This window comes from Anser anser (genome assembly GCF_964211835.1).
Source record: "Anser anser genome assembly, chromosome: 24".
NCBI lineage: Eukaryota > Metazoa > Chordata > Aves > Anseriformes > Anatidae > Anser > Anser anser.
The window spans coordinates 1,188,382-1,329,235 of NC_139745.1; the positions used below are offsets into that span (position 1 = coordinate 1,188,382).

At 52.9% G+C, this 140,854-nt stretch overlaps 2 protein-coding genes and 1 long non-coding RNA gene across 17 annotated transcripts; 2 read left to right on the forward strand and 1 right to left on the reverse strand.

Annotated features, from left to right (window-relative positions):
* The first annotated feature begins 12,271 nt into the window (after positions 1-12,271).
* CTPS1 (CTP synthase 1) lies at positions 12,272-34,196 on the forward strand. The gene is made up of 19 exons (XM_083810227.1): positions 12,272-12,457; positions 13,033-13,210; positions 13,610-13,780; positions 14,543-14,643; positions 15,867-15,983; positions 17,356-17,439; positions 17,691-17,771; positions 19,494-19,645; positions 20,924-21,056; positions 21,893-21,981; positions 23,417-23,511; positions 24,100-24,162; positions 25,021-25,064; positions 26,028-26,124; positions 26,397-26,452; positions 26,537-26,633; positions 26,940-27,084; positions 28,964-29,054; positions 30,454-34,196. Exons 2-18 carry the CDS (start codon positions 13,045-13,047, stop codon positions 29,046-29,048), a joined length of 1,776 nt encoding a protein of 591 aa, XP_083666353.1. The 5' UTR covers positions 12,272-12,457; positions 13,033-13,044; the 3' UTR covers positions 29,049-29,054; positions 30,454-34,196.
* Positions 33,150-102,992, reverse strand: SCMH1 (Scm polycomb group protein homolog 1). 15 transcript variants are annotated; one of them, XM_083810221.1, is made up of 17 exons: positions 102,872-102,916; positions 87,318-87,379; positions 85,620-85,712; positions 84,637-84,721; positions 81,648-81,716; positions 76,236-76,306; positions 75,401-75,635; positions 72,029-72,117; positions 70,815-71,058; positions 53,107-53,339; positions 52,418-52,544; positions 51,149-51,349; positions 50,271-50,456; positions 44,379-44,510; positions 38,718-38,921; positions 37,453-37,595; positions 33,150-35,190 (listed from the first exon to the last, which is right to left on the reverse strand). In XM_083810221.1, exons 4-17 carry the CDS (start codon positions 84,659-84,661, stop codon positions 35,065-35,067), a joined length of 2,085 nt encoding a protein of 694 aa, XP_083666347.1. In that variant the 5' UTR covers positions 84,662-84,721; positions 85,620-85,712; positions 87,318-87,379; positions 102,872-102,916; the 3' UTR covers positions 33,150-35,064. The 15 variants fall into 15 exon arrangements, 13 of the variants coding, with proteins under 13 accessions (XP_083666347.1, XP_083666345.1, XP_083666348.1 ...); XM_083810219.1 differs by lacking the exon at positions 87,318-87,379 and having other exon boundaries at positions 85,620-85,809; positions 102,872-102,970; XM_083810222.1 differs by lacking the exon at positions 85,620-85,712 and having other exon boundaries at positions 102,872-102,896.
* Positions 49,774-55,559, forward strand: LOC310886115. The gene is made up of 2 exons (XR_014575182.1): positions 49,774-49,859; positions 55,040-55,559. It is a non-coding gene; the product is annotated as an uncharacterized lncRNA (long non-coding RNA).
* Positions 102,993-140,854: the final 37,862 nt, after the last annotated feature.

The following is a 140,854-nucleotide window of genomic DNA, read 5'->3' on the forward strand; positions in this document are numbered from 1 at the left end:
AAAACAGAGTCCTGGAGCAGACAGATGTGCAGCCACGCTTTTCTGTTTTCATACCAACAAGTACATGTTACAACTGGTTCCAAATACATTCACGTTAGTCAGAAGTGAAGAAGTGAAATATTGACAGGGAGAGTTATCTGGAATGTCTTTCACTAAGTTCAGACATAGGGGGGTTGGGGCCCTGTCTTTCTGCAAATCCATCATCTCAGCCAGCATTTGCTGAGAATAAATTTCCTGATGTGTGATCAACTTCTGGAGAATCTCTTGGACTCCTTCAGGGACTCCATTCAGGTTCATTGTCTGTCCATCAAGAGTCCATCTCTCATTTGTGTAGATTTGTCTTTTTCCTCTAAATAATGGAGTTCCTCACCACACTGGAAATGCGCTGCACACCTCTTTGGTGATCCACCCTAGTATGTCACTGGCCTACTGCCCACTCCTTGAATGACTCCTTGAGAAGTGAAACGGTAGGCAGATGAGTGCCTGTACTTCAGCAGGGAAGGGACATCATTCATTACTCCTCATCTTTAGATCGATTTGTGAATTGGCAAACACATCTGATACAATGGTGTGACCGAGTTAACGACTGCGATCAGACACAATGGTATAGCTTTGTGTGATGACGTGTTTAAGATGACTGATCTCATGTTTGGGAAGTAATTCCTGCTGGAAGGCTGACGCAATGACTGTTGATGTTGATGGGCTTAGTAGCAGCCACGTACTTCCTTGGTACATGGTTTTGTCAGCCAAGAGCTGTGGAAAACTAGGTGTCCTGCCAGTGCTGAGAGAAGTACTATGGCAGCCCACGAAGCAGGATGGAAGGATACTCCTTCATGTTGATGTATGGGCGGTTAAAAGGACAGTATGTGGATTTGGCCTAGCCAGGGGTTCAGATCCTTCGGAACAACATTGCTGGCTGACCATCCAACACAAGCGAGCAGAGTTTATATAATGGCTGATCAAATCATCTTGTTGTCAAGTACAGGCAAGACTGGCACACATCTCTCTGAATATCACCTTTCCAGTCCTGAGGTTGCCTTTCATCCTCCAACGACTAAAGTGCAGTCCCCTCCCTGGACTCCGCAGCTGCACAGGACTGGCACCAGCTCCCCCCTGCCACCAGGGAGGACAGCAGTGTGTGCGGTACTGCACACCGGGACCAAACCTTACTGCAAGAGGTGCATGCTGTACAGGAGAACATGCTCCTTACTCAGGGAACACAGAGCTGTGTTCCCCTCTGTAGAAAGGTGGAAATAGAGAAAAAAATTTACAGTACCAAGATGTATGTGGAGTCATGGGAGTAGCCCACTAATGTCTATCCAAGGGGATGTCTGTCAGTCCAATTTACTCTGCCGAGAAATTTCTATAAATGTTGTCAGAGAGGTAAATGTCTCAAAGACCCTAACTTCATGTAAATACAAAAACCAACAGCTGTGCACACTGTAGTGGAGGACTTTGCATTCTGCTGGGCAACAGTCAGCAGGCCAACCAGGACGCTTACCCTCCTTGTCTGTGCAGCCCTATGTCAGGGTATGTGCACTCACCCTCGTTGCTCAGGTATTGCGCGTGTTGCCTCGGGACAGCCACAGCACGAGCTCACTGACCTACTCAGTGGGTGAATTATGGTGGGTGAGGGGTGGCCGTAGCACAGTGGATGGGCTCAGGGGCCCTGGGCAGGGCATGGTGGTCCTGCAGTGGTACAGGAGACAGGGCAGAGAGCTGAAGGAATTGTGTTTGGGCACCTGGAGGAACAGGGGTGCTGTGGCATGGTCTGGGGTCATGGGTAGAGCCACGTGGTCACGGAAGGAAGAGGGTCTTATTTCAATTAAATGTAGTCAGGGCCATAGCACAGAAACCTGGAAAAAAATAGGCTTTTCAGTTCCTATAATTGTGAAACAACCTGATTTGTCTTGAAATATGGAGACAGAAAAATCAGTATTGCCATTAAGCTCCAGTGATACTCAGGGGCCTCATGCAATCTCAGGTTCTCATTACTTAGAGGTTGTGCCAACATGGAATAGTGGAGATGAAGATGCACGGCTTCACCTTTGAGACTTGGTGAGAAGTTCAGTCTCACTCTCAGTAGCTAAGAGCAAAAGTCCTCTGTCGCTCCATTAGAAATTGTTGAGGCCAAAACCTGAGCTGAGACTCACAGAAACTCTTTTCAGGTATTCATTTATCACTTTGCTGGAGAAAAAATATTTTTGGATCATTCACATTCAGACAGCTGGGAATGGTATCTGAACCCATAGCAAGAGCAGCAAGACTGCTAGTAGGACAAGACTTGCTAGTAGTAAGACTTGCAAGTAGTAAGAGCAGCAAGTTCTGCTAGTAGGACAACACAACTGTGGGTACAAAAAGCCTATTAGCAACTTGAATAATGTAAAGTCTACATGGACAGGAACATACTTCATTCATACTAATAAAACACCCATGGTGTCAGCTCAAAGAAATCTTTATCTTAAACAGACAAGTTACCAAGGCAGAGACCTGGTAAGATCCAAGTGTTTGCTCCTCTATTCAGCTTCCTTGGAGTACATTATTTATAATTTAGGGATGACGAAAGACAAGGAAAGAAAGATTTTAAAATTGCTTGGAACAACATTCTGCAGTTGTATACTAGTCTACTAGACTAAAAGTGTATATATATAAGTGTATATATAAGTATACGTAAGTATATATGTTGTATATAGTCTACGAGACTATAAAAGTCTAGTAAAGGAAAGAAAGTGCAGACCTGCTTCTGCCCCCTCAACCCATGATTATCCCATTATCTTTTTCCCCTTCACACCGATTTGAATGAAACCAGAATAAGCCTCATGGTTTTGAGATAATCCCTTAAAGTTTTTGGTTTTACATGTTATAGCTCAGGAAGTCAAATTTAATCAAAGTGCAGTTATTACCTTGCAGCTGCATTACATATTACAGCTACAATTTGCACAAATGCACTAAACAAAGCTAGAAATCTCTCTGGGTATCGTATCCTTTTGAGAACAAAAGCTAAACATCTTCCTGGGATACTAAGACAAATGCCAGAATCAGATCTAATAAAAAGCACAATCAGCTGCAGCTGCAAAACTAGCACACGAAGAAAAAAAAGACTTTTCAGCAGTTCTGCTTCCCAAGTGAACTTTCTCCCTTGAGCTGCAGGCAACACAACACAGTTAAGCCATTAAGCAAGCACTGTGAGAATAAAAGGGAGACTGAAAGTCTTGCAAAAAGGACTATCTCTGAGGTTTCCAGCACCTACCACTTCAGGATTTCAGTGGAGGTCGATGGTATTTAGTTGTTTAAAGGACCGCATCCAAATGCACTGGAGGGCTCTGGCTCTGGGAAGCTGACTGATTATGTTGTGGTAAACAGCAGAATGCCTTAATTAATTCCTCAATTAAATCCTCAATTAACGTATCAGATGTAGGACAGGCTGAGCTGGACAAGGCAGTTGATGCCTCAGCAGAATCCTTTGCCATGCTGGAAGGAATGTGGAAATAATTCAGGATTAAAATTCCTCTGGCCCATCCAGATTGCCCCTCTGCAAACACAGCGGGATTGCAGCCCTGGGGTGACGGCAGGGACAAAAGCTTGCTCTCTGATCTGCTGTTGTGGCACATCTCCTTCTCACTACTGGACTCTTAAGACCACGCTCATCCTTATGCTAGAGAGATCAAGAGAGAGAGATCAAATAAAAATGCCAACTGTTTCACCATGGGGTGAATATTGCTGAGTTTACGCTCCCAATACTCTGGCCACCTGGCTTGGCCATTTGCAAGACCGCTTGCTGTTCCATTTCTCCTAAAACAAAGGCGACGAATAGCACTCATTTATATCTGAAAACAACCCAGGTGTGCTTGTGCAGAGCTTTCCTCTGTTCCTGACCCAGTTTCTTCTGCTCTTCCTGGCTGAAACAAATAAATCTTGTTACCCCTACATGCTCAGTCAGTATATCACAGGTTGTATAGCTTGCAGCTGTTCTCACCGTATCTGTGCCGAGGTGTGGGTAGCTCAGCATGCAGGTGTTGTCTGTCTTTTCACACCTTCATTTCCTTTGAGCTCTTTATTCTTTCGTGTCTTTCATAATGTTGGACTCTTCTCAGCAAGGATTCAAGTTTATAACCTGCTCACACATAACAGCCTGCCTTATCTGCAGGCATGGAGTTGAGTTTGCAGGAATGTTTAACAAAATGAGCTGGAAGTATTAGTGTGACTGCAGCTCAGCAGGAAAGCACACTAAAATCCTTAGACTGAACTTGAGGGTTTCTTCTATAATGACTCATTTTGTGCAGGGAAATGTTATAAATTTAGGCAGAAATTAGTAGCTCAAGTATGTGAATATTTCTTCATTGACAGTTAAGCAAAAACAGTATAAAAATTAGCTGTGAAGTGGCCTCTAAATGAAAAACCCACTTACAGCTACATCAGCCAGTAGGAATAGAGTGTAAATGGTTTTATTTCAAGGAAGCAGAGAGTTGTATTTCTGGAGTTTTGACTGAATTAGATAGAAGTTCAAACTATCTGAGAACGGAATTAACTGAAAGTCACTGTATTTCTCACACTTTTCATACAGATGAATAACCCAATCATGTAAAATCTCACAGAGTACTTACAGCAGGATTTTGCTCCCTTTAAGACTATATGAACAAGGAATGATGCGTCCTGTTCCATGCAGTCCACTTTGAGAGATTTCACACTCCTTACATGATACACTAATTACCAACCAACAAAGGTAGCATATATGCATTCAGAAAGGAATTGAAATCCCTCAACTTCTTGCCTCTTCTAAATTAGAAACTAAAGGGTAGAGAAAGAAGAGGAGGCCACTTGCAGAGTTAAGTTCAAAATGTTTGTGTCCCTAAAAATCAGTGTAAGAGAATGGAAGACATTTCAGACTGGCGTGTCTTTGAAATGACTACATTGTAGAGCAGCTATCATCCTTCACACTGGATAAAGAAATACCATCCTGATAGTGCCAAGCTCTTCATGGGGTCTTCTGCTCTGTTCTAATTTATATTCTAGTATACCTGCCACCCAACACCGCCAGATGTTTTGCAGATGCTCAGGATTTTAATAAGAAGGTGTTAGATCTGGTAGCCCAAACCCCATCCAGATCCTAAACAACCACAGCAGTTCTGCTGACATCCTATTCCTGTTACCAGCACGCAGCCAGAAATGCTGGTAGAGGCAAAGCCTTTTGTTAGAGTTCTTTGACTTTGGGCACTGACCACAAAAGCCCCAGCTGACACTGACCCCATGGATCTCCCACCTCAGTTGATTGCAGGATGCATCTCCAACCTGCAGTTGATCTGGGCAGAGCACAGAGGCTCAGCTGCTTCTGTGAGCTTTCCTTGCGAGCTCAGTTTCATTCCTGTAACAGTCCATTCAAGAATCTCCCAAGGGCAATCTTCCTGTCTTGGAGTTCAGTGCCAACATGAATTTCCTTCATTCTTTCTGGAGTCTTTCTTTCCTCTTTCCTTTCTCCTTACCTCTTTTCTCTTCCTGCCTGGCTTGCTTGGAAAAAATTTACAAAAGCATTACCGTGTGATCTAGTCTTTCTCAGCCAGTCATGCTGGCCTGAAAACTCTTCTGTCATTTGAATTCTCACACCCTCTGCTCATGCTGGTGTCCTCTCATGCCAGTTCCTCTGTTTCTTTTGCACTTTATCAGCAGAGCTCCTTCTGCATGCGCTGAGCTGTGCTCAGCTGTCCTCCAGCCAAGGTCAGGTCCCCACAGTTCGCACACATTGCTGTGTTAGTAGTATATTCTTTCCTGCTGACAATCACATATGCTCTGCTCCTAAAATGGAAGAAGGATGCTACTTTTCTTTCCACGTCAAAGGAACCTGAGGGAAAGTGACGCTTCGGTGAGAGTTTGTGTCATCTGTTCTCTGCACGAGAGAGAGATCCTGTCAGGTTTATGTTGTGGACTGAAACACGGACATCTGATCTCACCCCTAAACTCTGCCAGAAATCTTATACGAATTTCAGCAAAGTCTCTGCCAGAAATCTTACTTGACTTTCAGCAAAAGTTTGAGTGTCTTCATCCCTAGATCGCCATCTTCAAAGAGGCAGGCCACAAAATTTTGGGAGAATCCAACTTTCTCCCAGTGCTGCTTGACTGATACCCTGAAAAGTATTTCTTATACATTGACACCTGTTTGCAGCTCTAAACCTTTCCCTACACTGCTGGGAAAAAGCAGCTCCTTGGATAGAGCTGAATCCTGCACTGAGGTGAGACTACTCCCAGAGGAATGGGAACTCTCGGTGTTCTCCAGTTAGCCAAAAATCGCCTTTGCTACCAGGCAGATAGTGAGGCAGGGAATTTAATCGTTACAATGCAAACATTGTCAGTACCAGTTTAAAGATGGGTACAGAAATAATGAAATATGCCACCAGAGCTTTAAATTAACTCTACGTGTGTTGTTTCCTGTGGTCAGTTGGGACCCTTACACAGCCATGTGTCTATTCTAGACATAGAATCATAGAATAATAGAACATCCAAGTTGGAAGGGACCCACAAGGATCATCGAGTCCAACTCCTAGGTCCCCAAAAGACCACCGCAAAAAAAAAATATTCAGACCACATGTCTGAGAGTGTTGTCCAAACACTTCTTGAACTTCGGCAGGCTCGGTGCCATGACCACTTCCCTGGGGATCCTGTTCCAGTGCCTGACCACCCTCTCAGTGAAGAACTTTTTCCTGATATCCAGCCTGACCCTCCCCTGTCCCAGCTCCGTGCCGTCCCCTCGGGTCCTGTCGCTGTCCCCAGAGAGCAGAGCTCAGCGCCTGCCCCCCGCTCCCCTCGTGAGGGAGCTGCAGGCCGCCATGAGGCCTCCCCTCGGCCTGCTCTGCTCGGGGCTGAACAAACCAAGGGACTTCAGCTGCTCCTCATATATCTTCCCCTCTAGACCCTTCACTGTCTTCGTGGTCCTCCTTTGGATACTCTCTAACTCTTATATCTTTCTTATACTGCGGCGCCCAAAACTGCACACAGTACTCGAGGTGAGGCCGCACCAGTGCAGAGCAGAGCAGGACGATCCCTTCCCTTGGGCAGCTAGCAGTGCTGTGCCTGGTGCAGCCCAGGGTATGGTTGGCCCTCAGCTGCCAAGGCACACTGCTGGCTCATGTCCAGCTTGCTCTTGACCAAAACCCCCAGATCCCTTTCTGCAGGGCTGCTCTCCAGTATCTCATCCCCAGGTCTGTATGTATAACCAGGGCTGCCCCTTCCCAGGTGCAGAATCCAGCACCTGCTCTTGTTAAACTTCATACTGTTGGTGATTGCCCAACTCTCTAACTTGTCTAGATCTCTCTGCAAGGCATCACCACCCTCATGAGAGTCAACAGCTCCACTCAATTTGGTATTACCTGCAAACTTGCTCAGAAAACCTTCAAGTCCTTCATCCAAATCGTTTATGAAAATATTGAAGAGGACTGGTCATAAAATGGAGCCCTGGGGAACCCTGCTAGTGACAGGTCACCAGCCTGACATAACCCCATTTACAGGAACCCTCTGGGCCCAATCCATCAGCCAATTGTTCACCCATCTTATTGTGCTTTTATCTAATTGTATTCTGGTCATTTTGTCCAGAAGGATACTGTGAAAGACAGTATCAAAAGCTTTACTGAAATCCAGAAAAAGGTGCTTCAGGAATCTCCTGGACTGCTTGTCTCAGCTGTGTGATATTCCCAGTTGAAATCTTGCACGTTGAAGTCCCCCATAAGGACAAGGGCGTGATGGTAGCTAAAAAGTTCTTAGGGGAACAATGAGCTGGGATATATTTCAATTCAAGGAAAAATGTTACAGAGAATTACACTTACTCTTTTCTCTGACTTTTCTATTGAGGTTATGAACTGTTTGGGAAGGAGGTGAGCTTTCAGCGTGTGCCTGCACAGTACCTCAAATCTTCCTTTGGGCCTTGGCACATTTGGCTAGTACAAACAGCAGACACTAAAATAAACGCCAGTCACAGTGTTTATGTATTGTACATTGCAAACAATGAGACCAAAGCCCGTTTTGCCTCTTGGCATGTCACCGCTTTGCTGAATGTTCCTGCCCTGCCATGCAGATACCATGCTTCAGGATTTCTAAAGCTGACTCTTCACTAAGCAATGACGTTATCTCCTGCAGCACTGAGCCCCTGTGTTCTGTGGCCAGCAACGACCTTTTTGTCCCCAGAAGGGACCATCAAAGCAAATTCTGGTCATTATCAAATACCTGGACAGATGAGCTTTCCTGTACTCTATCGCAATGGCAAGACATTCAAGACTGACAAATGCACGAGTTGCAGGGATGGCTTGTGTTCACTTGTGGAACACCCTGCATCCCAGGGCGAAGACATCTCCATGAATCTCCTGGCAGATCTTTCACCCAGCCCTGTCACCTCTCATTACCAAGCCTCTTCTTCAAAATACCGTTCATTATCACAACAATGCCTGATGAGCAGCTCTGTGAGATAATTTTACAACAGCTACCTGTTGTTATTAGGAAGAAAGGGACTGATTAGCATCCTTAGACAATGAGAACAGAAGTAGTTACCTGATCTTCCCTGACAGCAGAGAAAATTTAACTAAAGTCTAGAAAAGACAAAACCAACAGTCAGTGCACCAAGATTTGGACATCATCCTGAGAGGCATCAGAGAAATCTCAGAGATGGAAAGGTGACAGTATTAAAATGGCAGGTATAAATGACTGTATGGAAATGGAACAGGCTAAAACCATTAAAGGCAGATGATTCGGGACAAAATGCAACCTGCATGTTGACTGGAGGTAGGAAGTCTCTTTTCTCTATACCGTTCTTTTTCTTGAATGACTCACTACAAAGCCCTTGTACCAGCTTTCCCTGGTCACTAATAGGCAACTTACTGAACTAGAGGACTGGCACATCTGTCACAGCATTTTGGATTATTAGGGAACTTAAATTGCATGGTTCACGTACAAGGACCAGCCAGCTCTCCTGGGAGCAGACGTCATTAAGTTTTGCTCAGTCATGCAGGTAGAGAAGAAACTCTCGATAATCCTGCCTCTTGTCCTTGCACGCCCCTGTAATAGATTGCCTGGCAGCTGGCCTTACCTCTCTACCTCTCTAAAGTGCGTGAGCTGGAAACCCAGAACACTGAGGAGCCGAGCACACCCCTTAGGCTTCACATGTTCTGCCTGGTTCCTCTCAGACCACAAGCGTCCAGCAAAGCACTCGCCAGCCCCCCTCACAGAAGGGAACTTCATTTTTTCAAAGGAAAGCACAGCATTCTGGGTCTGTGAGTGGAACTTCTCTGTGCATTAAATCTGCTGCGAACACAACAGCCTGCAGACTGCGTCCTTGCCAGGCTGGCCAAAGAGTGACCAACAGCTCAATGAGCATCCATTGCCCCTTGAACAGCAATCTGGCTTTGGCAGATCTCAGTTTGCATATATAGGATATGCAAAGCTAATTGGAACAAGACAGTGCAGGATCAGGCACCCAGCTGGCCCGTCTCATGGGTGGAGCTAAAGCCTCATCTCTTTGTTTCTCCATGTAGGAAGGATGCAGGCTCAGAGAGAGAGAGCAAGGCACCAGCTGTCAGTACTGAAAACATGCAGCTTTAATGCCCTTTTAATTGTAGATCTCAAAAAATCATCTCTAAAGGGTCAGAGTTCTCAACCCTGTCTTACATGGGAGAAACTGAGGCACAGAATGGCGACATGACCCCTCCCACCCCAGGAGGCTGCTGCCGGGGTGAGGACGAGGAGCTGGTCTCAGCCCTGCACTCTGTCCAACGGCAGAAGAGGTTTCATCGTGCAGAGCTGAGAGCTTTAATCCCTAACGCATGCTGCCTTCTGCAGTCACAGAACTGTTCCTTCCCACCCGCACCCCTCTCTGGTGATGTGCCGCCCTCTTCTCAGAGAGTCCTGCTCGCTGCCACCTTCTTGTAAGGTCACGGTCCTCTCACCAAAGCACTTCTTTCCTAGCATGGACTAGCGAGAACTCAGCACCCCAGCGGGCTCACTCCTTGCTTCCCCGGAGAGATATTTCTCTTCTTCACGGAGAAAAAGAATTGGATAGGCAGAGGCTCGAAAGTGAAGAAATCCCACCTGAAATAACCAAGGAGGGATCTTACCAGGAACTTACCAGGAGGGATTACAGTTCCCCGGTCCCTGCAGGATGGAGGAAGCATACAGACCCCTTTGAGACCCAGGGTGCTGGCAGACGCTGCCTGCCCTTCGAGGACACGCGTGGTGCCCCGGCGCCTGGTGCCGGGGTAGCTCGGCCCTGGCTCTTTGTTACTTCGGAAACTCTTCTTTTACTGTTCAATCCCACCATCTAGCGGACATTTCTCGCAGTACACTACGGGTCTTCTACACACAGCTCTCAATCATACATTATTTTACATCCCTTGTAAGATCTGCCCAAACTCCTTTGTTACCCAGGGTACCAGATGTGGTTACTTTGCATTTTGGGGAGCACCCGATCAAGTTTAGAGCAGAAGTTCATACAGCTTCACCTCGGTAAAGAAGATGAACACTTTACACAAGGCCCGTATCAATTCTGCACATGGAAAAACTAAGGGAGCGGTACACAAGGCCCAAGGGGCCCTCCTGACATGGAGAACTGGGGATGGACCTTTACTGGCCAAAGCGATGATTTGTAAATGGAGATTTTTTACCCAAATCAAATTCTGTACAGTCTGCTTGCCACTTTCCAGTGAGAGCATAACCCCTGCTAAGTTCACAAACAATGAAACATCAGATAAAACCCAGTGGTGAGCACAGAGTGGAAACCAACAGAGCTTCTCCAGTGTGTTTCACTGGCTGATCACTGCAATGGCTTTGGTCCACATCTTGATGGGAACTGGTCAAGAGAAACTAAACAAAATGGGATTTTTACAGTCTTCTCTGGAGAAGAAAGAGCAGTGTCATAACTCAGGTTGTATGCACCTCCTTTATTGAGAGAGCTGCCTCTGCCACCACTGAAGCCTTTTGGTAGATGTTTGGATCACAGTAGGAACTGTTTCATCACAGTTTCAGCAGCCACAGGGTAAGAAGTGAGGGCGCATCTGGAGAAGGGCAGATGGCAGTCACTCCCATGTCTTGATCTTTTGCTGCTTACAACATTCTTCATTAAAAAACAAACAAGAATGGTTTCCACAGGTACTCAGAGATGTGCAGAGCACTTCATCAGCATGTGAACTGCTCCATCTTGCCAACAGACTTCGTGCACCCCTCCAATGGAAGCACTTAGAAATGTTCTTGCATGGCATTTCAGATCGCTTCTTGTGGTGTGCAGCGTATAGCCGTGCTCGTGCCACATAAACCAGCTGGGTCTGTGTCCATTACTGCTTTCTGCAAATGTTGCTTCGGCGTGCCCCGCACAGCACAGAGGAGAGCAAAGGGGTGGAGTAGGTGCACCTCCTGTACGTGCGCTAATGCTGCGTAAATCTTCATTCTGGTGCACGGCTGGGTGCTGCCAATGCTTTCCTGCCTGGGAGGGTGCACCGGGGTAACCGCTTTACATTTTTTTTGTGAAGTTTTCAAACTGCATGGCACGGTCAAAAACATACATACAAGAACTTTATAAATGTGCAATGAGGACAAACAGCAAGGTTTTAAAATAAAAGTAAAGGGCATTTGATTTCACGTGACTCAGAGGGTTTGGCTCACCCCAGGTATTATCTCAGGCTCTTAGGGACAGATCAGGGCTGCCTCTGAGCTCAGGCAGAGCAGCTGGCAGAGTACTGGGGTGACAGAAAGGACAGGGAGCAAGTGTCCAGCCTGTCTCTGCTAGGTCCAGGCTTCTGCCGCAAAGTCCTCTGCTGCCGCCGAGGGAGAGGTCAGGGTGGATGGGGTTCCAGCTCTGGCTGCAGAAGGCAGCTGCACCAACTCTTTCGGCCTCGCGAGTTCTTTTCTGCTTCTCCAGTGAGTGCCGAGCAGTTCTTAGCACCCAGCCTGCGGGTGCCGGGCCCCCAGCCCCCTCAGCTCTCCAGCCGCCCCCAGCCCCCTCAGTTCCCCGGTCTCCCTCAGGAGAGGCGGGGCCGGGACCCGCAGCAGCGCTGGGCGACGCCGACCGGGGCGGGACGGGACGGGACGGGACAACGGTTCGGTGTCAGGGGACGTGCTTAGGGACACAGCTTCCTGGCGGTGCCGGTGGCAGGGGGCACTTAGACCAGGCGTTCCCGGCGCCCTCACCCACGTTAACGGCCCTGTGACTGAGGGCCCGGCCCCGCCCCGTCAGGGCTGAAGCGCGGCTCCCCTCACCCCCCCCCCCCCTCCCCCGCCACACTGCGCAGGCGCCCGAGGGAGGCCCGCGCTTGCGCCCCGCCGCGCGCCGGCCTCATGCGCCTCAGCACCTCGCCGGCTGGCAGCGGCTCGGCGCGCGCGCGCACCCCCGCCCGCTCCGCTCTGCTCCCCCCGCCCCGCCACGCGCCCTCCGCGCGCCGCCGCCGCCGCTGCTGCTGCTCCTGCTGCTGCCGCGAGGGCCCGGCGGGAACAGGTGAGGGGCGGCGGGGTGCGGAGGGGGCGCGCGGGCGGGACCACGCGGGCAGGCGCGGGGGGGGGGGGGGGAGCGGTGAAGGGCGGGCGGGACCACGCGGCGGGGGGGGGGGGGGGAGGCCGGATGGCGGGCGGGGGGGGCCGCGCCCTGCGGCGGGAACGGGGAGGGTGGGGGGGGCCTGAGGGACAGCGGGGGGGGAGGGTCGTGGGGGACGGGGGTTGACGGGGTGACGGGATGGGGGGGTGACGGGATGGGGGTGATAGCACGGGGGGAGACGGGGTGACAGGATGGGGGTGATAGGACTGGGGATGACGGGATGGGAGTGATGGGATGGGGGGCTGACAGGATGGGAGGTGACAGGATGCAGGTGATGGGATGGGGGGGGTGACAGGGTGGGAGGTGACAGGATAGGAGGTGACAGGATAGGAGGTGACGGGACCGGGGGTGACGGGATGGGGGTGATGGGGGGGCTGCAGGCGGTGCGGGCACAAGGCCGGGGTCTCTGAGCGGCGCTGGCGCTGCCTCGCCGGGTGCCACGGCCGTGCGGACCCCGCTGAGGCTGTGAGGCGTCGCAGGCCGGCGGGCAGATGAAGTACATCCTGGTGACGGGCGGCGTGATCTCGGGCATCGGCAAGGGGATCATCGCCAGCAGCATCGGCACCATTCTCAAGTCCAGCGGGCTGCACGTCACCTCCATCAAGATCGACCCCTACATCAACATCGACGCGGGCACCTTCTCCCCCTACGAGCACGGTGAGCGGCCCCCGAGCAGCGCCCGGGTCTTCGGGTGGCTCCCGGGGCTGGTGGGAAGGTGCCAGCTCCTGCGGCTGCTCCTGCGGCTGGGACCTGCCAGCGGAGCCTGTGCCACGAGGCAGCCTGCAGCAAGGATGGGCTCTCGGGGGCTTTGGACTCTGGTCTTTTATCGCTGCAAATGAAGCTGGTGCCTGGTGGAGGGGTTCAGCCGTCAGTGCGTTAGTCTTCTTTGTTGGGCAAGGCTTCTAGTTTTATGAGCTGCTCCTGAATTTGCTGTAGCAACCAAAGAAGGTGTTACCCTGTGTTGAATTCTTTAGCTGTCACATGCAAAACCAGCAAGTTGCTGATGCAGACCATATCTCTGTGATGTGTGTGCGTGTGCCTTTCTGTGTCCTGCAGGCGAGGTGTTTGTGCTAGATGACGGAGGGGAGGTGGACCTGGACCTTGGTAACTACGAGCGCTTCCTTGATATCCGACTCACCAAAGACAACAATCTGACTACTGGGAAGATTTACCAGTATGTCATCAACAAGGAGAGGAAGGGAGACTATCTCGGCAAAACAGTCCAAGGTGATATGAAGCTTTGTTTCTGGTGCTTAGATCTATATTCCATATTTCTGTACTGGTCGGATGCTTTTGAATTCCATCTTAATTTGAGGTCTTTTTTTCTGATCTATGCTGTCTTTGTGACGTTTTTGATTTGAGAAGGCACGCTGGTGTAAATTTTGGGGTGCGTGCCAAAGTTTACCTGTAATCCCCCTCGAAACCGTACAGTGCTCAGGAGCGTACTGCCTGTTGTATGACCGATATCCTGGGCTTGGATCCAACTTTCTAACAGCCAATCCTAAATGTGAACAGACTTCAGACCAATATATCTGTGGATTATTTGGTAGCTCGTTAAGACTGTTACTGTTGTTGATAACTCATTTAAATAATACTGTCATGTCTTTAGAAGACCCGAAGGGTATTTGAGGATTAGATCAGTCTTCTCTTTTTAAGCATCCTCGACAGCTGCTTTGGATAAAGATTTTTATAGGCGGTTTAAAACAGGCTAACTTTCTGCTTAGTGCATAGAACTGTATTTACTGGAAGCTTCCATCTTAAAAAGGAACATTGTTTACATATGTTTAAATTGAAGCAGGATTACATTTCCTGCCAAAGCACCTCTCTTGAAAATCGCAGCCAAGAATAGCCACTTCAAAAACGCATGCGTCTTTAAAGACATGTATCAGTGCTGATGTGATATGGGAAGCAGTGGCTAGTTATTTTCAATAATCTGGTCTGTAATGGGATAGGTTGTGATTTTAACCCTTTCCATGGTTTATTCTTCAGTTGTTCCCCACATCACAGATGCTATACAAGAATGGGTAATGAGGCAGGCACGAATTCCTGTAGATGAAGACGGTATTGAACCCCAAGTTTGTGTGATTGAGGTTTGTAGCTCTTAAAACATAGCTTTGTTTCTGTATGGAATAAACTGAACCATACGTATGTTTTGTTTAATAAAACTTTAATTTTCAGTAATGTTTGACTTTGCATGTTGAGGTGGTTAAAAATCTCCCCTGTTAGCCTCACTTTAATCTTCTGGTTGCTCTGTGTGTGAATCCATATACAGAAAGGCTTAGGTCCTGGACAGTTATATTTCTGAGGTCCTTTGCTCTCTAGAATAATACAGATTAGTTTACGGAATGAATTTTAGCTCTCGTAATTTTATACATCGAAGTCTGAGTTAATGGTGCTGTGCCCTCATCGTACTTGGTGGATAGAGGGAGGGTAGGTAAGTGACCCTCTGGAGACAAGTACTTGCCTCTCCTTAGCAGTAACAGGACCCTTGGAGTGACTACCTCCAGCATAGACCTAGAAAAATGAATTGCACGAGTCAGTAGTGACGAACCCTGTTCTGTTGCCTGCACGTTGTATGTGTCATCCTGCTGCCAGAGGAGACAGAATAGGGCTGAGCCTCTGAGGTGGTGCCGCTGAGTTGGCTGGCAGGATATGCTGATACAGGAGAGAAAGCGGTTGTCAGAGTGCCCAGGTCACGGTGACTTAGGACTCTTCCTGCAGCTTGAGTGCCAATTGCTGTCCCAGGATTTGCAGCTATGGATCCTGAAATACCTAGGAGGCACTGTCTGACAGCGCTCAGGAGTTCGTCACTGCTCCAAAGAATGCCTTGTGTTTCTTCATCTGCATGTGTGCAAAAACACTGTATAGTTACTTAAACTAACAGAAATTTTGCTTCTTGGTGCCACCTAATGTTCATAAACGATAATTCAGAAGATCTGTGATAGTAGCCCAACAGCATTTAAACACTTAAATCTTTTCCCTGAAGAGAGATTAAAGGCAAAGCTAATGTCCCTGGAGATGTGCTGTCCATGTGAGAAGCTGTTTTTCTTGTGGATTTTTGACTTTGGGGAAAATCATGAAGGTAGAATAATAGTTGGGGTACACTGGAGGCTGAGGAAGTGGCACATACAACTGGCAAATCTTGTTGCTTTTCATATTGATGTTTTGGTGTTGATGCTCCTTAGGGAATTAGAGGGAGGTGCTGGGGAGGTGTTTAGATGTCCTTTTATGTATGTGTTAGTACCCTTTAGCATTCCTATATAGTAGAGTTTTGATGCTAACTTTAGTTCTAAATGTCTTTGTCGTTTTTTAGCTTGGTGGAACAGTAGGTGATATTGAAAGCATGCCTTTCATTGAAGCTTTCCGTCAGTTCCAGTTCAAAGCCAGAAGAGAGAATTTTTGTAACATTCATGTCAGTCTAGTTCCACAGGTAAGGAACTAAAATGCCCTGGTGGTCAGCTGCTTCTTCTGATCCGAAGCTTGATTTCTAAATAGGTGTTTCTGATATGTTGTATCTAAAGACACTGTATTTCTGTTTCTGTATATAGAAAGTTCTGGAAGAAATGCAGAGAATATATGGTTACATATTTTTATAAGGTTCACAAGAAAAGAACAGAAAATTTTCAAAGTGTGTAAGCATATAATAAATAGTTGGGAGTTGCAGCAAACTCAGTTTTTACTCTTTAACTGCTGTCTTTCTCTTTGGAATCATTTAGCTTTTGCAGATAAATTTGCTTTCTAGGACTTCCAGATTTTCTTCATTTGTGTTGTCTTTCACTTCTGCAAAGCTCTCATAAAATTCAGTGTTAGAGCCAGACCTCACAGCCATTTCATTTTAGTATGATCATATTCCAAGTTATTCCTACACGTCTTCGTTATTTCTGTTACTGTGTGTCTTTTTCCCAAGATGTCCAGTATCTGTAATTCATGAAATAAGTTGGGTTTCTTTTGTAATTTCAAAACATAGTACTGCGTTTTGAAATACAATCTGTGTGTTTTCATCTTTAACAGCAGCCAGATGTGACAGTTTTTAATTACTGTATAATAGTCTTAGTGGCAGTTGCCCTTGGTTCAAAAATTCATTGAATAAGGTCTTCAGAAGCAGTGCTATTAAAAGAATCAGTTAATTAGAAATCACAAAGAAAAACAAAATGTCCTTATGTTCCAAGCAGATGCTGCAAACTCCACTTAATACTAAAAGCAAATGAAGGTACTTTATGCCATGTAACGCCTGATATAACCTCATCTGTGTTATCTGCCCTGGATTTGAACGCAATTTACAATCTTAACCACTCAAAAACCTCTATTTCAAGAATTGCTGCTGAAAACAAGTCTTCCATGGTAATGGAAGTATGCATGAGTAATTCTTGTTTAGGAACTGGATTTGACAGAGTAACTTAGTTGCGTTACAGGGGCGCAGATCAGTCTTCGTTCTCTCTTCTCAATCTTACCTTCCCTTTCTGGCTGGGCTAGGTGATTTAGGGAGAGAAAATCAGAAATTTAAATTATTAGGTATTTGGAGGGAACAGCGAATAAAAGACCTGAGACTCCCTGTGCTCTCCTTTTCCACAGTAGAACGCATGTCTTCTTACTGTACAGACTTGAACTCTGGTTTCTGCTGGTTGATTTCAGTTTTTGAGATTAAAATGATGATAGTACCCAGGGGTATTTAAAGCTCATGTAAATTGTCTAAAAACTGGGTCAAAGTTTTATGAGACAAATAGGGTGGAGAGTCCCCAGTAACGTGAGTCATTGCTATAAATCATCAGAAATTAATGTAACAAATTCTGCTCTTTGACCAGCCAAGCTCTACAGGAGAGCAGAAGACTAAACCCACCCAAAACAGTGTTCGTGAACTCAGAGGCCTCGGTCTCTCACCAGACCTGGTAAGGTTTGCTGCATGGCTTTGAATTTGAAAATGCACTACTGGCACGTTGCAACAGCAAGCTAGTCTAAATAAGTTGAGTCCTTGCATATTGGTTTAAACAAACAAACAGAAAAAAAGTAACTAGGCTGTTTTTTTTTTCCAAGTCGCAGAGACATTGCAGAAAGACATTTTTTTTTTTTGTTAGAGGTTTGTTGTGTGAATGTCTGAGTAGTCTGCTGCTTCAGAACCTTGATGTTGCTGTTCTGTTAGATTGTTTGCAGGTGCTCTACTCCATTGGATACCTCAGTAAAAGAAAAGATTTCCATGTTCTGTCATGTTGAACCAGAACAGGTAAAGGTTGCTGTCTACTTTGTTCATTGCAAGTAACAATAAATATTGTAGCTGTTTGTCAAATGCTGAGTGAAGTTTTACCTGAGCATAGAGCTGTTGTTCTAGCTCTCTCTGTAATAGCTGCATAATTCATTAGCTTCTTTGTCTTACCTGCATTCCTTGCATAAGCAACCGTTACAATTGTCCTTTTTGTGTCCACATCTATTTTTTATAAGGTAAATATGCTTAGGCGTAAACAATTCTGTGGGATCCAAGGTATTTTCTGAATACCTTGTTTATCCTTCAACATTTCTTCTGTGAATACAGAGGAATGAGATTTTTATCAGTATTTAGAGGCCAAAGGGTAGGTGCCCAAAATTGGGTTAAAAGGATATGTGAATGCATTTTTGTACACTACTTTCGTGATGGTGTTCTTCTGCCCATGCTCACATATGGAGAAATTACAAAGAAAAGTTTAAATGGTATTTGAGAGGAGCATTGTTTACTTGAATGTTATGTGGTATGCAAAAAATCCACGTTAGCCTGTTTTTTTGTTGTGCTGAGTGTAATCCGCATAGCATAGTCTGAGGTAGACCTTGGAAAATAATCAGATAGTCTGGAGGGCGCTTACTAGCGCTTTCAGTTCCAGCCAGAGCTTGAAAAAGTGTGTCTTTTTATGAAACAAGGGATATCACTGCACATTTTCAGGCTCTGTCAAGTCTTTTTAAGTTCCTATACAAGATCAAAGGGAGTCTTGCAGTTTCACGTGTTAGATTCAGAATTAGCTGGTGATAATACTGATGTGTCAGCAGTATGATACCCACCTCTTGTTTTCTAACCTGCTGTTGATCAGAATTGTAAGTAAATTCCCCACATCAGCCACTTTCTTGGAAGTTTAATGCAATTTTATGTAGTTGTTTCTCTAACTGCAGTTGCACTTGAATTGAGAAGTAAATGTTACCGTCTGCAAAGGAGGAAAATAGTAGTTTAGTTCCGCTGGTGAAGCGTTGAACTTTGCTTTCATGTGAATTGGGAGAAATGAGGATTTAAAAATAGTTGTGCCAGATTTTTGATCCTTCATAAAGTACAGTCTCCGTGATGGTCAGGTGGCCATTGTTTAGAGACATCTTTTCTTTTCTGCTGAAGCCTTCTTCAGTGAACTTGACTGTTGAAGTCTGTATTCCTCACCAGTCTAAGGATTCTTTGTTCTGTAGCTGTTTAATTCCAAGTTTGATGGAGGACTGAAAATGATTACTCTATTGAACCCACGGAGTTCCCTGGACTTTAATCAGACTTGGCGCCCTGGTTAAGAATGACAGTGGTGGGCAGATCCAGTCGTGCTGGGGGTTGTAGTTCTAGAAATATGAAGTCCTTCCTTCCCCAGAGCTGGAGACCTCTGCTTAGGAGGAGAAACTCACCTCTCTTGACTTCTTTTTTGAATTCTGTTACGCACTTGCATAACTTCCATAGCACCTGACTGTCATATTGCTGGGTCGTCGTGCCACAGCCCTTCCTCAGGCTGTAGTGAGTCGCAGTACCTGGGACGTGGTGAAGGACAACCTTTTTAAGTATAGGGAAACTAGTATTAAGCTGTTCATGTGGTATGTTATTCAGTGCATTCTTGCATGTTTAAGTAGTCAAAGGGTTGTTTGCTAGAGATGGAAGTTCTTTCAATAGCCATGTAAAAATAATTTGACAGGCACACTTAAATCTGTTCTAATGACGTTCGTATTTTATGAACAGGTTATCTGTGTTCATGATGTCTCTTCTATATACCGGGTTCCTCTGTTGTTAGAGGAGCAGGGAGTTGTTGACTACTTCAGACACAGGCTTGATCTTCCCATTGGGAGACAGCCCAGGAGGATGCTTATGAAGTGGAAGGAAATGGCTGACAGGTGAGCTGCACCGCTGGGTGAAGTGAGACTTAAGAATCTCAATAAGTTCCTCTACTTCATTGTTGGTTATTAGGTTATGAATGTTACTACATATTCATTCAGTGTTCTGAAGTGCGTAAGCTTTCTCCTCTTTTTTTCTTTACTATAAAAGTACATTTTCTTCCTAGATGTTTAACCATTCGGAAAAAAAAAAGTCTTCAGTTTGAGAGTCCTTTAAGATACATTGAGTTCCTTACATTGTGACGTTAGTGTACTGCCTGTGTCAGAACCATTTTGAAGTGCTTAATGGGAATGGCTCAGCCCTCCCCCCAAAAAACAGCAGCGTTGTTACATAGCATTGAAATCCCTTTGTAGGCGTAGATGGGAGTCATCACGAATGTCAGTTTAAAAGAAAAAAAGTACCTTTTGTGTGTGCTTTCAAGCAAGTGAAACAGCTGTTTTGTAACTGTTCCATCTGAGACTCCTAGAATGCTTTTTTTTTTTCTCATGGGGACTACAGTGCTTCCTCCTTGTGAAACAGCGAATTGAGTCTTTCCAGTCAGCATTCAGGCCCTTTCTGAAGCCTTATATATGGCTGTCTTTATAAGAAATTAATTTTCAAGATCTAGATTCTTCCCTTTAAAACACACGTGACCAGTGTAAAGAACGTTTCACTTTGACAGGGAAAGCCCTCAGTAGATGACTTGGTTAAAGGTACTTAGTAATTCTGAAATAAACTGTAGAAACAGAATCTCGTAGTTGTAACCAAGGATGCTGTGTAAATCACGTGCTGCCAGAGGCTGGGGACAGAAAGTGTAGGCAGCACAACTCAGGATTCTAGAAGCCATTTCTTTATTTCTGGCTGCTGAAGTGAACTCAGTCAGAAGCAGCGTGGGAAGATGCCGTGCAGTATAAACATACGCGGAATTGTGCTTTGATCCTCTCTTCTGATAGTTTACTGCTGACTTTTTGGATATAATAGAACTCCCCGAAAAGACAGTTTGGATCTGTTCAAAATGGCTTTTTATCACAAGGAGAGACAAGTTAATTTATACGTAACTTTATGCAAGCTTTTGCTCTCATGTTGCTGTTTTTTTTCTTCCATTCTTGCTTTGATGTTTTTTAGGTTGTCTTTGTTACAGAAGGTCATCTCTTTCACAGTTGGTTTATCTCCAGTCTGACAGACTCCCAAGAGCCTAACTCTTGAAATTACTTGAAAAGCTGAATAGAATATAAATGATTCTTGCCCCCATTTCCTCTTAGTGATGAAATAACACCAGTGTTTTGATTTTTCTTTAGGTATGACCGTCTCCTTGAAACATGTTCCATTGCACTTGTTGGCAAATACACCAAATTTTCAGATTCCTACGCGTCTGTCATTAAGGCACTGGAACATTCTGCACTGGCTATCAACCATAAACTTGACATCAAGGTGTGTGTGTGCATGCAAGTAAATTTCCCCTTTCACACTTACAGTGCTGCCCATCTTAGTTGTTAGACTTAAAGGGAGAGTTGATCCAGCCAGTGAACTTTAAAACTGTTCTTGGATTACAGCATCTGTTGTCAGGCATAAAACAGCTTTAAAGCAAACCAGCCTTTCATCCTGAGAGTTATGCAAGGCGTCGGTGTAATTGACGGGAACTCCTGAGTGCTCAGGGTTGCATGTTGAGCTATGACAGAGCTCTAGATGTATTTGAAGAGGGCAATATTTGGTTTAATTTCTAGCAGTTGTCGAAAGTGATCCTTTTTTAGGGTTGTCGCTGTTAACCTTGTACTGACAGCCTTATGATGCTTCTCCCTCTTTCTTGATTAAGGTTTTAATGCTGGGCTGGCTCCACAGATGCTTCTAATAGTCTTGATCACAGCTAAATGTTCTGAAAAGGTTAAAATGTGGATCTGTTGTCGGAAATTGAATTTCTATTTAATTAAAGGTTTTTAAAGGTGCAGTGGATTCATGATGCCACTGAGTCATGGAAATAGCTGCTTTTTTTTTTTTTTACAACAACGCTGTTCTACATTTGTCTTACATTTGGACTTAACTTTTTTTTTTTCACCTCCACTGATTTTTTTTAAGAGTGGTAAAAGGCAAATACTGTGTGTTCGTCAATGGGTAGTTCCTGGTAGCTGTGTGTTTGTATGGTTCAGAAGGGTAATGGATTCTGTGTGTGTCGTGCATCGAGACCTTGCCTTAATGAGAACTAAGGAGACTCTGTATTTATATTTTTTGTGGCACTACCTCATAATCCTTTTTGGGATTTTTTTCCCCAGTATATTGACTCTGCTGACTTGGAGCCAGCAACCCTGCAGGAAGAACCTGTCCGATACCATGAAGCATGGCAGAAACTATGTGGTGCTCAGTAAGATTCTTGTGCTCTGTCCGTTTCTTTGGAGCATGTCTGATAAACGTGCTACTTCTGACACTTAGGGAGTGCCTCGCCATAGTCCTTTTTCTTAGGCAGTGTACCAGCACGCTCCTGGAGCTGCCCCAAAGACCTCTCAAGGAAATTAAGGATAAGATAGAGTAGAATGACTTTGAAAAAATAAAAATGAAAAATGAGGGAGTTTGTGAAAGGCAGCATTAGGGAAAATTATTATGGACATAAGGATTTGCACAGGCTTAGCAGGGAAACGGGGTGAGAGGAAATGAGGAAAAAGGATAGATACTGGCAAAGGTTTGGAAAACCAAAGAGAGGAAATACGTAAATGTGGTATTCAGTTCTTTAAGAAGAAGGTGTAGGTACTTTGTTCAGCTCTGGAGCCACCAGAACAAGGACACGGATGTATTAGAATGAGTCCGGAGGAAGCCACCAAGATGATCAGAGGGCTGGAGCACCTCTCCTGTGAAGACAGACTGAGGGAGTTGGGGTTGTTCAGCCTGGAGAAGAGAAGGCTCTGGAGAGACCTCTCAGCGGCCTGACACTGCCTAAAGGGGGCTGCAGGAGAGCTGGGGAGGAACTCCGTGTCAGGGAGTGTGGTGATAGGACAAGGGATAATGGGTCTAATCTAAAACAGGAAAGGTTTGGATTAGATATCATGGAGAAATTCTTTACTGTGAGGGTGGTGATGCACTGGAACAGGTTGCTCAGAGAAGCTGTGGGTGCCCCATCCCTGGAGGTGTTCAAGGCCAGGCTGGATGGGGCTGGGGGCAACCTGGTGTGGTGGGAGGTGTCTCTGCCCATGGCAAGGGGGTTGGAATTAGATGATCTTTAAGGTCCCTTCCAACCCGAACCATTCTGATTCTATGAAAAAGTGTTACAATGCAGAGAAATGCCAGGAAGATGCAGAGTTAGCCAGGAAGCTCTTGTTAGAAAACAAGAACCAGTGGGGCTTGTTAGTCCTGAAGGAAGCAGTCTTTGGGTGATACTGATCGAACAAAGAAGCTCCTGCAGAATTCAGTTTCCTTGTGCCTGGGGTTAGGACGACGTGACTGCAGCCAGTGGCTTCCTTGGCATGGGCCGGGCTGGATGATGCATTTGCAAACAGGTGGTTGTTGCAGAGTGTGTGGATCATCCAGCGTGAACTACTTGAGTATTGCAACCTGCGTTGTATTTGGGATTCCTTGGAAGGTAAAATGGGCATTCATAAAAAGTTTCCCTCCAAATATTTTGTGACACCTCATATGAAGTCATATAGAAGCTGTGCTGCAGACAGGCTTTGCCACTTAGGGCACTTTAAAGCCCTTTTCAGTAGTGAATTCTTGCAAGATGTATAGGAGAGAGTGGCACGTGGTTGCTGGGAACCATGCTGGTGTGGTGAGTCACGTGTGAAAAGAATCTCTTCGCTCTCGTGCAGCGGAGTCCTGGTTCCTGGTGGATTTGGCGTTCGCGGGACAGAAGGCAAAATTCAAGCTATTTCTTGGGCAAGAAAACAGAAAAAACCCTTCTTAGGTGAGAAACATTTTTCATCCATTAGAAGAAATAAAGAAGTTGAATAAAAGCTTAACTGGACTGCAGCAGGAGCTTTGTGGATTTTCATGAGTGTTTAGAATATGTGGTTTTGAAGATAATTGGCTGAAGAAAAGCGGTGGTCTGTGCTCAGCTTAATGGGATAATAGAGTCATCATCTTTAGTTAGCTCTGAAGCAGTCAGAGTTGGTTGGGATGTGATGAGAAAATCTCCACGGTGAGGGGGTGTGAGTTTCAGAGCATGGCTGTGGTGATCTTGGCACCTGGAACCAAAGAAATGTGTGAATGCTTTTAAACTAACCGGGCGTAGTGCGAGACTGGAGATGTCGTGTGAGCAGTGGGTGGGGTGTGAGGTGTGGAGGCGAAATGTGTCAAAGCAGCCTGGTACAGGGCGAACAGCCCCTTAAATCCAAGTCCCGGTCAGGGGTCTGTCTCTTCCAAGCTTTCCTCTGACTCGGGACTGCTCTGTGAAGGCGCGTGCGCTTTGCCCAACAAAGCTTTTGCTTTTGTGAGCACAGGCTCAGTGGTCCCTTGTCCTGACTTGGTCTGTGTTCTGTCTTTCCTCCTGCAGGCGTTTGTTTGGGAATGCAGTTAGCAGTTGTGGAGTTTGCGCGCAGTGTTCTTGGTTGGCAAGGTAATTGCACAGAGCCTTTCCTGGGCTTTGGACGTTTTATTTTGGTTGGTGGGGTAATACCTGTAATACCTGTAACTCTATATTTTTCATTGGTAGGTAGATTAAATTTTTTTTCTAGGCTTATAAAAAAAATTCCCCTCCTCCTTTGCTAACCCAAATAAAAAAGAAATAATCTCCTTATCCTATTCAAGTAAAGCTCAATGCTGTAATGCTTTTAACAACAGAAAAATTTCTGTTGCTTAGAGTGAGGTTCAGCTCTTGATTAAGACACATAAGTGAAGTTGTGCTCACGTGTGCTGGACAGCCTAATTCCCATTATAGCCGTTGGCAATGAAGACCAGAACACAATTCAGATGACCAGGCAGTTGCACCTACTTCAGCAATTTGAATCGCTTTCTGGGCTCCACTCCTTGAATGGACTCGATTCCTGTTTTAAAGGAAGTTTTGACAGGAATTAGTGTCTCAGACTGATTCTGAATCTTGGTAGTAGTGAAGGGGTGGAGGGGGCAGGTACAGGGATGTGTTTTTCAGAGTACTTCTTCCTTCCCCCTCCCTAGCTTTATTTAAAATACTCAGAACCGATGTATTTTTCCTGAATGACCCTTGCTTTCAGCACCGAGTGCACTAGCATTAGTTGCCCTACCTCTGGGCAGAAATTAATATCTAACGTTGCTGACAGAGTACTGCGTTTTTGCTGTCTGGGGCTGAAGTGACAGCTCTGTGCGGGCAGAGGGTCTCAGCAAAGCTAAGGCTGCTGCTTGCCAGAAGGGTGGGGATGGGATGCAGTTGTACCTGGGTGAGGTGCATGCAGTGGTGAGAGGGGCTTTGTGTTTCTGATCAATTAATGTAACATTGCAGATGCCAACTCAACCGAATTTGACCCCAAAACCACACATCCAGTGGTGAGTATGTCGTGACTTGCTTGCAGTATCCTTACTGTGCTAGGCTTGTCTGCACGCACCCGTTGGTATAGATAAGAGCTTGGATTATTGTGTCTTGTGGCTTTTTAAGTCTGTTTTTCGTCACTTCCTAATCTGAACAGCAAATGTTTCCTAGTTAACTGTATGACAGTTGCCACTTCTTAGACTATTATAGTGCTTGTTATTGGTGCAACAGTGATATATATATATATATATATGTAATTGCACTTCTTCTTAAAATGAAATGTTTCCTAAGAGGTGAAAGAAAAAAATGCCCTTCTTAAAGGGCAGTTTAAAAGCTATCTGAAATCAAAGAGTAAACAGTAAAGATTTGGTGATATCCAGGTCCAGTCAAATTTGGATATCACCAAATTTGATTATGATCTCAGAAATTAGCATAGGCAAAGATGAACTCCTTGGAACATTTGTGGACAGATTTCTGGACCTGCGTTTCTCAGACTGCAGACCACACGTGTGTCATCCGGGGTCCCACCATAAAGGCTGGCTTCTGCTATGTTTTTAGAATGCTACTCAGAAGAAGAGATTTTTCTAAAAACAAGCTTATGAAGTTATACAAAGTATAAGTGATTTCAGGGGTATTTCAGGGTTTTGTTTCTGTGAAGTTGTTCTTGCTTAACATTTAGTTCGGTAAATAGCACAGTATTATTATTGTGTGATCTGTGTGGGCTTTGACTCAGACAATTTCCTATGCTAGAGCTTCCCAAATATCCACAAGCCTTCTGTATGTTCTCTGTACAGCCTTTACTAGAATAACTCAGCTAATTAGTCAAGTTCTGTTGGTCCACCTTCTCAAGACAATGTTCTGTGGGTTGTTTAGTTGTTTTCTGTATTGATGTTGATTGCTTTTTTCCTGTTAGTATTTCAGAGTGTGCCTGGGACTGAGCATCTCTCAGTCTCACTTCCTGCTCTGAATGCTTTTCCCAGGTCATAGACATGCCAGAACATAATCCTGGGCAAATGGGTGGAACCATGAGGCTCGGCAAGAGAAGAACACTCTTCCAAACGAAGAATTCAATCATGAGTAAGGCTTGTCTTACCTTCCATGTTTGGAAGCGTTTCCTGGGAATAAGATGCCTATATAGCGGGATGTAGTGGGTATAGGGAAGTGAGATCTGGGAATGTTAAAGCATTCCTTGAACTTATTTTCCAGTAGTGAAATGGAGATCAATCAATTTGGTCCCCTCTAGAAGTGGCTCATTACAGTGGATGCTAATTGTATGAACATGTTAAAACTTGACGTCAGGTGAACTGTTTGGCATTTATTTAAGACATTGACTTTTTTTTTTGGTGTAGGGAAGCTGTATGGGGATCATGATTTCTTGGAAGAGAGACACAGACACAGGTTTGAGGTAAAAATGCTACTGTGGGTGTTGCGCTTCTCTGTATAATCCAGGCAAAAGAGATCATGGGTTTTCTTGCTTCTGGTCTTCTAGGTCAATCCAGAACTGAAAAACTGTTTTGAAGAGCAGGGTTTGAAATTTGTAGGCCAAGATGAGGAGGGAGAGCGAATGGAAGTAGTTGAGTTGGAAGGTGAGTATTTAAGCAATGAGATTATGAGCCTCAGTATCTATGAGGGAAACTGTGAAGGTAATCGAGCAGACTTCTGTGTGGGACCAGTCCAGGCTCCCTCAGAACCATTCCATGCATAGAATGACATGCTGAGTTACATAAGAAAAAAAAAAAGTCCCATGGGCCTGTCCATTTAGGAACAACAGACAGGATAGGAAAGATACTGATCACATTTAAGCCATGATGATGGGGAAGAAGTGTTTTCAGGTGCAGTTCAGCCATAGGCTTAGAGACTTGTCATTAATGTTTCCTGTTTCTTTCTTGTAGAGCATCCATTCTTTGTGGGTGTTCAGTATCACCCTGAATTCCTCTCTAGACCAATTAAGCCATCTCCTCCATACTTTGGCCTCCTGTTGGCATCTGCAGGAAGACTTGCACATTATCTGCAAAAGGGCTGCAGGCTCTCACCCAGGTAGGTTAAAGGAAGACGCCAGACTTCTCATGCAGCAATGCTTCCTCCTACAGGGTAAACTGGAGGCTCTTGTTCACACAGAGTGGGGCTTCGCTGGACTGCGAGGTGCTGGGGGTACTTAGAATCACAGGATGATCTTGGAAATCTTTTCCAACCTAAATTATTAAGTCCAACTGTTAACCTAGCACTGCCAAGTCTACCACTAAACCATGTTCCTAAGCACTGCATCTACACATCTTTTGAATAACTTCAGGGATGGTTACTCAATTACTTTGTCTGGCAGCCTGTTCCAACCCTTTGATTGAAGAAATTTTTGCTAATATCCAACCGAAACCTTCCCTGGCACAGCTTGAGGCCATTTCCTCTTGTCCTATCCCTTGTTGTTTGGGAGAAGGTGCTTGCAGTACCTCTTCTTCACAGTCTTATTTGAAACCTGTTGTCTTGTATTTTAATATTGACTGTAGTGCCATAGAGCTGCACTTGCCCCACAGTGAGGTCCCAACTTCAGGAAGAGTAATTCTGGAGCGTCCTGTTGGGAATCAGATGTTTCAGGAAACTCAGCTGGGCCTGCTCTTTTAGATGACTGGAGACCTCACAGGGTTTTCTGCATGTTTCTTGTACAAGTCCTAGGTACAGGTTGGTCCTTGAGAAACTCGTTTCCATTGATGGTTTAAAGAACAGTCCCAGCTTGTTGCAGCTTTGTGTTTTTTTTTTTTCTGCTGCCTTAAGCTTTCTGTTAGTTTGCAAAACAATTAATGTTTTGGACAGATTATAACGGTGCATTTACTTTCTTCTGTTGCTCCTGACTGCCCTGCAGTTCTGCTCAGTAGACATGGCAATATGCAGCAAATAAATACCACTTCGGTAGTGACCCTTTTCTCCTTATAAAGAAAGACGTTCTGTTGTAGTAGGAATGCTAGCACACTAGACCACAGCAGCAACAACCAGAAATACCTAAACAATACCAGAGAGAGAACACTAAATTTGGGCTGTATGGATAAGAGAGAAAGCCAGTACATGGACAAAAGCGTTTGTCTCTTTACTCAGCATTTCTTAGACCATGTCTAGAATGCTTTACACAGTTTTGGGCCCTCCAGTACAAGTAAGATGTGGATAGACTGGAGGGAGTTCAGTGGAGGGCCACCAAAGAAGATCAGGAGGCTGGAGTACTGGCTAGTTGAGGAGAAGCTGAGGGAGTTGGGCTTGTTCAGCCTGGAAAAATTATTTTGTTTATGGGGACTTCATGGGGGTCTAATAGGAGCCCACCAGTACCTATGAGAAGGTTTTTAAGAAGATGAAAATGGGATTTTTACAGAAGTGCATGATGGGAAGATGCGAAACAGTGGACGCAAATTGAATCTGTTTTTCACCTTCAGACTGGTCAAGCGTTTGTGCAAGTTGCCCAGTAAGGGTTGTGCAGTCTCCACTCTTGGAGAACTTCAAAACGTGACTGGATGGATCCGGAGCAATTGTCTCTGGTGTGATAGCTGATCCTGCTGTCTGACTGTCCTGAGAGCCCTTCCAGTCTGAATTACTTTGTGATTCTGAAAAAGTTCTTTAATGGATTAGAGACAATCAGCGGTTACTGAGAAGATCATGGATGGTTAACCAGTCTCCTCTTGATTGAATTTAATTTAGATTAGCTTGCTCTTAAAATGTTTCTCTCTCTATCTGTATAGATAGATGTAGTTTGATTTATATATATACATTTATATTATAATATTTTATAATATATTTATGTATTTGTTATTCTAGGAAATTTTGCATGCTTTGCTTTTTGTCCTAAGCGAACAGTACAAAACTGCACTAATTCCTGATGCACATCTAGGTTTATAAAACACTTCTGCTCTGTAAAATAAAATCTTTCTGAATTCTACAGGGACACCTACAGTGACAGAAGTGGCAGCAGCTCGCCTGACTCAGAGATAACAGAGCTGAAGTTTCCGTCGTTCAATCATGACTGATTCCCGGTAACTTTTAATGATACTAACCTCTTCCCTTCTGGAAGAAAAGATCGTTGCCCAATCTGTCTTTCTAGTGTTTCACATCAGTTGGTTGAAAACTGGCATGCTGCAAAAAGTGCTGGTGCTTACACGTGTTCTAGCTGTGTGGAGGGATGCATAGTACCTCACGTCTGTGTAACAGATGTGGGTGTATATTTCCCTAGCAAACTGACACGTAATAAAGTATAAAAATAAATGTGGGAGCTTAGGATTGACTTCAAATAAAGAAACAAAGCGCAAATACAGCACACCTTGCTGAAAATGGAAGCGTGGCCAAGCAAGGGGTTGCTGGATTTAGAAGGCTTAGTATTTGGGGAGCACAATCTTACCTTTGCCAAAAAGCCATACTTGAAATATCCATTCTCCCCTACCTCCTGAGACAGCAAATTTCTCTGTTAAAATTGGATGTGTGTGTGTATAAAAATAAAAACTCATTTTTGGAGGAGGGGCAGTAAACCTTAGCTTTCAAACTTCAGCAGAAAAAAAAATAAAAAATAGAACACTTCAAACCTTAATTTCCAATGCTAACTGCAGAGTGGAAATGAGGGTTAGCCCATGAAATCTAGCACAGAAGTACTTCCCCCATCCCCAGTCATGGTACTGGGCATTTGTAGAACTAAAGTTAGCTAGAATCGCTTGGGCGTTGGGTTGTTCCAGATCTGGTGCCATGGCAAACCACGAGCTGAAGAACCCCTCTCTAAAGTTCAGAGGCTTTGGCTCACTGAGAGCATCTAGCAAGCTCCATGACATGCCTGGTACTGGGTAGAGAATTGATACCTGGTAGCTTGGAAGCCTTCCCCAAAATAAAGTTGTAGGGAAAGTCAAATTGGCACATGTGAGGCGTGCCCTGTCCTGCTGACTGACCTGCTGGTTCAGGTCTCAGCTCAACTCTGTTAATAGCTGCAACAAAATGAAGGTTTTCCTGTTGGTACAGGCAGTGAGCGGGCAATGCTGCCCATCCGGGGCTGGGAAGGGGGAGAGGTTAATGCTTAGCCTCATAGTGCTCATTCGCAAAGTTTTATTTAGATGCTGACTTCTAGAATGAAGTTCATAGAATGGCTAGAATCATAGCATGGCTCGGGTTGGAAGGGACCTTAAAGATCATTTAGTTCCAGCCCCCCTGCCATGGGCAGGGAATAACCCCAAGGTTGCTGTCTTGGAGATACAATCTAGTGGTTTTAAAACTGCCACAATGCCCCTATGAACTAAAAGACGTCTATTTTCAGACAAGGAATGTTGTCAAGTTGCAACTGTTAGGTTTGTCTGGAGCGATGCAGTTTTAAGACTCAGATTTCAGTGTGCTATGCAATTTCAGTCTATCAAGTGTTACTAATTAATTCTTTTATTTATTTCTTTCCTTCTCCAGATGCGTCTTCACTGAAGAGCCCTCATTAGATTTTTTCCAGGCATTCTTACAGCAATAGCTTGAACACTGTCAGCTTTGGGCTTTCTTAAGTTATGTTTGTTTGTTTTTTTAAAATTCCGTTATGAAATCCTGTCTATTTCCTCAAGTCTTCTGTCTTGGTTTTCTGTGTAGATTCTGATTATTTCTGGAAGAGAGCTCATCACAGCACATGCACCTCTAGACTTTCTTCAGTTAGCACCATCTTGGAGATAAAAAGCAAATTTGAGTATGAGATTAGATGTGTTGGGGAGAGTCTAGTTGCACACGTCCTTCCTAATGCATGGTAATGCTGGCATGAGTTTATATCTTGGACACTGGTGGTTGTGTTGCTTTCTCCAGCCTATCTGCTCCCAAAGCAGTCTTTATTACTTGTGAAATAACGTGTACGATTCTAGATTTGGAGACTCGGTTCTTGTGCTGTGCTGCAGAGGATGGGTCTGTTAAGCTTTATGCAGTCTTTTTTTGGGAGGGAGGCGGGGGGATGCTTTGTTTATTTTTCCAATAGTATTTAAAAATGTTTGGCACTGGTGGTCTTGGTGCATTCATTGCCGGCAATGAACTTTTAACCAGGAAAATCTTCCTGGAATAGAAGAGTTAATCTGGAAAACGATCTGCTCTAACTGTGATATGTCACTCTGCAGGGATGCAATTAACTTGGATCGTGAAAAAAAGCAAAACTGTCAGGAAAGCCCATCATTGCCCGAATCGAGGCGTAACTGTTAGCCCTTTCTATGCCAGTGTTTGCTGGTGCTGCTTCTTGGGCTGGGAAACTTCAACTCCTTGCATCAAGGGGGAGGTACAGAACAGAAAGTGAACTACTTTCAGATGCTGCCTTTAAAAGCTCCCGTTGTCGTTTACCTTGGACTGAACAGTTCATGGTGCTTTTTTCTTTGATTTGTAGAGGAGCCTTCCTTTGCCTTTTTTATACGGCGGAGCCACGTGTGCCGCGCTCGATGCAATACAGAAGTGCTATTTCCTGAGGGAGGGGCTTAGCAACTTGCCGACAGTGTTACTTGGTGTAGTTTGTAGAAGTGTGCTGTCCTATGATGATGAGCTCAGCTTTGCAGTCCTGGGGTGGGAAATGCACTCTTTTTTTTTTTTTTTTTTCCTGCCTCTTGCTGCAGTGTAAGCAACGCAGTTTTTGGTCTCTGGTAATTTAGAAGAAAGGAAAAAAGTTACTCAGTTGTCTGAAGTGTCATATATTCAGAAATCTTCAGTTCATTAAAGTTTGGGGAAAGCTGTAAATCTCGAGCCTGGCTGAGTACTAACTCTTGTGTTGTCTGGTGCCAAACTTTATTAAGCACTGTTCTGTCATCTTAAGTGACCTTTTCCAAAGTCCTTCTTGCTTTATTCCTTAATTATTAAATATACATTGTAAACCTGCTTTTAGCCAGAAAAGCTTTAAGCCTTCTCTGTGTGTGTCACTTACAACATCTCTGAAAAATTTACCAACCGAGATGCTCTCTGTTCTGAGCAAAATGCCAGCTATAAAATGGCTGACTCTAGCAGTGTAAGGTCACTTGTTATCTGTAGCACAACTTCCTTTTCTTTTTCCTGAAATATCTTTATTTTGGCCAAAATTGTGCGACTGACTTCATCATTAAATGATTATTTGTAATAAAATAACTAGTCAAATGCTTGCTATATTACTTCTGTAGCTCAGAGAAAAGGACGTATGTGTAACATTGTCTAACTTTCAACGTTTTTCTAGCTTGCATTGGCTAATTAGCCTCACAGTGGTTTTCAGACATCTATTTCTGAAGTCCATTCCTCATCGGTCTTTGCTCCAGCCCTGCTCAGGCCCTGGTGCAAGCTTCAGACCTGGGCTGCAGGCTTGGGGCCCGGGTGAGTTGCAGCAGCAATTTCATTTTTTTGAGTTGTTGGAGCCCTGTGTTCAGCCCTGGGGTCCCCAGCACAAGGACACGGACCTATTAGAGCAAGTCCAGAGGACGCCACAAAGATGATCAAGGGGCCGGAGCACCTCTCCCGTGAAGGCAGGCTGAGGGAGCTGGGAGAAGAGAAGGCTCGGGGGAGACCTTACAGCAGCCTTCCAGTACCTAAAAGGGGACTACAAGAAAACTCTTTGTGAGAGAGCGCAGTGATAGGAGAAGGGGGAATGAAGCTAGTAGGTTTATATAAGGAGGAAATTCTTTACTGTGAGGGTGCTGAGGCCCTGGCCCAGGCTGCCCAGAGGAGCTGTGGGTGCCCCATCCCTGGCAGTGCCCCAGGCCAGGCTGGATGGGGCTGGGGGCACCTGGGCTGGTGGGAGGGGTCCCTGCCCATGGCAGGGGGTTGGCATTAGGTGGGAGGTCTGAGGTCCCTTCCGATCCAAGCCACGGTGTGATTCTGTGCCAGAGAGGGCTCTGGGCTGACTCCAGAAGGGCAGCACCACTCATGGGGTCATGAAGCGCCTCCAACCTCTAACAAGCGGTGCAGGACCTGCTGCAGCCTGCCCAGTTCTCCCCCCCCCCCCCACCTCCCAGCAGTGCCCATGGAGGCAGGGATCCGTCCGTCTGTCCTGCCCCAACGCCTGACCCTATCCCCACAGTGCCCAGGCTTACCCCCACGGCAGGTGCCTGTGGAAACGCTGCCAGGGGCCCAGCTACGCGCTCTCCCCCCCCGCCCCCCAGCACGCACACAACCAGCAGCGCGGAAGCGTACTTAGTTATTCTTTTATTTATAAACAAATCAACATAAAATAAGTGCAGAGGAAAGCACTGGCTGACCCCGCATGGGGACCTGTCTACAGCGGGCCGGCGGGATCAGCGTCGGATACAAACGAGGGGCATCCCGGGGCCAGTGCTGCGAGCGACGGGGGCTCTGTGAGGTGAGCAGAGCCCCACCTCCCTCTGAAGACACTGGTGCAGGAGCAGGGAGTGCAGCAGAGACCTTGCTGTACAACAAAAAGCCTTTTTCTTACTTTGGGGTTTGTGGTTTTGTGTTTTTTTTTTTTTTTTTTTTTTGCAACTTTCCCCTTAGGGGTAAACCTGACCCAGTGCAAGAGACTGGAGAAGAGACTGGCTTGCCACGGGGACCCTTCCTGCTGCTGCCCACGGCCCTCGAGGGTTGCAGGGACGAGGGTGTGAGACGTTTCACTGGATGCAAAGAGGGTGACCTAACGGCAGGAGAAGTGCTTGCAATGGAGATCCCCGTTCCCTCCTTTGGTCATTGCAGGAAGGAAGCGCGTGTGCGCCAGCTCCACGGCCGCTCTCCCCGGTCAGCCCTGCCCCAGGGCAGGAGACGCTGCAGGGACCCAACAGCCCCCGGCCTGGCCCCCGCAGCCCCCAGCCGGGGTCAGGGCGCTCCCCAGGGATGCAGCTTTGGCACAATCGGGCGGCCTCTGCTCGGGGACTTCTCCTGCAGCTGCAGTAACACATCTGGGACAGCGGATTACCGCTCAAGTGCCATCAAAAATAAATACATTAGACTGTCTGAAACAAACAGGTGCCCCCGGGCAGGGCAAAACCCTCACGGGAAGAGTAACGCAAGGGCTGGTCACCAGACCGGGGTCCTCTGCCTTGCCAGACCCGACAGCCTCTTGCCATTGCCGAGCTGGGACGGAGCGAGACACCAGAGGACCTGGAGGGCCCCTTGGACGATGAACCTTTGCACCTCTGGCTAAAAATCTCCAAGAGCTGCAAGTTCAACAACAGGTACAAAAAACATTTTAAACAGAAAACTCCTTATAAAAAAAAAAAAAGAAACAGAAAAGCAGGAGAGAAGGATCAGTCAAGTCCTACAGCATCCAGCCAGCCTCCAATGCTGACCCAGATGCATCCTTGCCACGGCTACGCCAGACCCAGACATGCTCCTCGGCTCTCCCGTGGCTCGCTCCATCTCCTTGGCCGCACGGCGTCCCCAGCTTCCCCAGTCAGAAATAAATACAAAGGCCTTCCTACCAGCCCCGCGTCCCCAGCATGTGGAAGGCCAGGAGGGGAAGGGCAGGCAGTGCTCGGGCAGTGAGGGTGCCCCGGGGCGGGCGGATGGGCGCTTGTGGAAGACGGGGAGCGGGGTGGTTGCTGCTCTAAGCCAGCCGCCATGCTACGAGGGCCGAGTGCGGTCGCAGGCGCTGTCCCTCTCGCAGGCAGGCTGCCCACAGGGGCACAGCAAAGCGCAAAGCGTCCGAGGGGCCGGGGACCACGGGCCGCCTGGGGCAGGCGAGGCCGGGAGAGCAGGGCCGGCTGGGTGCTCCTGCAGCACAGCGAGAGGGAGAGGAGCCAGCACAAGCCCCGTCCTGAGGGCTCTGCCACTGCTCCTGCCCAGAGCAGCTCCTCAGTCCCAGGGCGGTGGGACCAGGAGCCTGCAGAGCGGCACCGGCTCGGTGCTCGGACGTCCACGAAGCGCTGGGTGTGGAGCCCAGGGCCAGCCGAGTGCCGGCCTCCTTGCCAAGGCCCGCGGGGCCTGGCTGCCGGGGGCAGGGGTGGGCGGCTGGTCCCTGCAGCAGGCCGGGGTCGGAGAGGCGTCCGTCGGCGGCGTGGATGGGTGTGTGTGCATGCGTACCTGTCTGCAGGTGAGTGCGGGTGTGGGTGGCCAGGAGCAGAGCTTCCAGGATCTGTCCTGCCGAGCGTCCTCTCAGAACTTGCCTTGCTTTAGCTTGTCAATGTGGTAGGTTAGCTTTAGGGCTGGCCCCAGCTTCAGCCCCATGTACTTCATCATCATGTCGCTCCGCAGCAAGAGCAGGGCTTTCCCGTCGATCTCCTGCAAGGAGGAGAAACAGCACCCGTCAGAGCCCTGTTCGGCCCTCCAGCCTCCCAGATCTCAGCTGCCCAGGGCAACTCACAACCCGATGGACAACCGAGGAGTGCCTTCTGGCTCTGGCTGCTGCTGGCACCTCAGGACAGGCAGGATTTTGTTCTCATGGCTCATTCGCGTTTGCGTTCGCCCAGCGTGAACTGTTCCTCAAGCAGCCCAGCAGGCTGTGCTGCCGGCAGGCCCCTGCCGCTTACACTGGCAGGCCCAAACCCTGCCTGTCAGCCAGGCTGCGCCCCCAACACCGACAGCTGAAACAGCACAGCTAGCACAGCGCATCGTTCAACAGCAAGGGAGGCAGCTTGTACGTAGCCTCCGCATCCTGGTGTGGGCGTCCTGCCCCCGGCCCTGCCTGCGGCACAGGGGACACGGCCTGGGCGCCACGTGGTGGTGGCACACCTGCTGGTGGCACGCCTGCTGGAACCATGCTGCGGGGCAGCGAACGCCCAGGAGCTGTGCTGAGCTGGTGTCAGCACCCCCTGAGCGGAGCGGCAGCGCTCGGGAGCAGCCTCTCACCCAAGGGCATTGCTGCCCTGGTGCACGGAAAACGTCCTGGGACAGGATGTGCCCTGAGAGCCATCCTACTGCCGCGCACGCAGCACTCTGCAAACTAGACTTCACCCCGTGAAAAACGGCCATGCTGAAGTCAAGGCTGGAGAAACGAGGCAAGAGACAGAAATCTGTACACCCAAAGAGAAGGCCACAATGTGCAAAGTTGTCTGGAGTCTCTAAACAAATGCCCTGCAGCTGGCAGGGAAGTGGAGCATCTCACCTCCAGCAGGCCTGGTCTCAGCAGCGTGGCTTACAGAAGTACCTCCTGCCTCGCAGCAGAGCCAGACATGCCCCTCGCAGAGGCTCAAGAGGGAAGGGATCATGAAGCCTGAAGAAACTGGGGAGCAGCTTCGCACTTAGCACCTGCTAGCAGATGTTTCTCAGGCTGTCATCCCTTGCAGCACTCTTTTCCTTGGCCCAGAGCTTTGCAGTGGACAAGTTGCCATGAAGAAAATGTTCACTACTGCATTTACTTTTAGCAAATATCACAGCCTCTGACAACAGAAAACTCTGTCCTGTGTTGACACCCAGCTAGGTCTCACATCTAGTCAGATCTCCAGTACCGGGTTTGTTCTGTTCTTCCTTTCCTAAAGTGAAAACTAAGCTCTTCCTCAGGACTGCCAACACCAGGGACTGTAATCCCTCAGTGGAGAGCTGAGCTCTCTCTTGCATAATTAAAACATTTTTCAATTACTGGTGATTCTAAAATAGAACTCATTAAGGAAAAAAAGAAAAAAAAGAGCAAGGAGCGTGTGTCTCAGCCCAGCACGTGCCCCACTTGCCTCTCCTCCTGCCTGGGGAAGGGCTCTGTACAGCCCCAGCTTGCAAAACCCCCCAGACCTGCAGGGAGCTCTGACTCCAGCTGCACCATGAACACAGAGGTGAGCACGCACAGCACAGCACAGCCTGGTGCCATCGCAGGGAGACACCGAGCGTGGGCTCCCCTTCCTGCAACGAGCCCCGAGGCAGTGAGGGGGGAGATGCTTCCCCCGGATGGCACACGAGCTGGAGCTGCGCCGCCTCCAGCTCACGGCGAGGACGTCCTCCCACCGCTTCTCTGACCTCACAGGCACGACCAGGCAGTGGACTGAAGGAAAAGGCAGAGGACAGATGAACCGGCAGGAGCCAGGACATGAAGGTGCCAACATTTTTGTAGATTTCGTTGTACAAATTCCATGCTGTACGTCTGCAGCTATTTTGCACTTAAAGGTATGAACGAAAATCAGAGCCTTAGGAGACCCCTTTTTATTGGAGTCTAACTGCAATTCGCAGAGTGAACTCCACTTGGAACATGTTTCTTGCCAGAAGAAATTTGCTATGAAGTGAATTTTAGGATTCCAGGATGAAGAGTTCTGTGTGTTTGTGGTGCTACAGTTCAAATCCAGCTCCAAGCTGAGCTCTCTGCACACACAAAGGCAGCAGCACTGCAGCTTTAACCGGGCTGAGACGTCTTCCCCTCCGCGATGTCTGAGTGAGAAGATCCCAAGCCTGGACGTGACTCAAGTAGGATTTATAGGATATTTTCCTCAGCACAGAACTAGTGTGAAGTGCTGCTGTTCTGACTCTCACAGACCTTCCTCATCAGGTATCTATTCCCCACCCATATATAATACACGCACACACACACGCGCACACACACACACACAGAGACGTACTTACATGTTTTCGAAAGAGGTCAGCGTGGGGTCCCAGCTGTGGATCTGCTTCTCGAATGAACTGCATCACCTCCTCCACCGTCCAGGACGAGGGGTCCCGGCTGTTGAGCCGCGAGACATCCCGAGATCCAAGGTATCTGTCTGAACCTGGCGGTGTAATTGCAAGACAGCAGCAGTTACTCCAAGTGTGACCGCAGCAGCGTTGCAGCAGACATTCACCCTAAGCTACCGTTCAGTCTCCTCTTTCAAAGCACTGGCAGAGACAACGTGAAGGGCACAACCACGCCATACTCGAGAGGGTCCTGAGGCACAGGTCTAGCACCAAAGGACTTTCTCTCTCCTTATGCCTTACTTTTGGGGCAGCCTTCTACATCTAGCCCTGTTACTCACCCTAAAACCCCACTTCCCATTGCCCTCGTCCTTCAGGTGAGGCTTGCCCCACATTCCCACTCCTCTTCGCCAAGCTGCTGTTTCCCTCCTTTGCAGACAATTCTCCGCTCCCACTCCTCTCCCCGAGCACTGCTCCTGCCCTCGCCCCCCGCCCAGAACACCACCTTTGGCAGTTGTAACATGGCAAAGTTACTCTACGTTTTCATCGGCTGCATTTTCTGTTGGACTGAGCCCACGTGCAGAATTCTGTTGCCTTGACACACTGCCTGAGCTAACACAAGTCCTGCTCTCAAAGCGCTGGCCTGGCACAGCCAGTTGTTTCAACTCTTGTGCCTGTATGCACAGATGGGGGGGAAGCAGACAGATCGAGGCATCAGCAGCCTGAGCTTTTTAGAATCTTTTACTGACACCATGCACACAAAGTTACAACTTTTTCTTGCAAACACCTGGGTTTGGTATGTGGTTTACTGCAATTAACGGCTCTCCTGACGCTACTCCTCCACACAAGCACCGTTCGTGCATCCACCCATCCTCCTGGCCACCCACGCCAGCCCCCACCCTAACCAGACAGCTCTCATCGCACTGACCGCTCCCCAGCCGTCCTCGCTGACACCCATTTACCGCTGACAGCCCCTGCCCGTGCTCACCAAGCTGGCCACCAAGCCAAAGGGCTGACCCTGCGAGCACCTCCTGGCCGTATTCCCACCCACCCATCGGCCACGTCTCTAGAGCTACTGTTAAACCTAACAGACTACCTGTTCAACAGTGGAGAGGCCAGTCTCTGGTACTTGCTGAAGTTAGAAAGATGTAACTGGAGTTAGAAAAGCCCTTTTTATTGCCAAATTTACAATCGGAGGGCTGGCTTCTTAACTCTCTTACCCCCAGAGCTAAGCCTACGCAAGGCAGAGGTACTGCCCTGGGTGAGGCTAGAGGGTTGGTGCAGGTGCCTGTATCCTTGCAGGCGATAGTCTCTGGAGCTCCTGCTGTGGCTGGATGAATTGACAGAGTTCAAGGCAGAGTCCATGGGGTCCAGGCGAGGCTCCAAGGGCCCTGGGAGGCCATCTCCCAGAACAAAGGTTTCACCTGGAACGCACCAAGCTGCAATCAGTGCACACGAACGCCACGCGGCCCCACCTCACGGCTCAAGAGCAGCGGGCAGAGCCGCGGCAAGGCAGCGCCACGCAGGGCGTGCACGCGGCTGCAGGAGCAGGCGTCACACCACTGCACCGGGGGCTCCTCGAAACTGAAATACGCACGGCTAAAGCACCGCAGCCTGGCGTTTGCCTGGCAAGTTCCAGCCCAACCAGTGAGCAGCGATAATGGTTGATACCCAGATTTGAGCAACAGCTTCTCTGCTAATGCCACCACCAGCTCCAGCGTGCGTTCCTGCAGCCTCTTACTGCTTCCACAACTGCTCTGAGCCGGGAGAGGAAGCTCCCTGCATTTCAGACTCAAGGCCTACAAATCACGGGCATCAGTGCGCAAGGGAGCGGCCTGGGCCATCGGGACTGTGGGGGTATTTAGCCAGACTCATGCCCTGGTGTGGGCAGCAGCACGCGCAGAGCTGGAGGGAGCAGCAGGCTCCTCCGAGCAGCTCACCTGCCCCATCATGGCCAGCAGTGGCATGGGGCTGATCCTCCTGTCCCAACAGCGGGGTGCTGGGCATCAGCTGCGCACCCCTCCTGCCTTCTGCTGGGCCCTTCGGTGCGTGATGAAGCTGGTGACCAGCACCCCTCGCTGGGGCAGGGCAGAAGGCTCTCCCCAGGCAGGGGTCCCAGTGCCTGCCTGGCCTCCTCACCAGCCCTTCCAGGGTGGGGGATGGAGAAAGCTGCCCTGGATGACGTTCCACTGACTGAGATCTGCACGCCAGCAAGCGAACCTCGTATCTGGGCAAGATTTCCCTTTGCTGTTATACTGGGATGGTTTCATCCTAGGACCACGTGTTTGTAGATTTTACCATGGCACAATGCAACCTAATCGCAGTCCAGGTGGAGCTGGTGCTCCATGAGTCATCCTCACATTCTTGGGTTCTTTATCACGAAATACCTGGCAAGTTTGCACAGCTGGAGAGGAAAGCGGCTCCTACAAGGTGTGGTGCCTGCGTACTCACCTGGGCTGTGCCACTGTGCCTGGCTGGGAGCTGCAGCACCTTCACCAGCACCCACAAAGAGCTGCGGGAGGCTGCGAGGAGGGGGAAGCCCGGGGAGCTGCCCCAGCAGGAGAAACTCCAGCACAACTGGTGCTGAAGTGGGACGGCGGTGCGGGCGCTGAGCTGGCGTCGCAGCCCACAAGACCCAGAAGTTCTGCCCAGGCATTTCTGCTAAGCTGACGTTTTCATGCTCCAGAGAAGGGAGACGCAGCTTGCCTGGGCCCAAACCCGAGTGCTCCAGAGGCTGGGCCCTGCCAACCTTCTCCTGGAAGCAACTTACTTTCTTTGGTTCCTACGAACTACAAGGCTGTTCTGTGAAGTGTGATCCTCTGGTTTTGGTGCTGTTGCTGTCTGTACTTGAGCAGAGAACCCAGGGGCGAGCTCAGCTGGGGTGGTCAGACCACAGCTTGCCAGGCAGCACCTCATTACGCTCTAAGACACAAACGGCCCTTTTTGTCTAGCTGCTCAGCAGTCCAGTGAAGCAGGTGTGAGCTTAGCACCTTCATAAACGCAACGCTCCATCTTCTGGGTTTTGCTACTCTGCATTTGAGGCACTTCTGCATTTATTTGCTCTTAGGCCACTGCGATGTTCTTAGAAACCAACAGCACATCCTTAAGATGTCATGCAGAACCAGCGCTGATGCGAAGACTGATGTTCCCTGGGTGACGCGTGCTGTTTGCTGGCCGGCGTGCCAGCAGTTTCCCATGTGGGTAGACAGATGTGTTTTCACTTGCTCTCTGTGCATCAGACAAGGGTTTCTGATTTACGACTGCTCCTGAATAACTCCGCACTCCTCCTTCACTCCTGTCCCACACTGCTTTTCCACCACCTCATTTCAGCGCAAAACCGGGTGCAAACCCAGCACTGAGCTGGCTGCCTGCTCCCAAGGCGGGCTGGGGCTCCCTGCCCTGGGCCCAGGCACGCAGTGGATGGGATTTGCGCCACTGGCTCTTCATAGGAGCTCCTTCGCAGAAGCTACCTCGGGTTTCCTCTCCAACAGCAGGACGGTTTTTCTCAAAACACGAATCGCTTCCCGTTAAACACACACTTCTTGGAACATCTGTGCGAAGGGTGACGTCTGACTCCCGGAACGTGCGGTGGCGTGAGAGCAGCTGGGGGCGCAGCCTGCAGCACCGTGCTGCGTGCCTTGGGGCAGGACAGGGGCAGGCGCCGCAGACAGGGCACGGGCAGGGGGCTGCGCAGCTCAGCTCCGGCCCCCAGGGAAACACGGCTCCCTCCGCGAGTGACGCACAGCCTCAGCTTGCCAGGAAGCCCCAGACGTGCTGGGCCAGGCAGCAGCGCGTGTCCGACTGCTACTGACGACACCGAAGCTCACGCAGAGGGACGTGTGTCAGCAGAATTTCAGAGCTCGGCTGGAGAAGGCTGCAGCTTGGGAGGCTGGAAGACCACATGCACAGGCTCGTGTTGGCGCAACACTAAGGGTCCAGAACTCACCCTCGGAACAGATTTAACTCAACAATTAACACACTGTCATTATTCCGATGTGAATGCTCTGTGATGCGTTCTTCAAATATGCGATCATGTTCTCACATGTGTTTAAGATCAAACATCCGAAGAACGGCATGCAGCCACACAACCTGGGAGCGCTGCTTTCTGGCCTAGAATTAAAGCTGCACACTCATCCTCAGGTTCCCTGGCTCTGGGCTGGCGAGTGCTTGGTTGTGCTGTAAACGTTGCAGCAGAGCTGGAGGCTTCTCGGTAGGGTCAGTGCAGGAGAGGTCTCGAACTTTCTTAAAAATACAAACACGCAGGGTGCTGCTTACACAAATGACACCGCCAGAGAGGGGAGAGGGAAACAAGGCAAGAGGAAAATTTTGCCTAGCTCTGTGAATCAGCTAGAGCAGAAGACAACGCGCTTCTGCAGGCGGCAGCGCACAGACTGCTTTCAGGCACACAAACTATCCAGAATCCTTCTGCCCTTGATAACTAGTTTTTGGAGCGAGGAGGAGGTGGTTAATTCTTAGGCAGATTTTCTTATATAAACTGCTAGTTTTAAATACAGGCTTGCTTTTGGAGCACTGTAGGAAAACATGCCACAATTAGTGGTGGAGAGGCAGGGAGCAGATAATTACAGTTTAATTAAACAAATAACGCTATAGATTCAAGAGCGCAGTTTTACTGCTAAAACATGGAGTTTGGCCACAAGCACAAATCTGATTTGCACAACTCCTAAACACCCACTGTTTCCAACAAATGATAGTCTTTCAAAAGCGGGTCCCCACTGTGCTGGAACTGCAGCCTTTTAGCAAAAAGCTCCATTAATGGCACTGGGTGTAAGAAGAAAAACAATATATGAAGAGAGATCCCCTCCTCGTCTTTCTGCCTTCCTGCCAAGGGCACGATGAATGGAGACTTCCCCCTGCTACTCACTGCCGTCAGTTGGGCGAGCTGGAAATAGCTCAGGTGCTGCAGTGTGCCACACTGCTGCAGCCAGAACGGCTCTCCCGAGTGAGCCCGTCACCACGAGCGCACACACCTCCTTGCTCAGGAAATACACCTATCTGGGTACTTCGGGCTCGTGTTCTTAAAGAACATCCTCCGAAATGCAAATATCCCTGCTTCCACTTAAATTTCATAGTGGATGAGGTGGAACGGGCCATTAATTGATTGCTTGCAGGATAAAATTGAATTTCTAAAAGGGATGTAGAGTTGCACCTTGTTTCTCTCTGCCCTGTACATCTCCTGCTTGAACCACGAATGGACCAAGACCAAGTTGCTGCAGGAAGTTCACAAACCACGAGAATCGCCACCTTCTCGTGAAGGCACACCGTCTGCACACTTGTCTCTGCTTTTCCAGAAGAGGCTGCAATAATCTGGGCATCTAGATGGCACGCCGCATTCAAAGGCCAAAAGATACCTGAACACACTCTGAAGCAGCCTGAGATTCAGCCTTCCAGACAACCTAACTGGGTTCCTGCTCAGAATTACGTGTTACAGAATCCTTCTGACTGACAATACGGAGAGTCTGCGATACCACCTAAGCAAGGCACCTTAATTTTAGAGCCCCCCCAGAAGAGCAAGGCACTGCGTATTTCACTGCCCGGACAGTAGGAGCTGACACGCTTTGCCAATGGTTACCCGCGTGCGGTGGCTGACGGATTAGAGGACACCAGGAAGAATGCGCACCAAGAGGTGATAGAGGGACTGGGTTCTAGGGAACAATTTTCAACTTGTCAGTATACATGGGACGGTCCCGCAGTCACCTTGTTCTTCACATCAGCTATGTGACAAATCTGCCGTTTTGATCGATTTAGGTACTAAGGCCACTGGGACCTGTCCATCGCGGGGTGCAAGTTCAGATCAGCTGTGACTGGAGGAGCACAGAGCATGGTGAGGCATGAAGGCTAAGCTGCACCACAGTGCACAGGAGGCTGCTGACTCTCAAATCTGGGATCAACAGCCCAAGCCCAGCAAACTCGGCAACAACTGGGGAAACAGGGACTAGCAGGACAGCACCAGAGCACGAAGCCACTGAACTAAGAGCCCAGCTAACAGACTCCAGCAATTTTTCAGGAACTTGTTACAAAGAGCTGAGACTAACCACCGGGCAGATTTCGCCATCAATTAAAAGGCTTTAGGAAAGCTACACCTCCGCTCTGCATCACGGAGCATTTACAGCTCACAGCAAAAGGGAAGGTGGAAGCGTATTTACTGAGGACTCCTCCTCAGGCGCACAGTCCTCCAGCTACCCGGACCCCCTGGAAGCCCACGACCTGCATATGCAAGTGACACCTACGGACCACACACCAAAGAGGATATTTCTGCAACTACTTTTGAGAACGTGGCAGAGCACACCTGCGTCGGTTATTTGGCTGATGGTGCAGCAGCAGCAGTGCTGCAGGAGGTTTGGTTTAGCTGGTGGAGCACACGGTAGCGAACCATGGCGTGTTATTTAGTGAGGGCTGTGAGGAACACGATGGGATCCTGGGGAAGGGCACTAGTTCCCAGCCAGACAGCTGCACATCAGCATCTGTAGAAAACACTGCAGCAAGCCATCATGGAAAAAAATCAGGGGGAGATTGACTGAAGCAACTGGACAGTTTTATGACCTTTAATACCATATATAGCAATGGAAGCTAAAATATGGGTAATTAAACCCCAGCTTTTATGGTATTAGCTGATCGCTATCAGGGTTAGAAGGAATTCTGCCTGCATTCCCCACGTCTTGCACAACTGCTTGGGCTACCTGCCTTGGTGTACAACAGTTTCTTCTTCTCTCTGAGACACCAAGCACCGACCCATGCCAAAAGAGACAAAGCAAAGCAGACTGCCTAAGCCCACGGCTCGGGCTGGCATTGCAGTGAGGTTCTGCCGCATCCGTTACAAGTCGCTATAAACAGCCAGCTTTGGGAAGAGACGCTGTGCTCACCTTCCAAAGGGTGACGGTCATTCTTTGGTAACTTGGGGGAGAGAGGAGCACTGTATGGAGGGGAATCTTGGGAATACCGCTTTGTACCCCGGCCTGGTCCCTGCAGAGTGCCGTCTAACGAACTGCTTCTGTCTAGGAAAAGAGAACAAGCCCTATTTAGGAGTGGAGATTTTCTGGGAAATTCAGCCCTGCCAGAGTCACTTGCGACCCTTGTGCACCGCCAGTCTGGTAACAGCCTGCGGAAACTGCAGCCCAGCTACAGCTGGCAGCGCTTACCACTTCGTACTTTGCTTTGGGAGTTTCTCAGAGAAAAAGGGCGGGGATGAACCTAACAAGGCTCTGTAGCCACTTTTTGCCACGCTTCACCCCGAATGGCACCTGTGATCAGCTTCATCCCGTTTCTCCTCCTTCTGGCTCATCTCCCACACGATTCCTCCTCCGCCCCAGTCTCTTCACCTTTCGGACACTTGCAGCCCCCAGACAGTTTGCAGACACTCTATGCCATAGGCACCGTTTGATTCAACCGTACTTGAATTTTCGGTCTCTCCCTGAACGGCTCCCCCAGCGCCACAGCTGCCCCCCTGCCACTCTTCCACCCCAGCGGTGGGGTCACGGGGCACCGAGACCCAGCCGCCCGGTGCCGCACGCACCAGGCCGGGCCGCGAGGCGACCCTCACAGATGGAAAAGGCCGAGCACGGGACGTCACTGCACGGATGGACACAGAGGATGGGACTGCGCACACGGACGGCACGGCAGCCACGACAGCGGTACGGTTGGCGGCGACCTTGCCCCGCGCGGGCGCAGCGCGGGGTACGGCCGGCACGAGGCGACGCGCGCCAGCCTGCGGCGGGGACCCTGCGCCAAGGGGTGAAATGGTGGGAGACGAATGCCAGGAGCCGGACGAGAGCCTGCAGCAGCTCGAGCCACCGGTGCGGGACGGGAGGGGGCTGGAGGGGTGACAAATACGGCGAGGGGTGGGTAGGAGCAGACACCAACGGAGACGTGTTACGCCAAACGAAGACACAAAGGTAAGGATGGGTGGGAAGCATCGGGCAGCCACAGCTTAGTTGGCTAACGAGAAACACGAAGGTAGATAAAAGCACCTGTTTTATCAAAATCCTTTTGGGAAAGGAAAGAAGCTGCTTTTACTGAGGCCCCTGGACTCCCTGTGACTATGGTCAAAAAACACCAAAATATTATTAGAAAGGTTAGCACTGTCCTCAGGACAGTTCACTGCAAGAAACATTCGCTGCCCAGACAGAGAGGAGAAACAAATGCTCTCAGTAACGTCTCTGGATATTTCTAAATGTAGAATAGGATGCATTTCTTCACCAAACAGTCACAGAACCGCAACAGAAGGTGATGTTTTTAAAGGTTTTATCTTTTTTCTTTTTTTTTTTTTGGGGGGGGTATTTTTAAAAATTTTTGATTGTAAAAGTAATGCAAACACACAGAAGGTCAGGTTGTTGCAAATAACCCAGGGAACTAGAAAGTAAGTCAATGCAAATTAAAGGAAGGATAAACCAAAGCAGGTCTGCAGTCAGGGTTTCTCAGTTTAAAAAAAATGGCAGTTTTTAAGAAAATAAGGAAATAGATTTGCACACACAGCTGCATGCTGTGGTTCATCAGGAGAAAGGGAAAATACCCTTAGTTCAAAGGATGCCTTACACCTCTTGAATGTGTATCATCAGTGAGGGAAAGAGCTGGCAGGAAAGGACCCCACATCTAACCGGACAAATACCACTTAGAGAAGGATGCTGATAACATGCAGATCATTTACGGGAAATGAAAGGGACCTGCTCAGCCAGGAGATGTACACCTCGGAGGACAGCACGTACAGGGATGATGTGAACTTTGAACTCAGCCTGCCTTCTGACAACGCAAAGGAAAAGACAGCACTATGTCCTCCACTGCAAACGTAACACGTGTGTGGGTACAGAGCTGAGGACATCATGCAGAAAGGCAAAGACTGGGAAAAAAGCTCGTCCTTGTCTGCGAATTATGGGTCAGCTTTGGGGAATATCTCACCTCCCTAACTTGGAAGGTTTGTGGGGAGGGCGTACATCTGACCATGCCAGCATTTGTGCTGCCAGGATGGGCTCCGTCACAGTCAGGCTCTGCTCAGCTCGTCCCATTGCATCCAAGTGGCCCCTTCAGGACGCTGTAACTTGCACTGGCTGCACCGGTGCTTCCTCCCTGTCTGCAGAGCACGGCTTTGCGACGAGCCTCAGTGATGTGCTCGGGACATCCACCTGAATCCGGCCATACCAATGCCACCTTCTGCTTCGCTTCCAATTGCAGCAATGTTGAACACTGGGACAAAGCCCAAAGGCTAACAGAAACGGGACAGGAATGAAAACACACACCATCAACTAAGAAGGAAAAATCAAATAACCAAATTTACTCAAGCTGGGGGGGAGGGGGGGCGTGAGGGTGCAGGAGGAAGCAGAAGTAAAACAAGAGAGAAGGCGCATGGGTCTGCAGCAGTGACTCCTAACAAAACTCAGTGATGGACTGCTCAGCAGGACTGGAAATACAGTGCTAGCACTTAAAAAATACGGGGAAAAATGATATAGGCGACTGAATGCTCATGTACGACCTCAGCAGTACTGCAAGGCTTCTCAGAGGTTCAGAAGGGAGGGTAAGTAGGACACTGCGCCTACACACAGCACATGCTGCAGTGGGCACTCATCAGAGGTGACTAACCCAACAGCTTCTGTATCATGGGAAAATACCTCATTTATCAGACAACGGGAGCATGGTCAATCTCATTTACCTAGAATTCAGCAAGGCATTGGTCATAGAAAACCATCATCCAATATTTTGCAGTAGCTTTGGCACAGATCTTAGAAGCTCACTGATGAAATCTGTTGACGCCTTCCCAAGTTGGGCCACACAAGACAGTATTTGATCAGAGAAAAAAATATAAAGAACAGAGTACCAGAGAGGAGGTAAATTCAGATGCAAAACGCAGACACGTATGTGACACATTGCCCTGCGAGCTGTGAACCTGCAGCTGACAATGACGGACGGGAAGAACAGGGCGCATGACCAGGACGGGACGCTCATCGCCTGCTACAAGGACGCAGCAATGAAGAGTGGCTTCTTGAGAAGGCGGTGGCGCCAGTGCTGTGGCACCAGGCCCTCACCAGCTCTTGCCCAGAGTGCTGGGTAGCCCTCTGGTCACCTCCCTGAAGTTTGACCCCAAGCAACACTACGCGAGGAGAGCAGAGCGCCTTTCTTACCGGCACGGATGGAAGGCGAGCTCCCCCGGAGGATACAACTGCTTCCTAACGGCCTCCAGAAGGAGGGGAACTAAGTCAAGCTAAAAGACGATGTTAAAACGAGACGACACAGTTACCAAGTAGCCCAAGAATAAGTTTGGACTAGAAACTAATTCCCAACTAATTAAAAACGGAGCTCCAGAGTTAATCGAAGCAATGCTGTGGTGTCCACAGTAACAGGATCCCACCTCAGTGGCTCAGAGGGTTCATCCCGCCCGTGTTTTCGGACAGCTCCAGATCAGACCTACCTGCACGCAGTATTTCCCAGCCCACTTCTATTCCCATCAACAATAGTCAACTTTCCATTTTCTTGCCAATCCACAGTTTCCTGAGGTGTAACTCGATCCATTCCTGCTGCCTTCCGTGGCTGGGACCTACAGAGGCCGCGTGCCACGTCGCAGCTCCGTGGCAACACAGCCCGACCTACGGCTGCCGCAGACTTCTTCTGCCCCGAGCACACCCGCGAGTCCCCCAGCGCACCGACGGCGGTGCTCGTGTCACGGTTAAGGGCGTTTGTTCTGGGAACCGAGAGCAGTTCCCACCAGTGACTGTTTTCAGGAAGAACTGCCCTGCTCGGGCATGTGAGTGCCCGAGCCACACAGGGAACAAAGCGAGACACACGGAGCTGGAGGCGAGTCCACGCCAGCCTTCTCACTTGGTTTGATTTAAGCAAATATAAAACCACATCCTCATTCTTCCATGACCAGCACTAACCTCTAAACATTATTGGTACTGTTTCTTTGCCCTCACCAGAGATCACTGTAACGCACAGATGTTTATCATCTTTCAGGCGCTTAAGAGAGATGTTAGGTCCCTGAGACATCACTGTGAACTACAGGACATGGGGTTATCACTTCTCCAGACTGTGGTTAATCTTTAATCCCTGCGAACACTCTAACAAAGAGCTCACGGTGGGCAGATCTCAGGACTGTGCCACATTTGGTGCTTGCCTGTGCCTCCCCCGCGCTTCCTCCTACCCTCCTGCCCTGCCAGGCAGCCCGGCCCTCGGCGCAGACACCCGTGACATCCCACGGCGGCCACCAGCCCGTGGGGGCTACAGGACCCTCTCCACCCACACCTGCTGCCATGCCCAGACATGGGAGCCTCTTCCTCACGTTCTGGCTTTGCTCTATCTCATGACGACAAGGTAGATCCACACAAAAACAAGGAGATTTCTTCTAATTGGGGGTCAGCTAGAGGGGTAACCTCTAGTTCCAGCAACCAGTCCAGCCGCTCCAGTATCTGCCACAGCAGCCGAGCAGCCTCCTACAGCTCTCCTTACACCACAGCAAGGATCCCTGCTCCTGGCCCTGCTGGCCCTGCACAGCCCCAACTTGCAGGCAGCTGCTCAGCCACGGAGGAAGCAGAGGACACTCACCCGAGACCCTCGTGCTCTTAGCACTGTTGCCATTCCCCTCCCCAGACTCGTGTGCTTTGAACACCAGCCTGGCCATGCCACCCAGCTGGTTTCACCATCCTCACTGACGGCTCCTGGAAGCACAGGAGTGAGAGGGCGGCAGGAGAGAGCAGAGAGGCAGGGGGGCAGAGCACAGAGAGATGCACGAAGCACTGAAGCACCAGGCTGTTGCGCCTAAGCCTCACACTTTTCAATCTTTCCTTAAGTAGTTTTTCCTAAGGCCTTATCCTTTTCCGTTAGAAATTCTTCTTGCTCTTTATGTAAGAACCATAATTATCCAAAGGATTAACTCTGAAAGACCTCAAATGGTACAAGAGTTATTCACTGGCTTGGAGAGTGGAGGATGCGTAACAGGAGAGCAGCTCAGCACGAGACATGTGTCAACCATGTAACGAGGGTGTAGACAGCATCCATCCTCCCCACGAGCAGAGCTCCTGCAGGATTAGCTCCCCCAGAGCCCCGCAGCCAGCCCTAGGAGGCAGCTGTTGCCCCGGGGTTGCTGCCACCACATAGCACTTGCAGGGAAAACTACTGCTCCTCTTGTTTCCCAGTGCTTTCACTTAAAAGCAGTTTTGCAGCCTGACGATTTGCATCGTGGCATGAGCTATCTTGCCAGGGGTGTGCTGCTTCAACGCAGCGGAGCATTAGCCTTGCCAAGAAAAACAAAGCCACCTTTGCCTCGGATAGCTGCAGCGTGTTTCCATCCCCGAGCAGGCTGAGCTTCCGCTGAGGGCTGGACTGCTGGCAGCAGATTTGTGGCCACGCTGGAAACGGCTCAGGTAGGATTTAATTAAATTTCTAATTACAGTTTACCTACCACTTGTTATCACTCTTCTATTTCTTATGCAAAGGCTTTCACTAATTCCTAGCTGGATGAAGTCACTCTAATCAGATTACAGGAAGCGGGAAGGACCGGGGGACAAGGAGAGGAGGGAAGACAGGGAGACAGCACGGATGAGCGGAAACCTACAGGCAGAGATGGAAATCGGACTGACAGGCAGAAAATAAGGCAACTTGAACGCTAAGCGAAAAAGAGCCCTGCGGGCACGTGCATGACGCTGCTGTGATGCGATGAACCCTGCGGAGAGGGCTCGGAAACACGCTCCTGCCTCCTGAGTTAACGATAAAATCTGGGTTAAGGCGCGGAGCACCTGGGGTCCCTACAGCGCCGCCCCCGCCCCAACTCCTACCTGGTAGATACCTGTCGTGGTCGTACTCGTGTGAGCGCTGCATGTGGCTGTTCTGAGTGAAAGGCTGGTTCCCAAAGAGGTTGTCACTGCGGAGATTGTGGCAGAGCTTCTCCAGGAAGCGGAGGACGTAGGTGATACTGTTTACTGCTGGCAGGTTCAGAGTGTGCTGTTCCCGATCAAACACAGCTGGAGACAGAAACAAACAGAGCCCAACACGTAAACCCCCAGCAAAGGCAGGAGACTACGCCCAGGGCTGCACAGCCAGCTTCTGTATCTCAGCATCACTGGTCTAGACTAGAGCAAACAAAAGCCACTGCCTTCCGCTGGCTGGGCGCTGGTGAGCTCGCCTCCCTGGGACAGGCTAAAACCAGCCTGCTGCACCCGCTGTCAGGGACGAGGCCGCACGGCTGCGAAGCCGCGGTACCGGGAGCGGAAAGGCGCTCGAGGAGGGGCCTGCGCTCCCGCCATCCGGGTCAACCGGGGCTTAAGAGTAAAATTAAAACTCGGGGGTAGGGGAAGAGAAGCTTCGCGGTACGGCTTTTCCTGCCACTAGGAGTTCTGCAAGTCCCCCCCGTTCCATCCCCTGCTGGGGTCCAGGCAGTGCCGGAGGCGACCACGCACAGCGCTCCGCGGGCTCGCACTGGGGCTGCGCGCTGCCTGCTCCAGCAGCTGGGCCTGCAGGACAAGCTATCGCTCTGCTCTGCGTCAGCCGCTAGCTGTTGCTTCGCTGACACAGATGTCTGGCAAGAAAGAGAAGACAGAAATCTTCTGTCTGCCCCTGGCCCGTGACTGTACCGAGCTTCAGGAGAGACATCTTCCAGCGACTGAATTCTTGCAACGACATCTCTGAAGGCAAAGTGCTGCAGGCCAGTTCTCACCTGAGATGACCTCTCCCCCGTGGCCTTGTTTTAAGAAGGAGAAGACTGTTTTCTGATGGTAAGCGCAATCAATGCAGGCCTGCACTGCTTGCTGCAGGACAACAGAAGCTCGAGCTGGTCCAAAATGATCCGGCAGCTGCTGAACTTTCTTCTTGTCTAGGTGGGGCCCAGTGCTGCCGTTCTTGTTCAAGTAAATGCAAACTGCCAAGATGAGAAACGTGTTTGCCATTAACCCACTCAAGAAATCAAGAAACAGATGCCTAAAAATCCAGCCTGAGAGATAGAGATGCCCAGGTTTTAAGACTGTAAAATCACTCACAAAGTGTGAGCGAATCCATCACAGGTGCCTGTCTGCAACCTAACAACAGCCACATTTAGGGGGGAATCACCTCCAACACCTTCCTGCCTCATCACGCTCACCTTCCATGCTGCTGCTGTTACTCCTATGCTTTCCCCAGTGCTCAGGCTCCCAAAGGCAGGCTGCAATGCGGTTCCTGGGCCAGCAAGGTAAAGTGGCTGAGATGTTCAAAGGAAACGAAGGAATGCAGCCCCAGTTCCTCCCTTTAGGGGGAAACTGGGTTCTTTGGGTTCCTCTGCAAATTGGGTTCTGTGGAAACAGAGGGCTCTACCCATATCCAGTGCTTGAACATATAAAAACTAGCTTTGCATTAGACTTTCCTGCCCAGATTCACCTTTGGCTGTATCTCACAGCTGTAGCAGAGCACATGCTCTGCACTGGCTGCTGCTATTCCTCCCCTGCTCCCTCTCGTCCCTGCTTGCGTGGCTGAAGCCGAACAGCCCATGGCCACTGCTGCTCAGCAGGAGCTGTTCTGCACCTTGCTCTACCTTCAGCAGCTGTGCCTGGCACAGTTTTGGAGAGCCCATACTGTGAACTCCTGAGTGCAGCTGCTCGCAGTACTGCCTCTGGGCTGTATGGGCCACAAGAAGTGCACTTTGAGGGCTTTGGAGTCACTAACATGCAGGTGACAACTCAGGGAAAGGGATCTCTGCATTCGTCAGATGGACTTGCAATCCTCCTATGGCTTCGTATTTCCAGTATGGATAGGGATAAACGAACAGCTGGTCTGAACTCACGTGCCTCTTTTCCTTCTGACACACTCTGAGTCAGGCCAGCCCCTCTTTGTGGAACCTTAAGGTTTGCTGGTTTGTGTGTTTGTGAAGAAGTGGGAGTGCTGTGGCGTGCCACCTCCTGCCTGCTGCAGCTGCTGACTGCGCAATCTTTTCGAGGATGCAGTTCAAGACCCTTACCTGTGGGAGCCTGCATGGCAGAGCTGGGGATTGTAGCAGCGTCCTGGGGCACAGTGCTTGTGTCTGGTTCTGGGGTACTGGTTGTTGGAGAGGTGGGTGCTGGGTTCAGCAATGTCCTAGGTTTCCTCTGCAGAAAAAGACGAGGATATTTCTCCTTTTATCCCTGCTCTCCTATACCACCCATGATCACTACACTCTCTTCTCTGCATCCAACAAACAAGGCACTGTGGAACATGACACACTTCTGATGGCGATGACGGGGAGTTTCAAGAACCTACTTAATCAATGTGTACATTCTAGAAACCACGATCCTCGAAAAAATAACAAGCCTGAGATCCGCCACCTCTGCTTGACTTAAGACTAGCTACACATGATGGACAGAAGAGCTTATTCCACCATTTGGCCAACCTGTCATGATCACAGCATTTGCCGTGCTACTTCACAGCTAATGCAGCTCCAAAGACACGGTTTCTTGATGGAAATGATCTTTAGGACACAGACATTCTCTACAACTCTGAGGCTGGACTCGGAGGGATATTCCCAGCCCCACACACCCCTCTGGTCTCCTACTTGCTGCGGTCACACAGCCAGAGGCTGAGACAAACGTGCACAAATACACGCATGCACCATCCCATGGCAGAACTTGCAGCACCTGCTTTTCACCCGCCTGCATCAGCATCAGCTTTTACCTTACTGCCAGGCTTTGGGCCTCTCTTTCTGGGGAATTTCAAAGGCTCCACTGACTTGGAGGGTGTAGGCATGGGGTGATGGATTAGCGCTTTGGTCGTTCGACCACGCTTCTTCCCTGTTTTGCGACGCCTTTGCCCTTGTTGATGCCCCAAAACAGTCTTTGTGCTACTGTGCATGCTAGGTTTCTCCGAGTTTACTTCGGAGGCAGGTAAAGGGCTCTTTGGAATCACAACTGAAATAAAAAGAGAAAAAGCAAATATAATTAAATCAGGCGAGAATGAAAACAAGAGCAGCCTCCATCTTTAAACAGTGTCATATGGAAAAACCTGGAGTAGCCACAGTCCCCTGAGTGGAGGCTACCGCTCTCCATGCCAGAGTAAAAACCAAACGCGCCGATCCGGGGTTCAGCACCTGAGCTGTGGGGCGCTGCGGCTTAGCCTGGGCAGGCTGAACTCTGGAAGGATCGCACTTCCAGCCATACCTTCTTCCTGAAAACAACTGGCACCTACAGCTCTTCCATCTGCGAGTGGAGACCTGCCAGAGATCAGGTAAGATGCTCTGAAAGCATTCCTAGGGGAAGGATCAGTCAAGACCTGCCTGACAGTACAGAGCCAGGGCTGCGCTGGAAATCCCCTCTCTCGAGGCTGAAGTCAGATTTGCTCTGTCCCTAAATTACCAGTGAGCTGCGGGGGATGGCACCACTCTGTCCTTGGTGCCTGCAAGGACGGCTGCTCCCAGCCCAGAGCAATAGCTCCTACCTCAGTTACTTCAGCTCCTCTCATGTACGAGACAGTATCTGGCTGCAGACAGCACACGGTCCGATCCTTCTTATCTTCTCCAGCTTTCCATGACAAAACCAGGTTTCTGGTGTATTTCCCCCAAATCCCCTGAATTTGGTCATTCAGCTTTCCCAAGCCCCACTAAAGGCTGGAGATGAGCTGGCCCAGTTCAGCACACCAACGCCTCTGCACTTCTGCCACAAGGAAACAACACGGCACTCCTCTATTTTGAGAAGTGCACAGCGACATTTACGATGTCTCATTTCTCAGAGCTGGAAACCTCACTGTGTGTTCAACACGGGGGCTGTGACTTCAAAAAAAAAACCACCGACCTCCACCTTTTGAAGTGGGGTGCGTTATAGTTTAAGAAGAAAACCTGGGCAAGGAAAGCAGAGCGCCACAGAGGAGCGATACCAGGGTGGCAAGCGGCACCAGCAGTGACAACCACGGGCACATAAGGAGAATGTAAGGTTTTCTAATGAGAGCTTTCCAAGCAGCCACTCTAAGCATGGACAAAGGAATCCTTCCTGCCGACACCTCGGGAGCAGCTACCAGCTGCGCCCCAGGTTTCAGGGGTCTGGAGAGGATCACTGGGCTGCGGGGTGGCAGCGGCAAGGCAGGAGCAGGAGCCCCGGCAGCCCCGGGGCAGGGAGCTGTTACCTGCTTCGCTGCGGCTGCGTACGGCCCCAGCAGTGGCTGCTTGTTCTGGCCTTACACGAACGAGCCCCTGGAAGTGGAGGACCCTGCTCCGCTCCTCCGGCCTGACTGCGCTTCATTCACCAGCTTCCACTCCGAGAGCGGATGTGTGCCTGGCTGCCAGCTCCCGGGCAGCCTGAGCAAACTTCATTCGGCTCAACGAGGGGGCATTTTGGTGCCTCGCTGCGCAGCACCAGGGGACCTCCCACCTGCCAGGCACGGCTCTGGGCCCTGCTGCCACCAGGACGCCGGCCGCCAGGAACTAGCCCCGCTCCGCTCTTCAGGTGAGCGGGGCAAGAGTTACAATGCCCTCAACTTCTTTTTTTTAAATCTTTATCTCCTTGCCTTTGTGCAGCACATGTGCTAGGGCTCTGTGTTGAATTCCGCCGATAAGCTCACAGTCACTGAGTGATTTACCTAAGATCTACCTAATTTCCTAACTAACTTCTTCTGCCAGGTGGATACAGAGAGTGGTGACAGAAACAGAGTCACGGGGTCTTGCTGTGTCTAAGATAATAACATTAACGACAGCGCTACTTTGCTGGCAAGAAAAGGAACGCAACAGCACAAACGCTTCTCACTGTGTCACCCACCCAGCTGCGTGAGCAGAGAGGAGCAGCAGGGCCAGGTACCCTCGGCCAAATCGCTGCGCCCCCAGCCTTACGTCTGCACAGCTGACTTCAGCCGAGGAGTGTTTGTGTAAAGGGATTTACCAGAACCCTGTCAGTTGATAGAGCAAGGATAAACACGGGTAAAGAACTCAGTACTTTAAAGAAACTTCTAAACATCAAAGCGATGTGTAAAACAAAGTGGGAGGCATTTTGTTTGCACTCTGCAGCAACGCTAAGTGTCCGAACAAAGCCGTGCCACAGCGAGGCTTCGCTGAGTTTCAAGAGAAATTGAGGATTCGACAGACAAGCTGTGAAGCAACCTGAGTTACCAGAAAAAAAAAACGAAAAGAAAAACAAACAAACAAACAAACAAAAAAAAACCAAAAAAACCACACCACAAAACCAGAAATAGTAAATTTGGAAAGTTAGGATGCAATAAAACAGCTGCTGAACTGCACCCTCCCCAGCTTGAACCGCATCTCAGAGAAACCCCAGCGCCAGGGAAAAGGCGACCGACATCAGGCAGACTCCCCGTGTGCACGCCTTCACTACAGAATTTTGTAATAAAAAGTCATTTTTTGGCAGTAGAATAAATGCTAGAAAGTTCTATTGTCCACTTCAGTCACAAAGATATGAAAAGTACCATTAATCTAGTGTTAAGCTTTACCACTCACTGCTTTATTTTTAGAGAAATAAAAGCCCCTTACATGGCACGTGCCGAGCACACGGCAATTTCCTTCAGCCACAGCAGAGGAGATTGCACTGAGGCCGCTGCCATGACAGCCCATCCTTGCCACCGCCCTGTGCTAATTCATTTCATAAAAAACCCACCAGCCTGTGCTAATTCATGTCTCTCGTCCCTGCCAGACGTGCTGAGCTGCACACCATCAGCTTTCGGAGGAGACAGCAGCCACTCGGGGAGATCAGTGCTGTACCAAAACCCACAGGGCTCCGGCTGCTCGCGCTGCTTGAGCCCCTGCGGTGACCGGCCGTCTCCTAAGGGAGCCTACGGTTTTTCAGCACATGCCTGCAAACTTTCCTCCAGGATTTCAGCCCCCGATGGCACAAGGATGGGGTGAGGAGGCAGGCGGGAGCTGCTTGTCCTGCAGCTGCAAACCACTGCCCGCGTCCCCTTACCTGCCAGAAGCTGCGGGTTTTGGGTCTTGTTCAGCCGGTGGTGGTGCCAGCCCAAACGTGCGCAGCTGCCGGGGCCGTCCCCACCTCCTGTCCCGTGTCCCTCACGCTCACCTCCACCCTGCGGTGCGCCGCCAGGAGAGCCAAATTTTCTAAAAGTTACTCGAGTCCCTCTTCAAAAATCAAGTTTGCTGTCACTGAGAAACGCAACCTCTGCCTCAGGGCTTCGGTGCTCATATGGGGTCTGAGTAACCGAACACAGCTCCAATGCTGGCCTTGCTTTAGGCAAGGGCCCCGGCCTCCAGTGGTCCCTTCCAACCTGCATCATTCTCTGAACTCACGGTCAATCATTTCAGCCCGTTACTGGAACAGAGAACTAAACAGAGCAACGTTTCTGCTGCTTCAGCTCGCTGAACTGTCTTGCTTTGGGCTGTACAGGCACCAGGACCCGGAGGGATGGAACCGCTCCTCTTTGGGCTGGTACGGGAGCAGTTTGCCTGCGATGAGGATCACCACCCTGCAGATGCAGGACCAAAAACTGCTGAAGTTGGAGGCAAAGAAAAGACTGACATCACTAATTGGTTTATTAATCATCAAAGGATTAGTTTAAAAAGAAGTCCCGAGCTTCCTGCTGAAACAAAGAGACCTGACAGAGAATTCAAGGCTATTTCCTAACGCCAAAATATCCCTTGCCAGTCAGCACATGGCTCCAGCAGTACCTGCAGCTACACACCACACCGTTACTCAAACTGTTATTTACAGGAGACTCTATAAAACATCAGTTGCTGTCCGCACTTTGAGGTTTTGCTAATCATACTAGAAAGCAGCATTTGTCACTCATCAGCTTCTCGGGCTTGTCTGAGCTTGAAGAAGACAAATTTCTGTCCTTGCGGTAAGAATAACAAAGCCAACACACGCAATAAAATATGGAACAGAAGGGTTTAGGACGGAGAAGAGTTCCCTACCTTTCTGTCCATTACGCCAGCTAATTACCAGTTTGCATTTACTCACAGCTGCTGGACCACAAAACCTGACATCTCCCTTTTACGTGCTAAGGGCTCCTGAGCTCTCGGGTGCAGCTGTAGGTCACGCACCCTCCCTCTGGGTATAGCAGCACTGACCACTGGGGTGTCCCGAAACAAAGCAGGCGGTTTACGAGAAGACTGAAAATGACATTTGTATCCATTGTAAAGCATCTAGGAGGAACACCCTGTAGGGCACCCAACCGCTGGTTTTTTGTGCTCCAGCTTCAGCACTGTGTGGTCAGAAGCACGAAGCAAAGATGTGGGTTACAGAGACACGTTTAAGGTGAGTGTAATTGCCAACACCCTGCTGAGAACCGGCTGAACCCTCTGGATGCAGCCATCCAAATCCAGGCTTCCTGACAAGAAGCAGCACCCAGTGCCCGTCTGAGAGCAAGATGTGCAAGCTTCAAACCTCTGCGATTCTTCCCGAAGCAGAGGCTGTCATTATTGTCCACCATGAGCGCATGCAGGAGCTCAACCTGGGCTCCAGGACGGCTCCAGGTTTGACGCGCCCCCAGCTCTCAGCAGCTGGGCAGCCAGAGCAGAGGGGAAAGGGGCAGAGCGCAGCTGGGAGACACAGGTGCCCTGGAGCACAGCGAACGTGCACAGTCCTCCAGATCCTGGAATTTGGAAGTCAGAATCCAATTATTCGCATGATCTAGTATTTCCTGCAGGGACTCCAGCTTGAAATGTCTGTTTGACCTAAGGCTGAGAGACCAGAGGATGTACCTAACACAACAGTACAGCAAGAGGATCCAAGCGCTGCATGATTCAGCACGTTCTAGATGTTCTCATGATCAATTAACTCCCAAAGATGCTTTTTTTTTTCCTCCCTAAACCACAAAATTTGTCTAGTTTCAGTTTTTGACTACTGAGGCTTGCTGGGAGCTACGAAGTGCTTTATTCAATGTCCCCCTCCCGGATCTGACTTGCCAGTGGTGACACCGCAGCATGCACAAAAACACAAAACCACTCACCCTAAATCTGTCTCTGTACTTTGAGTCCTGATGATCAGGACATTTGTCACTTTCACATGTATTTTTGGGCAGGACAAGCACGTGAAGAAGAGCGGTTACTAAAACCCAAAGCAATGCCTTATATACATTTCCTGTACCCAAGAAGGGCTACGAACACTCACCACGACAGTGTCCCGTTTCTTAAAGGCTTCGAAATCTACAAGCTCTGCCAGAGCTGCAGTTTTCTTATTTCAATTGTCTGCATGTGCTTGGATGAGCACTGTGTGCTGTGGATGCCACCACACATCCCACTGGTGCAAGCTGTGGCATTTTTATGGTTGCTTTATTTTTGCAAATACATCTACACAAAAGTCACACAAGTCACAGCGATGCTGCTATTCACTATTTGCTTTTTGCACAAGTCTTACATCTACAGCTCTCGAGGCAGCATTCCTGTGTGTCTCCAACCACTCTGGTAATTACTCGCAGCACCTTCCCACGGCACTGCGGCGAGGGATTTACAAACCCTTCAGCAGCACTCACTGCTCCTTGGGATGCATCTCAGACGTGCTGGGTAACGCTGACAGCTGGAGGGGCAGGCACTCCTCAAGCGCCAGACCGGTATTAGTCCTGCAGGACGTCCCAAGTGTCCCTCCTCTAAGTAAAACCACGCACGGATATATGAAGAAAAACAACTCAAGACTGCGGTTGGCTCTTCTGGAGCTGAAGAGCAGAAGAACCCTGTTCTGGACCCGCAGGGTCTGCTTGCACAAATCCAAACCCGGAGCTCACAACCCAACGCTGCACCACCAAGGCCGCCCCTCTGTGCACCGCAGACCGCTGCTTTCACCCTAACACTTGCCAAACCCAAGGAGGCGGTTTTAACGAAGCATGAAGTTTATTGGGCTAAAACATTTTCCCAAAAGAAAACGGAGGTTTTATCTGAAAACACAGCCCCCAAGATGAGTCCGACCAACCTGGGCAGTCCGTACAGCGCCTGTACCAGAAGCCCAGACTCACAGACCTGAGAAGGTGTGAAAGGGAGAGCAAGCACATGGATGGACACAGCCTGCCTCCCTTTCCACAACGCCACATTCTTCACCCAAGGCTTTTTATAAGAGATGAAGAGCCATGGGAAAAGAGGGAAGGTTTCTGTAGGGCTAAATCGCTGCTTAGAAGAGGTAGGGGCAAATGGCCATTCTCACCAGGTAAGGGAGGCGAGGACGTTTTCTAACAGTCCACGCTTTCCCGGGCAGACGGGACACTGCAGCTCATGAGCAAGCTCCAGAGAGAGCCCAGGACACCGAGAGCCAGGGCAACAGAGCGGCAGGGGACCTTGGTGACAACAGGGACAAAGCAGTGAGCGAGGGGAAAACCACTCCTCCTTTCAGGCACAAAACGATGGGCTGAGGTGCCTGGTGCTCGCTCAGGAGAGAGAACTTGGGCTGCAGGACCCATCACACGAGAACACCAGCTTTGGGCACAGCAGCAGCTAAAAAGAGACAGGACAAAGACTCGGCTTTGAGTGGCAGACGGCAGATCAGGACCGCCGGATGTCATGGCAGAAGCCAACTGAATAGAAATCCTCATTATGCTGTTAAAAAAAAAAAAAGGCAAAAAGCCACCAAACCTGCAGATGATCCCTGGATTCTCTTTTCCAACGTTTCAGCCGCTCTGGGGATGTCCTCAGCCAGGGCTCAGCTCTGCCTTGCCCCTGCCAGGAGATCCCCTGGTAGCAGCTAGTTTTCCTGGATTCCCCTGGTAGCAGCTAGTCATTTAGTAGCTCTTGGTGCTTTTAAACAACATAAACATACATGTGCGGATGTTCCTGAACATGGGGGCGAAGTGCTTTGAGAGCTGGCACAACAAGCGTTACGGATGTGCAACATAATAGACTTATTCATCGAGATGCCCCGGGGGTCAGCACGGTCCCGTCCTGCTGATGGCAAAAATAAACAGAGATAAGCGACTGGCTCATGATCAGACACACAGACAGGGACAGCGCTGTGAAGAGTGAGGGTGTCCAAACTGTTGTCCTCAGCAAAAGTCATTTTCAGTTTAGTGCTGAGCACACAGATTACTTCCAAAACCCAGGTCTCCGTTTCTCCCCAGTACAGGAAAGAAATGAACTGTCTTGCATCCAACTGGGTAGCATTATAAAACGAATGGGTGAACTGCGTCATGCATGATTATTTTTTGAAAATAAACTGCAAGGGCTAGCATTTGGGTAAGGAAAAAAAGGCATCACGCCTGCCACCGCTGAAGAAGCCACGCAAGCTTCTCCCCAAAGAGCATCTCGTAAGCCCCTGAGCTCTCGGCACGTTTGCTGCGGAGCATCTGCACCATCGATAACAGACGTCTCTCGCTGCCAGTTACACGGCTGCAGCTTGGAGGAGCAGCGCAATACTCCTTCAGCCCCTCTTCTCCCTACCGTCCCCTCTTCCTGCTCCCTGAAGGCAAAGCGAAGGAGCAGAAAGACTGTGCTGGGAACAGGACCGGCCCGGGGATTTACACTGCAGAGAAAAATGGTAGTTTTGGACAGCAGGGCTAGACTGCCCATTGGCTCAAGGGATTTATCTCGTAGATTTGGATTGCACAGGAAGTCCTCGACAAAATTACAGCCCTCTCCGAGGCAGCACAGTTATTTACGCTACAGAGAGTATCCTCATCAACCTTGGAAAAATACTCGTTTGCACAAGCCGGTGTCCGGCACGATGTGTAGCCCCTGCAAAGAGCTCACAAAGCTGTTGGCTTCGGCTTGCACACTTTGTGCCGGCACTGGGTTTTATTTCTCCAGCGCTCACGCCACTTAATTCTGGGCCCCGTTCTGCAAGGCCAGTCAGAAGCTGCAGCTTGGCTGGCACAGCCCAGAGCACAGGGGCCACCAAACTCAGCCAGTCTCGAGCACGGGTCCTCCTTCAAGCCCAGCCGCCAGGTCAGAGAACAAGGACCCCACAGGGAATATGGTTCAAATGCAAAGGACAAGCAGATGCCACGTTTGTCTACAACCACCCTCTTCATAACCGAAGTCAGCAGTTTTCCCCCAGGCCCCCTCCTGGTACCTCTTATCACAAATAAACTGGCTGCAACACAGCACGGACTCTTCCTTGTTATAACCCCCCCCAATAGCCTTACCTTCTCCAGCCCACTGCAAAAAGAAACCTCTTGTAACAGTGAGTTCCTTTAATCAGCAACAATGGAATTAAAACAGAAAAGTCTGAACTATAAAAGGGTGATGAGAACCAAGCCAGCTCCAGTGTGAGAAAACACCAGCAGAGTTGACCCTCAGACTCCTGATCGAAGGGATGCACTAGCAGGTAAGGGACAACATACAGGGTCAACCAGGATGCTCCAGGAGAAACGTCAATGCCATTTATTTACTGTCAAAACGAGACCGAAACCAAGTCAAAATCTGAACGTCAATACTCAAGCTTAATTTGATTACCCTGAAGCCAGTTCAGGCAGTGGAGATCGTTTCTTTCCTGACAGCACCCCCGGTGAGTACTCCAGCAGCAAGAGCTCAGCTGGAGCCGCTGGAGTTGCTCAGTGGATGGTGCGTGAGAGCAGCCGGCCCTTTCCGTGCTGACGCAGACGCCCACACCGAACAACCTCATTTCCACACCCCGGCAGAACCACCATAGTGCAGCACCAGCGCGCTGAATGCCCTGAGGACGGCCAGCAGCCTTCTCGTACGTACCCAGAGCAGGCTGCCAAAAGCATCGGGGATGACTGACCCACGTCTGGTCCACGCAGCACTCCTCGAGGAGGTCACAGAGCCACGGTCGTAGGATGCAACCAACCTGCAGACCAGTAAGGCTTCAGCACGTGCAAGCGCTGCCACGCCAGCCTGAGCAGGACAGAGGTCACCAGCCCCAGATTTACAGCCTGCAGGAAGCTTGCGGCGGCGTGCCTATGCTGCTATTAATATCCAGCGAGCTCAAGGACATTCCTTGAGTTAAAATAGGTGGCATGAGAAGGCACCGCAGTCAATCTACTAACTGATTGTGTCTTTTGCCTCTGGGAGTTGATTATCATCTCGTTTCCAAAACCCCACGTTGAGAATCAAAACGCTTCTGTACTCTTAGAATATTCATGCTATTCAGAACTGTTCCTGGGGTTTCTGCTTGTTCTGATCTTCTCTGAAGCTCTTTTTTTTTTAGCTTTGGCTTCCTGGTTAAATATTAGCAGAACACCTTCAACATCTCAGAGCACAAAGAACAAGGAGACTGCTAGTGGGTGCAGTTTATTCCACCTTTTGTTCTTTATTAAAGCTGTTCAGAAGTCATAAAAATACCAAGATCAAGAGGAGAACTGACAAGCTGCAAAAGGTCTAATCGTTATAACAAGTTGGGCTGTATATTCAGTATGAAGCTCCCGGATTCAAGAAAAATGCACGCTGTGGCAACGTAGCCCTGTTTACCAAAGCCAGGATCAGAACCTGGTCTGGGCTCAACAACATTTCCAACTTCTCCGAATAACAGGGAGGAAACAAAGAGAAGAAACTACTCAGTAGGTCATGAGATAACGTAATGCTCCTGCTCCCATTGTGTCACCATGAAAAATCCTACCAAGATTCAGGTATCTTTGGATCAGGCCCATTTCTCCTGCACGCATGTGGGCTGCTCAGTGCACAACTGTCCCACCAACTGCACGCAGCCTCTATGAGCCTTTGGGAGAAAAATCCGGTCAGATCATGCTGCTTCCTCCAGCACTTGTCTGCATCAGAAACAGCACCCCTATTGGGGACCAAGCTACGGTCACCAACAGCTGGCACCTGTGTGCTGCTGACAGGCAGAAAACAGACTCGGAGCACTAAATCCTCAGCGCGAAGCCTCGAAGGGCATCCAAGCTCAGCATCTTCCACGTCCCAGTACAGAGCTTAACTCAAACTCTTCTGCGGCTGCTGCTCCAGGAACGCCAGACTCCTGTCCCTGCCAGGAGAAAGCGAGGCAGCTCAGGGTGCACCCGAACCACCCACGGGGGAGCAGGAGTGTGCTCGGAGACGAGTGTCCCCACTCACACCAGCCATGCTGTCTTCCCGTCCTGAATCATCACAGAGCACGTGGGCTGGAAGCCCTGGGGTTGAAGCAAATCCAGAGTGACGGGCTCCAGGAGCCATCCTGACATGTTCGGCCACGACTGTGCATTCAGGCTGTGCGACTTGATTTTTAACAGGCTTAAATCTGAGCTTGAACAGATACCTGAGCAGTAAAAGGCCTCTGTCCTCTTCCGATTCCCTGCTCTGTGCCATCAGCAGTTTTTCAGGACCCTGTAAAAAAGCACCAGGACCAGGCCAAGATCGCTTCACTACTCCTGTTCGAAGGTCCCACTGCCCTGATCTCACAGTACACACCAGCACCTTTCAATTCCAGTTCCAGCACCGCTGACCGGCTTCAGGACGATGCAGCATCGCTTCCTCAGGCCTCCGCCCTGAAGTATTCCGGGCCTGGGTGACATAATCCGGAGGGTCTGGGCAGGGCATTTCCACCCAACAGAGGCTACAGGGGGCCTCTTTCATCGTACGGTACCAAAGGCGAGTGAGAGGACACGAGCTCGGTGCGTCCCAGGTCAGACCAGGCTCTGCAGAAGCCGGAGCACTGCAGGGAGCTCGATGGGAAATGGGGCTCTCCCTGCTGCCCTCCTGAAGGCATAAAACCTACCGAACAGAGCACACTCGGGGCCTGCTTAACTCTGCTTCCAAACCTGCCGGTGATGAGAGCGAGGCAAAGAGACAGCAGCAGCTCCTGAGCCAGACCCTGCATTTAGACCAGCAGATGTAAAAGCCCTCAAATTTGTCTGGCTCCCTCCCAAAAACGTGCAGCCCTCCAGCCTACACGAACACCGTGCACAGCCCTGCACCACATCCCACCCGCACAAGCAGCGTTACAAAGTCCCCGCAGGAGGGGAGCAACAGGCCCAGCTTCGTTCGTCCCAGCAGAGGAAGGTTTCCAGCAGTGACGCTCCCGCAGAACCGTCCTGCGGTGACCCAGCGATGCCTAGAGTTTTTAGAGGTCTGGTTTAGGCCAAAAGGCAGGATGGAAAGGGGAAGGAAACATCCTAAACAGCATCCAGACTCTGTGGGTTATGAAGAGTTTTAGAATAAAATGCACGAGGAAAATTTGAGCTGTGACACTGGTATTAAGGACAGACGGGGGCAGTGGAACCTCAGGTCAGCTCTTCTCCCTGGAGCTCTTGCAAGTCCCAGCACATCGCACGGTAACACCAGGCGTCCGACGCGGTGGCTCCGTGCTCCCCCTGACCACAGACCTGCAGCTTCGTGCAGCGGGACGAGGGCGCAGCTCACCCTCCCGCGGAGCGCCCAGACCTCCACCCCAGCACGGATTCCGGCACACACGCCCCAGCCCAGCTGGGGTTACGGATAAAACCCGTGATTTTGTGCTCCGAACAGGTCCAGGGTGGTGCTTGGCAGCTCCTGACAGTGGTCTCGAAGGCAGCATCCGCAGGTACCCGGCGGCATGCCCACAAGGCTTGCGGCCGCGGGGGCGAATGCTGAGCTTCTGTGCGGGACCCCTCTGGATGCCGGCTCGCAGCTCCACCGGAGTGCGAGGCCCCGGCCACCGCACCGACCGGAGGCCCCTGGCCCTGCCGTTCTCCTCACCGGCTTCCTGAGCCTGGCTTCGCACCAGCCTGAGGTACAAGCTCCAGACCCCGCAGTGAGAGGAGTCGGCAGCTTTGCATCTCCTCCCAGCAGCGAAGCAGAGGAGCTGACCCGAGCGTCACCCTGCCAGCTACTCCCGACAGGCGCTTCCAGCCACCTGCCCGCTCCCTTCCCAAAGGAGGAAGAGAAACCGAGCGACATCAAAAATAAAGAGAAGTCAGAAAACAAACGTTACCTTCGCCTGTGGGCCGAAAATCTAGCATCTGATGATCGTCTTCCTTTGAAGACACCAAGCAGTTAATAAATAAATCGCATGGCAGCAAGGGTGGCAAGAGAAGGACGTCGTGAGCTCCGTGTGCCGTGCCTCCAGCCTCGCGCTGCTGCGAGCACGGCGGGACCCAGCACGCGGCAAGTCCAGGAGCGTCCGTGAGCTCCGCTTCAAAATACTCCCGCGGTGGCAAGGTAAAGCTATTAACTTTTGCTTGGAAGCGCTCGCGAGCCAGCCAAGCCCGCGGAGAGGGAGCCGCGTGCCGCCAGCTAGCAGCAGAGACCCAGGCAGGGCAGGCGAGCGCCTGCGGCAGGGCCCGGTGCTCGCTCTGCAGCTCCCCGCCGGCCGGCCGAGCCCCGCAGCGGCGCTCCCCGAGCCCGAGGCCCCGCTGCCAGCTGGGCTCCTGCCAAGGCAGCGGCTCCACTCCTCCGAATTCCAGCCCAGGCTGCTCCAGCTCCTGCCCGCCTGGCCTTAACGCTTTCACTGCTGCTGCCTCCGGCGCCCAGCACAGCATCGCCTCTCCTACGGGGATCCGGGAGGGCGTAAGGAGGTGTAAGGGACCCACCTGCACCAGGCGCAGCCACCGCCAGGCAGCTCCAGAGGTGTCTGGCAGCTGAAGGAGACACAGCCCACAGGGAGGAGAGGCGCGCAGACCTTCCGAGCTACAGATTTGACAGCAATGCTCATGGCCGTGGGCAGGATGCTGCAGGCGGCGGTGCCCCACATCCCGCTGTGAGGGTTACAGGATTTCCCTGCCCTCCAGCAGGGATGTGCCGCTGCACGAGGATGAGCAGACTTCAGGGATGCTGTTACCGCGGAGGAGGGGTGCGTGGGGAAGGTCCCAGTCCAGGTACAGCTCACACCTGGATTTCTCAGGACCTGGCACGTTAGATGCTTTTCAAGAAAGTGGGGGAGACTGTACCGTCCCTGCCCCGGCCCCGGCCCCTTCCCGCAGCGCTGCTGCTTGGGTAACGCATGTAGCCCCCGGTGCTGAGCTATCACCAGGGCTCCTGGGGGTCCTGTGCGTGCCTCATGCCGTCTGAAGTGAATCACAGTTACAGTTCCCAACACCGCAGCACGAGAACCACAACAACACATGCATTTCCTTGAAAAGTAAAGCTAGCACGTAATGAATACAAGAGTTCTGCATGCTCCCTTACGCAAAGACCCAAACCTTGCAGAAAACCTCATAGATTCCTGCCCCCACAGTCAGCGTGTACAGGAAGCAAGCCCTGATCCCGTCCGTTCAGTCTCCCCTTCCCAGCCCGCTACCCGGCCTCCTCCTCTGACGCGAGGCAGAGGAAGGAGCATCCCCTGCTTGGGTGAATGGCTCCGAGCTGGAAACTGCCTGGCAGAGGACCTGGCAAGACCCCTGCTCGATTTTGCTTTCCTGCCTTTTTTGCAGGGGTTTACAGCTCTCCTTTTCACAAACCACTTCAGAAAGGAGAACAACTCCTCGTGGAACCTCTTCCAATGTGTGCTTCGCTGACTACAAAGGACCGAACTTTCCTCTAGTCTGTGATCGGTTGAGAAAAGCCAATTTTCCCACAGATAAAAGCGGCAGACATCTCTCTGCCAGACCATGCCTTGGCTGATGGGGGATTTCCCCTATACCCACCTCCCTGCTGAGGGCAGGTGCCCCGAAATCGACGGTCATTAGGCAGCCTCTTATCTCATTCTTCTTTCTTCCCGTGATTTTTATCACAGCCTGGTATTTCCCTCTTCAATCTGCTTTGCCCTGATCCTTAGCAGCTGCACTGCGGTTTGTGGGCGTCTCTCCCGCTCTCTTTCTCCCCAGACATGACTTAAAGTAACTAAGCAACAACCCTCATTCTTTAGCTTGATCTTGAGCATCGATTTTCTGTCCTGTTTATAATGGAGAGGGACTCTCCAAATGGGCTTTCCAAATCTGCGCTCTGCTGATGCCACTGACCCGAGAGCAGAATTGTTTCTCTGCCCTGCTTAAGAGCAGCAAAAGCTTGTTACTCGCAGACTCCCCGAGGAGTACGAAGTTCAGAAAACGGAAAGTGCATGCCAAAAGTTTTTCCAAAAGTATTATGTGGCGTACGTATTTTGCTTCTTCAGTCTCTGCTTCCTCCCAGTTTACATTGCCACCTGACACCCCAGCAGTCCACAGCCGGGTACTCTGATCACGTCCGTCACAGTGTAACTTACACCTCCAAACTCACGGCGTGAGAAACACGCTATCTCCTGCCCCTTATCTGCCACAATATTTGTTGAGTCTCTATGTGACTCATATGTGAATTATTCCTTCTCTACCCAACAAACCTTCAGGGTCTTCTACTGAAAACTTCTGCACCTTGAGTTCTACTGAACCGATCTGCATGTAGCGGATTTTGGCCGTGCTTTTGTGTGCTGCTAACCTTAAAGCTGGGGAAACACCATTTTCCCTCCGTTTCACCCTGGAACTCTGGCGCCACCATGAAACCGGAAAGTCCGAAGCCTTTGCAGTAAGTTTGGGTTAAATGCCCCATGCAACTTAAACTCAGCTGTTTTATGTACGTGCCCCATGACAGATTAATATTTCTCTACAATGAGTGCTTGATTCTTTACGAACGGATGTGCAAACAGTTCTTCAGCAAAAAACAGCAAAAAAAAAAAAAAAAAGACATATAAACCTCTGAGGTGAACCTACAAGTCACCATCATCCCCCGTGCAAGGTGAGTGCAGAAAATGCCATTAACACAGTCTGCCCTGAGAGCAGAGGTCAAAGCAGCACCGCGTCTGACAGCGAGCCCACCCACACCTTACGTTCCTAGAAGCCCCGGGTGCGCGGGTAAGGGCGTACGAGCACGCGTGTCACACGAAAATCCACTGAAGGTGCCGAGCGCCAAGTGTGAGGGGTGGTGGGGCAGACCTGGGGATTCCTGCCCAAGAGACAACTGCGGGTGCCCGCTTGGCGTGGTGGGGAGCTCCCCTTGGGACGGGCAGGGGGACCTGCTTTCCCCGGCTGCTGTCACGGAGGGCCCAAGGTGTACGGGACGAGCCCTGCTGCGCTTTGCCTCGCCCCTCCGTCCAAAAGGACCCCACCTCCACCCTTACCCCGCTCCGGCTGCCCTGTGTCAGCACCCCACGGCTGTGGGTCCCCCACGGTGTGCCTGGCCGAGCCCCGTCCCCGGGCTGTGCCGTACAGAGGCGGCCTGAAGCCGGGCAGGCACTCGGCTGCCTGGGCACGGCCAAGCGCTCCCAGCGGGCCGCCACCACGTCCTGACGGCGCTGCTGTTGCCGACGCTGCTACTACCAGCCCGGCGAGGCGAGGGCCGTTCCTCCGCGCTGCCTGGGCTCCCTTTGCTCCCTCCGCTCCCTCCCTCCGCACACCCATGCCCTCTGGAAAGCTCCCGGGGAGCGGCTGGCCCGGCCCCAGCAGCACCAGAGCCCTCGCAGCCGCCCCACCGAGCAAACGCGGGTGGGAGTGGGAGGAGGAGGGATGTGCCTAGGAGAAACCCCGCTCTCCTCCACCTCTGCTGGCAACCACCAGAAGAGACAGATTAGAGCCGAATTAAGTTGCCAGCATTAAACAAACATGCCTGTTCTCTTTGAAGTTCTGCTTCCCTTTAACATGAGCTCATTTCTCTTTGTTCAGCCCTAGGAAGTCGCGAGCTTCGATGGAGTTAACTCTTTGCAGGGCTCCGCAGCTCTGCCAAGCGCCGCATCTCAGCCCGCCGGCACCCATCGAGACGGCGGGGCTGGTGTGGGTGCAGAGCCCGGTGTCGGTGCAGGTATACCGAGAGTCCTGGGGCGGCTCTCCCTGCCGGGACGGGAACCCCCTCGGTTCAGCAGGAAGCTTTACTGCAACGGTTCCTGGAGCTAAAGGAAACGGGGATGCCTCTGCGGTGAAGCCTCCTCCAGGCCTGCCAAGAGCAGCACTCACAGGCCCCGGGGGAGCTGAGCTCAGCCCTCCTGCAAGGCTGGGCTGAGGGGAAAACGAACAAGGGAGGAATTCAGATTGGGAAAGAGGAGGAAAGTTCCCAGAAGTCCCTTCTTTTGGTTTAATCCCACAAAGCGGAAATTGGAAAGTTTGGGACAGGAAAGGACGGGGATAAAGGAAAATCTTGCCACAGAGAGGAAAGTAAAATACCACAAAGCCAACGCCGATCCTGACTTTGCGGCGCTTCTGCATGGCTCACACAACCTCTGCCAGTCCCTGCTGCTGCCGCAGCAACTGAAATACCTGCCAAAGAGAGCAGAAATCTGCCTGAAAGCAAGTGTTGGGGCTGGGAGCGTGGAGATGTGCCTTCTGCTCGCTGTTTCTGTATGCGAGCAGGAACCACGGAGTCCCTGCAGGCTGAGCGAACACACAAGGGAAAGCTGCGACAGGCCGGTGAGGGGGAACAAGCGCTTCTTAGAGGGCACCCGGCCACCACCGTGCTGCCCCAGGGTCGGGGGATCCTGGGCACCCTCCCCTGGCACAGGGAGGGGTGAGGCAGAGCTCTCCGCCCCTGGCTGCACAAAAGCTCCTACCCACCACCAACACATCCCTGCCCCCGGTGCGGTGCCCGAGGAGCACCTCGGGGACACCGGGCAGGAGCCCCCGGCCCCAGGTCAGGAGCGAGGGAGAGGCTGGGAACACCACGGCTGGACGCGGGCATCCAAGATAAGCAGCCTTAGCACGATAAGTGCCTCCCAGCCTAACAGAAACCATCCCCGGCCGAGGGGAGCTCGCAGCATGGCCTGCAGGCCACCAGGCCACCACGCGAGGCGAGCCCGGGCCATGAGCCCAGACGCCGGCCTTGCAGCACCAACAGGCCCGGCGCCACCACAGGGCCGCAGGACAGCACCAGCCCGATGGACTAGCACAAACCCTGGATCTTCAAGAGGAACTGTCTCATCAGAGAAACGCCTTTCCTGAGTAATCCTTCAGTTCGGGCAGGGAGGTTCCTCTCCTGCTTTTAATTTCACTGCCAGGCATGCGCTGGACTTGCCAGCCAGCAAATGGTAGAGGGACCTGCATGGGGACAGTGCCAGCTCCCGTGTTCCCAAATAACTCTCACGCTTGCAAGCTAGACACATGGCTGAAACTCTCAACAGCCAGCGTTCAGGCACCAGCAAGGCAGAAAGCTCCCCAGAACCATCCCCAACCAACCACCACAGCTCTAGGAACACGGCAGGCACTGCCCGACTCAGACCTGCTTTTTCCAGCAGAGACTGCAGCAAACGGCGCAGCAAGATAGCGCTGTCAGAAGTACGAACTGGCGCAGTCCGGCTACTTAAAGACAGATAATTCTCTCGTTATTTCCTTATTATATCTCCAAATAGCCCAGTTCCTGTGGGAAAAGGTCTCTGTGTGTCCTAGGGACACAGGAAAGACTAAGGAAATTCCTGAAGAGGAATGGAACAACAAGACACAGCGTCGCCTTCCCTCCAGACAGCCACCGTGCTGCCCATCTTTCCAGATGGCTGCTGCCTAGCACCTTGATGCCAGGCTGCGTGTTACACTGCTAACAGGTATCATCATCTGTACCTTCACCACACATGAAACAGCGGTAAGAAAGCCTGAGACAGCACCCAGATGTCCTTGCTGCTAGCGTCTGCCTGTTTTGCTGCCCTTTGAGAGCTGAGTGGATGAGAAAGACAGCAAAACAACGACGTGGACCTTACCTTTTGTTCCAGGAGGCTGCAGATTATCTCCAGTCAGCGAGCACCAGCCTACGGGAAAGATGTCCCGGGAATCATATCGGCACCAGTAATCGAAGGCACCTCTCCAGCCATCAAATGTTATGAGGACCTCAGAACCTCTCACCTCCCCAATGGTGGCCGGGCAGATGAAGTGAGGGTTCTTCCTGTCCACTGCCTCCAGCTTCATACCTGTCTTGAAGAAGTTTTGGGATGGAGATGGTGGTTCCTACGAGGAGAAGTTGAAAATATTCTCAGCGAGTGCCAGTGCCTCCCCAGACCAGGGCTGCCTTCTCCACCAGCACTCACCTCCACAAGCAGTGGAGAAGGGAGCTAGTGGGACAGATCTGAACCCCGATTAGATGTGCACGAGTTGGCCTAGCTATGCAGCCATGTGCCTCTTCATTCACGAGACAACAAAGTCCGTTACTGACTGCTCTATCATCACCAGGCTGCTGGACCAAATCCAGACAGCGCTACATTAACACTGCACCCTGTGACAACTCCGTCATGCATGACAGAAAACAAAGCTCTGACGAAAAGAGCCTCTGCAGGATACTCTCACTTTGTATCTCAACCAGAGCAGGAAAAGCTGAGATGTGACAGTCTCTTTCCATCATTCTTTCCCCACCTTCAGCTTTGCTAGATATATGAGAAGCCCGTCAGCCATCCTTATCTGGGGCTCGCTCTGCCTGGTCTTTTACAGAGATACAGTAAAACCACCCCAACCACCCCGTATGATGGCACACGCCCCCCAGACTGGTCTCTGTCCCTCTCCCTTCACTACGGGGGCAAGAATACAAACTGAGAACTCATACTTGCACTGTTGCTTCACAAGCAACACGAGGTAGCTGCATTCCTTGCAAGCTCTGGTACATTAAAAAGCTTCAGGGAGAGGTGCTGACTTTTACATACAGAATTGGAGAAGCACCCGCCGCCCAGGTGAAAACAAGCACATCTCTCAAGCCCAAGCGTTGCAGCCCACCTTCCCAGCAGAGCACGGTCTGCACCCCGACCCCTGCTCGACGCAGCAGGGGAGGGTACGGACGTGTCCCTGGGGAGGCAGCGTGTGGCAGCGCTGGGCCACGTGTTCAGCTCCTCCGGGACCAACGGACCTCACAGGAGAAAGCGGCTGTGATTCTGGTGCTCTGCAGTACAGGGGACACGCCAGAAGGATGTCTTCACAAACAGTAAGATACCTTGTGAAAAATCCGGACAGGAGCCATCTCTGCTCCATTCAGAGTCTTCAGAAGGAACATGGGCCAGGAGGAGGCATTCAGCCGGAAGCCTGCAGAGAAGGGAGCAGAGATGGATGTAAGGCTGGGAGGTCACTGGATCCGCCACACATGCCTGCCCCGACGGGAGCTTTGCAGCGGGCACACGTTGTGATCCCACACCACCCTCCTCTGAAAGCAGGAGTCAGGCTTGACCTTTTCCAGACACTCCAAACGCGAAACATTATGTTGTTGAAAAGAAACATCTGGAAATGGATGTTTGACTGCAATTTTCACTTATCATAACAAAGTCTGTACATTGACCATACGGGCATCGTGCGTAGCACTGGTGCTGGCAGCTTCAGTGATCCTGCTACAGGGGAGACGTGAATCAGCAAGTGCTCAGGCTATGAAGTGTCTGCCTCAGGAGGGAATCTCAGCTTCTGGGTGGCCCCCTCCACCTTTCGGGAGTGAGCTGCCAGCAAGCTGACCTGAAGAAATGAAGAGGCTGTGACTTGGCTAGGAAACAGACTTAACCATTTAACCAAAGAGAAAGGATGGCAACTTTTGGCTCGACACCTTCTGTGAAAGAAGTGGAGAAGTAACAGGAAGAGGCATATGGGAAGAAAAAAGCAAATTCCCATGCTCTGAGTCAATGGTACTGAACACAACTGCACAACAGCTCTGTGTCCACTGGTCAGCCCTGCTCTTCCTACACCCTTTGCTGTTATAAGACCTGCTCTCTAGAAAGGCTTGTGGTATTAATCCCAGAGGTGCCAGAGCCCAACACACTGTCGTGTTTGAAAAAGCACACGCACACAAGAAAAAAAAGATCAGAGAGAAAGCAGAAGCACATGATGAAAACCGTGGCAGAATCTGACGTGCAGCAGCCCTGTGCATGTAGTGTCCCACTGAAGATGACGAGGAGATACCTGAATGTACAGAAAACACAGATCCGGAAAGTATGAGCACAAAGATATCTCCAGATATCACGCAACACGATCTTTGCTAAATGCAAGGCTGTACCCTCCTGCACCGACAGTTTCTGCCGTTCAGCTGAACATGGCACTGCACTTCCTGTGTTTGTGGTGTTTTGAAGGTAACGCTGGGACTGGACCTACACGGAAGGCATCCCACAACGATAAATGTGGCAAAGTTTTGCAAGAGCTCAACCACCAGAACACAACCAGCTCAAGGAAAACCACTCTGGTTGAGAGAGCTAAGCTCCCAGGGGGGCAGAAATGACCCTTGGGTAACAGAGTTACTATTACCTTCGGGGTAATACGAATTATCCATGTACAGAAGGAGAGCAGCAGCTTCTGTATGCACACAGAAAACACCACAAGGAACACGTAAGTTCCTCACCTCGTTTCCTGGGATCGTGCACTCTGCAGGCAGAAAGGACAACTGCACTGCTAGCTACTTGTTACCGGTGTTCATGCTGGGCACAAGAGAAGCACTCTCATCTGGACCAGGGTTAAGCAGGTGACACAGAACAGAGCTGGACACAGACTTCTTCCACCGAGTACTAGCCTAACCTGCTCCTCCGGCATGGTCAAAAATCAGTTTTGTTCTGCGACTCGATTACGTTTATTGCCATCTGCTGGCAAAACTCAAAAAAGGCACAGGAGGAACCCACCCCTGTCGGGGAGGGCAGGCACCTGTGCTTGCTGGGCAGACCGCACCAGGGGTGTGAGCGGCACCCTGGGACCAGGGTTTCAAAGAGACGTCTGAAAATGGACAGCAGCACGCATTAAGGTGACATGAAAAGCAGCAGCTTTAATGTTAATAGCTGCAGCAGCTTCTGTCTCTAGTAAATATGAAGAAAAAGAGCGCAATGCAACTTGCATACGCATGGCATTGTCTGGAGTGACGTGGCAAAACATGCACTTACGGATGTTTTTTCCTTCAGAAAGGTCAGTCCCAAGTGTCCCATTGCAATTTATACTCTACTTCCACCAAAGCTCACAAATGATGCTCCAGAAAAAAATAAAAATACTTCTAACTCAAGGTATTCCACTGAAGGTTTCTTCCATCGCTATAGATCAGCTTGATATTATCTGGGGGTGTGCTAATTCAGAAAGTGTTTTATGAAGACACTTCAATAACAATTGGCAGCAGAATGCAAAAGCAGGTTAATCCTGCTGCTTAATCAGGAAAGAACCAGCAAATCAGCTCGTTATTCAGCACTGTCAAAAAAAAAAAGGTGTGTGTTTAACTGGGGATGACACTGGCAGAACTATTCGACTATTTGGGTTATTTATAAAGCTGTAGCCGAGTAAAATTAAATAAACAAACAGATGAAATATTGCAACCGTCCCTTCATTCTATACAGGACTTAAATCACTGGCAGCCTTTTCAGACATCATCATGTTTTCCCATCTGATGGTCTCCAGCTAACCTGCTATTGCTTCTAAGGCACCTGGGCACAAATACACTTAGACAGCAAGAATGAAAATTTAAATGCTTTTGAAATCACAGTGTCAGGACTAGCAGTGATACAGTAGATGCCTCAGCCCTAATTGCTCTCTTGGTTATTCTCTACATCAAGATTTAGAGTTCCCCAGCAAAGCATCTCTACCCGGATGTCAGTACAGTGCTCTGCTCTAAGGGGAGGTGCTGGGGACGTGCTGCTGGACGGCAGCTGCTTTGTGTTAAACACGGCTTTGACGTGACAGCAATTGCAAGCAGGATCAGAAGCCTACAGCAACAGGCAACGGCCTGTAATCAGGCCTTGGCCAGAGCTATGTGCCAGCACTGCCCCTGTGACTGTGGGGCGTCTCCCAGAAAAAAACCAGCCTGGATGCATCTTGTTCATGTGCTGCCAATCACTCAGGAAAGGTCATCAGTAGCTCTGCCTTCCCTGCTCCTGCACACACCCCTGGGTGATCACAACTTCTGGAGGCCCCTCCTTTGTTTCTGTGTCCTCTGGGAACCTTAAGTGTCTCTCAGACTCTTTCACACAAACGGCTGGAAAATGTGTTTTTCCTTTGTGGTACAACAGGGAGAGCTTTGGAAGGCATGAGAGCACGGTCAGCACGTGCCAAGCCCGTGCTAAAGCTGCAGGCTGCTCACTTGCAGCGAGCTACCAGCTCATCTAAGTGCCAAGAGCACTTTCATCTACACTCCAACGCATCTCCCCATCCATGACACAATGTGCACGTGGAAATACAAACCTGGTGTGGAATACATCTGATTAACAGCCCAAGCTAACCGGGCTGCTCTACATCACTGTGGTAGGCGTGGGCAGTCTGTGGGTCTCTGTCCCAAGCACAGAAATGTTAGAAAATAAAATAAAAAAAGGTTTTTCCCCACAGATGATGTAGGTGCTTGCTGCACAGTTGAACTTCTGCTCACCCAGTGGAGGCTGCAGCATCCCTCCATTCTTCTCACAGTTTCCTATGGGCTGGATTTCGGCAGAGTCCACCAGCCGCCAGAAGTCATTCTTGTTATCGCTGCCATCGAGACGCAGGCGGAGGCGAGCGCCTGTCAGACCCACCACCGTGGCAATGCAAGTGGAGGTGGTGTTCCTGGGGTCCTGTGCTTCTAGTTTCATACTGATCTTGAATTCGTTTGCAGGTGGCGTGTAAGACTGCAAAGAGAAGAACGGGGACGCAGTTAGAGCCAGGAGTTCCAATACAGGTACCACCTCAGTCCAAAAGCTGAAGCCCTAAGATGATGAAAATTGTTTCTACCAAAGACTGACAGCAGATATTCCTCTGTGCTGCTGCCCCTCTGCTGGGACTGGTGTGCGCCATGCCAGATCTCTCCTGTATCCCCTGTATCCAGCACAACCACCTCCGTACTCAAGCACCCGATGCCCGGGGGCTGCTATTCCATTCCTACAGAACCGGTGAATTCTGCAGGAAATCTTGCTGGACGGGACCCAACAGAACCTGTATCACAGCCTACTCAAAACATTTTCTCCAAGGGCCTGTGCTCAGCAGAGAAAAAATTGTTCTTGTGTCCCCACCCGTTCACATCTGAGACTTAAATCTTCTGTGCTATGTTAACATTTGCAGTGCCTAAACTTATCTTTTTCATCTCTGCTTCAGCACACTATGATTTCTATTAAGGCTCTGTTATCCTTAAGCGTCTTCCTTGCCAAAAAAGGGGCCACCCCAGGCACAAAACTCCCGGGTTGCAAACGACCCATCTCCCTTGGATTTCTTGTTTTCATTCATCCTCTTACCTGCTTGAAGCAATGGGCAGGAGCTGGGATGGCACATGTCTCTTTCAGGTATTTCTCCCAGGTGAAGTGACCTAAGGAAAAAAAAAGGGGGGGGATTCAAATAGGATCTGATGGACAAAAAGCTCAGAAAAGAGATGGCTGGAGTCCTAGAGCCAGCAGTTCTCCACTTCTCACAGAGGAGGTGCTCACAGGCAACGTGTTTTCACCACGATCCTCTGATGTTTGTGACCACAGAAGATTTACAACTGCAGCTGACAGGCAGAACAAAGCATGGCGCTGCCTCCGGCATCGCGCTGCCTCCGTGCTGCTGACGGAGGGTCTCAGAAAGCGAGGATAACAGCCCGCATCTTCCCATAAAATACCCAGCACAGATGGGGATCCGTGGAGTCCGCCAGACAACTGCCCCTTAAGGATCACTCATTAAACGCTGCTCTGCCTGGGGATTACGCACGGTCACTATGGGCAAAGAGCTAAAAGCAGCCCAGAGCAACAGAAACCTTGCAAGGTGCTGACTTTGTGGCTCTCCCGTCCAGTATGCCCACGGCCTGCCCTGCCAACCGGCAGCTCCCAGCGGGTACCAGCCCCCCTGCAGAAATGATTAGCGGACAGGTCAGTTCAGCGATTCATTCCCTGACGTGGGCACGAAGTCCGCGGCTTGGGCAGGATGGAAGCAGGGCTTCCCAGGACGGGGGTTTACGGAGCAGAGCAGCCCCCACCCAACAGCGAAGCCCCTTCCCCCGAGCGTTGCTTTTATCACGCCTGCACCGCTTCTCACGTACAGCAGCGACGGCGAAAGCAATATGGCACCCAGGGAAACCTGTTATTAAATGAGGAATTAAAAGCTCCCATGATCCAAGCAAATCATGACTTCTGCCATTTAAGCTGAGCAGCTGGGAAAGGATCCTTCCAGCATGACATTAGCTTGTATTCATCCGAACGGCTCCCAGGAGACCGCTGTTTTCAAGTCATTTCGAGAGCATTGGTGGCAGCACAATTAAAGAGCGGCTACCGCTTCCCCTATTCGTGTCAAGTTTTTAATCAGTCTGTTTTCAAAACAAAAGCTACATTAAGAGCCATTTCAGCTACTGCAGAGCATACCACACCTCTGAAAATCCGGGTGCCGGGGTCAGCACACATCGCTTCAGTTCTGCCTCCCGTGCACAGAAGCCCCAGGGGCATGATAATCCACCGGCTTCAAATAAGTAAAAGAAACACTGCTTTCTTGCCACCTCCGTGCTGATAACTAGCGCTCTTCCAAATACAGTGGTAAAGAACAGAAAAAATACAGTTTTGCTGCCACAGTGGCTGAACGCGTTGCGTTTGCAGACTCTGACAGCAGCTCTCCATCCCACCCGCGGGCGCGCGCTTCCTTTCAGCCAGCAGTCTCACACGGGGGCGAACGAAGAAATTAGGATTCACTGCAGCGGTGCTCTCACAAACAGGAATTTCGGGGGGCTTAACTGAAGATACGATTTTTAACTCCATGAAACTCTTTGCTTGAATAACGTGTAGTCAGTACAGAGCCACAGCAAACCCAGACGGAGGACTCCACGCCAAGCCCAGCAGTCCTGCCATGAAGCACCGTGCTGCTCCCCACCCCTGAGTTTGGGTCCTGATCTGGGCTTGTCTCAGCCCTTTGGAGCCCGTGTCCATAGAGCACCTGGTGGTGATACCAGGATGAGGAGTGCAAGCCTCGGGGCCTCAGCAAGCCTCTTAAAAAGCATCAGCTGCTTCTGACAATTTTATTTAGAAAAAAAAAAAAATTACAGCTCATCCTCCCCTCAGCTGGTTTCAATCCCTCACTATTAAAACTAGTTCTGGTTTTAATCCTTCCACTTTTCACTTACTCCGAACCAAGCGAGGCCATTTGCTCTCTGCAACGGCTCACCCTGCAGTCGAGATCAATGCTGTAAAATTCCTGCAGGAGCAGTAAATTTCTGAGGCAGCTGTGTGCCTCTAAAAATAGTGTTTGGACATGGAACTTATTTGAGATTAATTCTAGAGCCTGTTGGGACTCAACCGCCGTATGAAGACACACACACAGCAGAACTGCAGCTACTAACAGCTCACATTTCTGATGACTTCTTTTGCAAAGAAAAGTAGGAGCAGCAGAAAGACGCCGAACCCCAACAAAAAGACAGAGGATATACAGCAGAGGTAAACCTGCCCTCCTTCCCTGCTTACAGAGGGTAATTTCTTTCCGTAAAACCAGCACAACAATCACAATTAGAGACGGCACGTCTGCTGCAGGATTACTCATAACGGGACAGAAAATGCACACTGAGCTTAGAGGGCACCACCTCGGCCTCGGCACAGCTCCCTTCACAGAATGCTGGAACGGTTTTAAATGATTTCAGGCAAAATGTTTAGCTCATGATACAATGCTTTTCAACTGGGAATTTCAAAGTGCTTTAAAACATAACCAAATATGATCAACTTCAACCTAACAATGCAGGAAGAGGAAAATGGCATAACACAGCAAAAGTCGGGCTTCTACAACAAAGGGAGAGCTGTCAGTAAAACCGAGAAAAGGAGGAGATTCTTCAAGCTTTTTTAACCAGGGAGCAGAGAACGAGCCCTGACACATGTCAATAAATCGGGTGTCTCGCTGTGGGGGGACAGGGCGTTTTTGTCTTCTTATTTGGCCTGGGCAGACAGCACTGCAGAATATTTTCTGAGTGTTGGTCAAAAAACGCTGGTGGCTCTTCTCCAGCTCCCAGTAAGCGGCTTTGCTTCATGCAAAACCAGCGCTTCGTTCTGGTGACAGGGCAGGGGCGCCAAGGACAGAACCGTCTGCAGGGACCGACAGCCTCTCCTGCCCCGCAAAGCCAAGGGGAACGCTTGCCCCCTGCTCGCTGCCAGCTTCCTTCCAGCAGTACCTGCAAGGTGCCCGACTGGTCCAACAATCACCCTCTGTCTTCCCTGGCCTCTGCCTCCCCTTTGGCCACCCCCTTGCAGAGAACGCCGTACCCCTACAGGCTGGAGGGATCATTTGTTTGGCCAGACCGTGTTCCTCGGTAAAACGTACATCAAATCTTCTTTTCAGGCAGGAACAAGAGAAGGACAGTTAATGAGAAACACCACGTCGCTGTAATTGCAGTTGTGAGCTAAACAAAAGCCAAGGATTACAAACCTGTACGGCTCCCTGTAAGTCGGCTGTGAAAATGCCTATTAAGGACAACTGCCCGCCACTTTTGCTTGCCTTTGGAAAGTGCCCTACTGCGTGCTAACGCCAAAGGAAGATATTACTTGCGGGCAGAGCATCAGACTGGGGCTCTGATGTCTTAACATTTAAAAATATTTACTACAAACAAAACACTCCACACACCCAAGGGGTCAAACTACAGTAGTTGTGAACAATGCAATTCTGCACCCTTGTGTTTGTATTCTCATCATGTTGCATTTAACGTTGATCTGTTGCCCAGAATTTAAATGAAGATGGAGTTTCTGTTTGTATCTTTAACCAAGCCTGGTTTGGGCTCCATTAGCATTTCAGCTCCCGAGGGGTCATCAATCCCAGTGAAATGATACATGTGTGCTTCAGGTCACATCTGTGAAGGAGAGCGTGCCCTACGCAGATCAAGGCATCCCATTAAGGTCTGCAGCCCATATGTGTGTCTGCTAACTAGCGTCAAGGCAGCACATGAAAGCAGCGCAGTCGGAGCCAACTCAGAACAAAAAGTAGGAGAGCCGCGGCTGTGCTCGCAGACCCAAAGGTGACAGGGGCTGCCCCCGACACCAGGCTGCAGCCTTCGGAGGGGCCAGCTCTCCCAGCGCGACGGCACAGCTCCTGCACCTCCTACCTGCTTTACTTTCCAGGCACTCCGCTCCACTGGCAGCCCGGCCGCACGGTCTCCATCAGGAACAGCTCCAGCTGATACCATGATACCGCTTACTCACTGCCTTGCTCACAAGAAATGCAAGAACGCGTGAGCCAAAACTAATAGATTTCAAACACCAACACGTCGTCTGCTTTGCTGCTTCTCAGAGGTGTTCCCGTTCAATTTTAGCTTTGAGCAGAAATCCCTCCAGCCTGGACGGCGGGGCGCTTCGTGCCAGAGAGCTGCTGCAGCTTCACACCCCTCGCCGTGCAGCCAAGCTCCGCGCAGGCGGTAGTGATGCTCTGATCAGAGGTTCTGGAAGGGGGCTGATGTCTGATCTCTGCTGTTATGCCATGCGCCCACTGAGCGCGCACACACACAGAAGCACGTCTGCAGTAGTTCCTCCTTAGCTCTGAAACCCTGAGACGCAGTGAGGTGTGGAGACTGGTGTGCATGGTTAGCCTGAGTATGGACGGGCGCGCACCCCCCCCGAATTCCACAGGAAGCTCCGTCTCAGGTTGCACTTGCCTCTGAACAGCAGCCAGCCCTCTGGCATCTGCAAACAGCGCAGCAAAAAGGGAAAAGCAGCGCAGCACCCAACGCCCTGCTGGGACACCACGCAGAGCGCGTGGGAGCTGTGACAGCACCCTGCAATGTAACCTGGAGCTCTGCGTGGGGTGACACAGGACCCAGGACTTTATCTGAGGTGTTAAAGAACTGCCTGCCCTTGGAGAAGGACCTTCCCAAACTGTGATCCGCGGGACTTCAGTACAAGGGTAGGTAAGGACAGGTCAGATGCCCGGAAGGAGAACGGTGAGGGCTGACAACGACCCACAGCCACCGCCCTGAATCAGGGTCTGGGACAGCCAAGCCCCAAGGCACTGCAGCCGCTCCCGGTCCTCACAGGGGCTCTAAGAAACAACGGAGCGCCTTCCATGAGGGCAAGCACATGCTTCCTGTTAGAAGTGGTTCAGCTCAGGAAACCGTTTAGCTTCTTGTTGCTCTGTACTCGGTGGGAAATACCGACATCACCGTCCTAAGATAAATATAAGTAAAATACAAGCCTTGCGTACGTTCCATAAAACTGGAAGTCACCTGCATCCCTCCCAGCAAAGACAGCAGGAGCTGGCAGTTTCCTGAACAACCTGCAGGTGCCCTGCACGGGAGCACGTCGGCCCTGCCCGAAGGGACACACCGCTGCCTCTGCGCCAGGCTGCCTCGCTGGGCTCCTGTCCGCAGGCAGCAGCCGCCGCCGTGAGCGCCAAGAGAAGTTCATGCAGAAGTAAGAAGCTCTCTACATCCTGGACACGTGTAAAAACGTGGCAGAGCCACCCATTTGGCATGCACGGCTGGGCAGGAAGAAACAGCTATTCGATCCTGCCTGATTTCAGAACGAGCTGCCTCAGCCGAGTGCTTGCCCTGACATCTTCTCAGCAATTGCTGACTGTGGTCAGAGTTAAACACATGAGGACTGCCCAAAAGCAGTTTTTATTCTGTAAACTAACTTGGCATGCTGTAGTTTCCCAGATCCAAGCCAACTCCATAAGCTTTTAGAAAGAAAAGGAAAGGAAAGGGAAGCATGCTGTCTTACCTTGGTACTGGGAGGGAGACTCTGACGGGCGGCTGTACTTGTGCTTTTTACCATCTTTCCAGTCTATGGCTGAGACAAGAAATAAAGCAGTCATGTCAGTGAGGGAAGCCAGCCAACGCTCTCTTCAACATTAGCAGCTCACATCACCTGCTCTGCAGGCATGGGCCACCTCAAAGGAGAGAAATGACCTCCCTGTTCTTGCTGACACAAACCCGGGTAACGCAGGTTATGCCCAGAGCAGGGAGATTTTGTCCAAATCTCCTTCCTCCGTCCAGCTCAGCCACCTGGCACCAGGCCTCTGCACTGCAGCCTCTGCCTAGCCCTCACCATCCAATATTCTTCTGCCATGGCAAGCAAAAAGGAGAAAAACAGCGAACTGACAGACCTTCATCACTGAAAGCGCACGAAGAGCTATCAAGGCTCACGAGAGACAAAAGCCAGGGTCGCTACAAACGAGCGGCATGCATGCCGTGCGCCCCGAAGGGGAGCCTGAATCGCAGCTCGCTCATCGCCTCCGGGTTCCTGCGGCCAGCCACGAGCGCACAAAGACGCCCAGGGAGCGAAAGCCTCGGCGCTCTCCAGTGCCGGGGCTCATCAGCGCTTCTCCCAGCGTCCGCACAGCGCCCCGACAGGGACAGCATCAGGCTCCACGGCGTCCTCCTCACACGCCAGGGCAGCAGCGTAGCCCTGGCTCTCTGATGGACATCTCATCAGAGCTGTCTTCATCACGACAGCTTTGGGCAAAAGAACTTCTCGAGACTGCTCTGGAAGACAGATTCGGCCAGAAACGGGCGATGCTCGTCCCCTCCGGCAGCCCTCAGCCGGACGGAGGGATGCCAGAGCAGCGTGCCATGGCAGAGCCTGCCCTGAGCGAGCGGCCCACCGCGGGCTCCTCTGTGTGCTGCTGGCTGACGGATGCGTGCCCACGAGCGCTTTTAGCTGCTACAGCCCCGCTCATTTATCTTACAAGGCATTTTATAGGCTATTATAAACAAAACCAACCAACCAACAAAAAAAAAAAAAAGAATTTGGGAGTGCTCTACAAAATCTGTCCCCGTGAAAAGCAACTACTTGTGGAAGGAACAAGAAAGAAAACAGAAAAAGCGCAGAAAAAGTTTTGAAATCTCGGAGAAGCAGCTGAAAGAGGCAGGCCATGAGCTGCTGCTAAGCGGATAATCTTAAGGCGTTTAAAATTGCTTTTGGACCATTATTTTAGCAGTCTTCTCTTCATGACATGTTCTTTTCAGCAAAATGCACAGGAAGACTTAATATAGACTTCATCCCTTAAAGGAACAAGAGGGCCATATGGAGCATGGCCCCTGCACCATTAGAGGTAGACCAGCCAGAGTCTCCTCAGAGAGAGGCAAATGAATGAAAAAGCTGGAAGGAAACCCTTCCTGTAACTGCACTCCCTTGCAAGACAGTACCCTGCTTATCTCCTGATGAGAGCAAGGCAAAAGGACACCAGGTATACATGCAACAAACAGAAAAGCCTCCGGGATGCGTAACGCTGCGCTCAGGGTAGCTCTGTAGCAGCCTCTGTGTGCTCAGAGCTGCCTCCTGCCATGTTCTGCAGGTGGAGTTACGTTTTATTGTGAACCTTTACCATGCAAAATCCTCATTAAGCAGGCTGCAAAGGCAGAAAAAGGGGAAAAACGCAAGAATTTCTGGAGGCGAATAGAAAAAAAAAAAAAAAGCAAAAGTTCAATGCCTTGCTGGAGAAGCAGGTAAGTAGGACAGGGACCCACCTGCACACAACACGGGTGTTGCTGCCGCAGCACAGGACACAGCGCTCGCGGCACGGGTCACGCTGCCTGGTGGCACCCTGCTCCACGAGGCAGAGAGGACAAGCTGCGTGCGGGGCTAAATTCAGGCAGCCAGGGCCGCGGCCGCGCTGCTGACTAATCAACCTGCCTCTTTTATTGCCAAGCCCTCCAGCTGCCTCGCAGCACGCTCTCCCCATTCCCCGCTTTCCCTCATTTATTTTCACTTCATTAAAGGACAAGCAGTGTTAGGAAGAGGATAATGCTTCTGTAAGATGAACCACCAGAGAAGCAAAGGAGACGTTTAAAAAAAAATAAAGGAAGGAGAGAAATTGAGCATAGAAATCTCCTGCAACAAGCCTTGTGTGCGTGCGGCAGATGTGAACAAAGGACTGCGGAGGATGCGCCCTCCTCTGCTGCGCTCCCTTCCCCCACGCTCTGAAGCGCATGTGATGAGATCACTCCCGTCAAACGCACATGTACGGACCAGCACTAAAGGAAATCAATATTATTTGTTAAGCACGAGGTCCAGGCGGCTCAGCTGCGGGCAGCCTGCTTGACAGGGCCCTTCTCATCTGGGGGAGCGGGACGCGGGGAGCGGGCACGTGGCTGTCCTGAGCGCCTCGCCGCAGCTGCGGGCAAGGGGACGAGAGACCGAGGCCGCGAGAGGTAAGTGCCTGTAATGAATTTCATCTCCACGAGGTAGGCTGGTCTTCGGTTTCATGCCTCATTAGAAGGGGGAGGCTTGTGCCAGCAGAGCAGCAGTTTGCCTCACGCTGGGAGCACGAGCAGATGGTGTGTGCAGCAGCTCCACGAGCAGCGCCCCGCCTGCCATCGTGCCCCAGCGCCGCAGGGGTGCGCAGGGCCACCGGGGCTCCCCCGGCGCCCAACCCTCCGCTCCCCGACCGCTGCTGCAGGAAGACGAGGAAGGAAGAGGCCGGTGGGGCTGCCGGGTGGGCTCCACCGCTGCAGGGACCCCTGGGGCCAGCCCGGGCATCCTGGGGGCGGCCGCAGCCACGCTGGCTGCCGGTGGGGAACCGATGGAAGCGTTCCCTGCACGCTGCCAGAGACGAGAAACTCCCTCGTCAGAGCTTTGTTTGCACCTACAGCCAGCACGTCCCCCCACCCTCCCCACGGCTGGCCTCCTGGTCTGTTGCGTGTGCTCCTTCCTCTGGTCTGAGCAGCTCGCTAACGGGCCTTTGTCTATGCCAAGCATCACCGCTCACCTTTTTGAGGGCCTGGTTTCCGCATTATATCACCTGCTGCTGTCCTTATCCTGGGACTGGCTTGATTTTAGATAACTGAAGATGTCTAGGACAAAAGAAATAAACATGAGAAAATTCCCCATTTCCGGAGCATACAATCATCTGCAACATTAACTAATTACACAGCGGGGAGAAAATAGATGCTCTTTCACCCCAGGTTGCACAAACACCTCCTACCGAATACAGACAATTCATTCCAAGCCCACTGAAACTAAAAGCCTTTCTCCAATATGCGGAGAACTTCAAATTTATGGCAGTGGGAGCAGCATAAATAAGCAAGAAGAGCATATGCCAGTCTCTGTGCTAACTATACAGCAGGTCCCGAGTGTGCACATGGAAGGGGGGCTGCTCTTGCTCGCTAACAAAGGGAGGCAAAGCTGGAATTTATGAAAGAAAACACATGGAAACATAACATTAACTCTGGCAAAGCAGCACCGCAATCCCCAGCTCGCCACTTGCGATTCAAATTGCTCACAGCAGTTCTGGGTAATAAGGATGAGAAATTGGACAATGACCCAGGAAATATTTTTGCTATTACTACTGCAACGAGTGTCCAAGTTGCATTGTTTTTTTTTTTTCCTGACTGGAGGAAAACTGGCCAGACTGCCCCTGACAAGAAAAAGCATTCGCCTTCTTGTTAAAAGCAAGTGTCACTGGAGATGGGAGCCGTTAGGTGCGCTCTGGACACGCACGGAGGCCGCTGCTCCCGCACAGCTGCAGCGCAGGGCAGCGCCTCCCGACTGCAGCAAGCCCCAACCCCAGCCCTGGCAAACCCCGCCAGAAAATATCTAAACGAATGGCTAAGCCACAAACAAGCCCTTAGGAAAGCTAGTAAAAGCGTGTTTTGACACTACACTAACTAATTAAAGATTAATTGTGTCAATATAATTCCGTTTTGTTGACAGTGGGGCAGTCAGGCTGCAGGATGTAAGAGGAAGCCGTACCAGGACGCTACGCCGAGTTTCCTGCTGACAGGGCTATGTACGGATCCGGACAGACTACAGGTTTTGGTTCCGAAAATCGGCCTTTTTCCACATCTAAGAGAAATGAAGAGTTCAGCTTTCTCTACAAATGTTGCAAACTACAGTCTTTAGGTGCGGTGCTGGCAACATTGAGCAAAACTCTGAAATAAGACTAAAGGAAAAAAAAGTGAATAGCTGATTTTTAATCTGAAGCAAAAGGTACACAGTAGTCTCTTATTGCCTCCCTCATAAACAGTGTGTGTGTTTGTGCACACTTATGAAAAGAGTAAAGTTTCTTTCCCTTTAAATGCCTGAAAGCAATCAACATGTGAAAGCTTATTTACAACTTTTAATGCTTCTTTTCATAATTTTTGTCTGTCATTTTTATTAAAAGCGAGCAGTCACGGCAGGAAAAGTCCTCCAGCCATAAACCCCAGGGCGCGAGGTGTTACATAAAGGCAGCAGACAAGCATTCCCCATCTCTGGCTCTGCACCACCGATGTCTGCTCGGCTCCTGCGGACCTGGACTTTCTGAAGCACCTAATGCTGCCCATAAATCTCTCCCGCTTGGCGCTGGACCACCCGTTCTGCGCCACTCAGACGGCTTTTGAAAAGCTGCTTCAGCCTCAGTACTTCAGAGCCCTACCCGGCAGGGACGTGTAACCCTTCCCTGCAGGAACACGTGCAGCAGAAATTCATGAGTGTGTACAAGATGCTCAGACACCGTTTGTGGAAGACCAAAGCTCAGCAGGCAAGACGAAATAACTCCACACTTGGTCCTTGCTCAGACAGTCAGGAGAGAGACCCAACTACTTGTAAAGCACGAAGACAACTGCCCAGACCCTCAGCCGACACCGTACAGAGCTTCCTGATAAGATCTCATGTCATGGAAGAGAACGAGATGTGAATGTTGAGCTGGGGCTTGGACCAGGCAAAATCCCGAAGTTCCTTCCGACCTGAAACAGGCTATAACCTTATTTCGCCGATATCTAATCAGGTGAGAGGTGGAATCACCCCAGAGGCTTTCGCCAGTCTGAAACACCCCCGTGAAGAAGACAGACTTCAGCTGAGACAGAAGAAAGTGAACGTCAGAACGGGCAAGCTAATGGGCAGGGCAGGAAGAAACGCGGTACGGGTGTATGCGGTCTTTTACACTGTTCAGGAATCAAAGACCAAGAAAATCCTACAGTAATAAACAGCAGAAGCTACAGCTCGGTATCCAAAGGGGAAAACTTGGCTGTTCACACAGACAGGAGTTTCCTTAAAGGCATGAGACAAAACAGGCACCTGAGGAGAACCTGCTGGCTGGGTCAGTGTCACTAAGGGGACAATCTCACTTTTGAATCAGGTGAAGCAGCTGAGATTTACCCAGCCCAGCACGTGCCGTAATACTTCATCTCCAGAGCCTGCCACTTCTACAAAAATGCGTACCAGAACTGAAACTCCCTTCATTGCCAAAACCTGTATTTCTCATACTTGTGTCTATCAAGGTTATCTTGCAAGCACAGATCACAGTTTTATGTGGTGCTGGTTTCCAGAATTCACGCCCTGAAAGGACAGATCAAGGTACAAACTCGTTTAAATGGGATGCTACCTTAAAACTTTAGTCGACCAACTTATTTGCTGTCTTTTGTAGTAGATAAAGTGCCTTTTTCACAGTTCCAAACAACTTCCACTCACCAAGATATCAAAAGTGCCCACGGCTCCACTGAACTGTCATGAGCTCTAGTTCCCCATCATTCCTACAAGACAGCAAAGTCAGTACAAATACTGCAGCATATCAAAACCTGGAAGCATAGAGACAAAATGAAAAAGTTTGCATTTAATTGCAGAAAGGCTAGGTTACCAGCTGCATTATTCATGTTCATATTTAATTCATTTAAGACATCCAAATTTAAATTTAAAGACAGCTGCAACAAACATTCCCACTTGCCATAGCAAAGCAGCGTAGAGCTTGACACAATTTAAGTTCAGCTTGCAACCAGTACACGGGACTGCAGCTGTTAAACACCTTTGATATCAGTAAGATCACATCAACTGAGTTGATATAAACTAGTTCAGCTTTTGTAAAATGAAACTATCACACAAAGAAGGACTTAAAAGACTAGACCTGATTAGTAATAAAAAGGAGAGAGACCTCCGGAGAGGCATATAAAATAATGAACGGCGTGAAAGTAGTGAATTAGGGACTCCAAATTATCCTTTCCACATGGCAGCAGGGCAAACCTATAATCTATAAAAAAATAACAAGTATGTACCCGGGAGAAGGAATTGTTGTTTATTGGGAACTAACAGACATACAACTTCCTCGTGGAGGACGTTATCAAGACAAGGAGATCAGTAACGTTAAAAAACCAGCAAAACGGCATTTCTAACTATGTCCAAGTCTGCACCGCACAGGCCGGTGGTACTCACGCTTCACTCCAAAGCTGACCAGCCAAATCCTGCCCAGCACACGACCGCATTACCTGCTGCCCGTCGCAAGGAGCAGCTGTGCCCGTGCCTCCCCACCTGGCTGCCGACACCCGGCCACGGGCAGCACACCAGGCGCAGCTCTGCCACCTTCCCGCTGCCCCCGGAATTGGTTGCATCGAGATTTACACCTCGGGTGTATTTTACTTTTCTTTTTCCTGTTCTCCTCTACGTCAGTGTTGCAGAAAGATGTGTAAAAATAAAGGCAGCAGCTAGGAAGCTGGGAAGGACATCCCAGGGCTCTGGCTCAGGCTGTCGCTCGCTCAGCACACACGCCGTGCAGTCCTCATCCTAAGCATCATTGAACAGCTCCTTAATCTAATTAAGTCCTGCCCCCCCCAGCCACTGCTCTTACCAAAAAATCTGATCATCCCCAAGGGGAGATTGATTCAATTTACCTGTGCCAGATTGGAAGGGACCTCAAGGGCTACGGGCAGCCTGCTCTGTGATACTCTTGCACTAAACGTTGCAATTGCGATGTCAGTAAAACAAGAAGTGAAAAAATGCGGATGGAAGGTACTGTCACAGCTGTACAGACCTCGTAAGATGCATGTAATCTCTTTATCTACAAAGCCTCTGCTCCTTTAGAGTGCATAATTATGAAAGGAGTTATAGCTGAGATTCTTAGTGTCTCTTCTAGGCACTTCTTTATTCCACTAAACGCACCACTTGCATCTGAATTATTTCCTGGGGTTGTTTGGACTTCCTATTATATGAGGAAGATTATGGTGAACCTTGGGATGGGGGCCACGTCAGTTCACAGCACTACCCTGTTTGACTGAATGGGCAACTGAAGGCTTGTTGACAGCGTGCCAAGCTTCAGACCTCTCTGGACAATGCAGTTGCCAGCAGGCAAGATGTTTTCAGACAGAAGAGGAAGAAAACTACCAACAGTGAGGCTGAAAAATGGTGTTAGTAGGGTGGATACATACCCCACAGCTTAGGATCACGAAGAAAAGAAAACTGCGCATTGCCAGAGGACTGTGAGAATGACGCTTCTTTGAGATCCCATGGGACAGCCACAAGAGAGCCCTGAGGGCTCCTCATAACGCAAAATGCCTGCAGTCACTGATCCCCCCCGCCACAAGCACGGCTCTTGAGCACCACGACGGGCCCAGCTGGTAAAAACCCCCTCCGCGCAACCTCTGCCTCCACTGAGTTGTTCTGCAGGGGAACCCTTCCATCAAACATCATCTACGTGCCCACAGCGAGGGGCCATCGCCGAGGAGCTCCCGCGGTGGTGCCAGGGCAGCGCTCCCCGCGGCACCGCCTCCTGCTCCAGCCCAGCTGCCCCGCGGGCACACCGCGGCCAGAGTGCTCCAAACCTGACCAGGAAGCCAGGCACGGACCTGGTCAGCAAACGTGTACAACCACGTATATAACCACGCCAGCCTGCTCCGTTACCATCACTTTCTTTTTTTTTAAACCAATTTTAATTTCTAAGTGGAGAAAAGCACTCCCAGCCTCCTTGGAAAACGAGAGCATGTGATCTGGGGCACTTCTTTCCTCTTCCGATTTCCCACCAGACTTAGCTCCTCAGGTTTCTGCCCGACCTGCAGACACCACAAGTTTTGCTGGTCTAAAACCATCGAGGAGCAGACAGCTCCCAGCCCATGAACACCAGCCTCCGAGGAGCCAGCAACAGCCAGTAATGGGTACCGAAATGCAGCAACACGCACATGCTTGTGCTGGACCAGGAAGGAAAGCTCTCAAGAGGGAATAGCTGCAAATTTTGAAGAGGTGAGCCAGAATTTATCTTGACCAATAGATTTATCTCCTTCCACCTCCTTGTTATCGTCCTCCTGGACAAGCCCGGAGTTTTATTTCTTCTTGTCTGTGCAAAGCTGCCTTTTGGCAGCAGTGAGCGCAGGCTGATGGAGCGACAGTACCTCTGGGAGCGTCTCCCCTTGTTAGGTCTCAAGGGTCCTTATGCTTCATGCTAGGAAATTTTTCAAAGAAACACTGTAACAATGAACGTCAGTATTTCCATCTGGAGCGCTGATCCCTTCGTGTGATCTGAAATACCCGATGGCTGCAAACCATTACTTCTCTTTTTACCAGGAGGATTTTGTGTCATTTCCAACATCTCTCTCTCTTTCTCTCTCTGGAACTAATTTTATCTTTCTACCATGTAAGAAGTGGACTGATAAACTCCAGACCTCACGACTGGCTCTTCAGAAACACATTCTTGTGACAGATGTTAAGACACTGAGGTGTCTCGAAGATGTGATCACAAGCAATACACTTCTCTAGCCCCGAGCCAAGTCTCAGGGGAGAACACATTTTAAGAGAGAAAAGAACATGTAAAAAACTTGGATAGGCCATGTCTCTACAATGAAAATATCAACTTTATGACTTCCTCCTGAACACCTTCAGGTTGGAGGGGAGAGGAGATGGGTCAGCCTCCTGGAAAATGACAGCTAGATCATCAGACACTGCTGAGGCGAGTTCAAGGGAAAGCCAGCAGCTCAGGATGGGGGTGAAAGCCAGAGACCGCTGGAAGGAATCACTCACCGCCACGAGGGAGGCTGCAGGAGTTACCACCTCTCAAGACTGTGGAGGAAATGAAATAAAACCTTGCAGGATTCCAATAATGTTCTGTTTCTCTCTCTCTCAAAAAAAAAAAAAAAGACCCAGCAGCGTGGGCCTTGGCTCCAAATAGAAACATCTTGCCTTGTGTCACGGTGAACAGACCTTGCTCTCCATGAAGTTTCAAAAGGTTGCAATAAAATCTACACTTTCTGTACGCTCCAGGAACAGGATATCTAGGCTGCAAAGCAGAGAGAGAAAAGAACTTAAACAAACAAACAAAAACAACCAACCAACCAAAAAAAACAACACAAAAACAGCCAGTTTAGAAAGTCTGGCTTAAGACTGCTGATAGGAAGCCCCTATAAAACACGTTTAATCTTCTCACACGCTTTTCTGCTGATGAGCTGGGAGTTAAAGCTGGCCTGCTGCGTGTCTGCCACTTCTATGGAGATGGGAGTGAGAAAGCTGGCCCTTCAAGTCCTCCTGAGAACGGGTGCAGGGTCTGACCACTGTAAGAAATGCACACATGAAACCTAGAAAAATCAGAACTCTTTTGTTTTAAGCTGGGTTTTGCTTTGCTTCTTAAAGAAAACAAACACAACAAAATGGTGCAAGATCTAACCCCCCCCAGGCCCGGCGGGGTCAAGCAGCGCAGCCTCTGAGGCCTGCAGCGAAGCCCTGGGCTGAGGAGGCCGGGAACGGCCCACCACAAAGACGCCTGTACGGAGCAGACTTAGGCTGATCATACAGAACCGATCCCTCTCATTACGACTGGGTTAACGAAGCTTCATTACACTCCTGAGTTACTCCAGCAGATGCCTTCGTTGCTGGTCCTGCCGCTGGCTTTCAGCCTCTGCCTTGCTGTTGTTCCTCCCTGGATGAGGAACGCTGCAGGCGCAGCGGTCGGCAAGGCCATCGAGACCGTGGCTCACCACAAATCTCCCTGAGGGGCTTTGGAAAAACTGGAGGTCTCTGTTTCTTGGCGTTAAGTGGGGATTTCCGAACCGCGCCGCCACCACACGTGCAGCAGCTCTCCCAGACGCGCCGCGACAGACGCCATCACGGAGGGCAGGCCTCCTGGAGCGGCGAGGCCCCTGTCACACACAGGGCACCGAAGGCCTTACAACGCGCTGCACGGGAAGAACGTGCCAAAGCGGGGGACTGAATCTGCGTGCCCTAGGCTAACGTTTCTGCCACCGAGCCATCTGGGCTATAATTATTTGGTGTCAGTAGGACTCGCACAGCCCCAAGTCAGTCATCTGCCCCTAGGAGAGGGCTGGCTGGGCGACGGCAGCGGAAGCTGCCTTGAGCAACGTGCCAGCACGCCCAGCCCAGCCCTTGGGGTCGCCTCGAAGCAGACAAGAGAAGTTACCAGGTGTGTGTGCTCCGCAGTCCCCGACCCCGGGCGTGTTACGGCCACGTCCCGACGCCCTGCGGGCAGGGAGCCCCGCCTGGGAGCGGTGCAGAGCTGGGCGCACACCGACGCGCTCTGCGGCGCAGGCACAAGGGCCGAACTAAGTACAGAAAGTTTTGCAGCAATGTGGCTATTTTGATCTGCACTGAGCTGTGTGCCAAATCCAAAAGCTATTAATGAAAGCAGATGGCTTACAGAAGACCTTCAGATGGGATTCTGCCCATGACCATTACAAAGTCAGCCCTACAAAAGCATACAGCAGGATGCTTCAAGGTCTTTAAATAAGACTTTAAACAGGAGCACGTAAAAAAGAAGTGCAGCGTTTCCATATCACTGTCATCTGGCTGTAACACAGGCACACACTTCTCTCACAGGCTCCGGCAGGTCCTGTAGTGAATTGTGGCAGCTTTTCCAGAGGGCAGTTACACTCAGGATGCAGGTGGCAGCAGAAACGTGCCCCACCACGCACTCTCTTCATAAGCCTACGTTCATTACCTGGTATACATACTCTACAAAACCCTGATAATTAGCCTTATACTTATTCTATCCTTGGTCATATCTTACTTAAAAACTAAGCTCCTTGTGGGATGGGAGAAACAGGAAGAAAGGATCATGTGGATAAATGCATCCATGATTTGTAATACTGATTAATGAAATGAATGTACCTTAGCTCCATAGAGACAATATATGCCCATGCCCCTAGCAAGCAGAAACAGAAAGGTCTGACTTCCAGTTGTGTCTCTGCTGGAAGCATCACCGCTGATTGTGCAATGATGCTGCAAGCTGGATGCGAAAATTCTTGGAAGAAGGTTTTGCATTAACTAATTCTCATAATACAAGTTTGATAAAGTCTCAGCATAATATTCTCAGGAAACAGTAAGCAGGAAAAGGAAGCTTGAGGGGGAATTAAATTTAAAAAAGGATGATAATTAGGGGGGGGACAACAGAAGTGGAAGTGAGGAGAGCCTTGGAAGGAGAGGGGAAGGAAATGACCCAATCCCCACATCAGCTTCCAACCTCCAAGTACTCCGGCCCAGAGGAGGACGCTCCCCAGGGCCAGGTACACAGGGCCAGGTGTTTCCACCGAAACTGCAGAGAGGGAAACAGGAGCTCAGGGAGCAGATGAGAGCCAACCAGCCCTGATGGCAAGGGGCGAAACCACTGCTCTCTCTAGGGAGCTGAAGTACTGCAGGCGTGGGGGAAGACAATGCTTACATAAACCTAGCGCTGCCTTTTCCCGTCTTCTGCTTTATTTCTGTAACTGATCCTAATAGTTAAATTGAGTGCTTAGCAATAACCCTTGGGAAAATGCACAGGCTGAAAACCCGTACCCATAAGCACGGCTCGGCACCACAGCAGCCTCTCAGCACGCTGCCTGCGCCAGGTGCTCTCATCCCTCACCCGGCCCCAGGCAGCGGCGTTCCCCGGGGCTCAGAAATGCCCCGGGGTCTCCACGCCAAGCTGCAGAGCGAGATGCAGAGCCCAGCTCTTCCCCCTAACCCCTGCGGCCCTGATCCTTCTGTGCCAACGGGCAGCAGGACTGGACGAGCCCCAGCTGCTCAGCCCTGCCTGCAAAAGGCGAGAGAAAAACCCTCCCGCATCCTCACGGTGCGGAGCACCGCTGCACAAACCCGGGTGTGCCCCTGCAGAAGGGAGTCAGCGCAGGTCGGCCAGCCCTGGACGGACGGACGGACGGACAGCGGACAGAGGGAGAGGCCGAGGCCGTGCCACCGCTCCCCCTGCCCAGCAGCGGGGCCGCGGAGCGCGGGGAGCTCGCAGAAACCCACCGCGACCCCAGGCAGCGGCGCGCCAGGGCAGGAAGCAAGCCTCTTTGTTTTATTTCTCTCTCGTGTAGAGAGAGATTAATTCATCTTTTCATAGGAAAAGGAGAGGAAATTGCAGCAGTGCAACATGTCAAGAGAGACCAGAAGAGCCAGGCTCACTGAGGATGTGTATTAATTACTGCTTTCTATTTTTATCCTGTGTATAACTCCGGTCTCATCTGTGACTGAAGGAGCTAAAATCCCAGGAGTCAAAACTGTAAATCTACTGAAATAGGTGAAATATCCTCTACAAGCTGCAAAGTCTGGAAATAAAGGAATTCTAACAAATCCTCATCAAAACTTCCGTAAATTTTAATAAGAAAAGAAAGAGCAATCTAGCAGTACAGAGAAACGTTATCCCCAGAGAATTACTCCCAGAGAGGAAAATTCACTAGCCGGTTCCTGCAAGAACCCCTGAACAGATTGCTTTTGATTATGTAAAGAAAAAGTTGCTACATTCCTGAACGGCCAAGAGTTTGGAAAACAAAAAGTATATCGCAAGGCCTTCCACCGTCCTCTGCACAAGACACCGTTAAATCTCTGATTTTGGCAATAACATGTACATACGGGAGACGCCAATGTGAAAAAAAAATCATGACCACAAGCAACCAAAAGTCCATCCTGCAGCTACGAAAGTATGCTCAGAGGCTGCCAAACAGCTAATGAAAAAAACGCACTCTTACAGAGTGTATCTGCTAGACATTAAACTACCTGCTGGACATTTTGTACAGCTTATAGAGCCATAAAATATCACCGGGCATTTACAGATTTTCCAGCTGACAACAATATGAAATAACTGAACAGACCCAGACCGAGTCCTCTGGTGAGGCGCAGTGGATAGCAGTGAGCGTACACGGCCACATACACAAACAGAAATCGTGCCAGACACAAGATGAGAGCGAAGCTCAGAGTAATGGAAAGCGAGCCAAGACAACAAAGCTGTCCCTCAGCCTCGCTGTAATCCCCGAACAATAGCAGGACGGCCCAGCCGCACGCCGCGGGGGCTTGGGCGATGCCAGAGCAGAGCCCGTCCCTGCCGCACCGCCGAGCCGCGACCCCGGCATCGGCCGCCAGGCTCCTGCCGTGCTGGGGACACGCGGCACCGCGCAGTCAGCCCAAAACCCTGCCAGGGACCGCTGACCTGACGGCGTGGCGCTCACCTCCGGGGCCGTGCGACAAGGCAGCAGAACCGCTCACCTGCCGCGGCTCACTGCCCTTCGGAGAGGGAGACGGGCTGCAGGCGGGCAGCGAGGTGGGACCCACCCGGCTGGAGCTGGCACCTACCGGCCATCAGTCACCAACATCTTCTGGGTTGTGCCACGTCAACTGCACGCGACGTAACCTACAGAAGGCACCCTGCTAGAGGACAGAATGCCGAGTTACCTGCGCACAAGGACGGAAACACAGAGCAGGGCACCAAGAACCTGACGGACACTGTGAACTTTGTCCTCTAGGGAACAAGGTAGGAGCCAAGCATTGTGCTGTTTCCGAACTGGTAAGAACCACTAAAACTAAATTAACAACGACCCTAACGTTTGGTGGCAGAGAGCACGTGCTGCATCAGCTGCTCTACGGCAGTGCCGGGCAGTTCAGGGCCGGCTGCCGGCACAGAGCAGGCAGCCGCCCCTGCCACGGAAAGGCCACCGGCACCGAGCTCTCACCGCGGCCCCGGACCTGCAGAGCGAGCGTACGCATGCACGAACAGGCATTGCTGATCAGGCAGCAGCAAACTCGCTCTAGGTCCATGCAACAGTGAACAGTTTCCCCAAGGAATTCTGCAAAATGGAAAGTAAATTGGAGTTTTAATACACGAGACTGAATACTACAGCGCTGGCTCTTTCCAGGAGCTGGCAGATTGGAGGGCGAGGGCACCGTAAAGGAGTTGCACGTGTTTGTGGCCTCTCCTTACAGGACTGCAGGAGTAGCCACACGTTCCCAGCACAAAAACAGAACCTGGGTAAACACACAAGCCCCAGAGATAACTGATGGCAGAAAACACATGGCAAGGAAGCAGGATAACTGAGTTGCAGAAGTCTTACAGAACCACAGAATATTCCGAGCTGGAAGGGACCTGGGAGCCCAGCCCAGCCCAGCCAAGATTTGCAAGGCAGAAATCCTCATCCTGGGTGCCTCACCCCTTTTCCTCCCTTTCTGAATAAATCACAGCCTATTGCAATCGTAGACCTCTCCCTGAAATGCATCATAACGATTTTATCAACAAATGAAATGAAAAAGTTATGATAATGCCTTGAAGATATTGCAAACACCCATCTTAGCACGGGAAGCAATAGGAAATTAGCTGCAGATCATGAACTTCTATAGCAAATGCGTATTTCATAAAATGCTCTACCACAGGCAAAGGAGACAAAAGCCAGCCCTGCCTGTGACAGATAACAATGTTCTGCTCTTTCCTTCTCAGCAACAGTTTTATCAGCAGCATCTCTCTATCATGTCTTGAAGTAATGCAACTTTTAATGCCATGCTGTTGATTTTTATGAAATGTATTACTAACAAAAAACTATACGGTGTTCGAGATGTGCATTTTTCTATAGAAATAAGAGACAGCTGGGGAATTCATGATGCACAATTTCAATAAAACGTTTTTCACCTCAAGCACTGCTTTCCCACTGACGCCGGCACCGATGACGGTCTGCAAGCCATGGCCAACACAGCACGGGAGTCAGGACCAGGGCTCCCCGAGTGTCACACACGTGTGGTTAAACACAGAGCAGCACACAGAGCCAGCAGGCACTCGAACACTGATGCAGAAGGCAGAAAGGACCAAACCCTAGACATACGATTGCTTTTGAATTTAGAGAATCTTTCTTCCCTTTGGCAGCCTGGCAGGGAGAAGGTGAAATGTCAAAACAAAGAGGTTAAAACACAGCCTCGGCGGTCTGATACCAAGCAAGGCTTCTTAATCATTGAATAGTCGGGCACTGGAGTGGCTTGCTGAAGCAAGTCTGAATCACCGCTATTGAAAATCTTTAAGAACAGCTTAGAGAAACCTCTAGGAAACACTCCGTGTGGGTAATCCTTCAAGGTCACTCCTAGAAACGCTGGAATAACCAGGACTGTTAGAAGCGCGTACATTTGATCGCACAAGCAGTGCCGCATTTTGATGGACTGTAACGTCTTTTTTTAAAATTTGCCACAACGAGACAAAAAAAACACAACTCAGCATGTAAAGAGCGGCAGCCTCCGGGCTGCGGGAACATGAACTCGACTTATTTTTAGAAAGTGGAATTGGTGCAACTTCCTCCTCCGTCCACATCAGAGTTCAGCAGCTCTTCTGCCTGCTCGCTGTGCCTCCCCGTGGGTAGCGCTCCTCGGTGCCAGGCAGGGCCTCCTCCCGCCTCCCATGCACAGCGCGGGCAAGGCCGGAGGGCGGGCGGGCTGCTCGAGGGAGGGTCGGCAGAGCCCTGGCTGCACAGCGCCCGCTGCACAGCACCGGGAGCCGCAGCGGAGCCCGGCCTCCGGCCTGGGAGCAGCCCCATGCGTCCCTGTGCCCTGCTGCGCGCGTGCCTCCCGGCCGAGCCGCCCGTGTAGGCCGCTCGCTGGCCTCCCCTCGGCCTCCCCTCGGCCTCTCCCTCGGGCTGCGGGGCCGTGGGCAGGGCCGGTGCTGGCAGGCAGCCCGGGAGGCCCTGCGCCGCCGCGGCTGCCAGCGGCCGGGAGGTAGCGGCCGGGGAACACGCGGCCCCCGCCTGCGGAGACGCAGCTGGACGCGCGTCCCGCTGCCTTGAACGCAGGGGTTAGCGCTGGGGGAGGAGGCAGAGGCTTATTTGGAGCAGGGGAGGAAAGGAGAGGCCCAGAAAGAGGGGATGAGGTGTGGCTGTTGCGCACGGAGAGGTCAGGAAGGACAAAAGCCGGCGCCCAGCTTGCACTTGCAGAGGCACCGCGCGACTCCCTCACGCAGGCAGCGCACGAGGCGGCCACGAGCCGCATCCGAAACGGCGCCGCTTACACCGTGCCCAGCGGTGGCGGGCTGGAGTGACGCCAGCGTTCGGACCTGTGCAGCACCCCACGGACGCGGCACGGAGATGAACAGCACAAGCCTCCTGCTGCAGCTCCTGCGGGGACGCAGTCCTTGCTGGAAAGCAGCTGTTCTTCGTAGCAGGGCCTTTCCCCAGAGCCAAACGTCAGCGGCACACGGGGGGAAGCCGGAGGCGTTGCTCCACGTCCGCCCTCAGCCTGCCCGACCAAACTGCACAACGCTCCCGCAACGCCTGGACCAACCTCGCTCCCTCGACGAGGGCCGAGGGAGGGGAGAAGCTGTCTTTTTCTCAATGGGCAAAAGCGGCATTTCCCAAATTTCCACTGGCATCTACTCCTACGGTTTCCGTTGTTAAAAACAAAACCAAGCCGCGGGGAGGTTTCTGGGCTGTTCGCGTTGTGTCAGCCTGCAGCACACAGCTGCAGCTGGGTAACTGGGAGCACACCAGCTGGGGGAGGCATCTCCAGGAGGAGGTGGGCTTCTGGCTGGCTCTAATACCGCTTGATTTACAACACACACACAAAAAAAAAAACTTCTGAGCGAGAAATGGAGCACGGTGTACATATTTCAGAGGCACAAGCACAGTGCCAGGGCAAACAACGAGCCCTGTGCTGAACTCTCACGCCAGCTCCCTCGCGCGGGCAATGGCCATTTTGACTCAGCTCCAGGCTCCTCAGCACCACCGAGCAGATTCCAGCCAGACACGGGAGCCGCAAGGACAACTTCCCAGTCCCGATGAAGTCAGATCTCAGGAAGAAAGGATCCGGTGGGCTCATGTGCGGCACTGCAGGACATCACCCACCCACGTGGCCTCCGGGATGAGGCTGCCATGCAAACAGCAGAGGCAGCAGAACAGGATGGTCATCTTTTCCTTCCATTCACGGCCAAATTCTTGAACTTTTGCTCAGGATGAGTCTGCATTAAACCGCAAGACTATGCAAAAGGAGGGCTGAGGCACAAATTCTGCTCAAATCCCTGTTACAGCCACAGGAACATTTGGTAGGTGTCTGAAGGAACCCTGCTGGCTGCGGTGCCATATATCATGGCACCTAAATCTGCCAGAGGTCACCTGTCGGAAACCTTTGTAAAAAAGCTCAGCACTATGCTGTTCTTTTACAGTAATTTAAGGCAGAGAGATCGCTGGGAATTAAAGTTTTCAGCACAAGCCAGGCAGCAGCGATGCCTCTGCTCTGAACTCTCCTTCAGCTTGGTGACACTTCAGCGGCTTGACGCTGCCAGCTCAGGCCACTAGACACGAACGAGTCTCCTTTGATCCCGAACAAGCCAAGCAAAAACTGGTGATAAAGAGACAGAGGACCTCACGTGCTTCCCGCTACTTTCACATTTGCATTATCACTTCAAACACTGAGCAAGAATTTAGGGAAGTCTTCACAGTGAGATATTTTTTAAGCTTGGAAAGCATTAAAAAACACACAACGCCTTGCCTTTAGAACTAGGTCCTGCCATCTTTGGGATAAAACATTGCTCACGTCCCACGGCTTGGGGTGCACACGCTGCACCGGGGTGTACGGCAGGGGCGAAGGAGGTTGTTCGGAGTTACAGCCTCATTGCACCCAGAGACTTCTTGTGGGGATGTTTTTTACCTTGAGATGTTTCTGACTTCCGTAGGAGATTAACAACCTTGCAAAAGAAGGTGGGAGCTGCAGCTACTGCTCTGTCCTCAGCGCGTCTTGCTTCATATCCCACGGACCTCTCCTGGTCATCTTATGGGGAAAGCTTTTAAACAGAAATGGGCAACTCAACGACTCAAAATCCGTTTGTCCCACTGCAAACTGAATTTCAGTTTCAGTCAAGAAAAAAGAGAGATAGGGGGCTAGATGCAAGCATAATGGCTCTAAGGGAACCAAACACGCCAAGTTTTAACTCACACCAGCACTGAGCCCACGCTGCTAGCACGCTACTCCAGATTTTGCAAATAGGAGCTTGCAGAGCAAGCCAAGTCTTTTGCCACAATTCAACGTGCAAATATGCAAACGTCTGATCTGCCTTCCTTCTGCATGTAATGGTACTTGGACACACCTGAAACGCGATCGTTTGGGCCCACTCATTATTACTGCTCCACAGAAGCTCAGCTAATACAGTCCTGCTAAGCCCAGCCTGACCACGGCATTGTAAGAAAAGCACGGATCGACAGCGGAGTGCAGAGAAGGGCAGAGATCAGCAGAGCTGAAAACAAGCCCATATGGAAAGAGAACAGAAAGGGAGCTCAATCAGCTTAGGAAGAGAGAGCAAAGTCTCTGAATACTTTGAATATAGCTGCAGAGATGCTGGGAGTACAGCGTTCTCCATGTGCCCTGCTGATCATAAAAGCAGGAACAGGCTTAAAGTACAATACGGAGATTTATCTTAAACAGCATCAAAACCTCTCTAATGGCAAGGATGCTTGAGTGTTGCACCTGTACAGGATGTGCAACGGCCAGCAGGAGAAGCCTTAAAGGAAGAAACGTTAATCCGGAGGGGTTTTAGATGTGTACCTGATCTTACTCTGGGCTGGGAAACAACTACGTGATCCCCTGAGGTCCTCTCTGGGCACACCGTGCCCGAGGCTATGACACAAAGCGTTATGGATTCCTTTAAATTAAATATAAGGCAAGGACACAACCCCTGGAGCACTGACACCCTACTTTGAAATACAGCCAGTTGATGAATAATATCAGCATTTTATACCCTAACATCATCTTTCATTTAAAGACACCAAATGTGCTGCAAAATTCATCAAGTTTCCAGGCAAGTGACTCAGAGTTAAATATTGCTAAAATTTTATACGCAGGAAAAACAAGGTAGAGGAGACGGACTGACCTGAACTGAGGCTCAAAACTTGCAGGGATGCCACTCACGTGCCTGCTCTAGATTCTACATTTACTTTCTTTTAATTAGCTAATCACCTGATCTATTTAATACCAAATGTTTGACTAAAAAGCGGATTATCAAGACACAGATTCGTCATTTCCTAAGATGCGAATGCTAAAACAGGAGCACCTTGGGTCAACGTCTGTCTCTAAAACAAAATCACACTTCAACCATTACTAAAATAAAGGTTTGAAATAGCACAGCCGTGTGTATTTCCATCTCGCCCGCTGTAAAAGTCTCCGCCTGCTTCTGTCTGCATTTTCATACCATCTACTGGGCAGACCCTGAACTACCCGACCACGCAGCGCAGACCCCTCGCAGCAGCTCGTCCCCAGCGCCGCCTGCCCCGAGCTGGGCTCCGCTCCCTACAGCAGCGCCGAGTCACCAGCCGCTGCCGGTGACAGCTCTGAAGCGCAAGGGAGCTACGAAACTACCACCCTGTACGCCAAATACCTCCAGAAAGTGTGCTGGGACACCTCACCCTGGCCAGCTAAAGCCCGAGGGCAACATCTGAAAGGGAAGAGGCCGGCGGAGAGGAGGAGAGGAGGCAGCTGTCCCCCTGCCAGCGGCTCGGCACAGCCAGCCGCGCGCCGTTACTCCGGCAATCGAAGTGATCCGGGAGAGCGTCTTCCCCAATATTACTGGCTGCTGGAGAGGGGCTGCCACATGGCTGTTCTCAGCCACTCAGCGCACAGTGTTTACTATAAACAACAACAGTAAACAGAAATGGAGCCAAAAATCAAAGCTGGGTACCCTGGAGCTGGGTCTCCACGTTCCTATTTTATCCACGGAGATAATTAAGTTTAGTATAGAGCTGCTGAACCTGAAACGGCCAAGGCCAAAGCCAATGTTACTGAGCACATCCAAAACACAGGCCACGGACTTGGATTTATCATCTCTACCTTCAGTCACCGAGACTCCAAACTGCTGCCACGGTTTCACACAGGAGCTTCAAAGAGCGCGTGCACTGAACCTGAACAACGTGCGGCAGCAGCCAGCCTGACGCTGTGTTTATTTTTAAACACCTTAATATGCGTGAAAAGCTCAATTTTGCTCGACTCCCAGCTCCGCTCAAACCCTCGGTTCGGAGGGGCTACGGAGGAGAAGGAGATGTTCCCCCGGGGACAGTAACTGCGCGGTATCTCTGGCCAGCCCCTGGGACTGCCCTTCGCCCCTCGGCAGCAGCGTCCCAGGGGCAGGTTTGTGAGCGATGCCCGCTCCTGCTCCCAGCTCTGTCCTCGTCCCTCTCCGCACCACGGGCTCCCTGCTGTCCTCCAGGGCTCGCGGCCAGGGGCAGGCGGCACCGCGGGCTGGCAGCGGGAGCCTGCGGCACCTCCGGCAGCACGCTCCCGTGTCCCTGCTCCCTTTTCGTACACAGGGTGGCAACAGGCAGCGCACAGCACCAGGGAAGGCGAGGGGCTCGGGCAGCCTGCTGAAAGCACTCCCGGGCCTCTGGGGGACGACGCAAGGCATCGCAAAGCGCTGCGGGAAGAGCTCGGGACCCGAATCCCACCCTGCGCTTACGGGACCCCCTCGTCCAGCCCTGCCCAGAGCCAGCCCAGGGCGCAACAAAGCCCCGAGCTCCTGGGGCTGCTCCGCGGGCAGCCGGCCCCGGCGCGGAGCCCCCCGGGCCTTCCAAGGGCACCGCAGCCCCCGGCCCCCGCGGCCCGGGGCAGGAGCGGAGCGGGGCCGGCAGCGGGGCCGGGAGCGGGGCCGGGGCCCCGGCGGGCACCAACAGGTGTCGGCGGGACCGGGCGGGCAGGGCCGGGCCGGGCAGGGCAGGGCAGGGCAGCCCGGGGCAGGCCGGGCCGGAGCGCTGCCAGGCCGGGCGCGGTGCGGGCCAGGCGGCGGCCGGGCCGCGCTGACAGCCGGGCTCCGCTCCGCGATGCTCCGCGCCGGGCCGGGCCGGGCCGGGCCGGGCCTGCCGGGCTGCCACCGCGGGCGGCGGCGGCGGCGGGGGGGCCGCGGTGCCTTCGCCCACCCCGCGCGGGCAGCGCCGTGCCCGGAGCCCCGCGGGCGGTGCCGGCCGGGCCGTGCCCAGCGCCGCGCCTCCCGGCCGGGCCGTGCCGTGCCGGGCCGGGCCGGGCCGAGCCGTGCCGGCCCCCCGCCGCCCCCCCCCCCCCCTCACCTGCGCGGCCGCCGAGCGCTGCTGCTCAGTCCCTCGCCGCCGCCATGTTTCCGATGCGCAGTGAAGGCGGGGAGCGGGGGAGGGAGCGCGGCGGCCGCCGGCCCGGCCCGGCCCAGCGCCGCCCCCTGCCGCCGGGACAGCGCCGCGCGGGGCTGCGGGGCCGCGGGGGGCCCGCCCCGGCCCGGCCCGGCCCGCACGGGGAGGCGCCCCCCGGCAGCCCCCGGCCCCGCACAGCCTCCCCTGCCCGCCCCCGTGCCCCAGGCCCGCTGCGCGCAGGTGGCGGCCGGGCCCGGGGCCTGACCCCCGGCGGACAGCCGCGGGTCGCTCCGCGGACACGCCGCGTGTGTGGGGGACTGCGGGGTCCCCGCGGGGGCCTCGCGTCCTAACCCGGCCGTGGGACGAGCGGGAGAGGTGACCCCGGGGACACCGCGCTCTCCTTCGCCAGCTGGAGCCACGCTGTCGGCCAGCCTGCAGCTGCTTCGTGGCGGGGCTTGAGAGAGGTGTCCCACACATACCTCGCCCTTGGCCAGCGGTGCCCTTGGATAAGGGGCATCTTGTTCCCCCGGACACCCCCAAACTTCCTCCCTGGGCCCCCAGATGCCCCCAGGCCTCCTGCCCCGACCAGGCCCTCGCCCTGCGTGCGGCCCTGCAGCCACCTTCCAGGTGGGGACACCACAGAGGGATCCCAGCGCCCCAAACCTCCCTGCCGTGGCCCCCAGCCAGAGGGGCACCCCACGCCCCCGCTGTACTCAGTACAGAGAGCACAGAATACAGTACGCAACGTACTCAGTACCTTCACGGCACCCTTTGTGGCTTGCGGACCGACCCTCGTGCAAGCCAACCCCGACCAGAGGTGGACCTGTCCTGCCCTGCAGTGCAACCAGAGCCTACACACAGTACCCCAAAACATCCCCTAGCGTCCCTTAGCTAGAGAACACCCAATCTGACACATGGCTACTCTAAGGGCCACCTTCGTCCCCCTTCCTCCTGTGCACCAACACAGCCACAGCCACCTCTACCCACAGCAGAGCCCCCCATCTGCTCACCCCTGCCTCTGCCCTTTCCCCGGGTCTCCGTGCCCCACAGGGTGGGCAGGCAGCACAAGGCCCGGTGCAGCCAGAAGGCAGCAGCACGCGGTGGTCCCGGAGCCAGGTTCCCAGCTGAGGGTGCCATTTCCCCCTTGTTCTGCACAAATGGTCTGGCTGCTGGATTGGCCGTGCTGAGGACCCTGCTTCCACCGCAAGATACTGCAACTGAACAAAGCCATTCATCTTAATTATCAACTAGCTCACGCTGCAGCTAGTTACAGAGCAAGAGATTGTGTCCTCTCTCTGTGTGCTGGCTAGCCTGAAAAATAGCAACACGTATATTGCATTCTGGAGATCCAGTTATCTTCAGAGCTGCTCGAGTCAGTGGTCAGTGGATCTAAAGGACTGCTGCTGGGTAGTTGTGACTTCTCACGATACAGATATTTCACTGAGAATATGGAGACATCACTTTGGAGTGACTCATGGACGTATGTGACAAGCCTTCTCAGGAAAAAAAGCACCTGAATGCTTTCCAAAGTGCACGTAGTGACATGACAAACATCTGAGTCTCTCCCTTGACTGTTCTCTTCTGCTGTGGGATTACATGGAAACTCATGTATTTTAGCTCAAAACCAAAGCAAAAGATCAGAAGGAAGCATCGTTGGTACAGACGGGGCCTGGCTGTGTTTGGAAAGGTCGTGCCTGAGGGAGCTCTGCCCGGTGCAGAGACACTGTCCTCGGGGAGAGCTCTCTTGTGCCTGAGACTAGAATTACCCACCCCTGTCTGTCAGGCATCGTGTCCCACAGCTTCAGGCCAGTTCACTTGAAACAGCTGAGACTCAGCTGGAGCCAGCACACTAGGAGAGAGTGAGACTAAGGCGGAGGGCAGGTTCGTCATCGCCTGAGCCGCAGCAAGTGCTCTGCAGCCTACTGGGGTGGGGTGGGATGGGATGGGGTGGGATGGGATGGGATGGGATGGGATGGGATGGGAAGGGATGGGATGGGATGGGATGGGATGGGATGGGATGGGATGGGAAGGGAAGCAGGTTGCAGCTACCTTGGCGGCAGGGATGTGAGTGCCCCTGGGAATGTGCGGTTGTCAGCGTGCATTTTCAGCCAAAGGATTTGGCCAAACCTTCTGCCAGGCAGCACGGCCTCCACCCTGCCCCGGTGCAGTGTCAGCAACCTGCTCCTCACGCATGCACTAGTCCTGGCAGCACCAAAGGCTTCCTGCTAGTAGCTTTGTCACACGCAATGAAGGGAGGATGAAGCCATTTACTGCGTGCTGTCAAATCTGCGATGCTCTTTATCCTGGCCTGGAAGTCACGCTGATGCTGAGCAGAGAGGAACGCAGTAAAAAGCCAGGGGCTCTGGTGGTGCAAAGTGAGGGGGAGTCGTCACACCGCTGCCCCTGGGGGCACCCTTGCAGGAAGGTGTGAACCGTCTTGGCCCACTCGTTGTGCTCTTCTCTTTTCCTTTGGGGCAGCTAATGCCATTCCCTGCGCTGTGAAGGCTGCAGGCAGAACCGGCTGGCTGACCTCCATCTGCTGGAGGCAAGACACAACCCAACGGAGGCGCTAATGCTGTCCTGCCTCAGATGCTGGCTCGGCCCAGCCCCTGCAAGGTTTGGGATCCTGCCCAAGGCCAAAAGAGCTTCTGGCTGGCAGGTAGCTAACTCCTGGGGTCCAGCAACTAATTCACAGCTCTTCTATCCCCTTCTCAGAGAAAAAATAAAAAAAGGGGGGCGGGGGGGTTACTATTCCCATAACAAAATACAACCTGTATTTGCCTGCTTCTCCCCCCAGAAAAGAATGGCAAATAAGGATATACACTTCTCCAAACAGGGCAGGATTTCTAAGGTCGGGGGAGAAAACTCTTCTAGAGGGAGTTGTTCCAGAACTGCTGTTGGGAAGTTTCTATGCTCTTTTCTGAAGTGTGGTGCCCACCGCTGCTGCAGATGAGCAGTGGACTGAAAAGCCTGTTCCTAAAATTTTCGCACTGAGGGAATGGGCACTTGGAAATGCTGGTGAGTGTTTTTGTTTTAACCAATACACAGTACTGTGTTAGGGCAGTACAGCACAGGGAGCTGTTCCCTTCCGTATCGGGCTTCATGGTGCTCCCTGTCAACATGGCATCTGAGCGCCTTCCGTATGAAATCAGAAGTGTTAGTGCTCCTCACGGGTTTCATCAGCTCTGGTATTTCCTCATTTCTACAATAATCGGGATTTCATGAATGGAATAAATGCGCAAGAGCTAAGGGCTGCAAGATGGAGACAGGAGAGAAATTTCCCCATTGACTTTAATTTGGAGTTAGCAGCAGCAGAGTTCTGAAGGATTTACATATGACATCCATATGAGCACCACAGGAATTCAGTTTGATTAATATTACAGTGGAAATGAGCTGCAGAAATGGTTTGCCATTTATTATGAAGTGTTGCCAAAAAAGCTCCAGGACATTCGCAGTGTGCTTTGGGCCAGCTCCGGGAGGCTGCCAGCACCACCACCAACTGCGGATGGGCGCTGGTGTCCTCGTGCCTGTGGTGCTGGACTCGCTGGTGGCAGCAGCTTCTGAAAGAGAGGCTGTATGTTAATACAGCGCAATAAAGAAGAAGAAATACATCTGCTGTCTGCGCTTTTCCCCTCTCTTCCTCCCTCGTTAGTTCCTCTCAGCTCTCTGGGACCAACTTTCCTACCAGGCTGGTTCCACTCTGCCAACCTTGAGTCTGGCATGGATGATAAAAATATAGACCATATTCTGCTAGAAAAAATAAATAAATCTTGGTGTCTCGTGGCTCATGACCTTATTTTCTGGAATCTGATATTTAATAAAAAGTTGCATACAGGGCACAGGGAAGGAAATGTAAGGAAACACGTGCAGCGCCATCCTGGCTCTCCTGATTCATTGCTCGACCTGACAGCTCCCTCCGGGAGGGGAGGAGATCCCCCAGGCCTCGGACGGGCAGGAGGGGAGGTTATTGACAGAGCCGCAAGCAGCAGGTCACCCTGCGGCACCTCCTGCGCGTCCCCCTTCCCAAGGCAGGCTCATACTGAGAGCAGCCATTGAATTTCACTGGGGTTATGTTTTCCCAAAAGGGTCCGGGTTTGCTCTGAAGGCATCACGGGACAAAGAATCATCTTTGCGATCACAAGGAGACTCTTCTGGTGGTGTGAAATTGCCCGGCGTCCTGTCCAGGCGTCTGCGGGCAGCTCTGCCTCTCCCTGCCAGATTACAGACTGACCTTTACAGGAAGGCTGCACGCTGCAAACCCGCCCCGTTCGATCTCCTTCTGAGGCAAAACAGTGAATTTCCTCATTATGGCACATTTCTCTTTCTCCCATTTCTGATGGCTGCTATCCTTCCTTGCCCACAGCCTTTAAAAAAGGCGGACACTGAGCCTGGGTGCCCAGGTCCGTGTCACCGCGCCACGCTCGGGGCTCACACCTCCTCTTCTCACCCGGTCCTCGCGGGTGCAGTGCCCACGCCTTGCACCCCGTGCTTGGGGCTTGCCTGGTTTGTACCTGTCGTTACCATGATATCAAACTAGCTAGCCCATAATTATTTGATTTCCTGCTCCTGCAGTGGCTCCGCACCAGCACCCTTCTGATCTCAGCAGTAGTTCGAAAGCCCTCTGTGTACCTCCCTCACCTCTTTGGGGGTTGCTCTCTTTGGGGTCTCGAGGACTAAGTGTAAAAATAAGTCTGTTTTGAGTAGATGTTGTTTAAACCTCTCAGCTAATAGCAGGCTTGCAAGTACCTCACCAGCCTTACATATTACAAGAAAAAAAGATCCAGTTTCTGCATAAGCAGAACTTTGAAAGTTATTGAACACCTGATTTATTGCCTCTGTTAATAAATTCTGCATCTATTAAGAGACTCATATGGGTTTGAATTCCCTTGTTCCACCCTTATTTTAAACGCTTCCTACTGTCGCTCTTTAATCCCACCAGCCACAAACACTCCACTTAATACCCTGTTTGCACCCTTCACAAATTGCTGCACGTCTTAGCCCGAGCCAACCCCTCACCCTCCCACCAGGACTCGAGAATCGTCTTTGGTCCCCCCCGGGAGATCAATGTGGGAGATCAATGCTCTGCCCCGGGACGCACCCAGCTGCGGGGTGGCCTCACGCACTGAAAGAATAATTAAGCTCCCCCACCCAGTTCTGAAAACCATTGTTTGAGGTAGCCAATTACTAGGGAAACTTTTAATTTTTAATCCTCATGTCACATTTTCTCCCATTTTTTCCTTTCTGCCATTTTCCCCCAAACAATGCTTGCTTTGCTTTTCAAGTTGTCGTGGAAAATTTCAAGCAAAAGATTTTTCTTTTCAGAATCGTAACTACCTATGGGAATGAGGAAACAGTTCAGGTTGTTGATTCAATTTAATTCATCTTTTCTTTAACTGCTCTTCATATTTATGTCATGTCTTAAATTTAGGGCCATCTTGCATTCATTTAACCCGGAGAGGACGTTTAGATTACATGTCGGGGAGAATTTCTTCATGGAGAGGGTGGGTAGGCGTTGGAACAGGCTGCTCAGGGCAGTGGCAGAGTTGCCATCCCTGGAGGTGTTTAAGAGAAGCGTGGATGTGGTGCTTAGGGACGTGGCTTCGTGCTGGACTCAGTAGTCTTAGGTGGTGGTTGGACTCGATGATATTATGCACCTTTTCCTACTGAAACGGTTCTATGATGCTATGACTCCATATTTTTTGTGTTTGTTTGCCATTACTGCTATTTTACACGTACCTGTCAATTTGAGATCATCAATTTACTGTTTTTTATTTATTTATTTTTTATTTATTTCCCCCACGTTTCCCGTGGGACGGGACAGGATTCTTGCTGTTGCTCTGCTCCCAGCGTTGTGCTCGCTCTGAGTATCTCAGGAAAGTCCCTCCAGGAAGCCCCCATCTCCGTTCAGTTTTTCTGACCAGGTTTTTCCTCCCCCGGCACTCAGCCAGTAGCTTGCAGCTCCTTCAAAGCCACAAGCCCCAGCAGCGCTGGCTGGGGTCGCCTCCCCGTGCCTTTAGCTCCGGCCAGGGAGTGGTGGCGGCCGACAGCCGGTAGCCAGCAGCCCCGTCCTGTTCCCAGCACGGCACTCGTGTGGGTGCCTTCCTGCTCTCCGCACAACAGAGCATTCCCTTCAGAATACAGGAGTTTGTTCGTTGTTTTACATTCATTTAAAGAACACGGGACCAACAAAGCAGAACGTAGGCTCCACGGTGGCTGAAGGTTTTGCGCGCTTTTTTGGGAAGCTTTTCTTTGCAAATCTGGCAGCGTTCATCCACGTCCTGCCCCAGCCCCGCTGGGTGTCCTTGGAGGCGCTGTCACTTTGCACTGAGCGGGGCGCGGGCGCGGTGTCTGCTAACACTGAGCGTTTTCGAATCGACGTGCTGGAAAGCCTCAGCCCGGGGCTCTCAGGGGAATTGGCTGGGAAGCTGGCTGAGTCATGAATGGCGAGATTTAGCAAGTCTCGAAAACTTGGAGAATCCCAAGGGACTGGGGGATTACAAAATCGTCGTGATGGTTTGAGAAAGGAAAGCCACGAACCCAGATCAAACAGTGGGAAGAATAATTTGAGTTTCTATGGCTAAGTGTTGGCTAAACACTGTAATTAATGGCTTTTGGCATAGAAAGTCAGCCTTGCTAGACAAACCCCTGGTCTTTGCTGTGAGAGACTGGGGCTGGTCAAAGCATCCGTGCTGGTCCAGGCCAGGCTCGTGCAGTTTTCAGCAGGATCCTTGGCAGCACCACGCAGATTGGCAGGGTACAGGTCAATGTGAAACAGTCCCACCAAGAAAATCAGTAAATGCTTCGAACTGGCAGTGTAAGCGAGGGGTAACAGGCGGTGTTAGCTGTCTCTGGCTTCGTGACAGGTCTCCTCACCATCACCAGCTCCTGGAGATGAAGGGTGATGCTGTTCCTGCTGGACTGGAAACTAAGCAAAGAGCAATGCACCCATTTTGTTAAAGACATGGATGTCAACCACGAAATCTATGGTAATGTCTGCAGATGACACTAGAACCAAGCAGGACAGGTCACTGCTACCAAACGATCAGGTTTGTTGGTTTAAACAGTCACAGCCCCGGCGCTGTGTTTGAAGAGGCATCCGCAGGACCACACCTGGGAGCCAGGAGCGCATGCTCCTCAGAGCAGGAGATCCTGTCTCACAAAGCATCATTCAGAGCGGCTTGAGACTCATTCTGTGCATCCACGTGACGTTGGCTGTATGAAAGGGGAGTAGCAAGAAGTCAGGAGTGACCTAGATCCTTCACGCCGCATCGGAAAAGCTATTACGGGAACACCGCAGCAGCTCTGCTGTCAGCCTCTGACGAAGCCTGCAGGAGCACAAAAAAGGGTTGGAAGAGATCTACAAAAGTCTTCCAGGGGCTGAAAAGCATCCTTCTGACTCAAGGTCAAGCAGCTCTTCACACGACACAGCAAGCTGAAGGATCTGCACCGTGAGGCACCCCTCTCGCTGGCGAGCAGCTGGCTGGTGCGCGGCGATGCGGGGGCTGCAGTAGGAGCAGGGCGATGCAGAGCACAAACAGCCACCAGTGCCCAGGGCCAGGAGCCAGGCATCTCCCTATGGCAATGGTCTGAGTGACGTCTGGGGGCTCACCACTTCATTGCTGACCCTGGTGGAACGAGGGAATTCTTGCACGATAGCAGCAATTGTGTTTAAACACCTTGCTCTGAGCTTCTGCTTTTATCTGCAGAAAGACCTCCCATGCCAGGGGGATCGTCTTTGTGGATCCCACCCGATCTGGTGGCCCTGCTGGTCCCTTTCTGCTGGTCCCTTTCTGCTGGTCCCTGCCCATGGCAGGGGGGTTGGAACCAGGCGATCTTTAAGGTCCCTTCCAAGCCAAACCACTCTATGATTTGTGAAATATTGAGCCTCGCCGCTGTCTTTGGGCTTAGTGGAGCGTGTTGGGGTGAGACCATGACCTATGACAGATAGAAGTTGCAATAACTGGTCTCTAATAGCTGACTTTAAGGTTTGCAGTCCCTTGGTGGGTGGAATAGCTGCTCAGCCATTTACCTCGTAGTCCCTCTAATTAAATAAAATGGTTTGCCGTTTTCATGGAGCGTGTCACCCGGGCTGGCAGATCTCAGCTGCTTTTCCTGCCTTGCTGCAGCACTGCTGGGTCCTGCTGTGGGTAAATCCCGTAACTGGTGAGGATGGAAAAGCAGGGGCCGGTCCTGCGGGGCTGCCAGCACTGCCCTCCCAGCGCTGGGAAGCCCTGCCTGCATGCACCTCGCTCCTGCAGCACCAGTGGTGCGGCAGCAGTGCACCGCTGAGCCTGCCCGCACGCTGCATCGGTAACTGGTGACCTCTTCTAGCCCAAATCTGCCTTTTCCTTGTCACCGCTTGTGACAGATCCTCGGATGTGTGCTCTGCTTGTAGCTGCTTAGGAAAAATTGTTCCAGTGAATTAATTTGTGCAAGTTGTTCATTCGGGTTACTGCCAGGCGGCTGGGCTCTGCGGGGACACGGCTCCACGCCGGCGGCCAGGCGCGTGGGGGCTCCCGGGCCAGGCTCGTGTTTCCCAGGGCACCACGTTGTTTTCTGCAAGAAATGCTACGTGCTTATTTCCTGCCCATCTATATTTATTAGGATGCAGAGATTACGTTAAGGAGAGGGGGGGTGTTCCTCTGCAACGCTGCTTGCAAATGGTGTACGGGAATGGCTCAGGACATGAACTCGTCGTGCTTCGAAATCAGGCTGTGCAGTATGGAGAGGGAGCAGTTCTGCTTTTAAAAGTGGACCGCCTGCCCTGGGTGCTGCCTGCTGTGTCACCCCCTGTGTGCTCCTGCCTGCACCCGCCCTGCCTGCACCGCCCTGTGCTGCCTCCCCTGCACGGGGCCCACGGTGCCCTGCGCCTCCTCCAGCACTCCCTGGCTGCGGCGCGGTTCACTGCCTGCCTCGTGCACTGCCGGCAGCGCCCTGCACTGCTCTGCACCCTCGCTGCCCGCATTCTGCACTGCCCGCTGCCAGCCCCGCGCACTGCCTGTGCTGCGCCCTGCACCACCAGCAGCACCTCACAGCCGGCTGCTTTGTGCCCTGTGCTGCCGGTGCCGTGTGCCACCTGCAGCACCGTGCAGCGCCTGCACTCTGCATCGCCTGGTGCACCGCATGCTGCCCGTGGTGCTGTGCGCTGCTGCAGCACTGCGCACTGCTTGCAGCACCATGCACCTCCCTTCGCACCCTGCACTGCCTGCAGCGACATGGACCACCTGCAGCACTGTGCAGCGCTTGTGCTCCGCACCACCTGCATCCTGCACCCCCTGCGTCCTGCACTGTGCACGCTCGGCAGCAGTGCACCGCCTGCGCTGTGCACCGCCCGCAGTGTCACACATGGCCTGCACCCCGTGCTGCCTGCAGCCTCTTGCACTGCCCACGGGAGACTGCACCACCTGCAGGGCCGTGCATGCCATGCTCTGTGTGCTGCCTGCAGCACCACGCGCCGCCTGCAGCATCCTCTGCAGTGTGTACCTCTCATTCTGTGCACCGCCTGCGGTGCCATGGACTGTCTTTACTGTGCACTGCGTGCCCTGAGCATCGCTTGCAGCCCTGTGCTCCAGCTGTGTCGCGCAGCACCTGCAGCGCCAGGCACCACGCTTCTGTACCATGTCTCAGCTGGCACCGTCCTGGCCGTAAACCACTCTGCAGCACATGCACTGCCTGCACCACGCACTGCCCTGTGTCTGTCACCCTGTGCGCCGGGTGCTGCCTGCAGCACTGGCATGGCTCTGCTCCGTGTGCCACCCTGCCTCAGGTGCCTGCACCGTCACTGCCTGCATCAGGCACTGCCTGCAGCTCTGTGCAGCACTCTGCACCGTGTGCTGCCTGCACCATCTGTTGCCTGCAGCGGCGTGCTGAGCTCTGCAATGTGCCCCCTCTTTCCATGTCATGCCCTGCCCCGCAGCACCTTCAGCGTGCCCTTGCTGCAGGGCAGTTGCAGGCTGCAGTGGGGCTGCTCGATGAGCCTCTGCGCTGCTCAGCACTGCTCCCCGAATCTGGGCGCTCAGCCCTCCTGTGCTGCTGGAGATGTTCTGCAGGGAGCTGGGATCCCTGGGCGCAGGGGCATTTTGGCACGAGCACGGGCTGCAAGGAAAACACCATCTCTGCATCTTGGTTTGAAAATAGTTCTTTACACGTTGGGAGTGAAGGGCTCCACCTTTTTCCTGAAAAGCTGGTATCTGTCAGAAAATACTGGATATCAGCCCTCCTGCGCTTTGTGCTGGCACCGGTGGCCAGGCTGGGTGCTGCTGAAGCACTGCTGAACGAGAGCCCTGGTGCCGGCACACATCAGCCCAGCGGGAGCAGGAGGCTGCGCTCTGCCCCGGGGCCCTGGGTGGCTTTTAAGACCAGCTCCCTCATTAGGCTGTGTAATTACAGCATCCTGCTGCTTCTGTGAGCGTGCGACCCACAGGCCATGCGTACAGCTGCGTAACGTCGTCTGATCTAATTCGCAGAGCCCGGGCACGATGCCTTCGGTAGCAAAGGGGTTTGGGGAGGGAGTGCCAGGCTGCACCCCGTGTCCCAGGGGCAGCCGAGGGCTGCGTGATGCGAGGGGCGCTTCGAGGCATCCGAGGTCCTCCCCCAGCTCTGTGATTATCCTGAGCTCCTCTGAGCCTTCAACAAATGCAGCCAAAGGCTTTCCCCCTCAGCAGGAACTGGCTTTCCTGAGCTCACGGGGAGCTGGGCATGCTAATTTGCCTCTCCCAGAAAGTTAATTGAATTGCAGATATGCACTGATGTTAGAGGATTCCGGAAATAAGACAGAAAAGGGTTTCCTGGCACTGTGCTACAGGATTTTCTTTGTTAACATTTCGTAGGGAACCAGCTGTAGCTCAGACATACCTGCAATTGGCTTCGCTGCTTATTGCCGTGTCACCAACCGTGCAGCAGGCGTGGGAGCTGCGGGGTGCAAGCACGAAGCCTCGCAGCCTGTGCAGGCCTGCAGGAGGAAGGAGGCCGGGCAGTGCCTGCACCTTGAGCTCCTGCTCTTGTTCGCCGATTATTTGGCACAATAAGCCAAATGCAGAGGAAGCGAGGGTGCCCTGGTGTGAAGGAAGCACAACCCCACCGGTGCGTGGCAGCTCAGGGCAGGGACGGTCCCCCGCTGGCGGGTGCAGAGCTGGGGAGGTGAAACGTTTTCCGAGAGTAACCGCCGCAAATTGAGCATGGCAAGAGATATGAGAGCCTGTCTGAGCGCTGAGGAGACAACCTGGGGGAATTTTAGCAAGAGAGGAGCAACAAGCCCGTAAAATATCCTAGACAAAGTGATCTGCAGTTGTGTAAGCTCGTACCGGGATGCTGAAGGCATGTGGGAAAGATATCTAAGAGGCAGAACTGAAATACAGTGACGCATGGGACAACTCCAGTGAGACATGTGAGTCTAAAAGATGAAAGCAACACAATACTCGAGAGAGAGAGAGAGGAAAACAGGCACTAGGTGGAAGCCTCACAGGTACCGCGGTTCTCCATCTGCTTTCCAAGGTGGGGACATGGCCTGGAAGCGCAGCGGCTCAGAGCAAGGCTCCCCTGGCAGCCGGGCCTGTTGCAGGAGGAGGTCAAAGAGCCTGGAGAATCTCAGGTTTTTATGTTTCCGTTTTGAAGATATTGGAAATAAAGAGGAGAGTTTTGGGGTCTTGCTTTTACCTGCTTCAGCGTGCTGTGTTTCAGTGGCAAGGCACAGGATGGGGAAAAGAAGGAGAAAACACTTAGAAGAGAAAGGGAAAACAAAGTATGAAACATCGGGTAGGAAAACCCTGTGTTTTTTCAAACCAATTAAATTAGTGGTATCAAAGTTTTAAAAATGGATTGCTATTTCCCCTTACAGCTAAAGCATCCTTCAAAGGCCTGGCCTTACCCTCTTAGTCCCGGTGAAGGAAAGGCAGACGGAAGGCGGTGGAAAGCGGACAGAGGGGGCGTGGGGGTGCAGGGCTGGGTAAGGGGCTGGCCATGTCCAGCTGCGCCCGCCCGGTGCCCGGCCTCGGGGGTCAGGGGTGGCCCACGGGATGCCAAGGGCTTGATGCCGTGGGAAGGCCTCGGAGGTGTCGCGTCCCCGTGCAGACCCGAGGCAGCGGCGTTGCCTCCTGCCACCTGAAGCACGGCGGGGGGGAGCGGGGGAGCCCTGTGGGAGGCTGGCTCTGCTCTCCTGGCAGCTCTCCTGGCAGCTGGGGCTGCTCTGCAAGGCTGCGTCCGGCAAGCGTGGAGCGAAGGCCGCTGCAGAACGAGCGTGGTTTCGTTTTCCACCTTTGGCCCTGTGCCGTCATTGCCTGAGTCCCCTTGAGACACCTGGGGAAGCCATCCCCAGAGGAAAAGGCGTTGAACCAAATCCGCTTCCAGCATCACCTGGTCCCCATCCCCGGTCATCCCCATCCCCACAGCCCTGCCATGGGCGATGCCGCCCAGCCGAGCCCCACTCCCACCAGGCACCCGGAGGCAAGGAGCGGCTCTGGAGTGCCGTGGTCAGCCCGAGCCCCCCCGGGGCAGCAGCTGGCTCTGCCCCCCCATCACAGCAGCACCGGGGGTGTTCGCGGGACTCTGCTCCCCTGCGCCAGGTGCCCGGGTAGGGGCCGGAGGCTGCACTGGTGTGGAGCTCCTGGAAGCCGGAGGGGTCTCTGCTCCTCGGGGCTGGAGCGAGATGAAGCATCACTGCATCCCAGTGCACTCTTCGGGCACAAACACATAGAACGACAGTTCGGCAGCTCTGGCAGAGGCAGCAAGGCTCTTGTGGTGGTCGCTGCCACCCCCCTGCAGCTCCAACGCACACAGCTGGGACCAGCCCTGGCAGCGCGCTGGCACCCAGGCGGGTGCTGACCCGGCACAACTGGGCGCTGTAAAACCAAACCCAGCGAGGTCGTTTCGGGTCTGTCCGTACCGGTGTCAGCGCCCCAGGCCCCACGGTGCTGCGTGGCAGTGCAGAGCCCCTGCGGGCGGCGGTGTTTGACCGGAGCCCCCCAGACCCTGCACATTGTGGTGGTGTGCCAGCTCCCGTGGCTGCGGCGGTGCCACGCTCACTGACCTTGTTTCACAGGGTGCTTTCTTTTAATCTTGGTGGGAAAAAAAAAAAAACAAAAAACAACCTGCCGTTTTCCTGCATTTTTCAAGGTGCGCTCCATCCCTTTCATGTGTGAGTTAGCTTTTCTTAAAGCTGCATTTTCCCTTAGCTTTGTTTCAGTCTCCTCGGCTCCTCGGTGCCCGTGCTCCTCCCTGGCCAGGCACGCCGAGCAGCAGCGATGGCCTCGTGCTGCTGCTGCCGGTGAGAGCAGGGCTCTGGAGGGCCTCTGCGTCCCTCCTCAGGTGCCACAGCCTGGGAAGGGTCTGTGCTGGCCGTGAGGGCTGCGTGAAGCTGAGGCTGATTTTGACTGCGGAGCCATATTAAAAGCCAGGGAAAAGAAAGGGGTCGGAAGGCTTATTCTGACATGAGGATAAGGATGTTTTTTTAGGAAACAAAGCAGTTTGTTTGAGGCTTTGGTGCTGGATGATTTTTGGTGCCCATGAGAGGGAAACTGAGGCAGCATGAGGATTTGGGCAGATCCCTACTGCCCTTCCCATCAGTCCCACCAGGTGCCAAGGCTCTCCGGATCCACTCCAAGCTCTGAGAAGTGCTGCTGCTTCTTGGTTTGCACATTTTATGGCAGAAAGGCTGGTTGGGACACCCAGAACGGACACCTGAGTGTGAAAATGCCCCTGCTACCGCAGCCCATGCTAACAGCAACATCCACGCACTGCCTCTCGAGGGCAGGCTGTCCTTCGGGGCACCTGCCCGAGGGCTTTTGGGGCTGCCAGAGCCTGCTTTGCACCACAGCCCTGCCCTCGAGAACTCCTGCTGCTCCTGCGTGGGGCTGGGTGAGGGGCCTGATCCTTCCTCTGGCCAGCCATGGGGGCCTCGTCCCCTGCGGTGCTCACCCGCACGGTGAGATATCTCCAAGTTGCAGGCGCTTGATCGTGGCACAAATTATTTGTGACCATTGTTGGAAAGTGTGGTTCATGCGAGAAGAGCGAACAGCCTCTCCTCCCCAGTGCAGGCATTTTTACAGCCAGCTGAAACCACAAGAAACATGGACAGGAATTCAGGCTGTTGGAGGTGGAAAGAGAAACAGCTTCCAAGAGCTGATACAAAAAAAAAAAAAGCTTGCAGTGTCTGTTCTTTCAAAACCAAAAGAAGGACTAACAGCCGCGCCAGCTTTGTCTGTCATTACTCGCCGCACGGCAGAGGGGACAGGGCAGGAGGAAGACCGACAGACAGACAGACAGACTGCCCTCTGCGGCGTGCGGCAGGGACCCGGGGTCAGCGCCCACAGCGCGCCTTGGCTGCCCGGGAGGGGAGGGCTGCAGCCAGCCCCGGCTCTGCAAACCTCGCTGGAGATCACGGAAAGCTTTCTCTGAACTGGAGCAGCAGAACCTGAGCTGGCTCGGGCTCCAGCCTCACCTTTAAGCACGGCTCGGGGTTAAACCTGCACCCTGCTAGCCCCGAGCTGGAGGGCACCTCTGTGCCCGGAGGAGTGCCCCCCACCTTCAGGTTAATTGGGTGTAGGAGATTTGTAGGATCTGCTTTATAGCTGCTACCATCCTGATGCTTATTAGTAAACCATCAGCAGTTTAAGAAACTGCTGCGGCTAATGCCAGAGACCACTGACATCCATTTTTTCGGATGTTCGTAACTGTCTGAAACATCCAGCTGAGATTCCCATGTGCTGCCTGTGCCAGAGGATGAGCTGTTTTGGAAAAACCAAAGGAAAAATACCATGATACTTCTGAGGCTACGAGGAGGGAGGTATTATTTCCCCACTGTTTATAAACAACTTTTTGCGCTTTAAACAAAACAAAACAAAACAATAATTCAGCTCCACAGCTGGAAAAGCTCATGGGGAGATGCTGGAGGTCAGCAGTGATGCCATCCCCTCTGCAGGGCCATGGCTTGGCACCAGGGCACTTCGTGGGCTGTGCTGATGGGCTCAGCATGGGCAGGGGCTTGGTTCTCCCAGCAGCTCTGCGCTGACACCTGGAGATCACCCTTTGGGTGGGTGACAGCTGTGAAATCGGCGGGCCCTGTGAAACCAGGGCCATGGAGGTGGCGGCACGGTGACCTGCGCCTGGGGAAGGTGAGCGCAGTGCCACTGGTGCAGCCAGGACGCTGATGGAAAGCTGGGACCTTGCGGAGATGGTCCCTGAGAGGGTGCACAGCCACGGGGCTGCAAGTCCGGTACGGCGCAGAGCTGCACCGGCCGTGCTGGAGATGGGCTTCGAAGATGTGCTGCAGTTACAGTCTGGAGAACTGCGTTTTCCTGATGGGCAAAAAAGGTTCCTCTCTCGATCGGTTTCCTGAAATACAAGAGCGGCTCAGGCAGCGTTTGGGGCTCTCCGGCTCCTGCCAAGCTGCTGAAGCTCCTGGCAGCGACCTGCGGGATGCTCTGCCCGCCTCCAGCTCCACCGCGCCGGCGCTGGGAGCCTGGGCTCCTCCGCAGCCCGGCGCTTGCCAGGCCGGCAGATGGGCACCCGCGGCTTCCAGGCTCGCTGCATCCTCAGCAGCTTGCCACGCGGGCTGCTGCGGAGCGGGCATTGCCAAGCTGCTCTGCGGCTCGCCAGCCGCACCGCCGGGCTGGCAGGAACCGCCTGCCCCTCGCTGCCTGCCTGCCGGGCTGTCGTGCCTGCTCCCCGGGGTGCCCTGGCCCAAGGCCGCGGTGCCCTGGAGGGGTGCTCAGCAGCTGGGACCACCGGGACCCCCACGCCTACCTGGCGGGCAGCTGCACAGCAGGAGGGCAGCGGGTGCTGGGAGCCCCGTGGGTGAAATCCCATCTCTGGCACCCAGCGCTTGGTGGCTCCCGGCTCTCCCCCTGCTCCCCGTGCCACCGAGGCAGGGACGCTGCTGTCCTCTTCCAGTGCCGGAGCCCCCTGGGGAGGGAACACGGGGAGGGGGCTCGGGAGGCTCTGGGGCTCCGCACCGAGCTCCTGACGGGTGCCCTGTGTCCTCCAGAGCTCTCCCATCACCGTGGTGCCAGGCTGGGAGCACGGCCCCCGTGTTCATCCTCTGGTTGCACGAGGGTGCTCCGGGCTCCCCTGCCCGACGTTCCTCTGGGCTCCAGCAGCAGGGACAGGCCTGGTCTGGGGCTGCTCGAGGAGATTGATCGGTCTCTTTCCACGCACACCCTCGCCCCGACAGCACCGGGGCCGAAAGTCTGCCAGGCAATTACATCCAGGAACATAAGCAAGTTATTGAAAGGCCTTGCTGGCAGAAACATCAGGATCTAATTTCAGCGTGAGTGAAAATATTATTCTCCAGTGTGAGGGGAGAAGTGATGAAAGAACAAGAGGCTTTTTGAGATGAGCCGGGAACACCAAGTTACACCAGGACAAAGGTTGAGCAGCGATTTCCCAAAGCCCAAACTTCCTGCAAAAAAAGTTTCGGTTGTGATTAAACCATTTCCAGGAGCTTCCCTCTGGTCCAGGGTATGATTTGTGGTCCCGAGAAACTGCAGAGGGCCTTAGCCAAGGTTGGAGCAGGCGCTGGTTGTGTCTGGGAGCTTGCAGGGGTTGAGGGGCTGGGGCCGTGGCTTTGGGTAGGCGCCGCGGGTACCGCCTCATCTGCTGGAGCTTCAGGAGGGAGAGCGGTGTGCGCGTCCTGCCCTGGGGAGGGCACAGCCCTGCCCTCATCAACTGCAGGGGGACCGGGGGCTTCTCGTCCCCCCCATGCCCGCACACCAGCCCCCGCAGGCGCGTGGCTGCCGTCCCCGTCTGGGCTGCGCGGCACGCGTCGCGTCCTGACACACGGCGGGCCCCTTCCCGGCGCTGATCCTCGGCTCCCGGCCGCCGGTACAATGCCGCCTTTCAAAGCCCCGTGCCCAGGAGAGCGGGGAAGATCACACGCGTCGCGGGGAAAGGCTGGGGGTGCGCAGAAGGACGTTCGTCTCCCCGAGCTAGGCTTTGGTTGCTCACGAGCTGCCTGCCTTTCATGTGCTTTCAAAGGCAGCGCTGATGTCTGGAGACGCAGCTCGTTCAAATTACAGAACTCCTCTGGCTGCCTTCACCGTACTGGGAGCTGCAACGCCGGGCAGAGCTGCAGGGGGAGAGGTGCTCACGTGGACGCACACGCCACGGCCAGCCACGCACGCACAGGCGGGCACTCGGTGACACAAGCACTCACACACCACGGCTCTGAGCAGGGGCTGGAGCTGGAGGTCTCCAGAGGTTGCTTCCAGCATCAGCCTTTCCGTGGTTCTGCCAACGGTTTGTGATTTGCAAGAACTGCGTGGAGGGGGAGCAAAACCGGCAACGCACAGAGCTCAGCTCGGGCTCTTGTTGCGGTGTCAGCCTGCGTGGGGACGCGGCGTGATGGGCTGAGCCTTCCCTGGGCAGGACCCATGGTGCTGGTGTGGGGCTGTGCGGGCAGTGCCAGCCCAGCTGTCCTACAGGGTACAAGTGTGGGGAAACAGGGGAGCGAGTGTGGCTCACAGCACTTCTCCTCCGTGCCCAGCACGTGGGACACCTACACCAAGACCTCCCCGGCACCTTGCATATGGTGTGCATGGTGCTGCTGGCGTGCAGAGCCGCAGTTCCTGCTTCCGAGCCAAGAGCAGAGGAGGTGAATGTCCCAGGGATGCCCTGGGGGTGATCCAAGCCTTTGCTGCCATCGTATTCTCCAGCCCCCCCAGCTGCTGCCCACCAGCCCCCCCGTGCCATCAGCGAGACCCAGAGGGAGCTGGGCACTGAGCCTGCCTCGCACCGAGCAGCTGCCAGAGGCAGCCAGGCTCCCCCTGCCTGGACCCCGTGCCTGCGCCATGGAGGATGCACGGGCAGGGTGCAGCTGGTGCCAGCCCCGAATGGCAGAGGGCAGCAGGGCTGCTCTCCCCACCCCACTGCTCTGGGTCCGTGGGGCAGCAGCTGGGGGAGGCCAGATGTGGGCACAGGGTCCCTCCTCCCTCTCCCCCCTTCGCTGCAGGTCACACATCACAGGAGACAGCGCAGGGTAAGAGAAGCACGTAGCGGGAGGATCACCCTTGGGCTGGGGTGCTGGGAAGAGACGTGCAAGTGCCCAAGCACGCTTGTACCAGGAGCCAGTAGCCCCTTCCCCTGGGGTGACATTTGGCCAAAAACAGGGAGCCCATTTCCTGCACTTTGGGTACTCTTCACGCAGGATTTTATTTCACAGAAGGCGAGGGGACTGGAGCCAGCAATGGACACAGCAGGGTAGAACCGGGGCCGTCCCAGGCAGCAGGGTGCTGGGCCCCCATCTCGTGGCTGTCAGCACCCCCGGGAGGTTTGGGGAGGGGAGGGCTTGGTGGCTCAGGTCACCTGCCCCTGCTGCCTCCCCCTGCCAGTCCAGCCCAGGCACCGCACTGGTGGGCACTGGGAGGGGAGGGTGGATGAGAAACACTTGGCAGGGGCAAGACATCTCCCCTTTCCCCCTCTCCGGCTGCTCCCCTTGCTCTCCCACCCCTCTCGTGGCTGCGCCCATCCACTCCGTGCTTGCTCCTGAAGCCGGGGTCGTGGCAGGAGCGGGTGCTGAGCCCTGGCCCTGCTGCCGTCGCCGTGCCGGAGGGGTGGCACCGACCCCCCGGTAGCTGCCGTCAGCGCCCCCGGCCCCTCGCTGGGCACGGGGCTGGGCCGGGGCAGCGCAAGCGAGGTGCGACCGGGGGGTGCCCAGGAGCTGCTGGCACCAGGGGATGGGGCCGGGTCCGCGGGTACCCAGGGGGGTCCGCAGCCCCGGGGGCCAACCCCCTCCCCAGGGCTCGTTCGTGCCCCGGGGATGCGGCTGGGGCCGGAGGGGGTCCCGCAGAGCGCTGGGTGCTGGGGGTCCGCCTGCCCCACGGCCGCGGGGGGGGGGGGGGACGGGGAGGCTGGGGGCTGCCGGGGGGGGACAGGTCGGGACCGCGCCCCCGCCCCGGCTCCCCCCGAGCCCCCCCCGACCCCCCCAGCTCCGGAGGTGCGGAACGGGCCCGTTTCCGTGGCAACCGAGCGGCTCCCGCCGGCGGCGGCGTCCCCAGCAGAGGGCAGTGGGCGCTCGTGGATGCGCCGCGGCCGGGGGGGGCGGCGGGGCTCGGCCGGGGGGGCTCGGCCGGGGGGGGCTCAGCCTGGGGGGGGCTCAGCTGGGGATGCTCAGCCGGGGGGCACAGCCCTCGCCCCCGGCCCTTTGCAGCCGGCGGTGGGAAGGGGCTCCGCGGTGGGTGCCCCCCCCCGCTCCTGCCGGTGGGCGCGCACCCGGCTCGCCCGGGGCCGTTCTCCGCCGCCGGGGCCGGGAGCGTCCGGGGCTGAGCCGCCACCTCCTGCCCCGCCGGCTGCGCTGACCTTCCTCCCTCCCTCCCTCTCATCCCACCCGCGGTGAGACCCAGACCTGCGAACCTGCGGCCCAGAGCTGCCTTAAAGCCCCCCGTAGGGCGCTGGAGCAGTTGTTTCAATTGAAACTGGTTCAGCCCGAGCCTGGATGGCCCCTCTGCCCGGGATGCTCCTTCCTGCTGGTTGTGCTCCCAGGGGTGCTGCTCGGGCCATTGGAGCAGGGCCAGTTCCTCCCGTGGTGGGGCAAAGCCCCCCCCTCGTCTCCCCTAACGCCTCTCCAGCCCCGTCCGCCTTGGCACTGAAGCCATCTGAACTGGTGCCAAATGCACATCACCACCATCAGTCACATCGCTGAGACAAGCCCTCTATTTACATATTTTATAGCATTAAACATGCATCGCAGCCCACACACCGCACCACAGGGGCTTTCAGTCCCCTCAGCAGCAACTCCTCAGCTTGGCGGGGCCTCAGCTGGCTCTCCCCTGGGTGACCCATCCTCTCCAAAGGATCACCAGTGGGATTCCCCACCCTGGGTGCTACAGGGCTGGCCGACGAGTGGTGAATCCCCCTGCTCCCAGGGAGGCCTGCTTTGCTCTAACAGCAGAATGGCCGGAAGCTTTTCCTGCTTTTGGTCCTGAGCCTTTATACGGCGCTGTGCTCAAACTTTCTACCCCTGCCTGTTTGTCAGGACAGGCTGCACCATCTCCAGTCCCACCGGCTCCCAGTGCCTATGTCCTGGGATGGTGACATGTCTGGGGGCACGGGGGAAGCTGGGGGACCCCTGCAGCACCTTGTCGTCCATGGACATGGTCTACCCGAATGGGGAAATTTGGTGATGGGTGTTTTATCCAGATCCTGTGTGTATTTGCAAGAGTCAGAGGGAAAGTGTGTACAGATTTCAGTCCTCATTTGAATGCAGATCAGCGCCCCAGCATTCCCAGGCTGAGAAGGAGTTTTCCCCGGTCCCTTGCATGGCTCTGTAGCCTCAGGCACACAAGCACAACAAGAAACATCTGTCCTTCTTTCATGCAATCAGTTTCAATCACTAATAATTATCTCTCCTCTTCCTTTTTCCTCCTCTGCTGGCTGCTGTCCTAGTGCAGCGTGGCACTGTTGGAGACCAGGTACCCACCTGCTCTGCGCCAGGGCTCGCGCAGCGCGGGCAGACCGTGCCCTGCTCCTTTCTCTGGCCAGGCTTGGCCAGGGCTCCGCCTCGCTTGCCAGACTCTGCAGTCCTGGGGATTTTGTTGAAAACCCCAGCTCTTGGAAGTGATGGGAGGATCTCAGCTTTCCTTGCTGGGTAAAGGCAGTGTTCTGATTCTTTGATGGGGAAGAAAGCTGTGAATACAAACAGGCAAAGCAAAGGCACCAACATCTTTCTTATCCTTTCGTAAGGCAATTTCCTGGTTTTGGGGGGCCTGGCCAGGGTAATGCATCCCTTAGAGCCATCACTCATCTCCCCTGGAGCAGGCAGGGAAGTGAGGATGGTTTCTTAACATTGCAAGAAAACACAACCCTGAAACACATCATCCTTACTGCTGGAGGGTTTGGGGGGGACGCCCAGCTGGCAGGGTCCCCCTGTTGCTTAGGGACAAATTTGGGTGTCAGCAGACTGCGGGGAGCCAGCAGGGCTGGGGCTGGTGCCCACGGAGCAGCGGGCTCCAAAGTCCTGCAGCTGGGCTCCAGCGACGCGGGGCTGTGCTGCACAGGCGGCGGTGCAGCAGGGTGCTGTTGGTGTGGCTGGCGAGGCAAGGCGTCGGGCCAGATCTGGGCTTGTTTTGAACACTGGCAACCGGTGAGCTCCTGGCTCTGCATACCTGTGAAGAAGAGACATATATATATTTACACATCTGTCATTAACCTAAAAATAAAATCAAGTGACAGATTACCTGCTGTGGGTTTTCATGGAAATCCAGGGGGGTCTGAGTCCTTGCAGAGAATAGAAAAGGACTGATCAGCCCAGCAGGTCTCCAGGGAGATGCTCCATGCCCAGCCAGCGCAGCACGGGGTGATGCTGCAAAATGGACATGGTGGAAGACGCCGTGAGGACGCCCAGGCCGTCCTTGGGCACTCAGCACTGGGAGCAGGACAGGGGTAGCACGCAGGTCTCTCACAACAGCTTTTGGAGCAGTTTTCCTGCTGCTTACAGGAAGAGCCTTGGGGATCCCTGTCCTCAGCACCTCCTCTTCTCCTGAAAATGGCTTTATACCCCAGAGGGCTTCCCACAAAAGGGTCACCCAGTTTATGGGCTTCTGGGCCATGTAGGCTGACTTCCCACCACCTAAGTGGCCACAAGAGGTCCTGGCAGCACAGCTCCCCAGGAGCTTCTCATGGTGGCAGGTGGTGAGATTTCAGCTTTTCTTTTCCATCCGCTGCCTCACTCCATTTGCAAGATGAGAACAGGCCCTGCCACCTCCCTCCTGCTGTGACCCTTCAGGGGCCGTCATCCTCTGCAGGAGGAAGGCTGGCAGGGAGGAGGGGGCTTACCCCCAGCCCCTTTTCAGAGCTGTTCTCTGCCGGAGTGCACAGCGGTGTGTGGTCTTCCTTGAGCAGGTGAATCAGTGGCCACCCCTGAAATCATCACTTCTGGTCATTAGATCGGAGCATCTTGTCCGCTACAGGGAGGGGACGTGGCAGGGAGGTGCCCCCCGTGTGCTCTGAGCTCCTCGGGGGCAGCGTTTGCCCAAGCGCTTCCAGCACCGTGCTGTATGCATGAGGTCTGGGCGTCCCTCTGTGTCCATCGGCTGGAGACGATCGCTGGCACTGCTGCGGACATTGCTCCTGCCTAATCAGGGAGCTTCACCTCGCACTGGAAATTACGAGATGAGCGGATCATGAGCTGCAGCGGTGACTGAAGGTGGAAGCTGCACAGAGACGTGGGGATCTCTGCCTCGGTCACTTACTGCAGGCTTTTATATCTGCAACTTTGCACTGACACCCTGAGGGAAGGCCCCTGAGTCACACAGCATCCCTGCCCACCCCCCGAGATGACCCCCCACCCTACCGCTGTTGTGGTGGCCATGAGCCCTGCTGCAGTGGCTCTGGCTGCGTCCCTCGCCCAGGGATGCAGGAGAACAGGCAGGAGCGACTCAGCCCAGCAGAGCCAGACCCGCTCCCCAGCTCTTCCACCCGTGCCCCTGTCGAGGACCCTCGGGACACTCAGCCTCACCCCTGGGGCTTGTCCCCGCCACCAGTACCCCAAAGTGAAGCTGCACTGGAAGCCGACTGTGCGGGTAGCAGCAAAGGGCTGCCCCAGTGCTGGGGACTTGTTTCGTCTCAGGCACCGTCCTGGCCCTGTGAGACGGCCTGTCTGTCCCTGGAGGCGGTGGGGCCCCTCCGCTGAGCCGTCTGACTGCAGACGTGACTTTAGGGGACGACGATAGGTGGGACGAATCCTGTCCCAACGTACACGCTGCGAGGGTCCAGATGGAGAGCTCGCGTAGAATATCAGATGCTCCTCACGTCTTTCCAAAGAAACCTTTGAGTCATTTGCTCCGAGGCTGTGTGGGTGTGCGGGTATTTGTGCTCATGCACGTGGGCTTGCACCTGGCTACTTGTGCAGACGGATTCATCCCGTGCCCGTGCGTGCACCCCGTGGGCAGGCTGGGGAGTGGAAGTGGGCCGCATCCTGCGCAGCTGCGGGGTCCGAGGTGAGGAGGCTCCCAGCGTGGCCACCACGGCTCCGCGCACCGATGCGCCTGGAACAGAGCAGGCTGGCAGAGACAAGATAACGTGCCACGGAGAGCAAAGCCGCTTGGATCACCTCTAAAATGCCTTATGCGATCAGACACTTATCACCTTAAATCCCCAGCTTGTCCTAGGTCACGTACCACAACCGCTCTATTACTAATATCATTAAGATCCCTTCGCTGGCTTCTAAATAATAAGCATAGGCGGGGACACTGTGATTAATGGAGGGCTGATGGATGAAACCCCCTGTCACCATTTAATACCTGTAACAATAGATTCATTAACTAGGATTAGTTTCAGACATAAGCTTTCTATACCCATGGCTATTACTCACTCAGTTCATTAACAGGACAGCATTAGTTCTGGTACCTTTGAGCTAGAATACATCCTGCATACAAATGATGCCCGGCGCTGTAACTTTCAGGAAATGTGAAGACTGTTTATAAAAAGATGGAATCTGTTAATTCAAACCTGTCAGCGAAGACATTTCTGCTCTCATTTTTTTGCACGCTTCATTTCTGAAGGTGAAGGATGGAGGTGATGTGCCAAAAGACATGTTCCCGCTGCCCCAGCTCTGCCCTTGGTGGCTGCTCGGGGCCGGAGGGGCAGAGCTCGGTGCCTGCCGAGCGCTCACCACGGCGTGGCACTCTCGTTTCCCAGGAATTAACTCCGGAGAGCTTTACACAGTGGTTATTTCCCCATGCCACAAAATGTGCTTAAAGGGCCTGGCTAACGAGCTGTCTGCGGGTTGCTGCACACCGAGGGGTGTCACGTCCCGAGGATTTTTCCCACAAAGTGTTCTCCACGCTTTGGCTGCTCTGCGGCAAGAAGGATTTTTTTTTTTAAATTTATTTTTATTTTTTACTTTTTTACTCTGGCTGGTGTGTCTTTAAGCTTATTTCTGCTCATGTCCCCGGAGGTGGGCAGTCGGACACTGCTTGGTGGGGACGTGACAGATGCAGGTGATGGGGGTCGTTGCCCGCGGAGCAACGTGCAACCGGGTGGCTGCAGGAGGTGGCTGCAGGGGGCTGAGGTGGCACTGGGTGAGAGCAGCCAAGCGCGGAGGTGCTGGCACGTAGCAGGCCAGAGTGGGACACACAGGGATGCGTCTGCTCTCCCCACAAACTGTCACACAGGGAATGCTCCCTCTGTAATTGCTGGGTGCTTGCTTAGCTTGGGATCTTGCAGTGGGGACATAGCTGTGGTGGGCATTAGGAAAAAGGAGAAATCTCGTATTGCTTAGCAGAAGAGCCAAACTAGAGGGATATTTGCCTGACTTGGTTTTCCAGAGGCCCTCCTGTGCCTCCTGCGCCCCAGGGATGGTGTTCAAGAAGGGGACGGATTCTGCAGCGCAGCCCAGCACTCGCAGTTGCGCGGGCTGTGTAGGGTGAGTCCCCTTGCTTTGGGTGGTTGCAGGGTCAGGGCTGGAGACCCTAAAAGAGTGACTCAGACTTTTTCCAAATGGTAGCCAGCACAAGCACGCTCCTTCTGGAGGAGTACTGATGCCCAGGAATGAGGACATTGCCTCAGCCACCCCTCTCTGCACGTCTCCCAGCGCACGGAGGAACTGCGAGAGCTCCCACCGACGTTCGGGGCTTGGCTGCTCTGCTCCACGAAGCCAAGCTGCAGACAGGATACTCCCCTTGTCAGAAGAGCCATGGAAAAATGTATGTGTATCCAAAAATATTTGGGAGTTGAAGTCAATCTGCAGGATTTTAGTCTACTGTGGAAAGTGCCTTCTCAGTTTATCATAATAAGTGTGATAAGTTCATTGTTACAGAAAATGCACAATATGTTTGGCCCAAAAAGCAAAATAAGGCTTTTGAGGATGCAAAAGGAAAGCTGAGGTCTTGCATTTTGATATGTTTCAGTCTCAGCCTCCTCCCTATTAGTATGCAGTGCCAAGCCAGGGGGGTAGGAGCTGCGATTTTGCACATATGGAAAGATAGGGAAGATAACCCATTTCCTCCAAGAACATTAACACGGGCTGGAAGAAATCACTTCGGGGTTGAGAGAGAGCAACCGGGGAGGGGGGGGAAGGAGGAGAGGTAATCACATTTCACAGATAACTCTTTAGATGGAACGAGCTGAGATCACGCACCCTGGCCCGGCGGTGGTGGTGAGCCATGCGGCACCGCAGCGCTCCTCCCCGCGGGAGCTGCACGCTCGGGTCTTGCTCGTGGTCAACCCGTGCGTGATGGGGATTACGAAGGGATGAAGATGCCACGCTCGTGGGGCCGTGTGCGCGTTTGCAGCACGAGGTGGGAATGACACGTTTGGCTAGAGGTTAATGTGAGGGGTGGCTCCAGGTCAAGTACAGAAAGAAATTAGGACCTGCGAGCGCTGGTGCACACCAGCTGGCTGCTCCCGCTGCTGGTGGGAGGCAGCTCAACCAGTTATGGGATTTCCCTGGAGGGCAGAGAGAAGTGCAGAATGTGGCACCTGCGGCCGAATAACCTCGTGCAGACGGGGACACGTCTGGTTATGGTGGGCCTGGAGGTTACGGAGGAGCCTGGCTGGAGCGTTAGCCGACTGCTCGTGCTCTCTGCATGTAAGGCAAGAGTACCAAGGGGACGGGCAGCACGTGGGGAGCAGCTGCCGCCCGCGAATACGGGGACGGCCAGGGCTGGGGGCAGCCGGGCTGGGTCGGGCTGGGGCAGTGCGAGCTGGCAGCAGCCTGTTGCTGCCCTGCCAAGTTCCTCCTGGCTGTGGTCGACACCATAGCGAGGGGCAATGCCAGGGGTGGTATCTGGGGAGGTTCAGGCTGGATGGGAGGAGAAGCTCTCTCCCCAGGAGGGTGCTGCACACTAGGACGGTGGAAGCGTCTCCGTCCCAATGGGACTTGGCCAGGCAAAGCCGCGGCTACCTGAATCCGGTGCTGGCAGCTGCCCTGCTCTGAGTGGGGCACGGGCTGGGGACCTCTTGAAGGTCCTGCTGCCAGCAGTGCCGTAACCCTGCGGACACCGGGAGCACCGGGACCAAGGAGCCGTGCAGCCAGGCACAGCCCCAGGGGGCTGGTGCTGCCCGTGCCAGCTCTCCTGGCCTCACATCGTGTTGCCCGCCTCCCCGCTCGGTCACTGCAGCCAAGGGTGGCAGCGAGCAGTGTGTGTGTCCTCGAAGTGAACTCGGTGCTTTTTTTCCACTGCAGATTTCAGCTTTTAATCAAAAACTGGAAACAGACTTTGACTATTTTGGAGCATTACAACAAAAGTTTTTTAATGAAACCGGAACTGTCTGTAGGGAATAGAAGCTTAAAAAAAAGTAAATTTCCAAGTCAATCAGCTGTCTAACCAACTTTGAGTCACAAATAAATTTAAAAAAAAAGCATCTGGAAGTGGTGGGGCAACGGTGGGAAGGGTGTTAGGACAGGTGGCTGTGATGTCCACCCTTGGGGGGACAAGGGGCAGTCAGGAGGATTTGGGACAGGCAGAAGTGCTGTGTTAGCTCACCCCGGGGTGCAGGGTTCGCTCATGTCCCCCCTGGGGCTGCGTGGGGACGCTGGGACGCTGCACGGCCACAGCTCCAGGGCAGCAGCCGCGGCAGCAGCGGCTCCGTGTGCCTGCAGGACGCTGCCAGCGGGAGGCATTTCCTCGCACACGTGTTCGTGGCACGCACCTGCCCCTGAGCACACCGGTGTCTGTGTGCCACAGGAGGGGCAGAGCCAGCGGGGTGAACGCTGATGTGGGCGAGAGGACAGGGGTGCGAGGAGGGGCAAGAGGATGGGGGGGCAGGCAGCGGGTGCAGGAGGAGGCACTGGGACGTGCCGGCCTGCAGGCCGTGAGCTCAGCCCCTGCTTTGAGGCTGTGCGTGAAGCAGGATCAGACCCTGCCCTGACCGCAGGTTCACGGGGAAACGGCCGGGGAAACGAAGCTCTCACCTGACCCCGGGCCGAGCTCGGGAAGAGCCGAGGCAGGTTGTGAAGCAGGTCCCACCCGCGGTAAGTGGTAGGTACCCTGTGTTTATGGTAATAACAATAATTTACCCTTCACTATCACCTTCCAGCTGAAGAGCATAAAGCCCTTTGCAGGCATTAATTATCATTAGCCTAATGACATGGTTGATGAAACGGAGGCCGTGAGAGCTGCGGTGATTCACCCAAGGTCCCGAGGCCCCTGCGGTGGCAGAGGCAGGAGCTGCGGCCGGCGCCTTGGGGCGCGGAGCAGGCACAGGGGACACCACGAGCGGCACCCTGGGGACACCAAGGTGTGCTACCCGCTCCTCGCTGGGCTGTCCCTGCTGGTGGGCGGGCTGGCGGGGGGACAAGCTCAGAAGGAGAGCAGGACAGCTTGGCTGAGGCTGGAGGCACCTCTGGCTCCATCAGGTCCCACTGCCCGCTCGAGCAGGGCCACCTACGGCAGGTGCCCAGGACCATGACCCTGACCATCGCCGGGCAGCCTGTGCCAGCCCTCGGTCACCCGCTCCCCACGGCGCTGGGGACCCCGCGTGGGGCTGGGACCCTCCTGGGTGCACCCAGGACCGGGTGCGGAGGCAGCGGGGACAGCGAGGGGGTGGGGGCTTTGCCCGGGGGTGGCAGGGGAGCAGCAGCGGGGGCAGCCCCAAAGGGGGGGCACTGGAGCCTGTGAGCACCGCAGGGAGGATTTCATCTAAGGGGAGGGATGACATTTGGGCTGGTAGTGGCTGTGACGGGGGGGCAGGTGAAGGATGGTTTTGGGTGGGGGGCACAGGAGGATGCTGGGGACAAATTGGGGCCTGAAGGAATGCGTGTGGTGCGGGGCTGGGAGGAGGGGGGGGCAGAGGAGCTGCCGCCTTCCCCTCCTCTCCCAGACACAACCTGCTCTCATTATCCTGAGCCACCATAGGCGCTAACGCACACAAATATATTCTAATTTATTAGAGCTGGCAAAGATCTCTTTGCAGAGAGCGAATGTTTTATTTTTGAGGCTCAGTGGTTCAAGTGTTTGAAAGGGCAGCATTCTCTGTGCCTCCAATGTGGGGCTAATGATAATCTAAATTAGTTATTGGAAATAATTACCAAGGCTTTATTGTGCCAAGCATAGCAGAGCCCTGGAGAGCAGTCGCGCTCAGACACGGCCATGCAGCTAAAAGCTTTGATGCTTCATTAATATTCAAGGGGAGTCTTTGGCTGTTTTCCCTCCTCCCCTTGCGAGCTGCTGCGGCTCTCTGAATGAACCCGAGGCCTCCGGTGACACCAGCGAGGGGCCTGCCAATTGAAATTAGCAGTGGTACCATATCAAAGTTCACTGCACTCCTAATCTCAAATGGAAAAGGTGGGTTTCAGAAGATGCTATCGCTCCGCGCGGCGGAGAGGATTCAGTGCCGAGACGGCTTCTTCTGGCTCCAGGCGCCTGGTTCCGGGCTGAGATAATGCTGGAGAGGTAGCATCTCCAAGGTTGTCCTACACAGCTGGGTTTTATGATATAATGGACCAAACCGGCTGCATAATTAATCAGCCTATATTTTTCCCCTAGTAAATCTTCCTGTGATGGGCAAACAGAAGCCCTGGAGCTGTGTTTGCCTGCCAGATCCATGGTGGTGCGTGTGTGCCGTTTTCTTTTTCTTCTCCCCATCTCTCTTCTGGAATAAACGCTGTGATTTGAAAGTGACTCCAGCACCGTTCCCGGGGCTGCGGGGATCTCAGGGCTGCTATTATTTTTTGCATGCGAAGCAGCTGCAGCCTCCCTCCCCAGCCCCTGGGCTCCGAGCAGGACGGCAGGATGTATTTTTGGAGGCGGACTTGGCCTGGCAGGGCTCCAGGGAGAATTTCCTCTCCTTGCTCAGGATTCTGCACTAATAAACAATTCAGCCCCGGTGCCTGCAGGCAGGGCTCGGAGCAGAGGCAGCGTCCGTCGCGGACGTGATAACCATGCTGGGCACATCTCCGCAGCGCCCGCGGGCCGCCCCGCCAGCGGCAGCCCCAGGGCTGCTCTGCTCGGCCGGGGCCGGGGGTGAGGAGCAAACCCTCGCTCGCAGGGGGGGGCAACAGCCGCTGCGGCTGTTTTCCAGCCGAGCATCGCCGTGCTGCACAATAAATCAGGAATTTTTAGCCCCTTCCTTGTAACCCACGCCGTGCAATGGCTAAAAATGCCCCAAGCCATGTAAATCTCCAAGCCAGCCTGCCTCTGCACAACCACGGGTGGCTGGGTTGGGGCTGAACCCACGAGCCCAGGTGCTGGCGGGGCGCGGGGAGCCGGTGCCGGCTGCGGGAGGCGCGTGCCGTGAGTCATCCCCGCTCGCTCCCGTCCCACGCCGTCTCGGCGGGTGAGTTATGGGGCTTCTCCTCTGCTGAGCGGGCACAAATCATCGGGGGCTGTCAGGAGTCAGGATGAAGTGGGCTGGCTGGAGAGTCCACACCAGTCCTTTAACAAGATTGATGCTTTGCCGCTTCCCAGGTCTGAGTTCAAGAATCTATATTTTATTCCTTCCCTTCTCTCCTTTCTCCCTGCCCCGTTTGCTGCTGTAGAAACCGGCTCTTATAATTCCTGGTCAGGTTTGCGTGTGCAAGGTGGTAATGTGTCTCCCCGGGAAGAAAAAAAATTGTTTCTAGGAAAGATTTATGAGGAATGAATTATTTAACCTCACACTCCTGTCTGCCCCCCTGCCTGCCAGCATGGACTGCAGGACCTGCAAACCTCGTGTGTTGGTCTGGATGGGACGAGGTCCGCCCGGTGCCGCTTGGCATGGGGCAGGGGGCTCGCTGGGGGGAGAGGACGAGCAGATGCTGGGCCGGCGAGCAGCAGATGTCCCCAGATGTCCCCGCCCGGTGCAGCCTGTCCGTTCTGAAGTGCGGCGTGGAGGCAGGTTGTGCCTGGGCAGGCAGCATCTGCTGCTGCGAGCAGGGAGAGAGCCAGAGGTGAGCAGCTGGCGACACATCTGGGGCGGCCTTCTGCCAGCGCCGGGCTGCCCGCACGTCCCTGCCCCGCCAGGGCTGGAGATACCCAGCCACGAGCCTGCTCCTGGCCAAACCCAGCGCCGTGTCCCCCCGCCAGGCTCAGAGCTGCCCCCCTGTGCCCCCGGTTCGTGGGGAGCGGGGCAGCACTGGCGGGGGCAGCGGGGTGGCACGGGTCGGCGGGGGCATTGCAGGGCCAGGCGCAGGGAGCATGGGGGAACTGAAAGGGACAAAACGCCTTTGCAAGGTATTTTTCCCTTGAAAATGACAATTTCTGCAGGAAGTGCCTGTCTGCAGTGAATTTCCAGAAAGAAAAGAAACACACACACACAAAAAAAATCGGTTTGTGCGAATTGAAAACAAAAACCTGCCAGACGTTCCCTGCTCCTCGCTCGCCCGCCCCCTCGAAGAAATATTGGCAGAAGAAGACGAAGAGAAGGGGAGCCAGAAAACTTTTGAAGAAAAATATTAATGAAAACCAAACCCTTTCAGCTTCTTTTTCGGTTGCTGGGGGAGATGCAGGGCTCCCTGCCCTGCTCTCGGGGCTGACCCTGCAGCCAGGCCAGGAGCTGGTCCAGCCCCGCTACCGCTTGTCAAGGGGCCAGGCCAGGACCCAGAGCTGGGCACGTCTCGCTCTGCCAGCCCCTCTCCCATGGCCTCAGGGTCTCGGAGTAGTGTCAGGTCCCTGAGAAGCATCTGGGGATCACTGGGTCCTGCCTGGAGAGCTGGGTGATGTCCCGAGCAGGAGAGGGGCAGCCCTGGCTCGATGGGGAGCCGGGCGGCGATGCTGTGTTTGGAGGAGGGGATGGAGTCCTGGTGTCCGCGCTGCGTGCGGCAAAGGCAGAGCATGGGCTGCTCAGGGGCCTGGGGAGCCTTACTCAGCGTGAGGATGGCCTGGCTGGGCAAAAGCCCTTGCAAGTCCCCAAAAGGAGACCAAGTGCCAGCCTGCCCAGGGACGTGGTGCCCAGCCTAAGGACAAAGCCACCACCAGGGCGTCCCATGGCTCCAGCCCCACCACGCAGCAGGAGACACAGGGTGGGATTTCTTCCCAGCTGTAAGCTGAGAGGGCAGGGAGAAACCAGCCTCGAGTCCCACAGGAGGACCTGATGGGGCGACAGAGATCACCACCTTTCTCTTGAAAACGGTGCCGAAGAACTCGATGCCTGCGTGTTGAAGGCTGCTCCTCCGTGCCCCAGGGCCCTGGGTGCAGCCCAGCAGCACGGAGGGGACACCACTGCCGGTGTCCTTAGCACCAGCCCCCAAATCACCCAACTTTGCTGCTGCAGCTGACGCTGGCCACAGAGGTGCTTGTGCTGGTGTACAGATGGCAACAGGCAGGCGTCCCCTCCAGGACAGCCCCCGTGTGGGGACTGGGAAGGGGAAACTGCGGAGGGAAAGAGCGGAGCCAGCTGGCGCTGGTGCGTGGGGTCAGATCCTGCAGAGGGGAGCACAGGTCCCAGGGTACCATGTAGTCCTGCAGAGCCATGGGGTGCTTTGGGCACCCTTGGGATCCCACCAAGACACTGGAGCAGACTGGGATGCTGCAGTGCCCTGGGGTTGTGCCCTGGGAAGAGGGCACATAGTGTGGGAGTCCCAGCTTGGGACGGAGAGCTCTGGGACTTCTCCCGTAGGACTGTGCAGGTAGAGGGGATGTACTGGGGACACTGGGACGTGGTGCTGTTCCAAGAGACAGCAGGGTGAGCCGGCAGCGGTGTGCCGCAGCTCACTGCTGAAGGTGACAGTGACAGCAGGGCTGTCACCATGGGCCATCGCCTCTCGAGGAAAGGGAAGGGCAGGCAGCCGAGCCTGACCCTGCTCTGCTCACTGAGGTCCCATCAGGGAGGTGGTGCCCCCGGTGCAAGGGCAGAGCCAGGCCCCGCTGCCCTGGCAGGGCGCTCGCTCCCCCAGCCCCGCCGGCTCCACCAGCTGCAGCGGCACGGGCACAGGGGGCTCAGGGCCGAGGGGGCCGGGGGGGGCTGCGTCCAGCAGGGAACCAGGTCTGCTGGCAGGGCAGGAGCCATTTGCCTCCACATGCCACGATCCATCAGGCCTCTTGCCTTTGCTGACCCCTGCCCGTGCCTGTCTGTGTGCCCGGGGAGCGGAGCTGCAGGCACCGGCACTGCGCTGGGGCACGGACAGACCCCGCCGCCCCCTGCCCCCAGGGCAGCAGGCGCCTGTACGTGCCCCAGGCTCTCGGCAGGCCCAGTTCTGCAGGAAGCAGCCCTGAGCTCCAGCCCGCAGAGACGGCTGAGCCTGCGCAAGAAGCCTGACAAGGCACACGAGGAGGATTACACTTCGCAACGCGCGTACATGCGCCGTGCATGCAGTCATGCTTACGCCTTGTGCATCCAAAACAATGCTCAAAGACACCCACAATAATGCCTCCAGCTTTCAGTTAAAACTAATTTTAACCAGTGAACACCTGCCAAATTGATTTTACGGGTTTGACACCGGTAAATCACTTGAAATTTCAAGCCTCCACAAAATTTGCATTCTGCTATTTTCAAGTCTCTTGGAAATTCTCGACTTTGGCTGGTTTCACCGTGGAACTTTTTGATGAAGCAGCCCAGGGGCCAGGAGGCAAGTAACAGAAAAAAGGCAACACGAACGACTGCTGGGAAACACCGAGTGGTCTGCAGAGGGTTTTTGGATCTGGTGTGTGGGTCTGGCTTACCCCGAGCTCGAAGGACTTCTCTCCAGGTGAACAAATGCTTCACCTGATGGATTCTGGCTTATAGATGGGGGTTCCTTGTGGCTATCCCCAAAACAAGAGAGCAAATTATGCTGCGGTACATCCGGGTGGCTACGGGGGAGAGCTTTGCTGAGCCCTCTCTGTAAGGAGCTTGGAGCCTGCACCCCACATATTTGGCCATGCTAAAAGGAGCAGGATGTCCTCCACAAGCGATCCTGCGATGGTCCTGTCGGATAAAATCATCTCACAATGGCCACATCTGGGGAAATGGTTACAGGGGCAGAATATCACCTGGATTTTGTTGCGTCTGCATTACTGGATGCGCTGGGCTGACAGGATAGCCATAAAGCCAGGTTTGTTCGTTCTGACCCTAATGCATTAAGCACCTAATGATGCTTGTGTGGAGAGCCATTCTGTTGCTTTTGTGTAACAAGGACATAAGCAATGAAAAATCAAAGCTCCTTTAAGGTATTCCTGAAAACAGCAATGCTGCCAGAGGAGGATTTTTATCTTTGAGCTTTTTAATGGGGTGGATATCCTAGCTGCTGCCGCGTGGCCGAATGTGTCCTGCAGTTTCTTTCTTTTCTAAGTGAGTAGCTTGTGGCAAAGGGTCAGCGAGGTGTAGCCTTTGCCATGTGCAAGACAAGGTCTGGGTTCCCTTCGCCTGTAGCTGTGCAGAGGAGGAAGATCTGGGGTGCAGGTGTGGGGTGATGCTGATGTAGTCTGTCCTGGCTCCAGCCCTGCTGCTCCCCAGCTTGCTCTACCTGTGCCCATGGGCCAGGACATGCATCGCAGAAAATGGACCCAAAAGTGCAGAAAGAGCTGGGCACTGTGCTGGAGGGAGATGGGGAATTTGAAACTGCACAGGAGGAAGGAGGGGCTGTAAGAAAGCCGAGGAACCGCGGGTGCCTGTGGTGGGCTCTGCCAGCAGGAACATGCAGCGGCCACGTTTCTGCCCGCACAGGCCAGGGGAGTCGAGGCCAGGTGGGAAGGGGGGCAAAGAGGCGAAAACCTGGGTGATCTTCAGGGGAATTCTGCTATTCCCTTTCAGAGAAGGGCAAGGAGTGGATGCGGTGGAGGTGGGCAGGTGAGCTGAGCATGCAGAAAATGCTTTGTCACGGGAAGGCATCAGTGGAAAAAGGTTTGTTCTTGAACAGGGCATTTCACAGAACTGTAGAAACATAGAAGCACAGAATGGCTTGTGTTGGAAGGGACCTTAAAGATAATCTAACTCCAACCCCCCTGCCATGGGCAGGGATGCCACCCACCAGATCAGGTTGCCCAGGGCCTCATCCAACCTGGCCTTGAACACCTCCAGGGATGGGGCAGCAACAACCTCTCTGGGCAACCTGTTCCAGTGCCTCACCACCCTCTGAGTGAAGAATGTCCTCCTAACCTCTAATCTAAATCTCCCTCTTTTAATTTAAAACCATTCTCCCTCATCCTGTCAATATCTGCCCCCCAAAAGTGGCTCTCCGTCTTTTTATAAGCCCACTTTAAGTACTGAAAAGCACTGAAAATTTTTAAAAACCCCCTGTAAGTATTGATGAGGTCTCCCCAGAGCCTTCTCTTCTCCAGGCTGAACAGCCCCAGCTCTCTCAGCCTGTCCATAGGAGAGGTGCTCCAGCCCTCTGAGCATCTTCGTGGCCTCCTCTGGACCCGCTCTAACAGCCCCACATCCTTCTTGTGCTGGGGACCCCAGAGCTGGATGCAGGGCTCCAGGTGGGACCTCAGAGGGGCAGAGGGGGACGATGCCCTCCCTCCACCTGCTGGCCACTCCTCTGCTGATGCAGCCCAGGGGGTTTTCCCTAGGGACTTTGGGGAACAGTCTTCTGGGGCAGAAGGTGGCACGGGAGGGCTTTGTGACAAGAGGAGTTTGGGGTGAGAATGGAAGGATGGGGGCAAAGATGTTGCTGCTGCCAGGTCTTCACTCTACATGGACACTGCCCTGGAGCTGGTGAGGATGCTCGTGGCCACTGCTTCGGTGGGAAGAAAGCCCCAACAATTTAATGCACTCAAAACGTGGGGAACCAGCTCACCTCTGCCTCTGGGCCCTGGAAGAAATGGTTCCTGAAAGAGCAGGACTGGTAGCAAGGCATCGGTCCAAGGAACTCCCACCATGACTGAGACTGTAAAGAGCGTGTCTTCGCTATAAATGCGGGGTAGGCAATGGCCTCTGTCATGCAGAAGGGTTTTGAGGTCTCAATAAACAGGACAACAGTTAAAGTCACTGAGGTATATGGAAAACAGAATAAAATGCAACATCGGTTCTCCAAGGGTTGTCAGAGACCAAGCGAGCCTTCCTGCACAAAGGAAAGGCATTGCATAGCGTCTGTCTAGATTTAAGCAACTATCAGATACAGCACCCGTGGGAAATTATTAGTTAACCTAAGGAAGATGGGATCACAGAATTAAAGTGGATAAAGAACTTGCTAAGGGTGAGTCTGCAGTGGATAATATTAAAAGGAGGTTATCAGGAGGAAGAAAGATCAGTAGTGATGTTCCCTGCGGACCGGCCTTGGTCCGTCTTAGTGAGCATTTCCTTTCTTGGCCTCGGTTGCACCCCGCCTGCAATACATATAAAGCAGGGGATGACCATGCCAGTAGGAGCAGGGCAACCAAGAAAGGAAGAGCAGAGAGCAGCGAGGAACGGGAGAGCCTTACCTTGCCAAAAGCCGACGTCAGGCAGGCCTTCCAGTCAGCCAGCGGACGGCACCTCCTCGGCTGAGAACTCAGATAAGACCAGGCAGAAACAGTTCAAGTATTTCTGTACCAATGCCAGGAACATGAGCAATAAAATGGAAGAATTAGCAGGCCTCATCCAGGAGGAATGAGTAATCCTGGGAACTGTGGATATGGGAGAACTTATCTTCCAGGGCATAGAAAGCAGAACAAGTGCTACAGATATCCGTGATCACAGCCAGATTGCGCTACCAACCGTCCTGCCAGAAGGAGGGGGAACGAGTTCAGAGATGGCTCTGCTAAGGAGCAAAAAAGGAGAATTCGGTGCCGGCGACAACCTCAGACTGCACCCCTGTGACCTGCTGTCCTCGCAGGGGCTGGGGTGGACACGCGCTGCTCTCCCCCCACGGCTCGGATGTGGCGTGCAGACTTCGTGCCACGAAGCAAAGCAGGCGGCGAGGCTGCCTGGCCAGGGCAGCCCCGAACGAGGACAAAAGCCCGTCGTGCCTGGAGCCCACGGCCCCGCGAGGGGACGGGCGGCAGGGCAGGGCTGCAGGTGCCCAGGTGTGCCCTCAGCCGGCGCTGCCGGGGGCAGGGGGTGGGCAGGGAGGGGAGGCCGGGGCCAGGAAAGGTGGGACAGGAGCAGGAATGGTCAAGAGCAGATGTAAACAGGCCTGTGTTCAGAAAGCCTCAGGGCAGGAGATCTGTGGTGTCTGTGGGTGAGTGAGGAACTGTGAGCAGCAAGTGGGGGTCCCGGACCTGACTGCTCTTCTCCATCTGCTTGCCAGGGTTGTGGATCCAACTCAGCGACCTGGGTGCATCCCTGCTGCTCTGGGCAGCGGGTCCCACACCATGGGGGTCTCACTGTCTTGCCAAAGGCTGCAAAAACGCTGCTTTCTGGCACTTTGATGGCGTGTTTCCTTGCAGCAGGGCCCCAGCCCTCTGCCTTGAGCCCGGCCAGCTCTGCAGCACCTGGAGAGCAAAGCTTTGCCCAGGCTGCTTGTCCAAAGCCACCGGTGCTTGGTACCCTGCTTCTGGGCAAAGGAGCTGGTGAGCTCGAGCACACGGGCACAACGGGCAGCCAGCAGAGCACCACCAGCAGAGCACCACCAGCAGAGCACCGCCAGCAGAGCACCACATTCCCCGTCCTGCAAGTGCAAGGTCCGTAATGAGGTCTCGTTAGGAAAGTGGGAGCGGTGAGTGATGCTCTTTTCTCTCGGATCTCTGCATTTCAAGCTACCTGCAGAAGGAGTGTGGTTGGGGATGGGAAGGAGAAAAAAAAAAAATTGATGCGTTAGATACTTCTACCCCCGTCCTGCACGTGAGGCTCAGCCCGCGTGCGCCAGCGTCGCAGGGCTGACTCAGGGAGGTGTCACCGCCCCGCTGCCCTCGCCCGGCTGCGGGAGCCTCCCAGCACGATGCCGGTCCCCTCTGCGGGGTGCCCGGGGGCAGGCTGGGCTTGTGCTGTGCTCGCAGAAGCTTTCATCACTCGCTTCCTCCTCTCCGCCTCCTCGCCCCACTGCTGCCGGGCAGCCCCCCTGCATCTAGGTCAGGCGGAAGGTTTTGCTTCACCTCCTGACTTCCACCACGCCTTAGGTGTGTGGGCAATTACAGCCACTCGGCACACACCCTGCCTGCTCTAATTACCCGGCAGGGGCAGTGCAGGAGCACAGCTGCAAACTGTGTCATGCTCCCGGGGCAGCTGCCCCTTGCCGGGGTGCACTTGGCACCGCTGTCCCCCCCCTCGCCCAGCTGCCACCTGAAGCTGGGGACCTCAGCACCGTACCCATGTCCTGCAGGACCGCCGCACAGGCAATGGGACATTTGCTGGGACTCAGCGTGAACCAGGCTCATCCTGAGCCTCATGGGCAACAAAATGTCCCCGGTGCCAAATATTCCCTCTAGCAGTGGCTGAGCAGCCCCAGGGCCTCCTCGCCTTGAATCTCCTTGCACAGGATAAGAGTGGGTGCTCTGCTGCTCACTGCCTCCCCGTCCAGAGCTGCCGGTCCTGCTGCCGCACCCCTCCCTGACTGCATCTGCAGCTGCACCCCCTTCAAAGCTGCGTACATCTTCTCTTCAAGCCAAGCTCCTCCATGGTCAGTCTCAAGCCAATCGCCCTCCCAGGACATCAGGAACCTCGAGATTTGCTCGTCTCGCTGCACCCCAGCGTCCTCATGGGCTCGCTGGGGCGGAGATTTTCACCCACCAGTATGGGGCTTCCTGTAATGCCAACCCTTCACACTCACCGCCTGCTCTTGTGGATACCGGGAAGGGTTTGGAGTAAATTCTGTGTGAATTCCAGCCATAGCAGTGCATTTTGTTGTTGTTGTTGTTGCTGATCGGCAGAGAATGAGCCCAAAAGGCCATTTTGGTCAGACCAAAGCTGGGTGTGAGAGCTGCATTCGGTGTAAAACAGGAGGAAAAAAGGACAATTAAAACGTTTTCATTTTACATTTTCTAAATGAAACCTTTCATTGCAAAAGACCCCAAAAGAAGCAATAAAAGGGAAGAGAAAGGGAGAAGGAGAAAGGTTTGTAAAGCACTTCATTTCCTGTTGAACGGAGGCTTTGGCATGACCCAGATTCACTCTTTGGGTTCCCCTTTCTTGCAAGTCAAAACGCTCCTCTTCTGATTTCCTGCAGCCACCTCTCCCCCCTCCTGGGGGTCCTGGAGGGCTGCGGGGGGATTTCTGTGCTGGGGGTGGGCGCCTGCAGCACTGCCTGTGAGCCCCGTCCGGGGG

Excerpts from the sequence above, each read along its gene's own strand:
- CTPS1 (XM_083810227.1), top strand. The coding sequence starts at position 13,045 with ATGAAGTACATCCTGGTGACGGGCGGCGTGATCTCGGGCATCGGCAAG. Across the intron at positions 19,646-20,923 it reads TGGAAGGAAATGGCTGACAG|GTATGACCGTCTCCTTGAAA; the intron begins GTGAGCTGCACC and ends ATTTTTCTTTAG. Across the intron at positions 24,163-25,020 it reads CAGTGTTCTTGGTTGGCAAG|ATGCCAACTCAACCGAATTT; the intron begins GTAATTGCACAG and ends GTAACATTGCAG.
- SCMH1 (XM_083810214.1), bottom strand. The coding sequence starts at position 84,661 with ATGCGGAAACCAGGCCCTCAAAAAG. Across the intron at positions 75,636-76,235 it reads CTGCCCATTGCTTCAAGCAG|TCTTACACGCCACCTGCAAA; the intron begins GTAAGAGGATGA and ends TTCTCTTTGCAG. Across the intron at positions 37,596-38,717 it reads GCGTAGGCTTAGCTCTGGGG|GTTCAGACAGATACCTTGGA; the intron begins GTAAGAGAGTTA and ends TTACACCGCCAG.